General features: G+C 45.9%; 1 protein-coding gene and 1 pseudogene across 6 annotated transcripts; both read right to left on the reverse strand.

Annotated features, from left to right (window-relative positions):
• Nucleotides 1-13,419: 13,419 nt before the first annotated feature.
• LOC124003385 (ERC protein 2-like) lies at nt 13,420-87,797 on the reverse strand. 6 transcript variants are annotated; one of them, XM_046311586.1, is made up of 22 exons: nt 87,661-87,797; nt 77,452-78,291; nt 58,175-58,198; nt 55,910-56,074; nt 55,369-55,635; nt 53,426-53,500; nt 49,741-49,896; nt 47,843-48,010; nt 47,087-47,254; nt 44,893-45,030; nt 44,656-44,796; nt 44,296-44,436; nt 38,844-38,879; nt 30,834-31,075; nt 25,963-25,974; nt 25,190-25,322; nt 24,765-24,925; nt 24,306-24,453; nt 23,224-23,882; nt 18,807-18,871; nt 18,490-18,687; nt 13,420-18,258 (listed from the first exon to the last, which is right to left on the reverse strand). In XM_046311586.1, the coding sequence occupies exons 2-21, from the start codon at nt 78,130-78,132 to the stop codon at nt 18,632-18,634; spliced, it is 3,636 nt and encodes a 1,211-aa protein (XP_046167542.1). In that variant the 5' UTR covers nt 78,133-78,291; nt 87,661-87,797; the 3' UTR covers nt 13,420-18,258; nt 18,490-18,631. The 6 variants fall into 6 exon arrangements, with proteins under 6 accessions (XP_046167542.1, XP_046167541.1, XP_046167546.1 ...); XM_046311585.1 differs by having other exon boundaries at nt 53,426-53,512; XM_046311590.1 differs by lacking the exon at nt 58,175-58,198.
• An 8,246-nt stretch (nt 87,798-96,043) lies between these two features.
• Nucleotides 96,044-114,393, reverse strand: LOC124004123 (annotated as a pseudogene).
• Between the last annotated feature and the right edge of the window lie 29,786 nt (nt 114,394-144,179).

A 144,179-nucleotide genomic window follows, 5' to 3' on the forward strand; every position in this document is an offset into this window, starting at 1 on the left:
TAATTCTATCCTATCCTGGAACGTTTCTTGTCATGTGAAGTGTTTAATGTCTGCCATCCCTCCCGTTTCTTCTGTCCCTACTTCTCAGGAGGAACCTGGCGATTTGACAGGAGTGCCGGAGGAATATCATGATCTGCGCACGGTCTTCAGTCGGTCCCGAGCCAACTCCCTTCCTCCTCACCGGTCGTATGATTGTAGTATTGATCTCCTTCCGGGGACCACTCCTCCTCGAGGTAGACTATACTCTCTGTCGGCTCCCGAACGTAAGGCTCTCGAGGATTATTTGTCTGTGTCTCTTGACGCCGGTACCATAGTGCCTTCTTCTTCTCCGGCCGGGGCGGGGTTCTTTTTGTTAAGAAGAAGGACGGTACTCTGCGCCCCTGCGTGGATTATCGAGGGCTGAATGACATAACGGTTAAGAATCGTTATCCGCTTCCCCTTATGTCATCAGCCTTCGAGATTCTGCAGGGAGCCAGGTGCTTTACTAAGTTGGACCTTCGTAACGCTTACCATCTCGTGCGCATCAGAGAGGGGACGAGTGGAAAACGGCGTTTAACACTCCGTTAGGGCATTTTGAGTACCGGGTTCTGCCGTTCGGTCTCGCCAATGCGCCAGCTGTTTTTCAGGCATTAGTTAATGATGTTCTGAGAGACATGCTGAACATTTTTGTTTTTGTCTATCTTGACGATATCCTGATTTTTTCTCCGTCACTCGAGATTCATGTTCAGCACGTTCGACGTGTTCTACAGCGCCTTTTAGAGAATTGTCTCTACGTAAAGGCTGAGAAGTGCTCTTTTCATGTCTCCTCCGTTACTTTTCTCGGTTCCGTTATTTCCGCTGAAGGCATTCAGATGGATTCCGCTAAGGTCCAAGCTGTCAGTGATTGGCCCGTTCCAAGGTCACGTGTCGAGTTGCAGCGCTTTTTAGGTTTCGCTAATTTCTATCGGCGTTTCATTCGTAATTTCGGTCAAGTTGCTGCCCCTCTCACAGCTCTTACTTCTGTCAAGACGTGTTTTAAGTGGTCCGGTTCCGCCCAGGGAGCTTTTGATCTTCTAAAAGAACGTTTTACGTCCGCTCCTATCCTCGTTACTCCTGACGTCACTAGACAATTCATTGTCGAGGTTGACCTTCAGAGGTAGGCGTGGGAGCCATTCTATCCCAGCGCTTCCAGTCTGACGATAAGGTTCATCCTTGCGCTTATTTTTCTCATCGCCTGTCGCCATCTGAGCGCAACTATGATGTGGGTAACCGTGAACTGCTCGCCATCCGCTTAGCCCTAGGCGAATGGCGACAGTGGTTGGAGGGGGCGACCGTTCCTTTTGTCGTTTGGACAGACCATAAGAACCTTGAGTACATCCGTTATGCCAAACGACTTAATGCCCGTCAAGCTCGTTGGGCGTTGTTTTTCGCTCGTTTCGAGTTTGTGATTTCTTACCGTCCGGGTAGCAAGAACACCAAGCCTGATGCCTTATCCCGTCTGTTTAGTTCTTCTGTGGCTTCTACTGATCCCGAGGGGATTCTTCCTTATGGGCGTGTTGTCGGGTTAACAGTCTGGGGAATTGAAAGACAGGTTAAGCAAGCACTCACGCACACTGCGTCGCCGCGCGCTTGTCCTAGTAACCTCCTTTTCGTTCCTGTTTCCACTCGTCTGGCTGTTCTTCAGTGGGCTCACTCTGCCAAGTTAGCTGGTCATCCCGGTGTTCGAGGCACTCTTGCGTCTATTCGCCAGCGCTTTTGGTGGCCGACTCAGGAGCGTGACACGCGCCGTTTCGTGGCTGCTTGTTCGGACTGCGCGCAGACTAAGTCGGGTAACTCTCCTCCTGCCGGTCGTCTCAGACCGCTCCCCATTCCTTCTCGACCATGGTCTCACATTGCCTTAGACTTCATTACCGGTCTGCCTTTGTCTGCGGGGAAGACTGTGATTCTGACGGTTGTCGATAGGTTCTCTAAGGCGGCACATTTCATTCCCCTCGCTAAACTTCCTTCCGCTAAGGAGACGGCACAAATCATTATTGAGAATGTATTCAGAATTCATGGCCTCCGTTAGACGCCGTTTCAGACAGAGGCCCGCAATTCACGTCACAGTTTTGGAGGGAGTTCTGTCGTTTGATTGGTGCGTCCGTCAGTCTCTCTTCCGGGTTTCATCCCCAGTCTAACGGTCAAGCAGAGAGGGCCAATCAGACGATTGGTCGCATACTACGCAGCCTTTCTTTCAGAAACCCTGCGTCTTGGGCAGAACAGCTCCCCTGGGCAGAATACGCTCACAATTCGCTTCCTTCGTCTGCTACCGGGTTATCTCCGTTTCAGAGTAGTCTGGGTTACCAGCCTCCTCTGTTCTCATCCCAGCTTGCCGAGTCCAGCGTTCCCTCCGCTCAGCGTTTGTCCAACGTTGTGAGCGCACCTGGAGGAGGGTGAGGTCTGCACTTTGCCGTTACAGGGCACAGACGGTGAGAGCCGCCAATAAACGCAGGATTAAGAGTCCAAGGTATTGTTGCGGCCAGAGAGTGTGGCTTTCCACTCGCAACCTTCCTCTTACGACAGCTTCTCGTAAGTTGACTCCGCGGTTCATTGGTCCGTTCCGTGTCTCCCAGGTCGTCAATCCTGTCGCTGTGCGACTGCTTCTTCCGCGACATCTTCGTCGCGTCCATCCTGTCTTCCATGTCTCCTGTGTTAAGCCCTTTCTTCGCACCCCCGTTCGTCTTCCCTCCCCCCCTCCCGTCCTTGTCGAGAGCGCACCTATTTACAAGGTACATAAGATCATGGACATGCGTTCTCGGGGACGGGGTCACCAATACCTAGTGGATTGGGAGGGTTACGGTCCTGAGGAGAGGAGTTGGGTTCCGTCTCGGGACGTGCTGGACCGTTCACTCATCGATGATTTCCTCCGTTGCCGCCAGGATTCCTCCTCGAGTGCGCCAGGAGGCGCTCGGTGAGTGGGGGGGGTACTGTCATGTTTGTCATTTATTATCATGTCTTGTCCCTGTGCTCCCCATGCTATTCGTTTCCCTCTGCTGGTCTTATTTGGTTCTTTCCCTCCTTCTATCCCTCTCTCTCCCCCTCCCTCTCTCACTCTCTCGCTCTCTCTTCTCTCTATCGTTCCGTTCCTGCTCCCAGCTGTTCCTATTCCCCTAATCATCATTTAGTCTTCCCACACCTGTTCCCGATCCTTTCCCCTGATTAGAGTCCCTATTTATTCCTTTGTGTTCCGTTCCTGTCCGGTCGGTTCCTTGTTTAGTATTCACCATGCTGTGATTGCGTTTCGCCCTGTCCTGTCGTGTTTTTGCTGTGATTGTGTATCGCCCTGTCCTGTCGTGTTTTTTGCCTTCATCAGATGCTGCGTGTGAGCAGGTGTCTCTATCAACTACGGCCTGCGCCTACCCGAAGCGACCTGCAGTCTGTGGCCGCTTCTCCAGTTATTCCCCTCTACAGACTAGAGGATTTTTGTTATTCCCTGTTTGGATTTAAATAAACTCTGTTTCTGTTAAGTCGCTTTTGGGTCCTCTTTCACCTGCATGACACCCGCCATATTGGGTATTCAACATTACTCAGAAAAAGCATTTGAAATATTCACTTACCTTTGATGACCTTCATCAGAATGCACGACCAGGAAATCTAGTTCCACCATAAATGTTGGAATTCTTCGATAAAGTCAATCAGTTATGTCCAAATATCTTCTTTTGTTAGGGTGTTTGGTAAACGTCAGACGAAAAGTTCAAAAATGTCCTTTGCAGCCCGTAAAAACATACCAACCTAAGTATGGAATCAATCTTAAGGATGTTTTTAACATAAAACTTCATTAATAATGTTCCAACCGGACAATTCCTTTGTCTGTACAAATGAAGTGGAATGTAGCTACCTTCCATGTGAGCGCATCAGACTGAGGCTGTGGCACTCTGCCTGACCACTCACTCAAAGAGCCTTTTAGAGTAGAATCCTCAAAACAGGTTCTAAATACTGTTGACATCTAGTGGAAGCCTTGGGAAGTGAAACAACTAATATCACCCTGTATCTTCAATGGGGGCAGAGTTGAAAAACTACAAACATCAGATTTCCCACTCCCTGGTTGGATTTTTCTCAGGTTTTCGCCTGCCATATGAGTTCTGTGATACTCACAGACATCATTCAAACAGTTTTAGAAACTTCAGAGTGTTTTCTATCCAATACTAATAATAATACTAATAATATGCATATATTAACATCTGGGACAGAGTAGGAGGCAGTTCACTCTGGGCACGCTATTCATTAAAAAATGAAAATGCTGCCCCCTATCCCAAAAAGGTTATTAAAAACTTCTTCGGGATAGGGGGCATCATTTTCACTTTTGGTTAAATAGTGTGCCCAATTTCAACTTCCTTCTACTCATCTCCAGAATATAAGATATGCATATTATTAGTAGATTTGGATTGAAAACACTAAAACTGTTTGAATTATGTCTGTGAGTATAACATAACTTATGTAGCAGGCACAACCCTGAGGACAAATCATTCAAAAAATGTTTTGAGGTCACTGTCTATTCAATGTGTTTGCATTGGGAAACTAGATTTCTAAGGGCCTTGTTTGCTGTTCCTATCGCTTCCAGTGGATGTCACCAATAATTTTTATGGAACAAAAGGAACCTTTGTTGTGTATCTGGGAGTCTCGCGGGTGAAAACATCCGAAGATCATCAAAGGTAAACGATTAATTTGATCGGACTTCCGGGTTGGAGCGAGTGGTCGCATCGGCACTTCGCTCCCGCGGGTAGTATAACTTTTTCATTACATTTCATTACATTTCATTATATTTCATTATAGCACAACGGTTTGATTTGTCTAATCTTAGCAATTTCTTCTCAGCTAGCTACATAGCCGTCTTTGTATCAAAGATAATTGCGTAATTATCGTATTTCGCCGTCCTAACGTAGTCTTCACTAGCCAGCTAGCTAACGTCCACTGATTAGCTGCACTGGAGAAACTATTACACTCAACTGAACGACTTGATTAGTGTAGTGTTAGCTAGCTACATAGCTGTCTTTGCTGTCTTCGTATCTTCGTATCCAAGATAATCGTGTTGTTTAGGTTTAGAGTGTGTAGTCTTAGAGTGATTATCTTAATTTACCGAGGTTAGCTAGCCAGCTATTTGTCGTCCTTAACGTAGGAGACTCTGCTAGCTAGCCAACGCTAGCCAACGCTAGCCAACGTCTTCTGAATAGAACTCAACAATCCGGTCGCATTCACAGGTAGTATCACATTTTCACTTCATTTCATTACAGTACAACGGTTTGATTTGTTTGATCGTAGCTAGCTACATAGCTAGCTACATAGCCGTCTTTGTATCAAAGATAATTGTGTAGTCTAGAGCGATTTTCTAGGTTCGCTAGCCAGCTATTGTCGTTCTTTTAACGCAACGTAACGTAAACAACACTGCTAGCTAGCCAGCTAGCCCCCAAATAGCAACACTGCAGAAACTATTACACTCAACGGAACGACTTGATTAGTGTAGTGTCAACAACGCACCCACTGCCAGCTAGCCTACTTCAGCAGTACTGTATCATTTTAATCATTTTAGTCAATAAGATTCTTGCTACGTAGCTTAACTTTCTGAACATTCGAGACGTGTAGTCCACTTGTCATTCCAATCTCCTTTGCATTAGCGTAGCCTCTTCTGTAGCCTGTCAACTATGTGTCTGTTTATCCCTGTTCTCTCCTCTCTGCACAGACCATACAAACGCTCCACACCGCGTGGCCGCGGCCACCCTACTCTGGTGGTCCCAGTGCGCACGACCCACGTGGAGTTCCAGGTCTCCGGTAGCCTCTGGAACTGCCAATCTGCGGTCAACAAGGCAGAGTTCATCTCAGCCTATGCCTCCCTCCAGTCCCTCGACTTCTTGGCACTGACGGAAACATGGATCACCACAGACAACACTGCTACTCCTACTGCTCTCTCTTCGTCCGCCCACGTGTTCTCGCACACCCGAGAGCTTCTGGTCAGCGGGGTGGTGGCACCGGGATCCTCATCTCTCCCAAGTGGTCATTCTCTCTTTCTCCCCTTACCCATCTGTCTATCGCCTCCTTTGAATTCCATGCTGTCACAGTTACCAGCCCTTTCAAGCTTAACATCCTTATCATTTATCGCCCTCCAGGTTCCCTCGGAGAGTTCATCAATGAGCTTGATGCCTTGATAAGCTCCTTTCCTGAGGACGGCTCACCTCTCACAGTTCTGGGCGACTTTAACCTCCCCACGTCTACCTTTGACTCATTCCTCTCTGCCTCCTTCTTTCCACTCCTCTCTTCTTTTGACCTCACCCTCTCACCTTCCCCCCCTACTCACAAGGCAGGCAATACGCTCGACCTCATCTTTACTAGATGCTGTTCTTCCACTAACCTCATTGCAACTCTCCTCCAAGTCTCCGACCACTACCTTGTATCCTTTTCCCTCTCGCTCTCATCCAACACCTCCCACACTGCCCCTACTCGGATGGTATCGCGCCGTCCCAACCTTCGCTCTCTCTCCCCGCTACTCTCTCCTCTTCCATCCTATCATCTCTTCCCTCCGCTCAAACCTTCTCCAACCTATCTCCTGATTCTGCCTCCTCAACCCTCCTCTCCTCCCTCTCTGCATCCTTTGACTCTCTATGTCCCCTATCCTCCAGGCCGGCTCAGTCCTCCCCTCCCGCTCCGTGGCTCGATAACTCATTGCGAGCTCACAGAACAGGGCTCCGGGCAGCCGAGCGGAAATGGAGGAAAACTCGCCTCCCTGCGGACCTGGCATCCTTTCACTCCCTCCTTCCTAACCCTAGGAAGCTCTTTTCCACCTTCTCCTCCCTCCTGAATCTTCCTCCCCCTCCCCCTCCTCCCTCTCTGCAGATGACTTCGTCAACCATTTTGAAAAGAAGGTCGACAACATCCGATCCTCGTTTGCTAAGTCAAACGACACCGCTGGTTCTGCTCACACTGCCCTACCCTGTGCTCTGACCTCTTTCTCCCCTCTCTCTCCAGATGAAATCTCGCGTCTTGTGACGGCCGGCCGCCCAACAACCTGCCCGCTTGACCCTATCCCCTCCTCTCTTCTCCAGACCATTTCCGGAGACCTTCTCCCTTACCTCACCTCGCTCATCAACTCATCCCTGACCGCTGGCTACGTCCCTTCCGTCTTCAAGAGAGCGAGAGTTGCACCCCTTCTGAAAAAACCTACACTCGATCCCTCCGATGTCAACAATTACAGACCAGTATCCCTGGTCTGTATCCCTCTCCAAAACTCTTGAACGTGCCGTCCTTGGCCAGCTCTCCCGCTATCTCTCTCTGAATGACCTTCTTGATCCAAATCAGTCAGGTGTCAAGACTCGTCATTCAACTGATACTGCTCTCCTCTGTATCACGGAGGCGCTCCGCACTGCTAAAGCTAACTCTCTCTCCTCTGCTCTCATCCTTCTAGATCTATCGGCTGCCTTCGATACTGTGAACCATCAGATCCTCCTCTCCACCCTCTCCGAGTTGGGCATCTCCGGCGCGGCCCACGCTTGGATTGCGTCCTACTTGTCAGGTCGCTCCTACCAGGTGGCGTGGCGAGAATCTGTCTCCTCACCACGCGCTCTCACCACTGGTGTCCCCCAGGGCTCTGTTCTTGGCCCTCTCCTATTCTCGCTATACACCAAGTCACTTGGCTCTGTCATAACCTCACATGGTCTCTCCTATCATTGCTATGCAGACGACACACAATTAATCTTCTCCTTTCCCCCTTCTGATGACCAGGTGGCGAATCGCATCTCTGCATGTCTGGCAGACATATCAGTGTGGATGACGGATCACCACCTCAAGCTGAACCTCGGCAAGACGGAGCTGCTCTTCCTCCCGGGGAAGGACTGCCCGTTCCATGATCTCGCCATCACGGTTGACAACTCCATTGTGTCCTCCTCCCAGAGCGCCAAGAACCTTGGCGTGATCCTGGACAACACCCTGTCGTTCTCAACCAACATCAAGGCGGTGGCCCGTTCCTGTAGGTTCATGCTCTACAACATCCGCAGAGTACGACCCTGCCTCACACAGGAAGCGGAGCAGGTCCTAATCCAGGCACTTGTCATCTCCCGTCTGGATTACTGAAACTCGCTGTTGGCTGGGCTCCCTGCCTGTGCCATTAAACCCTTCAACTCATCCAGAACGCCGCAGCCCGTCTGGTGTTCAACCTTCCCAAGTTCTCTCACGTCACCCCGCTCCTCCGTTCTCTCCACTGGCTTCCAGTTGAAGCTCGCATCCGCTACAAGACCATGGTGCTTGCCTACGGAGCTGTGAGGGGAACGGCACCTCAGTACCTCCAGGCTCTGATCAGGCCCTACACCCAAACAAGGGCACTGCGTTCATCCACCTCTGGCCTGCTCGCCTCCCTACCACTGAGGAAGTACAGCTCCCGCTCAGCCCAGTCAAAACTGTTCGCTGCTCTGGCCCCCAATGGTGGAACAAACTCCCTCACGACGCCAGGACAGCGGAGTCAATCACCACCTTCCGGAGACACCTGAAACCCCACCTCTTTAAGGAATACCTAGGATAGGATAAGTAATCCCTCTCACCCCCCCCCCTTAAGATTTAGATGCACTATTGTAAAGTGACTGTTCCACTGGATGTCATAAGGTGAATGCACCAATTTGTAAGTCGCTCTGGATAAGAGCGTCTGCTAAATGACTTAAATGTAAATGTAAATGATGATCGCTTTTCTGATTTTCGTGACCAAGCTTCCTGATGCTAAGTGAACTTAATGTTTTATCGTGCGATCGATAAATTTACACAAACGCTTGGATTGCTTTTGCTGTAAAGCATAATTTCAAAATTATTGACACAACAGGTGGATTAACAAAAGGCTAAACTGTGTTTTCCTATATTGCACGTGATTTCATGAATATAAGTATTTGTAGTAATATTTATTGAATGTAGCGCTATGCTATTCAGCGGTTGTTGATGACACTTATCCCGATAGGGGGATAGTAGCCATAACAAGTTAAAGGAAAAAGCTTCTTCCAGTTCGAGGTGAGTAATCGGCATCTTAACCAATTGACGATAATATGATTTAAAATTGTCTGAAATCATCACTTTTGTCTCCAGTATGTTAAAAAAAATGTATCCAACCGTTACAGAAGGAGGTATCACAGATTACAGAATAGACATACATACAGTAGATTTAGCAATCACTAGGAGGATAAAATAAGACAAATAGTCATAGGTGAGTATGCTCCAAACCCCTGTAACGGCTGTTTGAAGAAGTGGACCAAAGCGCAGCGTGGTAAATTGTCACGAGTCCAACCGGTCATCATCACCGGCCTATTAGCTGCCACTGATTGTTTTTCCTCCCCCTCCTTGTATGTTTAGTGGTAGCACCTGTTCATGTTTAATTAGTTTGTCTTTATTAGACAGCCGGCCCGCCTGGTTGTTGTGCGGGATTATTTCATTGTAAACCTTCGGCTCTGTTGTAGAGGTACGTGCTTAGTGCCTAGTTGTGATTTTTTCTATTGTACTTTTCCCCTGTGTTTGGGAACGTTACTTTTGTGAGCACCCTGTGGTGCGTTGGTGCTAGTAAAGACGCACAGCATTGAACTCTGTCTCCTGCATTTGACTCCACACCCACGACACCCGGAGCATTACATAAGTGTTCATGATTTACTAATAGAAATGAACACTGAATAACAAAAAACAACAGAGAACAAACTAAATGTTTCTGTCTGGTGCAGACACAAAAACAACTACCCACAAAACACAGGTGAGAAAAGGCTACCTAAGTATGGTTCTCAATCAGAGACAACGATAGACAGCTGCCTCTGATTGAGAACCACACCTGGCCAAATAGACCCCCCCCCCCCAAAAGGTGCGGACTCCTGCCGCAAAACCTAAACCTATAGGGGAGGGTCTGGGTGGACATCTATTCATAGTGGCGGCTCTGGTGCGGGACCCCGCTCCACCTTAGGCTTGGCCTTAGGCTTGGCCCACTTAGGTGGCACCACTGGATTGGGGACCCTCGCCGCAGACCCCGGACTGGGGACCCTCGCTGCGGGCCCCGGACAGGAGGGCGACTATGGCGGCCCCGGACAGGAGGGCGACTCTGGCAGCTCCAGACAAGAGGGTGACTCTGGTAGCTCCGGACAGGAGGGCGACTCTGGCAGCTCCGGACAGGAGGGTGACTCTGGCAGCTCCGGACTGGCATAGGACTAACCAGGCTGGGGAGACCTACCGGAGGCCTGGTCCGTGGAGGAGGCACAGGATAGACCGGGCTGTGGGGGAGCACTGGAGATCTGGTGCGTAGCCTTGGCACCACTTTTCCAGGCTGAATGCCCAGTCTAGCCCGGCACGTGCAGGGAGCTGGAACAGGCTGCACTGGGTTCTCCTGGCGAACTGGGGAAACTGTGCTTCGAGCCGACGCAGGATATCCTGGCCCGAGGAGACATACACAAAACACAGGTGGGAAAAGGCTACCTAAGTATGGTTCTAAATCAGAGACAATGATAGACAGCTGCCTCTGTTTGAGAACCACACCAGGCCAAACACACAGAAATAGAAAACATAGAACACAAAACATAGAATGCCCACCCCAACTCACACCCTGACCAAACCAAAATAGAGACATTAAAAGGATTTCTAAGGTCAGGGCGTGACAACCCCTCCGAAACTCCAAAATTAAATACTAACACTGTAACAGATACCTTAGACAGGCATGTAACATAAGCCAGGTGTCCATATGTAAAATATATATTACCTGCTAAGAGACGTATTTACAGTAACTTGATGAGTGATAATAAAGGACATCATGTGAGAAAGAGGGTATTTCTGTGAGACATGTGAGACATACAGTGGGGCAAAAAAGCATTTAGTCAGCCACCAATTGTGCAAGTTCTCCCACTTAAAAAGATGAGAGAGGGGTGTAATTTTCATCATATGTACACCTCAACTATGACAGACACAATGAGAAAATAAAATCCAGAAAATCACATTGTAGGATTTTTAATGAATTTATTTGCAAATGACGGTGGAAAATAAGTATTTGGTCACCTACCAACAATTACTATTTTTGGCTCTCACAAACCTGTAACTTCTTCTTTAAGAGGCTCCTCTGTCCTCCACTCGTTACCTGTATTAATGACTAAATATGTTTTTGCCCCACTCTAAGTACGGCGTCTGTGACTGAGAGAATGGTTTAAATAGAGAGGAAGATGAGGAGACTGCTCACATTAAAACCACATAGAAAGTCCATCAACTGGTGTGATGGGTGGTTGGGGAGAGGTCAATGTCTCCTTCTCCTAACATAATCCAAATCCATTTGCTTATCTGTCAGAGGAAATTACTATATTTTATTCAGGCTTTATTTTTTAACCTTTTCATCTTTGACAACTACAATACACAATAAAAAGCAGGTTCCATGTACAACTGCAGTATATATTGGCAACATCCAAAAGTAAAAAAAATCAGAAACAACCTTGTTGTGGCTCCATATGACTCTCCACTGTGTGCATTAGAGGCAATATTTTTCCCATCTACTGTAGTTATTAGCTTAATAAGATAATACAGTAAACAAAAAATGGTCTTCTTACCCTGAATTGTGACTGTAGAAGGCTCACTGTATATGGATCTAAACTGCTAACCTTTAGCACTCTACTGCCATTGTAGTACAGCACTGTACTGACATTGTATTTTGACCTCAGCAGGTTAACTTTGACCTGTTCATCTGAGCAGCTGAGCTCCTGTGAGTGTATATCTACAGAGTGAAGCTAGTGTAAATTCACTCTTCCCACTTTGTAGAAGAAACACCCTCTCCGAGTTGGGCATCTCCGGCGCGGCCCACGCTTGGATTGCGTCCTACCTGACAGGTCGCTCCTACCAGGTGGCGTGGCGAGAATCTGTCTCTTCACCACGCGCTCTCACCACTGGTGTCCCCCAGGGCTCTGTTCTAGGCCCTCTCCTATTCTCGCTATACACCAAGTCACTTGACTCTGTCATAACCTCACATGGTCTCTCCTATCATTGCTATGCAGACGACACACAATTAATCTTCTCCTTTCCCCCTTCTGATGACCAGGTGGCGAATCGCATCTCTGCATGTCTGGCAGACATATCAGTGTGGATGACGGATCACCACCTCAAGCTGAACTTCGGCAAGACGGAGCTGCTCTTCCTCCCGGGTAAGGACTGCCCGTTCCATGATCTCGCCATCACGGTTGACAATTCCATTGTGTCCTCCTCCCAGAGCGCTAAGAACCTTGGCGTGATCCTGGACAACACCCTGTCGTTCTCAACTAACATCAAGGCGGTGGCCCGTTCCTGTAGGTTCATGCTCTACAACATCCGCAGAGTACGACCCTGCCTCACACAGGAAGCGGCGCAGGTCCTAATCCAGGCACTTGTCATCTCCCGTCTGGATTACTGCAACTCGCTGTTGGCTGGGCTCCCTGCCTGTGCCATTAAACCCCTACAACTCATCCAGAACGCCGCAGCCCGTCTAGTGTTCAACCTTCCCAAGTTCTCTCACGTCACCCCGCTCCTCCGCTCTCTCCACTGGCTTCCAGTTGAAGCTCGCATCCGCTACAAGACCATGGTGCTTGCTTACGGAGCTGTGAGGGGAACGGCCCCTCAGTACCTCCAGGCTCTGATCAGGCCCTACACCCAAATAAGGGCACTGCGTTCATCCACCTCTGGCCTGCTCGCCTCCCTACCACTGAGGAAGTACAGTTCCCGCTCAGCCCAGTCAAAACTGTTCGCTGCTCTGGCTCCCCAATGGTGGAACAAACTCCCTCACGACGCCAGGACAGCGGAGTCAATCACCACCTTCCGGAGACACCTGAAACCCCACCTCTTTAAGGAATACCTAGGATAGGATAAAGTAATCCTTCTCACCCCCCCTCCCCCTTAAAAGATTTAGATGCACTATTGTAAAGTGGCTGTTCCACTGGATGTCATAAGGTGAATGCACCAATTTGTAAGTCGCTCTGGATAAGAGCGTCTGCTAAATGACTTAAATGTAAATGTAAATGTAAACACTGAGCTACGGAGACAGATGAGGAGTCTGGCAGCTCAGCTGAACTGAGACTCTCTCTCTGATGACTGGAGGACACACTGTCAGACTAGGCTGAGGAAGGTCTGTGAGATTAGAGGAAAATAATATTTCGCACTACATCAATTTGTTAAATCTCCAATATTGTCTAAGACTTAGGTTCACTTCTTTAATAATGACTTACATTCCACAGGCTGATCATTTAATTGTTTTATATACAGTACCATGAATGCACATTTGGACAGCATGGTCAACCAACCAGCAGGTTAGTTTTCTGAGGTGACGAGAGGTGGCTATAATACTGTAGGAGAGGTATCATAGCTATGATACATAGTGAAAGTATGCATGTGTTCTCAGTTCTACATGTGTAGTTTATAACCGGACATACAGTACTATATACATAGAGACCAGACCGCATACAAGTCTGAAAGAAGTCACCTTTATTGAATGAATATAAACAAGCTGGCCAACACTCAATAGTAATATTCTGATACAGCACATACAATAGCAAACGTCTGGGGCAGTGGAGACAGGCTCCTACAGTAGGTTTTAAAACACAGTATCCATGCTGAACAGAACATTCTCTCTCTTTCTCTCAGGGGGTTTCCTGCAACCGAGTGTTTTGATTCTCTCTCACTATTTCTTTATCTCTTACACATGCGCTCACACACACCTACAGTACACACACACACACGTATGCATGCGCACACACACACACACACACACACACACACACACACACACACACACACACACACACACACACACACACACACACACACACACACACACACACACACACACACACACACACACACACACACACACACACACACACACACACACTTCTCACAGATTTACGCGCGTAACACCCCAAAATATGCCGCCTCTCTCATAACACTGCACAGGTTGTCTACTAGGGGGACACGGAAGGTGAGGAGACACACACCACTCTCAAACACAACATCACACTGTCACGATGCAGAGGCAATTCATGTATAAGAACTGGAGCATCATGGGAAATAAGCCCACGTTCACACAAGTAATCATTCAGCATGCTGGACACACATTTAACTTGTTCCTAAATCTTTACTGTACAGCAGAAAGCATTTACTATTACAAATAGTACAGTCCCAAACTGACATATTCAATAAGCCAAACTGATTAAAAAAAATTGTAATCAAGAAAAACTTAAATACAAAAAATTCACGCAATTGTTCAGTAAAAAAAGAAAAATCTGGCGTTGGTCACAGTGTTTTGTTTCATCCAAAGGTTTTCATTTTCAACATCATACAATAAATCAAATGCAACTTGTACACGACAAAGAAAGTGAATCTGTCTGCCTGGTTTAGGCTTCTCATACTCTGAATCAGGTCTTTTACTCCTTCGATTACTATTGGTGATGTCTGTTGGCATTCAACTCCTGGGTTGTGTTCATTAGGCACCAAACAGAAAAAAATACACTGATACAGGGAAGGATTACTTGGACTTGTCCAATGAGAAACACTCAGTCTCATTTTCCGTTGCTAAACATTTTAAAACATTGCGTGCCCTAATGAACACAACCCTGGTGTATGTTAACTGATCGGCCATTGATGAATCCTAAACAGTTTGATTGTACCTCAAGATATCACTCTGCATAGAGGATAGGAGATTCTCCCCAACCTTTCACACTCAGTTGGCACATTACGTACAAATCTGCATGCATCAGCACAATGAAGTGTTCCACATTTTCTACCATGTTCTATATACCAAGTGCTGGATATTCACTTTTCATAGTAGGAGAACCCCCTACTTCAAGTATTCAGTTGTAAATTACCTGAAAATTGAGGATTCTGAATCCGTTCCCCATGATGGTAAAGTGAGAGGTTATTCGCACCTCCATCCGTGTGCTCTTCTGGATTGCCTTTCCTTTTACAGATCAATAGTACCAATCTCTGACATTGAAAACACAAATACAACATCCACACAACGCCTTTATTTTTTTCTTCAATTTGATTTAATCCGAACTGGCGATTGTTAGTCAATCGGAGGAGGAGTTGTGAGGCAACTGTCCTGTCTGTATTCTGTGTTGAAGTTGACTCAGAGGTGACGATCGTATAGGGATCACTTCTGTTTGGATCCCAATGGAGGATGGGGCACTTTTCTACAACAGTCACGATATCAGCCACAAGGAGGGACACACACACACACACACACACACACACACACACACACACACACACACACACACACACACACACACACACACACACACACACACACACACACACACACACACACACACACACACACACACACACACACACACACACACACACACACACACACACACACACCATGGAGGACGGAGGGGGGCAGGTGGTAGTGGTGGTGGTGGTGGTGGGAGTGGGGGGATGTAACAGTCTTGGATGTTCTCTCACTAGAAGTGTGGTTTTCTAGACACTCAACTGTCACATATGTCACCACATCTGGGTACACCAGGACAACAGCATGAAGACAACAACAAACAAAACACAGAGACCGCTGGACAATGCATATGCAACGACGGAGTCACTCCAAACCTCCACTTTAGTGTAGTGATAGTCCTCACTCACAAGTGCAAGTTTCTATCTGCTGTGCTGCAGAAAATAGTCTCTTTGCTACTTTAGTGAGCTGCAAAAATAGAATGTCTTCCCCTCTGTGAGAAGACTAAGGTCTCACTGTGTGTGTGTGTGTGTGTGTGTGTGTGTGTGTGTGTGTGTGTGTGTGTGTGTGTGTGTGTGTGTGTGTGTGTGTGTGTGTGTGTGTGCGTGCGTGCGTGCGTGCGTGCGTGCGTGCGTGCGTGCGTGCGTGCGTGCGTGCGTGCGTGCGTGTGTGTGTGTGAGTGTGTGTGTGAGAGAGAGTCTCAAAATAGATTTCTCACACTGCAACAGGAATGTAACATTAGCTCTTCTAAATGAGAATGGAATCATTTTCTCACTCCTTTCCTTTGGCCTGTGTCTCAAGGTTTCTTAGGCCAGACTATCCTTCGTGAGAACCACAGACAGGGAATGTTGCTTGCTGCTAAGGAGTTTTTTCTTGTACAAAACAGAGGAAAGTCACATACGTCACTCCACACACTGAATAAGGGTTTTCTCTATCCTTTGGACAGTTAGAAAAATTAAATAAAACATGTATTTTTATCCTCAACATTTTTTGTTACTGACAATATTCTGACCACACATAGACACACTACATAGATCTTTCTGTCTCTCTCTCTCTATATATATATATAATATGTATACGATATGAACGAGGCACAGGCCACCTTGTTGAGAAGGACAAAACGAGTCACTAGGTTTGGATTTGGGTTAGCACAGACTGCTGAAAGAGAAGAAGAAATGGGAGATGAAGAAGATGAGGAGGAGGAAGGAGGGAGTCAATAAGTAGGAGAGACAGCTGTAAAGATATGGCAGGAGATCTCATGGGTGTCCATGGATGGCATCAAACATATAAAATCTATAGCCTCCTTGCACCATTTCCTCAGAGTCTCTCCAGCTGATTCTATGTACAACACAGTCTTCTACAGTTTATAAGCACACCAGGTTTTGGGATCAACTCCCTATTGTATGACATGGATGCACAATGTCCAATGGCCATGTCTCTCAGCTGTTTCTCTGGTTGGACACCATGTTGTGTGAGCACCAGTGATCTAAAAGCACCATTAGAAGTATCCCTGCAACAGGGGAGGAGGAGGTGCATAGGTGCATATCACGCTGAGAAACACATTATAACAACGGAATCTGATTGGTGTATGTTCTGAATAGACCATTCTGATTGGTACCCGTGCTGCTTTAATACATCTAAACACTTTTTGATTGGTGCCCTTGACTTATGACTGGATTCAAAGTGGCATTATTAGTTCTGACGTCTGCATAGATTGGAGTTCTGACTGCATCTGGTTCAACTGAGGTAACAGGAGAGATACACAGATGGCAGCCCTAAGCCCAAAGTCCCTGCGACACCCCCAGGACAGGGCCCTGCCCATAAGGCCATGCGAGACTGCACATTAACGGCACAAGGAAACCTTCAGTAGTCGAGGCAAGGACCGTGGCTGCCCATTGGTCAGATTAGAGCTCTAGTGGCTGTTTTGTTCAGATAAGAGCTCTTCCTTGTTCTGATTCACTTTGCACAGAGCACTCATAGCCATGGTCTAGCACTGCAAATGAAACACACTCAACAGATTTAAAAAAAACAATAATAAGTAGCACAACTTCACTTTTAGAGACACAGCAAAGGAACTTCCTCTGAAGTCGGTTAGCTGTTCACGCATATGTAAATGTGAACTAAAGCTGTAACTGTACGGCACTTCATTAAATATGTGGAAAGAGAGCAGGCTATCTCTGACAAAGAGAAAACAACAAAACACAATATAGTAAAAAAAGCACTGTGAAGCTGCTGTGGTAGACTGTCAGTAGGGTGGAGACTGGCAGGCAGGGGAGCCAATCATCGCCAGCCGGGGGTCAGCAGGGTGGGGCAAATCAGGTAAACAGGGTGGAGCCAGTCAGGTGAACCAATCAGAGAAACGACTGTTGATACAGAGGAACTAATCAGCTGAAAAGCTCAGGTAAGCAAAGCAGGCGGAGACAGGAGAGTGAACCAATAGGATGCAGGTTACTGAGAACGGGGGAGCAAGCCAGGACTGGGTTCAGTACATTTTTACGTTCTGGAACGTTCCATTGAACAGAAACAGTGCTGTAATGAATGACTGCTGTCAGCATGGCCACTGCTCTTTAAATACGTCACTCATTGCTTCAAGCCACACCCACCCAAACGGGAGGAAACGTACCTAGAAGTCTGTTCAAGAACGTACAATAATGTTTTGGGGAAACGTTTTGTTCAGTACAAACCGTTCCGCAACGTAGCAAATGTTCAATTGAACTGAACGCACCTCATGTAAACAGGGCAGAGCCAGTCGTTAGATCTTAGCCAGGTGGGTGAAGAGTGCAGCTAGTCTTATGAGAGTGGGTGGGGCTCTGTAGGGACATCAGGTGACAGACAGGTGAGCTGAGCATCTTGACAACTATACCAGAGTGGTTGTGTGAGTTTGGCTGTGTGAGCAGAACCACAGAGCTGAGACCAGACAGCTCAGATATCTGTCTGTCTGAGTGGGGCCCAGTCTGTCCAACCCAGTCTAACTTCACAACACCTATGTGTCTGCTGGAAGACTCCTCCTCCCCAGAGTCACTCTCAAAGAGCTGCAGCTGCCCCTCTTCACATGATGGCTCTTCAGTCACCTGTAAAAACACACACAATAGTACAATCAGCACTACGGTCGTTACTGTCCACTTACAGTGATCGTCGACTGAACACTAACCAGTAACTCACAGTGCTTTATTCTACATCTATAAATGTATCCTGATTGGAACATTCCTGGAATCACGAAATTTCTCAAAAACCTGGGAATTTTGCAACCCTAAAGAGGACTCTCCAAATTAAGTTGGTCTGAATCTAGAACTGGGTTGTACCTCAACTATCAGTCTCCTCATCTGGCCCTCCCACCTGCTTCATCCCTCCTCTTCCTCCTCCTCCGCATCCTCATCAAAAAATAAAAATAAAGGCCCCATTGAAGTGTGGATTGTATGGTGGTAACAAAAGGTTGGTAGGTAGTCAATGTATTTCAGGATCATGGAATGGCTGTGCTCCTCCAATAGCAACTGAATCATCTACAAACGAGAGGGGGGGAGGGAGGGAGGGAGAGTTACTTATCAGTCAGCGAAACATGTTTTTACCACAGCACACTGCTAACACAGAGAAGGCAGGAAGTTGTTTCAAAACATCTCACCCCTCCGAACGTCAGAGCTTTGGTTGTCATGGACACGATTACGCCCAAATGCCCTCCTCGTCATCCTATCGGTGACAGTGTTATATGGCCGGCAGAGAAGGTCAGCAGGAAGTGAAGAGAGTAGAAAGAAGTTAGTATAAGTCAAAGGTTATGTATTAGTCAACGAGGGCATATGCATTCTATGGAAAATAATGAATGACGTGGAATGTGTGTTCCTCGACGCACCGGCTATAGCTCCGTAGTGATCCCGTACAGAAAATGATTTCAGTTTAAAACTGCAGTAAAAGCGCAGTAACTGCAGTCGACTGGTATTTTGGACTGCAGAATAACTGCAGTTGAACAACAGTTTTACTGCGCTGTAAATGCTGTAAATGCAGTTAAACTGCAAAATTACTGCAGTAAATGTATTTTTATTTTGGACGGAGTATTTGCAGCATACTGCATTTATACAGCACACTAACTGCAGTCATACTGTAGTGTACTGCAGTTATACTGCTCTCTGACTGCAATATATTTTTCGTAAGGGTGAATTACCATGAATAAGAACTGTCTAAACAGCAAATTATTGCAGGATGTCCAAGGATATGCAGTAACACATTTGCCACTGGAAACATCCAATGAGGTAGTTAACAAGTTTACTAGATAGATACAGTAGTTGCCTTGATAACCAAACAAACATCCTTGCTAGTTTAGCTAACCAAACCATAAATCCATGCTTGGTATTATGAAAATCAAATTCCACAATGCCAATAATGTTTTCAAACGTATAACATTTAAGTGCTAACGCCCGAGAAGCCGGTGTTTGAAGGATATATTGGTACGGGTGGTGTTAAGCCCAAGACCAATGTTTCCAACATATTCAAATAATGATTGACATGTTTTAATAAAAAAATGAATTCTAATGAATTTATTCATACTATTTCATCCTTCCACAAGATATAGTCCCGAAACAAATCGAAGGTTGCTATCCCAGCCGGCTGGTCGTTCGTTCTATTGGTTTGGTTGCCGGAGACACGACCAAGTCATTCAGTCTTTTTGTTCTATATATATGGATGTGACCCAGTCTTTCATTCTAAATGTTCCATTGCCATACTGGCTGGTAAATGTTCTTGTCCCTTAATTGTTGGCTAGCCAACTACCGCTAACTTATAGTCAAAGCCAACAGTGCAGACAGAATAACAACAGTTGCTGCATTTGTTGAAGATGTTTTAAGGTGATATTTATTTGGATACATCCATAACAATGAGCTAATAAATCACAATTTTGCCTAGCATAGAAAATATGCTCTCTCGTTAGGACACTGTTATTCTGAAGAGTTAGCCAATAACACAGCTAACACAATAACTTCAAACTGAAGCTGGAAAGACTGCAAACTAGCTGTACTTCGTTTTACCTGTTTTCATTTCACATTTCTTTGTATATATTGGTCTGTAAAAAAGTGATCAGATGAAGCAGATGCTAAACTACAGGGCTGCTTTGCACAGACTGGAACATGTTCCGGGATTCTTCCGATGGCATTGAGGAATACACCACATCAGTCACTGGCTTTATCAATAAGTGCATTGAGGACGTCGTCCCCACAGTGACTGTACGTACATACCCCAACCAGAAGCCATGGATTACAGGCAACATTCGCGCTGAGCGAAAGGGTAGAGCTGCCGCTTTCAAGGTGCGGGACTCTAACCCAGAAGCTTACAAGAAATCCTGCTATGCCCTGCGACGAACCATCAAACAGGCAAAGCGTCAATACAGGGCTAAGATTGAATCATACTACACCGGCTCCTATGCTCATCTTATGTGGCAGGGCTTGCAAACTATTACAGACTACAAAGGGAAGCAGAGCCGCGAGCTGCCCAGTGACACAAGCCTAGCAGATGACCTAAATCACTTCTATGCTCACTTTGAGGCAAGCAACACTGAGGCATGCATGAGAGCATTAGCTGTTCTGGACGACTGTGTGATCACGCTCTCCGTAGCCGACGTGAGTAAGACCTTTAAACAGGTCAACATACACAAGGCTGCGGGGCCAGACGGATTAACAGGACGAGTGCTCCGGGTATGTGCTGACCAACTGGCAGGTGTCTTCACTGACATCTTCAACATGTCCCTGCTTAAGTCTGTAATACCAACATGTTTCAAGCAGACCACCATAGTCCCTGTGCCCAAGAACACAAAGGCAACCTGCCTAAATGACTATAGACCCGTAGCACTCACGTCCGTAGCCATGAAATGCTTTGAAAGGTTGTTAATGGCTCACAACACCATTATCCCAGAAACCCTAGACCCACTCCAATTTGCATATCGCCCAAACAGATCCAAAGATGATGCAATCTCTATTACACTCCACACTGCCCTTACCCACCTGGACAAAAGGAACACTTATGTGAGAATGCTATTCATTGACTACAGCTCAGCATTCAACACCATTGTACCCTCAAAGCTCATCACTAAGCTAAGGATCCTGGGACTAAACACCTCCCTCTGCAACTGGATCCTGGACTTGCTGACGGGCCGCCCCCAGGTGGTGAGGGTAGGTAGCAACACATCTGCCACGCTGATCCTCAACACTGGAGCTCCCCAGTGTTGCATGCTCTGTCCTATCCTGTATTCCCTGTTCACCCACGACTGCATTGCCAGGCATGACTCCAACACCATTATTAAGTTTGCAGGTAACAGTGGTAGGCCTGATCAACGACAGCAACGAGACAGCCTATAGGGAGGAAGTCAGAGACCTGGCCGGGTGGTGCCAGAATAACAACCTATCCCTCAAGATAACCAAGACTAAAGAGATTATTATGGACTACAGGAAAAGGAGGACCGAACACTCCCCCATTCTCATCAACAGGGCTGTAGTGGAGCAGGTTGAGAGCTTCAAGTTCCTTGGTGTCCACATCAACAACAAACTAGAATGGTCCAAACACAGCAAGACAGTCGTGAAGAGGGCACAAGAAAGCCTATTTCCACTCAGGAAACTAAAAAGATTTGGCATGGGTCCTGAGATCCTCAAAAGCTCCCACAGCTGCAACACCGAGAACTGGTTGCATCACTACCTGGTACGGCAATTGCTCGGCCTCTGACTGCAAGGCACTACAGAGGGTAGTACATCACTGGGGCTAAGTACCGCCCAGTACATCACTGGGGCTAAACTGCCTGCCATCCAGGACCTCTACACCAGGCGGTGTCAGAGAAAGGCCCTAAAAATTGTCAAAGACCCCAGCCACCCCAGTCATAGACTGTTCTCTCTACTACTGCATGTCAAGCGGTACCCGAGTGCCAAGTCTCGGATAAAAAGGCTTCTCAGCAGTTTTTACCCCCAAGCCATAAGGCTCCTGAACAGGTAATCAAATGGCTAACCGGACTATTTGCATTGTGTGCGTCCCCCAAACCCCGCTTTTTACGCTGCTGCTACTCTGATTATCATATATGCATAGTCACTTTAACTATACATTTATGTACATACTACCTCAATTGGGCCGACCAACCAGTGCTCCCGCACATCGGCTAACTGGGCTATCTGCATTGTGTCCCACCCACCACCCGCCAACCCCTCTTTTACGCTACTGCTACTCTCTGTTCATCATATATGCATAGTCACTTTAACCATATCTACATGTACATACTACCTCAATCAGCCCGACTAACCGGTGTCTGGATGTAGCCTCGCTACTTTTATAGCCTGTCTTTTTACTGTTGTTTTATTTCATTACCTACCTATTGTTCACCTAATACCCTTTTTGCACTTCACTGTAAAGTCTACACCTGTTGTATTCAGCGGAAGTGACAAATAAACTTTGATTTGATTTGATATATCCATAAAAATGATGCCAGCTGATTCATGATTTTGACTGGCTGAGAAACACTGCCTTCCTCTCTCTCTCGTCCCGACTCCCAACCCCTACACGTTCATTACTATGGAACAGTTGGAGATCTAATTTGAATATTGAAAGAGTAAGGTTTATACAAATCTCAGCCATTGAAAATTAAATTTTAGTTTAAAAAACGTGAGATAATGCTTTTTATAGTGGAGATAAAGTTTGTAATTTCAATTCCTGATGAAATATTGGATTGCGCAGTCAGAAGGAACAAAGTAAATACGCATTTTAACGTCCTAGATTTTGCCTGTGGTAAATTGTGCAATAGACACTGGCTGGAATGTGCTTTTAACCCATCAGCATTCAGGATTAGACCCACCTGTTGTATAAGTAAGAATGAACTATAACCATTGAACTCTACCGTGCTGATATATCATGTGGTGTAGGGAAATAATGCACAAAAGTACTTCACTACTGAATAGGGTGCCATTTTAGACACTGTGTAGATTTAGACCCACAATGCAACACTCTAGCTATTAGACCACCACACCACAGAGAGGATAGTTCCAGGCCCTGATTGTAAACACAACAGAGAGAGATCTGACCTGGTCGGGGGAGGGGCGATGGCCGGCATGGGGGGGTCCTCTGGCAGGCCCTGGTCCTCCTCGGTGGTGTGGGGGCGGGTGGCGGGTGTGCCCGCCGTGCTGTTGCGGAGCGTGTGGAGGGTGGTGGGGGTGCTGCTGGGGATGTGGGTGCTGGGGGTGGGGAGCTTGCAGAGGAGGGCCGTGGGGGTGCTGCTGTGGATGCTGTTGGGGGTGCTGTTGGGGGTGCTGTTGTAGGTGGGGGTGCTGCTGCTGTGGTGGAGGCCCATGGGGGTGCTGTCCTGGGTGGGCGTGTTGTTGTTGTGGGTGTGGGTGCTGCGCTTGCTGCGGGTGCTGGGGCCGTGGTTGGTGTTGTTGGTGCTGAGGCGGAGGCTGTTGGGGATGCCCCTGTGGATGCTGCTGTGGATGAGGGGGTACTGCTGTTGAGGCTGTTGGGGGTGCGGGTGTTGTTGGAGTGGGGGCTGGGGGTGCTGGGAGTGTGGGGCATGGGGGTATGGAGGCTGTTGCTGCTGCTGGGGGTTAGGAGGGTGCTGATACTGTGGCTGGGGGAGCTGAGCCTGGGGGCCCGGGTGGGGTTGCTGGGATTGGATGTGGTGAGGAGGATGGGGGTGGTAGTGGTCGTCTTCATAGTTGTCAGCAATCAGCTTCATCCTGCTCTGTGTCTGTGGAACAAAACACAGACATGTCAGTGCTACAATTTAACACGAGACCCAAACGCTGACTTAGTCATTATGAGAACCTAATGACAAGGAATCTATCTAGTTAGAAGAGAGAATAGCAACTAAGTAGTTGAAATAAAGTTTAAAACGGACCACTGCTGCTATCGTGAGCAAGTCCTTCCTGCAAGATATACATGTTGGATCTCCTGTATACATAAAGGCAGGGTTGGGGTCAATTCCATTTCAATTCAGTCAATTCAGGAAGATAACTGAAATTCTAATTCAAATGTAAAATACTATTTAATGAGAAAGAAATTTTAATTTTACTTTTACTTTACTGAGTTGACTTAATTGAAATGGAATTGACATCAACCCTGAATAATGGTTGAATACAAGGTCCACCTGTGTTGTGTTTTCAGTCCTGACCTGCTGTTTGAGTTGGTGCATCAGTCTGTCCTTCTCCCTCTTCAGAGCCAAAACCTCTTCCTGGGTCTTCTTCTTCCCAGAGGCAGAGAGCTCTAGCAGAGCGATGTTAGCGTCCTTCTCACTGATAGCTGCCAACAGGGCCTGTTGCCTGAGGAGAGAGAGGAAGAGTGAGAGAGTGAGAGAGAGTGAGAGAGAGAGAGAGAGGGAGAGCAAGAGATACAGAGAGAGAGAGGAAGGGAGAGAGAGGCAAGACATGCCTCTTCCCACATCCAAAGATTGATCATAAGATGGCGTTTAAGCATTCACAAGGCCAAGCAAGTTCTGCTTTATATTCTTGTACTACATTAATGATTTGCCGCAGCCCCTCCTGAAAACCCTAAATTAATATAACACGAATATCAAGAATATCAATAGTTTTCATTGCTCTGCTAATGTAGAGTATGATTTCCTGTGGCATACTTCATTTCCAGGATCTCCTCCAACTGTTTCCTGCGCTCCTGCCTCATGTTTGTCAGGTGACCGTCTCTCTCCTGCAGGGACTGCTGGGTAGACGAGAGGCGCTGCTTGGTGGCGTCCAGCTCCTGTCTGGTCCTCTCCAAGGTGTTCATCATCTCCTCCAGCTGATACACAAACAGAGGATGTGATTACTCTCTCTCTCTCTCTCTCTCTCTCTCTCTCTCTCTCTCTCTCTCTCTCTCTCTCTCTCTCTCTCTCTCTCTCTCTCTCTCTCTCTCTCTCTCTCTCTCTCTCTCTCTCTCTCTTTCTCCTCTCTCTATATCCCCTCACTTTCCTTCGCTCCTCTACATGCACTACCATGTTAAACTATGATGAGAAATCTTTCTCTTTCTGTCTCACACACACATACTATACATATATAAGCACACCTTTACATGCTGTCCTGAGTCCATGGTGTTGTCCTTTCGAGGATCCCCCACTATCTGACCAGGCTTCTTGTCCCCTTGGGGGCCTAGTTTGAGGTTGGGACCCCCCTTCTTAGTAACTTGCTCCTTGGCCTGCCTGGATGGAGTACCACAGAGGAGGTCAGAGTTCAACCCCCTACAGTCATAATAACCATCTTTATACTGCACCACTACCAGGACAACTGATACCAATCGTTCCTGATCATTTCCCTTTGTGTTGGGGAAACAACTTTTGAGGCATTACTAATACTTTGTCTACTGCACGTTGTCTGTAAATACAGTATAACACGTGAACAAGACACACAGAACTCCAACATCATAACACACATATAAATGTTAAATACAAGGTGACTGTGAGACTCATTAGAAACACGTAGAGACAAACACAACATACCACAGGAAACTCAGGTTAGACATACAGGTACTGCCAATTACACTGACATTTTGATATAAAATCAATGAAAAACATTCTGGAGACGTACAGGAAACATAATACAGGAGACATAAATGAGACACAGATGAGACATAGACAAGTCCATGTTAATATGTTCAGAAATGACTCACAGGTTTAGGCAGCAAGAGTTAGATTGGAGGGGGGTAGTTGCACCTGTCAGGCGGAGGAATGGAGGTGTAGGGTGTTGGTGGGGAGGGGAGGGGGGTAGTTGCACCTCTCAGGTGGAGGAATGGAGGTGTAGGGTGTTGGTGGGGGGGCATGCCAAAAGGGGTTCGCTACTTACCTGGGTGCTAGGCTGCAGGTGGAGGAAAGGAAGGAGAGGAGGAGGAAGAGGAGGAAGGAGGGATTGTACGACAAGAGGAAGCAGCAGCGCCCACAGGAGACAGGAGGAAAAGAGGAGGAGAAGAGTAAAAGAAACCATAGAAACGTTAGAATCATAACAGAAAAGAAGAATGACAACAGAGGACCCGACAACAGAGTCTATTCAGAGACAGACAGGGAGATCATCATCATCAGAAGCACCAATGAGAGTCAGTCACTGAAGGACACAGCAGGACACAAAGCTAATGCAGGATGCAGAGGATACATCTTCTCCTCTGACAGCCAGGTTAGAACCCTGCCTGTGTATTAGCTGCTGGCTGCACAGCCTGTGAGTGCGGGCCGGGCATGCAGTCAGGACACCATCCGGGCTAGAGAGAGGGGGAGCGAGCGGGGGTAGGCTAGGAGGAGGGAGGGGGACAAGAGAGCTGGTATAGCTAGACAGCAAGGCGGAGAGGAGCCCAAGTGGGCAAGGCAGCAAGGTAACCAGTCAAGGGAGCCATGGCAGCCAGACAGACAGAGGGGTCCAAACAACTGACTGATACCCCTCTGGACCAAAACAAACTAGGCTCTGTGTGGGTTCAATAGAGGACATACAGACCCTACCTACTAAAGCAGCTCACTCATTGAGCAGGGCACAGTTGACCTGGAGCACTGCAGCTCTAGTCATGCAGGCCAGGCTACTAGGCTGAGAGCTAGCCTTTACATCTGGCACAGCAAGCTGGGCAGGGGAGTGGGCAGGGCAGGGCAGGGCAGGGCAGGGCAGGGCAGGGCAGGGCAGGGCAGGGCAGGGCAGGGCAGGGCAGGGCAGGGCAGAAGTCAGTTTAGAGAGGATGGGTTTCACTGTGAGTAGTAGGGTGGAGGTATTGAAGTATAAATTGTGAGGCTGGTTGTGGGGGAGGATGAGGGGGCAGGCGGGCAGATGGGGAGCTGGAATGAGCAGGGGAAGCAGCGTGCTCATGGCAGGAGAAGGACACAACTCTAAAGACCTTCCTGCTGTACACAAGCTACACCAAACAGCCAACACACAAAATAACACATACAATGGTGTGTGTGTGTGTGTGTGTGTGTGTGTGTGTGTGTGTGTGTGTGTGTGTGTGTGTGTGTGTGTGTGTGTGTGTGTGTGTGTGTGTGTGTGTGTGTGTGTGTGTGTGTGTGTGTGTGTGTGTGTGTGTGTGTGTGTGTGTGTGTGTGTGTGTGTGGTTATGGTATGTGTGTAAGGTACATGTACAATATGTGCATTTTCTACAGTACAGATCCTATAATGGTATTCTGTTGTAATGAGAGAACTCCTGTTAAAGGATGGGAACAGGGCATGTATAATTGAAGAGGAATACATGTGTTGTATATGCCAAAACTGACACATATGAGACATATACAGTATATGATATCATTATGGCTTGTATATGTACAATTGTATTTGTTAAATGTGTTTTTGAACATATGGACAAGTTCATTATTAGTACAATATACTGTATGTTTCTGTTCATTCATACAGTACTACTACAGATGATTGATTAGTTTGTGATATAGTTAGTTTGGTCATACACAGTGCCGTCCGAAAGTATTCACACCCCTTTACTTTTTCAAATTGTGTTGTGTTACAGCCTGAATTTAAAATGGATTAAATGGTGTTTTGTTTTCATTGGCCTCAACACAACATCATGTCAAAGTGGAATTATGCTTTTCAACATTTTCACGAATTAATTAACCCCGTTGTTTTTTTTTTTTTTTTTTTTTTTTTTTAACCTTTATTTAACCAGGCAAGTCAGTTAAGAACAAATTCTTATTTTCAATGACGGCCTGTTATGGCAAGCCTAAATAAGTTCAGGAGTACAAATGTGCTCAATAAGTCACAATGAGTTGCATGGACTCACTTTGTGTGCAATAATAGTGTTGAACATGATTTTTGAATGACAACCTCATCTGTGGACCCCTTGCATACAATTATCTGTAAGGTCCCTCAGTCGACCATTTAATTTCAAACACAAAGTCAACCACAAAGACCAGGGAGGTTTTCCCAATGTCTTGAAGAAGGCACAGTGATGCCGAAACGTTGGTGATTTACTCAATAAATTACTGGGAGTTTATATATAGAGTGTGCGGCTCTCTTTATTTTTCATAGCTTATAGTTTATTCGCCGTTAGTCAGCACCTCTACGTAAAATCATTTTCTCTGGGTGTGCGCCAGCTCATTTTTATATATTTGAGCATTCAATATACAAAAAAAAGTCAACATTGAATTTCCCTTTGAGCATGGTGAAGATATTAACTACACTTTTGATGGTGTATCAATACACCCAGTCACTACAAAGATACAGGCGTCCTTCCTGACTCAGTTTCCTTCCTGACTCAGTTTCCTTCCTAACTCAGTTTCCTTCCTGACTCAGTTTCCTTCCTGACTCAGTTTCCTTCCTAACTCAGTTTCCTTCCTGACTCAGTTTCCTTCCTGACTCAGTTTCCTTCCTGACTCAGTTTCCTTCCTGACTCAGTTTCCTTCCTGACTCAGTTTCCTTCCTGACTCAGTTTCCTTCCTGACTCAGTTTCCTTCCTGACTCAGTTTCCTTCCTGACTCAGTTTCCTTCCTGACTCAGGAGAGGAATGGGGACGGCAAGAAAGAATCCTGTACAAAATACAAAGATTCCCAAACATCCTATTTGCAATCAATGCTCTAAAGTAATGATGCAAAACAATACACTTTTTGTCCTGGGTATTATGTTTGGGGGAAATTCAATACATTACATAGTACCACTCTCCATATTTCCAAGCCTAGTGGTGGCTTCATCATGTTATGGGTATGCTTGTAAGTGTTAAGGACTGGGTAGTGTTTCAGGATTAAAAAAAGAAACGGAATGGAGCTAAGCACAGGCAAAATCCTAGAGGACAACCTGGTTCAGTCTGCTTTCCACCAGATACTGGGAGAGGAATTCACCTTTCAGCAGGACAATAACTAAAACACAAGGCCTCATCTACACTGGAGTTGCTTACCAAGATGTTGTTGAATGTTCCTGAGTGACCGAGTTACATTTTGACTTAAATCTGCTAAAAAATCTATGACCTAAAAATGGCTGTCCAGCAGTGATCAACAACTAATTCGACAGAGCTTGAAGAATTTTGAAAAGAATAATGGGCAAATGTTGCACAACCCAGCTGTAACCCAACACAATTTGGAATAAGTCAAGGGGTATGAATAATTTATTGGAGGCACTGTATAACATTTCTTTTTTTCAATTTCCCATTCTCACCTTAGTTACTGAATCATAAAGGGTGAGCAGACAGACACGGGTGGAGAAACAGGTTGAAGACACGCACACAATGATACAAACGCATGCACATGCAACAGAACACACTCTCACACACAAAGCACGCACACACACACAGACACATACACACACACACACACACACACACACACACACACACACACACACACACACACACACACACACACACACACACACACACACACACACACACACACACACACACACACACACACACACACACACACACAGACACAGACACAGACACACGCACACACACACACACAGACAGACAGACAGAGAGATGCAGAATTTTGCAAAACATCTGCCATGAAAGTTGCAAAACAGATCCAGTGATCTTTACATAACATGGACGAGCTGATGGGCTTCCAAATCAAACCAAAGAAATGAACAGATGAGAGCAGCAGAGAGCCCATAGCGTTGGTATAAAGATCTGTGGATCTCTCAGTCGTACAGACTGACAGCAGGCAGACCCGGACAGACAGACATACGGACAGGTGAGACCAGATGCAGGTGCAGTCGCAGTCGCAGACGTAAACCACGAGGGCAGCCGAGCTGAAGTGCCAGGGGCAGAGCACTCACTTTCCCAGGAAATCCCACACCATTCCCCCTATCTGCTGGGGGCAGCGGGGGCAGCGGAGGACACAGGGGGAGTGGGTCAGGGGGGGCTCTGCCACCGGGACCGTGGCGAGGGACAGGGCCGAGGCCGGGCGAGGAACAGGGGCAGAGTGAGGGGGCTGGGCCAGGGGTAGAAGGAGGAGGATGAGAAGGGTAAAGTGTTGGGTAGATACAGAGAGAGAGAAAAGAGGGAGAGATAGTTGTAAGAAGAGAAAGAAAGAAAGAAAGAAAGAAAGAAAGAAAGAAAGAAAGAAAAAGAAAGAAAGAAAGAAAGAAAGAAAGAAAGAAAGGTGGAGAAAATGTTTAAGGGAGAGGAGGTGGATTGCCAGGAGTGAAGGGCAGCAGGAAAGAAGACATGGAGACACGGAGAGAGGAAAAAGGAAAGGTTGGAGTGAACAAGGAACAATTAAAAGAGGAAGATTTGGGAAAAGACGGTAAAGAAGAACAAAAACACTGTTAATTAATCCAACAGTCACATCATGAGTTTGGCACACGGAATATAATGGCCCCGTATCACCGCCAGGGGGTGCTCACGAGACAATCATTTACAGTTTGACCCACCTTGAGTGTCAGAACAGACCCTTTTCTGCAGTATTTTACATGGCCACTTGGGTTCTTACTAAAATGGCCGATCCAAAGTCTAAAGATGAAACGTTTGGTTCATTAATGCTCTATGAACTATAAGTAGGACGCAGGTTGCCGCCATTCGCCAGTACAGAACCCAGGCAGGGCAAAAACATAGGAGGGCATGGATGGACGCCGGAGCAGCACAGTACAGTCACAGACTCACAGGATGATGTAACACCCAATAAACCATCAACACCAACAATAACAACAGCAGGATGAGCGACTACGTCAACGGCACAAGACCACGTGCACCTAGAAAGTCTCACTTCCACAGAGGAACAGAAACAAAAACGCAGCAACGGTGTTACCTCTCCAGCTCGGCGATCTTCTTGTCCTTGTCGTTCTTCTCGCTCTCTACCTCTCGGAGGATGGTTAGTAGCCGCTCCACCTCCGCCTGGGCCTTGCCAGACTCCTCCTTGTAGTAGGACACTTCCTTCTCCAGGAGCTTTACCCGCTGTTCCCGCTCCCGCTCCATGTAGTCTGGGTTCCCCCTGGAACCCAGCCCCGCCATCTGCTGCTGCTGTTGGACCTCGTGGACCTCGTGGGCCTTCTGCGTGGTCATAGCCGTGGGGAGACAGACACACACACACACGCACGCACACACATGGATGCAAGTATGAACTCTCACACACACACACACACACACAGAAAAGGGAGAGAACACAGAACAGGCAAACTCCACAGTCAGTCAGTTTCTTATATGAACTACTCGTCTCCTCTCCTCTCCCTCTCCTCACTTCTCTTCTTTCTCTCTCTCTCTCTCTCTCTCTCTCTCTCTCTCTCTCTCTCTGTACTATTTGAATAGAGCATAGCGAACAGGTGGCATCAGAACCACTACTGGCTCATCAGCTCTGACTGACTGTCATTTGTTCCATTAAACAGTCCCGTGATCACAACTGAAGGCTGCTTATGCCTGTTACTATATGCTAATGCTAACAGGAAATACAAGCAATATGGAAAAGGTGAGATTCGCAATTCTGTCATTAGTGTCATTAGTTTGCCTCCTAACAGACTCGCTGACCTCATGACAATCATTTTTTAGTAGCCAAAGCAGACTGTTTCCCATACACAGATTAATAAGCCTAGTCCTGGACAAAAGAGCACTTTCAAATGGAGATTCAACATTTAGCGTGAACTACTTTTAGTCCAGGAGTCAGCTTAATCTGGGTTGGGGGAAACTGGCCCTGCGTGTACAGGACGGACTAGGGCCTGTATACACAAAGCATCTCAGAGTAGGAGTGCTGATCTAGGCTCCTCACCTGTCTATACGATCTTATTCCTTATGATCTCAAAGGTTAAACTGATCACAGATATCCTACTCTGGGACGCTTTGGGAATTTAGGCCCTGGTTATAATCACTAGGTATAATCACTGTCATCTCTCCTCTCTTATCCCTCCGGATAATCACACGGTATCACCTGTGGTGTGTCCAAGTCACTGAACTAGGATAGGGTTTTGACCATCATACAGTACAAGTTGAACAGCTCGAGTCCTCTTCTAAACACACAAAACAGATCAGAAGTAGACCTCTGAGACATCATATGGCCACGCTGACAGTCACAGACCCAACACAAGAGCTAATGCAACGAGAGAGCATACTGTATCCAGACAAACATACGCCACCACAGTAAGCCACTTCAACCACTGCCAACGTTAAAAGGGCAACATTACGCCTCTATTGAATTGACCACTTATCAACGTGTAGACAGTGAAGCGAGCCAAACAGTGACGATAAAACAAAGCATGCGATACTCAGGAGGACCAATCACAGCATGCAAAAGCAAGTCCAACGCGGCAGGGAAGACAGTCTTTGCAATGCTTTCCCCATGAAGAGAGTCGGGTCAATCCAGCAGTGACAGCAAGTGACATATTTCAAGCATGAGGAGTAAGGTCAGAACTAATCGTTTGGGGGAATCTAATGCTCTTAGCTGCGGGTGAGGTTTTGGTGCGTACCTCTAACTGACATGAGAATTGAGAGTGAATCCCGAATGGCACCCTATTTACCCTACCCTATAGGCCCTGGTCAACGGTAGTGCCGTATAGGGAAAGGGTGCTGTTTGGAACACACAGTATGCACGGCCTATTGCTACGCTAACATTGGTTAGTTATTAAATTGAAGTTTGTTTAAACAGAGTTGTACAGAGCTGATGGATATCTTGGTATCTTACTATTAATCATAAGTCAAGATGACAGATTGTCACGCCTTGGTCATTGTATCTTGTGTTTTTGTTTATTGTTTGGGTAGGCCAGGGTGTGACATGGGTTTATATGTTGTATTTCGTATTGGGGTTTGTATTAATTGGGAGTGTGTATTATTAGGGGTGTGTCTAGTTAGGCTTGGCTGCCTGAGGCGATTCCTAATTGGAGTCAGCTGATTCTCGTTGTCTCGGATTGGGAACCGTATTTAGGCAGCCTGAGTGCGCGTTGTATTTCGTGGGTGATTGTACCTGTCTCTGTGTTAGTCACCAGATAGGCTGTAATTAGTTTCACTCGTTTGTTGTTTTTGTATTTTCAGTTATTTCATGTACAGCATTTTCTTCATTAAAAGTCATGAGTAACCTACACGCTGCATTTCGGTCTGACTCTCTACAAACAACAGACGAACAACATTACAGAATCACCCACCACCATTCACAGACCGAGCAGCGTGTGAACTGGCAGGATCTGAAGGAGGAGGTTATGGACAACAGAAGCAAGGAGTATACTACGTGGGAGGAAATCGACAGGTGGGCGGCCGACCCAGAGCGAGTGCAGGAGCCCGCCTGGGATTCCCTACAGCAATGCGAAGAGGGCTATACACGGATGGAATCGAAAAGGAAAGCATGGCTATACAGAGCGAAAACCGTAGGTAACGGGGGAAAGCGCAGAGAGAGAGTGGCAGAGTCAGGAGTCAGACCTGAGCCTACTCTCCCTGTTAATTGTGAGGAGCAGCAATATGAGGACTTCTGGTCTTGGGAGATGATATTAGACGGAAAAGGACCCTGGGCGCAGCCGGGAGAATATCGCCGTCCCAAGGAGGAAATAGAAGTAGCTAAAGCGGAGAGGCGCGAGTATGAGGAGGCAGCACTGCGACGCGGTTGGAAACCGGAAAGTCACCCCAAAAAATGTATTGGGAGGAGCTAAAAGGGAGAATAGTTATGCCAGGTAGGAAACCTGCGCATACTCCCTGTGCTCACCGTTGGGCTAGAGAGACCGGGCAGGCACCGTGTTATGCTATGGAGCGCACGGTGTTTCCAGTGCGGGTGCAGAGCCAGCTGCGACTCATACCAGCCCTTCCTATTGGCCGGGCTAGAGTGGGCATCGAGCCAGGTAAGCTTGGGCAGGCTCGGTGCTCAAGAGCTCCAGTGCGCCTGCTCGGTCCGGTCTATCCAGAGCCACCTCTACACACCAGTCCTCCGGTAGCAGCTCCCCGCACCAGGCTTCCTGTGCGTGTCCTCGCGCCAGTACCACCAGTTCCAGCACCACGCACCAGGCCTCCAGTGCGCCTCGCCTGTTCAGCACAGCCAGTGCTTTTCTCCCCTCCTGTGCTATCGGAGTCTCCAGCCTGTTTAGCGCAGCCAAAGCCTTTCTCCTCTCCTGTGCTGCCGGAGTCTCCTGTCTGTCAGCGCCACCAGTGCTACCAGTCGGCCCAGCGCGTCCAGTGCGCCTCGCCTGTTCAGCGCAGCCAGAGCCTTTCTCCTCTCCTGCGCTGTTGGAGTCTCCCGCCTGTTTAGCGCAGCCAGAGCCTTTCTCCTCTCCTGCGCTGCCGGAGTCTCCTGTCTGCCCAGCGCCGCCAGTCGGCCCAGCGTCACCAGTCTGCCAGGATCCACCAGAAGTGCCAGTCTGCCAGGATCCGCCAGAAGTGCCAGTCTGCCAAGATCTTCTAGATCGGCCAGACAACCTGAATCATCCAGGTCCACCAGCCAGCCAGGATTTACCGGAGCCTACTACCTGCCTGAGCTTCCTCTCAGTACTGAGCTTCCTTTCAGTACTAGGCTTCCTCTCTGTACTGGGCTCCCTCTCAGTACCGGGCTTCCCCTCAGTACTGGGCTGCTTCGGTCCCGGGCTGCCCCTATGTCCCGGGCTGCCCCTCTGTCCCGAGATGCCCCTCTGTCCTGAGATGCCCCTCTGTCCTGAGCTGCCCCTCTGTCCCGAGCTGCCCCTCTGTCCCGAACTGCCCCTCTGTCCCGAGCTGCCCCTCTGTCCCGAGCTGCCCCTCTCTCCCGAGCTGCCCCTCTGTCCCGAGCTGCCCCTCTGTCCCGAGCTGCCCCTCAGTTATGTGGGGATCAGGGTGAGGACTATTAGGCCATGGTCGGCGGAGAAGGTGGATTATCCTAGGATGCGAAGGGGAGGAACTAGGACATTTATGGAGTGGGGTCCACGTCCCGAGCCAGAACCGCCACCATGGACAGACGCCCACCCGGACCCTCCCTATGCTCTTGAGGTGCGTCCCGGAGTCCGCACCTTAGGGGGGGGTTCTGTCACGCCTTGGTCATTGTATCTTGTGTTTTTGTTTATTGTTTGGGTAGGCCAGGGTGTGACATGGGTTTATATGTTGTATTTCGTATTGGGGTTTGTATTAATTGGGAGTGTGTATTATTAGGGGTGTGTCTAGTTAGGCTTGGCTGCCTGAGGCGATTCCTAATTGGAGTCAGCTGATTCTCGTTGTCTCGGATTGGGAACTGTATTTAGGCAGCCTGAGTGCGCGTTGTATTTCGTGGGTGATTGTACCTGTCTCTGTGTTAGTCACCAGATAGGCTGTAATTAGTTTCACTCGTTTGTTGTTTTTGTATTTTCAGTTATTTCATGTACAGCATTTTCTTCATTAAAAGTCATGAGTAACCTACACGCTGCATTTCGGTCTGACTCTCTACAAACAACAGACGAACAACATTACACAGATGTGAGAACACGATAGAAGAAGAAGAAACTGTCCATAACTTTCAGCTAATTCTCTATTTATTTTTTTTGTCGCTAGGACTATTTGTAAGAAAATCACATTATACCACCATTGCACTGGTCTTAAACAATTACTTCTTACAGAGACCAAGGGTCGAGCATGGCGAGCATTAGTTGTTGATCTTGTTGTTGTTGATGTGCCTAACTGATGGACAGAGAGACTACCTTTTAATGGTTGTGAGAGCTTCAAGTTCCTTGGTGTCCACATCACCAACAAACTAACATGGTCCAAGCACAGTCCCCTCCGGAGACTATTTATATATTTGACATGGGTCCTCAGATCCTCAAAAGGTTCTACAGCTGGTAGAATGGCAACTGCCTGGTAATGGCAACTGCTCGGCCTCCGACCGCAAAGCACTACCGAGGGTAATGTGAACCGCCCAGTACATCACTGGGGCCAAGCTTCCTGCCATCCGGGACCGCTACGCCGGGAGGTGTCAGAGGAAGGCCCTGAAAATTGTCAAAGACTCCAGCTACCCCTAGTCATAGACTGTTCTCTCTGCTACTGCACGGCAAGCGGTGCCGGCATGCCTAGTCTAAGTCTAAGAGGCTTCTAAACAGCTTCTACTTCCAAGCCATAAGACTCCTGAACATCTAGTCAAATGGCCACCCAAACTATTTGCATTGTCCCCCTCCCCCCTCCACACCACTGCCACTCTCTGTTGTCATCTATGCATAGTCACTTTAATAACTTTAATAACTCTACCTACATGTACATACTACCTCGACTAACCAGTGCCCCGCACATTGACTCTGTACCGGCACCCCCTGTATATATTGTTACTTATCACTGCTGCTCTTTAATCACTTGTTACTTTTATCTCCTATTCTTTTCCGTCTTTTTTGAAACTGCACTGTTGGTTAGGGGCTCGTAAGGAAGCATTTCACTGTAAGGTCTACTACACCTGTTGTATTCGGTGCATGTGATGAATACAATTGAATTATTTGATTTGATTTGCTTGACTCCCGTGGTATTGACGCATTTACAGAAATCCAGTCAGGTGTATTTTGTGTCTTTTGGCGAATGCGTTTTAATGATCTAAAGTTGCACTGTTGCAACTGCATGTAAACACACAGTCCAGATCAAAGTGAATGATGGTAGGCCTGTTTGCACAAAGGCCTACTGTAGCTCTGATCTGCGTAGAATCCGGTCCTGGACGAGACAGATGTTTTTATTCGGTTTTATTTACTGCTGTCTCTGTTAATTGTCCAAATGCACGGCCGCTTTCCCCACTCTATGTTACTATAGAGTTTTCACAAACGCCTTAGTATACAGTTGAAGTCGGAAGTTTACATATACTTAGGTTTGAGTCATTATTCAAATTCATTTTTCAACCACTCCTCAAATTTCTTGTTAACAAACTATAGTTTTGGCAAGTCGGTTAGGACATCTACTTCGTGCATGACACAAGTAATTTTTCCAACAATTGTTTACAGACACATTATTTCACTTATAATTCACAGTATCACAATTCCAGTGGGTCAGAAGTTTACATACACTAAGTTGACTGTGCCTTTAAACAGCTTGGAAAATTCCAGAAAATTATGTCATGGCTTTAGAAGCTTCTGAAAGGCTAATTTACATAATTTGAGTCAATTGGAGGTGTATCTGTGGATGTATTTCAAGGCCGACCTTCAACCTCAGCTATTTTTTGCTTGACATCATGGGAAAATCAAAAGAAATCAGCCAAAACTTCAGAACAAAAAAATTGTAGACCTCCACAAGTCTGGTTCATCCTTAGGAGCAAATTCCAAACGCCCGAAGGTACCATGTTCATCTGTACAAACAATAGTACGCAAGAAAAAATACCATGGGACCATGCAGCCGTCATACCGCTCAGGAAGGAGACGCGTTCTGTCTCCAAGAGATGAATGTACATTGGTGCAAAAAGTGCAAATCAATCCCAGAACAACAGCAAAGGACTTTGTGAAGATGCTGGAGGAAACAGGTACAACAATATTTTTATCCACAGTAAAACGAGTGCTATATCGACATAACCTGAAAGGTCGCTCAGTAAGGAAGAAGCAACTGCTCCAAAACCACCATAAAAAAGCCAGACTATGGCTTGCAACTGCATATGGGGACAAAGATTGTACTTTTTGGAGAAATGTCCTCTGGTCTGATGAAACAAAAATAGAACTGTTTGGGCATAATGACCATCGTTATGTTTGGAGGAAAAAGGGGGAGGCTTGCAAGCCAAAAAACACCATCCGAACCGTGAAGCACGGGGGTGGCAGCATCATGTTGTGGGGGTGCTTTGCTGCAGGAGGGACTGGTGCACTTCACAAAATAGATGGCATCATGAGGCAGGACAATTATGTGGATATATTGAAGCAACATCTCAAGACATCAGTCGGGAAGTTAAAGCTTGGTTACAAATGAGTCTTCCAAATGGACAATGACCCCAAGCATACTTCCAAAGTTGTGGCAAAATGGCTTAAGGACAACAAAGTCAAGGTATTGGAGTGGCCATCACAAAGCGCTGACCTCAATCCCATAGAAAATGTGTGGGCGGAACTGAAAAAGCGTGTGCAAGCAAGGAGGCCTGACCTGACTCAGTTACACCAGCTCTGTCAGGAGGAATGGGCCAAATTTCACTCAACTTATTGTGGGGAAGCTTGTGGAAGACTACCCGAAACATTTGACCCAAGATAAACAATTTAAAGGTATTGCTACCAAATACTAATTGAGTGTATGTAAACTTCTGACCCACTGGGAATGTGATGAAAGAAATAAAAGCTGAAAGAAATCATTCTCTCTATTATTATTCTGACATTTCACATTCTTAAAATAAAGTGGTGATCCTAACTGACAGTCAGGAATTGTGAAAAATTGAGTTTAAATGTATTTGGCTAAGGTGTATGTAAACTTCCAACTTTAACTGTATGTAATTCCCAAACATTCAAAGATTTCATGAACATTTGAAAATGACCATATCTAAGTGCTCGCTTGTCAGAAAATGTTTTTAAACGTGTCATATTCTTCCTGGGGGTGTATTTGAACTGATTTGAATACGATTTCATGTTGCTAAAATGCTGTCAGTTTTACTTTAATGTCAAGCTCACCAAGAAGAGCGGCGAATATCCAACTCCAAAAAAAACATATATTTTTTTACATGAATATTAAATGCCTAACTCATAATATGAGTGTAGTTGGAAAGCTAAATCATACTCATTAAGTGCAAAGGTCAACATGCATACTACATGATGTGAAAGATACACCAGTGACAGTGTAACTGGGTCCATGTGACCATGACATGATCCCCCACAAGTTAGATAGCACGTTCCAGGATATTGAGGTGGATTTTGGTGGGCGGAAGGTGTCCTCATGCTTTCAATATGTGCCACCACAGAGAGCTCCGGGGCGGAGAAGGACTTACAGGGTTGTTCATCTGACTGAACAGCTGCTCTGCTTGCTACATTGCAAAGGAAAGTGGTGAAGGGGGGGGCGGGGGAAACGAGGTGGGGGGGGAGACCCGGGGAAGATAGCATTAGCATGTAGCTCCATTAGCCAGAGGAGAGTGGAAACAGCAGGATCAGGGTAGAACAGACTAGCCTGGTGCCAGATCTGTTTGTGCTCTCTCGTAAACTCCTATATGGTCAATGTCATTCCAAACAGAAAATGACCAAGGGAGTTGGCGAGACAGCACAAACTGTTCCTGGACCAGGCTAAGAACAGACATGTTACATGTTAAATGTTACATGTTAAAGCAGTATCAATACAGAGAACACCTTTACTGTATATGTTGAACAGTATGTTGAGACCATAGAAACAGAATTACACACAATATGGCCGCCGGTCCAACCATCGTGGAACATTGACTTGAAAGGGGATTCCCGTTCTAGTAATTCTATTTCTATGGTTGAGACAGCCAGGACCACTGGAGAGGAACAGAGGGAGGAGGAGGACACAGTATGGGTGGTTATGGGACAGAGAGACACATGGGGGAGATCTGATGGACATCTTTGCTCCCCATCTCGGTGGTTCTACGGTGTTGTAGGATCCTTATCTGAACGTTATTAACTCTGATCCAGTTTCCGCATTCTATCACTATAGGAATTTATATGAACAGGTGTTTGTTGTCACTGATGAGAGGGTTTAAACAAGCAGCATATTCAAATGAGGGATTGGACATTTTCACAATGTTGCTGGAGCGTTGTGTATGTGTGTGCTAATAGTAGCAGCAGCAGCATTGTGAAAAGGGTGTGTGTTGGCAGGGACTGGGGTATATATCAGACATGCTTATTAGTAGAGAATGCTTCAAAGTTATCCTCCATGACAGATAAAACATGGCAGGTTTTACCACACTCAAGTCCAGTAAACCAGCAGGGATAGCACATATAACCAGATGTAAACCAGCAGGGATAGCACATATAACCAGATGTAAACCAGCAGGGATAGCACATATAACCAGATGTAAACCAGCAGGGGTAGCACATATAACCAGATGTAAACCAGCAGGGATAGCACATATAACCAGATGTAAACCAGCAGGGATAGCACATATAACCAGATGTAAACCAGCAGGGATAGCACATATAACCAGATGTAAACCAGCAGGGATAGCACATATAACCAGATGTAAACCAGCAGGGATAGCACATATAACCAGATGTAAACCAGCAGTGATAGCACATATAACCAGATGTAAACCAGCAGGGATAGCACATATAACCAGATGTAAACCAGCAGGGATAGCACATATAACCAGATGTAAACCAGCAGTGATAGCACATATAACCAGATGTAAACCAGCAGGGATAGCACATATAACCATATGTGAACCAGCAGGGATAGCACATATAACCAGATGTAAACCAGCAGGGATAGCATATATAACCAGATGTAAACCAGCAGGGATAGCACATATAACCAGATGTGAACTAGCAGGGATAGCACATATAACCAGATGTAAACCAGCAGGGATAGCACATATAACCATATGTGAACCAGCAGGGATAGCACATATAACCAGATGTGAACTAGCAGGGATAGTACATATAACCAGATGTAAACCAGCAGGGATAGCACATATAACCAGATGTAAACCAGCAGGGATAGCACATATAACCAGATGTGAACTAGCAGGGATAGCACATATAACCAGATGTAAACCAGCAGGGATAGCACATATAACCAGATGTGAACTAGCAGGGATAGCACATATAACCAGATGTAAACCAGCAGGGATAGCACATATAACCAGATGTGAACTAGCAGGGATAGCACATATAACCAGATGTAAACCAGCAGGGATAGCACATATAACCAGATGTAAACCAGCAGGGATAGCACATATAACCATATGTGAACCAGCAGGGATAGCACATATAACCAGATGTAAACCAGCAGGGATAGCATATATAACCAGATGTAACCAGCAGGGATAGCACATATAACCAGATGTGAACTAGCAGGGATAGCACATATAACCAGATGTAAACCAGCAGGGATAGCACATATAACCAGATGTGAACTAGCAGGGATAGCACATATAACCAGATGTAAACCAGCAGGGATAGCACATATAACCAGATGTGAACCAGCAGGGATAGCACATATAACCAGATGTAAACCAGCAGGGATAGCACATATAACCAGATGTGAACCAGCAGGGATAGCACATATAACCAGATGTAAACCAGCAGGGATAGCACATATAACCAGATGTAAACCAGCAGGGATAGCACATATAACCAGATGTAAACCAAAATGGTCTTGATTGAGGATGATGTTGTTGTGTTATACAGTAGCAATTAAGATTAGTGAAGCACTTTTTCCATAATTGGATATGCTTGAATAATAAGTGATTTAAAGGGGAAATTGAGTATTTTCCAACTTAATGTTAGATGGTTCCTAATAGTGAATGTCGTCTATGGGCCAGGGGAATCTGTAATCCATGGTTCGGTTTTCTTTAAAAAGCCACTACAAACGTACACTGACTGGGCCACAGCTAGCGAAATCAAATAGAATGGATGTGATAGGGGCAACTGTGCAATACTGAACATCACCTTTAGTGTGACTATCCCTACCAGCTGGACTTGATGCATGGTCAATTAAAAGTCTTCATCAGATGTACAGGCATAACACTGTCTACATACTGCAGGTTTAGATTGAATTGTAAGAATGCAACCGAAGAGAAGAGGAGATTATGATGGTATAAAAGGGATCTCTTCCACTTGGTTCACTGAACCATTTAACCATTTACTGGCAGAACTGTGCACAATGGACTTTAGTTTCGCTCAAATATCAAACACAAGTCAGCTTTTGTGCCTAACAATGTTCATTTAACTCCTTGTCATCGCTTTAACAGGGATTCTAACAGTGATTTTAACTGTGACGGACTTCAACATTGAGGCCGTCCCAAATGAGTTGTTCAGGTTGTCATCGCTAGTTTATATAATAAACATCAATGTACACCAGCGGAGGATGCTGAGGAGAGAACAGCTCATAATAATGGCTGGAATGGAGCGAATGGAATGTTATCAAACACATGGAAACCAGGTGTTTGGCGTATTTGATACCATTCCACTAATTCCGCCCCAGCCATTACTATGAGCTCGAACTCCCAAGATAAGTTGCCGCCAACCTCCTGTGCTGCACACTGTAAAAAGTGGGACGGCACTGCTGTTCATCTGAAGTGCTTTTTCTGATTGGTGTGGTCCAAAATGTCACTTTGGGTCGTTATTTTTGTACTTTTTACCCCCTTTCTCTCCCCAATTGGTAGTTACAGTCTTGTCCCATCGCTGCAACTCTCGTACGGACTCGGGAGAGGCGAAGGTCGAGTGCCGTGCGTCCTCCGAAACATAACCCTGCTAAGCCGCACTGCTTCTTGACACGCTGATCGCTTAACCCAGAAGCCTAGCGCACCGATGTGTCATAGGAAACACCATACAATTGGCGGCCCGAAGTCAGCGCGCACGCGCCCGGACCGCCAAGCTCATGGGTCCCCACGATCGCGACACACCCGGTCTGTAGTGACACCACCTCAAGCACTGCGGTGCGGTGCCGTAGACCACGGCGCCACTCGGGAGGCCCACCGCTCAACCTATTCTGTTCAATTTGTCCGAAATCAAATAACAATTTTGACAGATCACTGGGATTTATTTAATTGAATGAAAGCTTCTAAATTGCTTTCAACACCTCATGCCCAATCGCACTACATTATCGGTGGGTGCAATATAGAGGCAGCAATCTGTCAGAAGAGTTGTGGGCGTGGCCTATTGTGGGCGTGACTTTACGTTTGTTATTTTTGCCCACCCGTGAAAGTGAATATCATTACATGAATGTTCACTGCCGGCACTGAATCTTAAACGATATCTGCATAAGTACTGTGATACTAAAGAACCTGGAAAGGTTTCTATTGGTGAGTTGGTCACTATTTGGTTGTAATGTGAAAATCTTATGAAAATAAAGTGTTTGGGGTCATTGTTTCATGTTATGGAACCAAGATAATACCTTGATGAACAGGAAATTGATTTAATTGCTTGTAACACAATTTCAGATATTTGGATAGGGAATTCCAATGTGACAAATCTACTCGGTACAACATATTAAAATGGGTTGTATATACATTGCATTCGGAAAGTATTCAGACCGCTTGACTTTTTCCACATTTTGTTACGTTACAGCCTTATTCAAAAACCTTTTTTTAAAGGCTCAACATTCTACACACAATACCCCATAATGACAAAGCAAAAACAGGTTTTTAGATATTTTTGCAAAAATATATAAATATATATAAATGTTTTTAAATACTTTATTTACATAAGTATTCAGACCATTTGCTATGAGACAAAATTGAGCTCAGGTGCACCCTGTTTCTATTGATCATCCTTGAGATGTTTTTAGAACTTGATTGGAGTCCACCTGTGCTAAACTCAATTGATTGGACATGATTTGGAAAGACACAAACCTTTCTATATAAGGTCCCACAGTTGACAGTGCATGTCAGTACAAAAACCAAGCTATGAGGTTGAAGGATTATGTCGAGGCACAGATCTGGGGAAGGGTACTAAAACAGAGGAAACCTGGCATCATTCCTACGGTGACACATGGTGGTGGCAGCATCAGGCTGTGGGGATGTTTTTCAGCGGCACCTACTGGGAGACTAGTCAGGATCGAGGGAAAGATGAACGGAGCAAAGTACAGAGAGATCCTTTTTTTGAAAACCTGGATCTCAGACTGGGGCAAAGGTTCACCTTCCAACAGGACATCGACCCTAAGCACACAGCCAAGAATGGGAGAAACTCCCCAATTACAGGTGTGCCAAGCTTGTAGCGTCATACCCAAGAAGACTCAAGGCTGTAATCACTGCCAAAGGTTCTTCAACAAAGTACCGAGTATATGGTCTGAATACTTAAGTAAATGTGATATTTCTGTTTTTATTTGTAATAAATTTGCAAAGATTTCGAAAAACCTGTTTTTGTATTATCATTATGGGGTATTGTGTGTAGATTGATGAGTGGAAAAAACAATTTAATCTATTTTAGAAAAAGGCCGTAACATAACAAAATGTGGAAAAGGTCAAGGGGCCTAAATACTTTCTGCAAGCAATGTATATTAATTTACATTTATGTTATTTATTAAGTTTAATCAAAGGGGGGAAAGTAATTTGAGTGTTGCAAGAAATAGGTTTCAACTTGAAATCTAGCTTTGTTAACGATCCAATCTAACAATTGGTATTGAATCATCCATTTGGTTTCAACAAATGTCATCTAGTTGTAATCAGTTTAAGAAGAGTCATTCATTTAGAGTGCATCTTTGAATCCCAGCCATGGAAACCCAAATTCCATGAACACTTTTAAATGATGAAGTGTTAGGAGACCTACCTTCTGTAACTGTGTCTCCAACTTACTACACTCCTCTTTCTTCTGCTCGATGGCCATCTCCAGAGACTTGAGCTTGGACTCCTTCTTCAGGCTGGAGGAGGCCAGGGATGTGGCGTGCTCCTTTAAGTCAATGAGACTGGACTACATGGGGACAAACAGGAACAGCGAGGACAGTCAGTACCAGACCAGGAGGCACAGCACAGTAGAAAAATAAAGAACAGGCCAAATTGGGTCATACTTCCAGAGAGAACAGCATCCCATGTATTTGAAATGCCTTTGTGTTTTTATGCATGCCCAGAGCCGCAACAAAAAATGTACCCCATGGGGATAATACAATCAATTATCTTATTTTACACTGACCTCCTTCTCTGTTAATTCCAGCTGCAGGGTGTTGACCTTCTCCTTGAGGTCCTTGTTCTCCTTCTTATAAGACTCCACTTCATCCATCCTCTCGTTGTCCTCCCTCGCTCTCTGCTCCTTCAGTCTCTCTATAATACGCTCCTTAAGAGACACACACACATGGACATTAGTTCAAAGTTCATTGTTTGGGTTCTGGTTTTAAGTCCTCCGGGTGTAAAGCTCTGGGTCTTTCTGTACCTTTTCAGAGAGTGCCTCCTCCAGGGTGGCCAGGGCCGTGTCAGTGTTACTGGAGTCAGTCTGTAGGGACTTCACCCTGTCCTTCAGGTTCCCCAACTGCTTGTCCTTATCACGCAGCTGCTCCTGCAGATTCTCAATCTGGGCGAGAGGAGGACGGAGGGTGGGAATTAGCATGAGGTCAAAAGAACTGTAGATAGAGAAACTGCATTAAAAGCTAGGAGTGTGAGTTAGGTGTTAGTGTGTGTGATGTTTGCAGGGTAATTGTGTCTCCTTAAAGGGACGTCTGGAAGAGGAAACTTTATTATTTTAGCAAAATACATCAAATACAGTCTGATCTCATCTAGTAGAAGCTTTTTAAGATTGGCTGGTATTTGGGAGAGAGAGAGAGAGAGAGAGAGAGAGAGAGAGAGAGAGAGAGAGAGAGAGAGAGAGAGAGAGAAAGAGAGAGGTCAGAGAGAGAGAGAAAGTGAGGAGGTCAGGGTGAGAGAGTAACACACTATATTTATAGCACACACTAGAGAAAGTGTGTGTGTGTGTGTGTGCGTGCGTGCGTGCGTGCCTGTGCATGGAGAGGGTAAGAGCGAGAGAAGCAAGGTAAGGGGAGGAGAGAAGACAGAGTAGTGTGCTTCGACGGCTACGTGTAGTGTCTGTTTTCACATGGGACTATAAAGGTTACAGAGAAACATATGGTAGAAGGTTATGAGCTCGTTGTTGTTGAGCAAGACAAGCAGAGAGATAGTTAGATGTCTCTCAAAGATAGTAAGAAATAAAACAAGATAGTCTAGCCAGAGAGAAAGAAAGAGAAAGAGGGATATCTGAGAAAGAAAGATCAAAAATATAAAGAGACGGTGAGAGACACAGTGCACTGACAGAGTAGAGAAACATCAGAAGAAGAGAAGAGGAGAGACACAGTGCACTGACAGAGTAGAGATCAGAAGAAGAGAAGAGGAGAGACACAGTGCACTGACAGAGTAGAGAAACATCAGAAGAAGAGAAGAGGAGAGACACAGTGCACTGACAGAGTAGAGAAACATCAGAAGAAGAGAAGAGGAGAGACACAGTGCACTGACAGAGTAGAGAAACATCAGAAGAAGAGAAGAGGAGAGACACAGTGCACTGACAGAGTAGAGAAACATCAGAAGAAGAGAAGAGGAGAGACACAGTGCACTGACAGAGTACAGATCAGAAGAAGAGAAGAGGAGAGACACAGTGCACTGACAGAGTAGAGAAACATCAGAAGAAGAAATATAAGCAATATATAAACATATAATAAATATATAATATATAATATAAATATATATATAAAGTGAAGAGAGAGAGATGGAGAGAGAAAGAGAGAGAGAGAGAGAGAGAGAGAGAGAGAGAGAGAGAGAGAGAGAGAGAGAGAGAGAGAGAGACAGAGAGAATGAGGAGGTCAGGGTGAGAGTAACACACTATATTTATAGCACACACTAGAGTGTGTGTGTGTGTGTGTGTGTGTGTGTGTGTGTGTGTGTGTGTGTGTGTGTGTGCGTGCGTGCGTGCGTGCGTGCGTGCGTGCGTGCGTGCGTGCGTGCGTGCGTGCGTGCGTGTGTGTGTGTGTGTGTGTGTTTGTGCTCGCTTCGTATCCTCAGAGACCAACCAGCTCAGGGATGCATCCCAAAGGGCTCTGGTCAAAAGTAGTGCAATGTATTGTGAATATGATGTCATTAGGGAAGCAGCCCGGGTCTCAGGAATAAGACAGGGAACCAAACGTTCATACAACCTAACCTAACCTAACCTATAACCACACACAGCAAGCTCTCATTTAGGTTCTACATTATGTAACAATTCTGATCAATTCTTCTCAATCCAGAGGTGAGTTTTCTTGTAAACCTAAGTCTACAAGTGTATCCCTTTATCCAGTGTTTCCCTCATATTTGCTCTTAGGCGAGTCGCTGAGGCCCCCGAGTCAGCATCCGTTACCAGTATTTCTACTACCAAACATGTTATGCCTAAAAGCTTTTAGCGTGGAACAGCAGAGCTAGGCGGTCCCATCTATAGTTCGGTAAGCAATGGTAGGAGAACACAGTGTTGGTCAGAGATGTGTTTTTTTTTACCCATTTATTAAACAAACTTGTGAGCATGCCTAGGCTACCCTTAACTACTTTCCATCTAAATACACCCTTGACACTTAAACCCATTATCCCCTGACCCTTAACCCTTGACCCCTAACCTTCTTCTGCAGGACGTTGATCTTCCTCTCCTTGACCTCCAGCATGTCCTTCATGTCACGGATCTCTCCGGCCAGCGTGCCCTTCTCCTCCGTCAGGTCCTGCAGCTGCTTGGTCTTCTTGTTCAGGAAGGACTCCTTCTCCTCCAGACGCAGGCGCAGGGCGTCCACCTGGGAGGGGGAACGGTCATAGGTCAAATGTCACAGTTCGGAGGTCAAATTCCATCAAATGTGTTTTATAAAGCCCTTTTTACGTCAGCAGTTGACACAAAGTGCTTTTCCAGTGACCTGGCATAAACCCTGAATTGCACAGTTCAACTTATTATTATTGTCAAATTGAAGAACTAGAATTCTCTCCGAGATGCTTGGCATTTGCAATACAAGCTTCATGCTCCACTAAAGGGTAGAAAGCAAGAGGGGAGGGGGTATGTAAGTGTATGCAGCAGAATACAGGGAGACGGTGATACAGTGTTTCCTTAAATGTGTAAAAAAAACAGTGTACAAGGGACCAACATACATCTGGTGTATCAATGAATACAAGGAGATTCTGTGCACATCCGGGAGTGTATCTTACTGTAAGCATGTAGGCGTCTTCGTTAGGCATACTGTATGTGTGTGTGGGGGCATGTGTGTGTGTGTGTTTTGTATGCATGCACGTGCGTGTGTTCATATGCGTGTGTGCAGGAATGTGTGTGTGGGCTTATGTGTGCACACGGGTGTGTTCATATATGCATGCGTGTGTGTGTGTGCTGTAGCCACCTCTGTCTGCAGAATGGCGGCGCGCTGCTCCTTGGCAGTGAGGGACTCTTTGAGCACTTCTATGTGCTGTTTGCAGTCCGAGTTCTGGTTGTTCAGGGTCTCCAGCTTGGTCTGCAGGGCCAGCAGCTCAGACTCCTTCTTAGACAGCTCCTGCTTCAGCTGGTCAATCTGTCGGGGGGGGGGGGGGCAGGCAGGCACGCACGCACGCACGCACGCACGCACACACACACACACACACACACACACACACACACACGAAGGCAGGCAGGCACGCAGGCAGGCACACACACACACACACGCAGGCAGGCACGCACGCACGCACGCACACACACACACACACACACACACACACACACACACACGAAAGCAGGCAGGCACGCAGGCAGGCACGCACACACACACACAACAGGATTTGTCACAACTAACTCTCGTGTGAAGTTGGCAGCTAAAAAGTAGGATCGTGAGTGCATGGAACTCCCTTCCAGCTCATATAGCGCAAGTGAACAGCAAACCTGATTTAAAAAACACCTCACGGCACAACGCCTCTCCAACCCATGTGACCTGCTTGTTGTGTGTACATTCTGACATGTATGTGTAACTGATAGACGCACACAGACACACACACACACACACACACACACACACACACACACACACACACACACACACACACACACACACACACACACACACACACACACACACACACACACACATTACATGTTGATGTTTTTTTTGTCTGCAATGTCTTTTTCGTTACGCGTCGGACCCCAGTAGGACTAGCTGTCGCCATCGGCGTCGGCTAACGGGCATCCTGGCAGGAGTGTCTGTGCCTTCGTACCTGCGTGTTGGTATGAGGTGTCTGTGCACGGGTGAACTTAGTGCGGTGGACACTTGGTAGAAACGACCTCTCACCATAATAGAGGGACAGTGGGTAAAGTGAACCTTCATCCACTGTGTTCATTGTAGCCAGGCTCTCCTCTCATTAAAGATGCATCTGGCTCCCTGCACTATTCATGTATTATACATCAGACCCTATCTATGATTGATGAATCATTTTCTAAAAATAAAACAACAAAACTCCCGCTGGTTTTATCCTCACATGGATGTAAACACACAGACACAATGCTCCAGAGAGGCATGGGAGGCTGGGAGGGAGGCTGGGAACCTGACCGTAAGACGACTGATGACGGACTGTGTAATATGACTGAGCAAGTCGAAGCTGGACTGACTGGATAAGATGTGCAACGGTTGATGAGGAAATGAAATGTAACCAGAGTTTCTGACAGTGGGATCCAATGGTAATACAATCAATCACGCTAGATGGATACGAACATATTGACGAGGCTACGGAGGACAATAAAAGATCCATTTTAACAACACAGGAATGGTTTTCTTTATGGTCATCCTCTGCTCTCTCTCTGCTAAGTGTACAGTAACAAAACAGCGCGTAAGCATCTCCCAGTCAGGTATAGCTGCCAGCGAAGCACTTCCCTGATGAAAACGGTTAATGTAATGCTAAAGCTAGCTCATTTACTGTCAGCCAGACAGACAGCTCTAATCTGTTCTGTTCACTTTGAACGTGCACAGCAAACCCTAGATTGTGTGAGTGACTGTGTTTGCCACATTATAGACTACTACAGTACTGTACGCACGTGTGTGTGTGTGTGTGTGTGTGTGTGTGTGTGTGTGTGTGTGTGTGTGTGTGTGTGTGTGTGTGTGTGTGTGTGTGTGTGTGTGTGTGTGTGTGTGTGTGTGTGTGTGTGTGTGTGTGTGTGTGTGTGTGTGTGTGTGTGTGTGTGTGTGTGTGTGTGTGTGTGTGTGTGTGTGTGTGTGTGTGTGTGTGCATGTTTTCCTGTGCATATAGTGTGTCTGTGTTTTCCTGTATGTGTGTGTACCTTGGTCTTCATGAACTTGGAGTGGTTCTTGTAGACCTCCATCTGTTTGATCTCCTCCTCTCTGTCCTCGGTGTTCAGCAAGCCGTTAGCCTTCAGTATCTGGATCTCATCCTCCAGGTCCCTGATGTTGCGCTCCAGAGATGCTATCTTGGTGTCCTGCACAACAAACACACACACCAACTGTAAGATGATATCTTGGTGTCCTGCACAACACACACACACCAACTGTAAGATGATATCTTGGTGTCCTGCACAACACACACACACCAGCTGTAAGATGCTATCTTGGTGTCCTGCACAACACACACACACCAGCTGTAAGATGCTATCTTGGTGTCCTGCACAACACACACACACCAGCACAACAAACACACACACCAGCTGTAAGATGCTATCTTGGTGTCCTGCACAACACACACACACCAGCTGTAAGATGCTATCTTGGTGTCCTGCACAACAAACACACACACCAGCTGTAAGATGCTACACACACACACACCAGCTGTAAGATGCTATCTTGGTGTCCTGCACAACACACACACACCAGCTGTAAGATGCTATCTTGGTGTCCTGCACAACACACACACACCAGCTGTAAGATGCTATCTTGGTGTCCTGCACAACACACACACACCAGCTGTAAGATGCTATCTTGGTGTCCTGCACAACACACACACACACCAGTCCTGCACAACACACACACACCAGCTGTAAGATGCTATCTTGGTGTCCTGCACAACACACACACACCAGCTGTAAGATGCTATCTTGGTGTCCTGCACAACACACACACACCAGCTGTAAGATGCTATCTTGGTGTCCTGCACAACACACACACACCAGCTGTAAGATGCTATCTTGGTGTCCTGCACAACACACACACACCAGCTGTAAGATGCTATCTTGGTGTCCTGCACAACACACACACACCAGCTGTAAGATGCTATCTTGGTGTCCTGCACAACACACACACACACCAGCTGTAAGATGCTATCTTGGTGTCCTGCACAACACACACACCAGCTGTAAGATGCTATCTTGGTGTCCTGCACAACACACACACCAGCTGTAAGATGCTATCTTGGTGTCCTGCACAACACACACACCAGCTGTAAGATGCTATCTTGGTGTCCTGCACAACACACACACACCAGCTGTAAGATGCTATCTTGGTGTCCTGCACAACACACACACACACCAGCTGTAAGATGCTATCTTGGTGTCCTGCACAACACACACACCAGCTGTAAGATGCTATCTTGGTGTCCTAAACAACAAACACACACACCAGCTGTAAGATGCTATCTTGGTGTCCTAAACAACAAACACACACACCAGCTGTAAGATGCTATCTTGGTGTCCTAAACAACAAACACACACACCAGCTGTAAGATGCTATCTTGTTGTCCTAAACAACAAACACACACACCTGCTGTAAGATGCTATCTTGGTGTCCTGCACAACACACACGTACCAGCTGTAAGATGCTATCTTGGTGTCCTGCACAACACACACGCACCAGCTGTAAGATGCTATCTTGGTGTCCTGCACAACACACACACACCAGCTGTGCTGTACTGTTGCTGAGCCACACTTATAATTCAGCATTAGAACATCACCAAAGCTTGACCAGTGAACAAAACACAAAACACCTGAAAAAGAGGGAGAGAGAGAAGAGAGAGCGAAAGACAGTGAAATATAGAGTGAAGGAGAGAAGATGGGTAGAGAGAGAGAGATGGAAGACGAAGAAAGAGAGTAAGTGTCAGAGTAAGGAAGAGCTCTTTGAGGTAGTACGGAGGAGAGCCTCTGCAGTATCTTGGGGTAAAATCAAAAGCCTCCTCCTTCTCCGGCTGCAGCAGCTCCCTCACAGCCAGCCTCTCAGTGGATTAATCACCATTTGGAAATACTGAGCGGCACACATCACAGCCAGCCTCTCAGTGGATTAATCACCATTTGGAAATACTGAGCGGCACACATCACAGCCAGCCTTTTGAGAGGGACCAGCCCAGAGAGAAACGCCTGGAGAAGAAGCAGAAGCAGGAAGAGGAAGAGGAGCCGTGCTGCTCTGTAGTCGCTCGCACATCAATGCAGGAGCCAGTCCATGGACTGCGACTGCACCTCCGAGTGGAGCTTTGGCTTTGCAGAGTTTTTAAATAAATAATACAACGCCTTTAAGATTAGCCATGGTCCATCTCACATGCACTTCACCTGCAGAGCAACGAGCAAGAACCTGGTTTCACTCCCTCTCTCTCCTTTCTGTCTCTCCTCCTTCTTTCCCTCTATCTATACCTTTGACTGGTTCTGAACTTGTGAACTTGTGGTTCTGTGGCTAGAGCTTCAGCAGGGTCATCCAGCAGGCAGTGGAAAACTAGGAAATCCAGCTCTGTATGCGAGGCTGTCCCTATAGGTCGACTGAGAGTTAGCAACAGATGGTCCTGGATCTAAGGGGTTAACGTGAGCGTGTGAATGCTGTTATCATGGCCATGTGCTTCGTCAATGCATCGCTATCCTATGACTTGTAGCAAGCCGCTAACTAACCACCGGAGAGAACATAGCATAGTATACAGTGGAGACGACAAACATACCGTAGCTCAATGGGTCAGAGAGATGCTATGCCATCCAAATGATTTCACTGCTACGGCAGATCAAGCTGATCAAGCAGAGGATGTGACGCTCTCATGAACACTCTCTCTCTCTCTCTCTCTCTCTCTCTCTCTCTCTCTCTCTCTCTCTCTCTCTCTCTCTCTCTCTCTCTCTCTCTCTCTCTCTTTCTATCTGAATCCCTTTCTCTCTCTCTCTCTCTCTCTCTCTCTCTCTCTCTCTCTCTCTCTCTCTCTCTCTCTCTCTCTCTCTCTCTCTCTCTCTCTCTCTCCCTGTGCCACTGGCCTCTCTGTCGTAAACAACCACACCTGTTTCCATGGTAGCAGCAGGCAGAATGTGCTCTCCCTCGTGGGTGAGGGAGGGAGGGAGAGAGAGAGATTGAAAGACAGAGTGAGATAAGGAGAGAAAGAAATGTAGAGAGAGAGAGAAAGAGATCCCAGAGACAGCGAGAGTAGAGAGAGGGGGGTTAGCATTACTCATGCTAACATCAGCACCAACACGTCTGTTGGAGAGAGCAGAGAGAAGCGGGGAGGTCCTCCACCGAGGACGGAAGGGAGAGGGGCTCTGCTCTGTATGAAAATCCAGAGCCTCCAGGAGCCAGCGTGTCATGTGACCACGCTAGAGGAGAGTCGCGTGACCGTGCTAGGGGATGCTGGGGTTTGCTCAGCACCAATCCAGCTCCGTCTGATGATGTGGTGTGTGAGCGAGAGGCATGCTGTCGGGCTGTGAGCGCATGCTTTATATTTAGAAGTGATATCACAGCTCTGCAGTTACAGTGGGCCGATGGGCTCTGCAGTGGCTCAATTAGTGCTTTGAATACATTTTTCATAGCTTTTGCATTGTGATGTAACATTACAACCATCATCCACCGACTCGTCTCACGAGGTCATCCTTCCAAATCTTGTGTCGTTGAATGAGCCTGGGCGTCCGAAGCTATCGACAGACTCAAAGTTAATTCAATACAAGGAAAATCTGGCTTTTTCCGAACTCTAAGGTTTTCGTATTTCATCTGATTACATGGTTGGTCTCAGCAATGGTGCCAGCCAGGTGTACTACACTACCCATAGTTCCCCATGGTTCTTACCTTCATCTCTATGATGGTCTGGAGGGCTTTGGTTTTGCCAGGGTCCTGGTGCATCTGGTTTCTCCTGTGCAGTTCCTGGGAGAACACCAGTTGATATGAAATGGACAAGACAAGCATCAAATGTCGCCTCTTTTAGGACCTAGTGCAAATGGGCCTGTATTTATTAACCATCTCAGAATAGGAGTGCTGATCTAGGTCCGGTTCTGCCTTTTAGATCACAATGAATAAGATCACCGTGGACGGAAGGAACCTGATCCTAGATCTGCACACCTACTCTGAGATGCTTCCTGAATATGAGCCCTGAATCTCTCCAAATGCATCCTAGCTCAATACTAGAGCGACAGCATTGAAATGAGTTACATTTACTTGCACTACCATTACATCAGTCATATACTTCTCCCCTGGCAATAACACTGTACACAGATTGAACATTGCTCCTTTCACCGCAGTCAGAGCACAGTAGGTACACAAAGAGAAGGCCAGTACTGCCCTCTAGTGTTGATGGGCATACACTGTAGGTGAGAAGAAAAAAGTGGAAATTGCCCGGAAGTCCCAAAAGCTGTATGCTTTAAAAGCAGTACCGAACAATCAACATGACTCTGCGCTTTCAGTAACACCTCAAACACAGGTGAGACCAGGTCTACTGTGGCCATATAGTAACTACATAGTTTTGGCTATTCACAGTTTTTTGTTTTATCACTTTGGTAGTATTTCCTGATTTTCTCAACTCTTAGAGCAAAACTCCAAACTGGTAACACTTGTAACACAGCCAGTGTTACATTCAAAACGTTTCATTTTGTTTGTAGACGTCTTTTAACACACAGCCATTGGTCCGACATTTGACTGTGAAATGTCACGAGTGCATTGGTTTAATCACCAAAACACAGCATGATGATATATATGTTCTCAATGTCGTTGTTTTAACAATCAGTTAATCCAATAGCAAAATATTTAAGATACATATTTTAAAATTGCCCTTTGAATGTAGTCTGCTGCAGTACATGACACTGTTTTCACATGAGGCGATCAATTCGAATCAAATCAAATGTATTTATAAAGCCCTTTTCGCATCAGCCGATGTCACAAAATGCTAAACAGAAAACCAACCTAAAACCCCAAACAGCAAGCAACACACGTGCACTGCCCATTCAAATTGAATGAGCACAAAATATCCATCATTTCTATCCCATGTGTGATCAAAGGTGTGATCCTTGAAGACGACTTTCACAGTGCAATCAAGTGAAAGAAAGGAAAGAAACAGTGTGTTTAGCTGGCATTAGTTTGCATCAAACCTGTTTTGAGCACTTGGCCAAAGGTCCTCATTGTTCATGCACCTGGGGAAAGCCTTTTTGGCATGGCGAATCCAAGCCTGACATAGGTCTGGATTGAAATCATTGCATGCCTCATCCACGGCCTGAAGGAGGGTGGCACGCTCGTGGGGATGGCAATCCTACATCTTCCACCTGTATTGTAATTGTGCATTGTATTTTGCAGTATTAAATTGTACTTAGGTATTGTAGTCGTCCTGTACGTGGCTCAGTTCATATGAGTACAGTACTAGCAACCGCAGAGTTGTGGGTTCAATTCCCGCTGGGGTCACATACCAACATGTGTAGACTCTTGTCACTTTGGATGAAAGTGTCTGCTCTGGGAAATGGCATGTATTACAGTACTGTATTGGCCAATGCAATTTTAGTAAAGCAGTGTGGGATTTCTGAGACTAGACACTTAGTAGCCGTTTAAACAGCACTACATATACTCTGAGTCTGCTGTGGCCATACAGTAGTATAAGGGCATATACTAACTGTAAGCACTACATAACATGCATCCCAAACAGCACCAGAAACCCTACATAGTGCACTACTTTTGACCAGAGCCCTGTTCAAAAGTAAGGCACTATACAGGAATATGGTGCCATTTTGGACAGACATGTACTCTTGTACCTCTCGGAGGTGGATGTTCTCCTTCTCCTTCTGGTCCAAGATGACCTCCAGGTGTCCAAGTTGAGCCTCGGCCTCAGCAATGCGCCTGGCTCTCTCCTGCTCCTCCTCCTCGTTGACCCTGCCTGGCCCTCCAGGCAGACCCTTACTCTGGAGCATTTCCAGCAGCTTCTTGATGGACTCGTCCCTGGCCCCCAGTGTCTGCTTCTGGGTCTCGATCCGCAGCTCCATCTCCTCCAAGGTCTTCCTCAGGAGGAACAGCTCCTTGGCCTGCCGGAACGCAAGGAATTGTAAGGAATTTTAAAGGAAGGAAGTGTCAATTGGGTCATTATTAAGGTAGCTAAAATTCAGGAACTTTCCAAAATGTCCAGAACGGAAGAAGATACAGAAATCCCAGTGGGAAGATTCTCTAAATTCCCAGAGGGAAGTATCAGGGAATTCAAAATCCTACAACCAAGACCCTGGTCATAAGAACCTGGAACTAACGGCAAACTCATTTATTGAATCACTCATTTATTATGAGTAATTTATGAAGATTCCTTGCCTGGCGGTCATGCTCGGCTTGTAGCCGTCTGAAGTTCTCCTCGGTCAGCTCGATGTTGGTGTAGTGGTCCCCAGAGCGGCCGCCGCTCTCCTGCTGCAGTAGGTGGTTCAGGTCCCTTTGGGTCCGCAGCTCGTCCTGTAGGGCCTGGATGGTCAGCTGCAGGTGCTGTGGGGGTCACACACACACACACACACACACACACACACACACACACACACACACACACACACACACACACACACACACACACACACACACACACACACACACACACACACACACACACACACACGCACACGCACACACACACACACACACACATGAAAGCACATGCACATGCAAGCGCACACACATACACACACACACACACACACACACACACACACGTCAAGGAGTCTCAGGGGTCGCAGCACGTAGTCTAGGGTGGATTCAATTAAATGACAGATCAGACTAGGATGGGTCACTGAATATGTACATATGGAGGGACATTTTCAGACACACACACAAACTCACGGACACCAATACATCTTATAGAGAGGGGGGGGGTTTGAAGGTGGCCCTGCGGAAAGGAGATGTGTATTACGAAGAGCCCACACAAACTCAGAAACACACACCGTAATCTATTCAACCTCTGGGGAAATACAGTTCCTGCCAAACACACTTGGAGAGGAATTTGAGGACTTACCTCACTATGGCAACGAAAGACAAAAAGAAAAAATACAAAATGACACAAAGTATGGCAGTAATGAGACGACGTTAAATAAAAGGCAAGTGGTTTTTACATGCTATTCGTGATCGACTTGCTTTCCACCTTCTGCGACTATTTTCAGGGTGAGTAAGGTGTACTGTAAACGGTTATCTATGTGCAGTACCGTGCGTCAGCGATCTAATCTGTAGGAATCTCTCTTGATGCTTTGACGGTAGGAATACGACGAGAGCCACATTTAAACAAAGCCATCCAGTGCATGACTGAATCGTTGCGTTGCTGGGAGAAACCGATTGTGCAACTGAGAGTGCACAATCCTTCCCTGTATCGTGGGGAACGTGAAGAACTTGTAGAACCGTGAACCTTCGATAACAGTTTTGACCGATCCCCTGTCGAGTGTTCAGAGTTGGACGGCTCGCGTTCGACAGCTTGCACTTTCAACAGAATGCTTGATTGTTGCAGCATTAGTGATCATTATCTATCATTACTGTAGGGGGTGTGTATGTGCTGTCCGTGCTGCCGAGTGGTCGAGCAGCAGAGAACCGTGCACAGCGCGGTAAACAGTGTTCCCACTGAGAGCTGGTAGCCAACCACCAGCAGTAGACTCAGTGGACCTCTGGGTCCATGCCCATCCATTATGCTGCGTGTTAGGGAGGCGGGTGCGCGTGTGTACGTGTGCCACTGGTGGCTGCTGAGAGGAGGACAGCTCATAGTAATGGCTGGAAGGAAGTCAATGGAACGGTGTCAAACATGGAGTTCCATACCATTCCATTATGTCCCTTCCATCCATTACTATGAGCCCGTCCTCCCCAATTAAGGTGCCACCAACCTCCTGTGGCGTATGCATGTGTGTGCGCATACAAAGAGACAAAGACATTACTTGTACATTACTTGAGAAGAAAAAGAAAAGATATCAATTTTTAGGAAGAAATAAGAAGGAGACAAGTGGCTCTGTTCCAATATCCACCCTAGCATGCCACTATACACAGATTGGGCCATGCATTCTTAGTGCTTCACTAGTATGGATATTGGAACGTAGCCTGGGTGTTGAGGTTTAGGGGGCGGGGAAATTGAACAAAACACAGCCTATTTTAGAGTCTACTATAGGGTCACAAGGGTCACACAGCAGCCACACCCCTATAGTAGAGCCACACCCAGTAAAGGGAGAACACAGAAGAATTCTACTCGGCAGTGTGTAAGAGCAGGGAGAGGGTCTGACGAACGCGGGTAGGGCTTAGGGAACGGTGCAGGCTAAACCAATCACACTCCTTGCTGGTGTGTGTATGGGGGTCCAATTCGGAGCGTGTCCAAAATGGCAACCCTACTCCCAACATAGGCCTAGTGTACTACTTTTAGCCAGAGCACACATGTTCTGGTCAAATGTAGTGCACTACATTGGGAATAGGGTGCATTTCCGACACAGCCCAGAGGGGGGGCAGAGGAACAGGACTGCCAGGTCTCTGGGGGCACCGAAGACACACAACGACATCACTCTGGTGGTGACTCTATGTTGTGCAGACACGGCAGCCAGGGCAGTGGTTGCAAACATAGGGACAAACCTTGGTTCTCCTGGCGTCCAGCAGCTGGAGTAGCAGGGGCGGAGCCAACAGAAGAGAAACATAGCGCAACGGAGAACACAGCGTCAGAACAGCACAAGACACGAAGCGCACGTGGAGACCGTGAGCTACAGTGAGAGCTCCCGTGAAGGACACGAGGAAAATGTGTGAGGAACATGTGAGGATGTGTCTGGTTATCCCAACCCTCAAATCATTTATCTCTATCCGTTCTGATGGAATTGGTACACTAAGGAACCTCATGGTACAGTAGAGAACCTCATGGTACAGTATAGAACCTCATGGTACAGTATAGAACCTCATGGTACAGTATAGAACCTCATGGTACAGTATAGAACCTTGTGGTGTGGTGAGGAACGTCACAAACTCACACAAAGACATATCAGTCTAAAACATAATGGAAACCTTTGTGGAAAAAGAAGGTGAGGTTATTTAGTGGTGAACACTTTCGGCATTAAGTCTCACCAAATCCAATCTAAATCAAATCAAATGTGTATTTGTCCCATGCTTCGTAAACAACAGGTTTACATTTCACTAACAGTGAAATGCTTGCTTACTTCCCAACAATGCAAAGGTAATTCAAACAAATATACATAATAGAAACATGAAGAAAAACCAATGACAGAGGGAATAAATGCACAATGAGTAACAATAACTTGGCTGTATACATGGAGTATCAGTACCGAGTCGATGTGCAGTGGTACGAAGTAAACCATGTTGATATGTATGGGATACAGTGTTTCGGCAGGATAGATAATAAACAGTAGCTGCAGCATACATGATGAGTCAAAAGAGTTAAGTGCAGAAATGGTCAATGTAGATAGGGAGGTGTTTAATCCCGGGGTCCTGAGCCTAGTGATGAGCTTGGAGGGTACTATGGTGTTGAACGCTGAGCTGTAGTCAATGAACAGCATTCTCACCAGTGGAAGCTCCTCAAAGGAGGAAGGGGAGGACCATCCTCCTCAGTGAATTTCAGAAAAATGTAAATAATGAAACATTAAAAAAGTTATAATTTTTAGATAAAAATGTACTAAATATATTAATGTCACCAAATAATTGATTAAATCACACTGTTTTGAAATGAAGGTCCACAGTAGCCTGAAAAGCACTCTGTAGGGTAACACCATGGTGTAGCCGGAGGACAGCTATTTTCCATCCTCCTCTAGGTACAGAAGCAAGAGAGAGTGAGAGAGAACACTCTGAGTACACGTCTTCGTAATCTGTCTGGCCCTGCGGCCTTGTGAATGCTAACCTGTTTAAAGGTCTTACTCACATCGGCTACGGAGAGCGTGAGCACAAAGTCGTCCGGAACAGCTGGTGCTCTCATGCAAGATTCAGTGTTTCTAGCATACAAGGTATTTAGCTTGTCTAATACTCTCCCTTCACTGGACAGCTTGCGGCTGGGTTTCCCTTTGTAATCCATTATAGTTTGCAAGCCCTGCCACATCCGACGAGTGTCAGAGCAGGTGTTGTAGGATTCGATCTTGGTACTGCATTGATGCTTTGCCTGTTTGATCAGCAGAGGGCATAGCAGAATTTCTTATAAGCATCCGGATTAGTGTCCCACTCCTTGAAAGCGGCAGCTTTATAAAAAATAAATAAAACAGAGTACAGCAGACAGAAAGTACAGTAGTAGTGACATCAAGGACATCAGCTCTAGCCTTTAGATCAGTGCGGATGTTGTCTGTAATCCATGGCTTCTGGTTGGGATATGTATGTACGGTCACTGTGGGGACGAAGTCGTCAATGCACTTATTAATGAAGCCGGTGACTGATGTGATAAACTCCTCAATGCCATTGGATGAATCCCAGAACATATTCCAGTCTGGAATACATACAAGGCATTGCAAATTGACACTAGTAACCACACACCAGGTGAATCATTACACAGTACTGTGATTTATAAGGAATAGGTGTGGTACAATGGGGCACGGTTTCCGGGTAAAAGATTTAGCCTAGCCCTGTATTAAAAGAAAGCTCAATGAAAGTACTTTTAAATCCAGGGCTAGGCTTAATCTGTGCCTGGGCCACAGCCCCTATATCCTGTGCTGTGGTAGTGTGTTATTCCACCCAGCAGAGGGCAGTGATCACTCTAGCAGGGTGCTGTCTCTTAGTCTGTCTCTACTGGACTGTGCCAGTGCCTTTCACTTCCACTGCATTGGGCAACACTCACTTATGTAAGCATCGCAGTCTTTTTGGGCCAGTACGCTCAAACCACTTAAAGCCTCTCAAATCTTTACTCGTGCTCACAAAACTACATTCACACACGCTCACCCTGCCATCCTCTCTTACTCACACTCTTTATCTCCCTCAATCTCTCTCGCCCTCTTTTCCTCCCTCTCTTTCTCCCTATGTTATTTTTTCTCTCTTTCGAACACTGATACACAAACACACAAGGCAGCAGACACCATAATAGACGTAATATGGATTCCATATTGTTGATAAAACGCCAATTAAAGGGGACAATTAAAGTAAATATGTAGAGAGAGTGCTAAATGTTTAAACAGAAGTCATGTGCTGAATAATCATCCATTGAATATTCAACATGTCAAAATGATGCATGTTTTTAACTGCAGTGCCATCGGAAGGTAATCTGACCCCTTGACTTTTTCCACATTTTGTAAGACTACAGCCTTATTTTAAAATAGATTAAATTATATATTTTCCTCATCAATTTACACACAGTACTCTATAATGACACAGCAAAAATTGTTTCAGAAATATTTGCAAATTTATACAAAATTAAAAAACAGAAATACATTACATTTACATAAGTATTCAGACCTTTTGATATGAGACTCAAAATGATGCTCAAGTGCTTCCGGTTTCCATTGATCATCCTTGAGATTTCTACAGTTCGATTGGAGTCCAACTGTGGTAAATTCAATAAATTGGACATGATTTGGAAAGGCACACACCTGTCTATATAAGGTCCCACAGTTGGCAGTGCATGTCAGAGCAAAAACCAAGCCATGAAGTAGAAGGAATTGTCCATAGAGCTCCGAGGCAGGATTGTGTTGAGGCACAGATCTGGGGAAGGGTACCAAAACATTTTTGCTGCATTGAAGGTCCCCAAGAACACAGTGGCCTCCATCATTCTTCAATGGAAGAAGTTTGTAACCACAAAGACTCTTCCTAGAGCTGGCCTCCCGGCCAAACTGAGCAATCAGGGGAAGAAGGGCCTTGGACATGGAGGTGATCAAGAACCCAATGGTCACTCTGACAGAGCTCCAGAGTTCCTCTGTGGAGATGGGAGAACCTTCCAGAAGGACAACCATCTTTGCAGCACTCCACCAATCAGGCCTTTATGGTAGAGTGGCCAGACGGAAGCCACTCCTCAGTAAAAGGCACTTGATAGCCCACTTGGCGTTTGCCAAAATGCACCTAAACGACTCCAAGATTGAACTCACTGGCCTGAATGCAAAGCGTCACGTCTGGAGAAAACCTGGCACCATCCCTACAGTGAAGCATGTTGGTGGCAGCATCATGCTGTGGGGATGTTTTTCAGCCGCAGGTATGGGAGACTAGTCAGGATCGAGCGACAGATGAACGGAGTAAAGTACAGAGAGATCCTTGATGAAAACCTGCTCCAGAGTGCTCAGGACCTCAGACTGGGGTGAAGATTCACCTTCCAACAAGACAAAGACCCTAAGCACACAGCCAAGACAACGCAGGAGTGGCTCCGGGACAAGTCTCTGAATGTTCGAGTGGCCCAGCCAGAGCCCGGACATGAACCTGATCAAACATCTCTGGAGAGACCTGAAAATAGCTGTGCAGCGACACTCCCCATTCAACCTGACAGATCTTGAGAGGATCTGCAGAGAAGAATGGAAGAAATTCCCCAAATACAGGTGTGCCGAGCTTGTAGCGTCATACACAAGAAGACTTGGGGCTGTAATCGCTTCCTAAGGTGCTTCAACAAAGTACTGAGTAAAGGGTCTGAATACTTATGTAAATGTGATATTTCAGTTTTTTATTTTTAATACATTTTCTAAATTTCTAAAAACCTGTTTTTGCTTTGTCATTATGGGGTATTGTGTGTAGATTGTAAATGTTTATACATTTTAGAAAAAGGCTGTAGCGCAAAATGTGAAAAAAGTGAATGGGTCTGAATGCTTTCCGAATGCACGGTAAGTAACATTCACTCGCTGAGACGAAATTAATTTCTCCTGATTTCTGACGTTTTTTTTAATTCATATTCATATTCCCAGCTAGTCAGTAACATGATGTATTAGCCGGGGAAAGAGGTTGATGAAGTCGTGGCCTTGCAGTGAAGCAACAATGCCTGGAGTCGCTGCAGCAGCTATGTGAATCATAATCTATGACACGCACACACACACACAAACACACACACACACATTATGTGCAATCACTTAGGACTGTACAGTATGACTGTCTGTGACCATTTGCTTTCTCTGACTATGCATTATACCACATGGTGTTACGAAAGCTAGCTGAACAATGGACTACACATTCACATACTATACTGGATGAACAGCACTCCCATGCAAATCAATCATCCACCTCAACACTCAAAGACTCGGACCTCCTCTGTACACACAGTCATGATTCTCCTAGCATACAAGTACAGACTCACACACAGCAATTCTCAAATAAACACACACAACTACACAGAAACACAGAAAGCCAGAAGAGATTATATTTCTCTCTGTCAGGGGGTTCAGCAGGGACATTGCACATTTATCTTTCTCTCTCTCTATCCCTCCACTTTGTCATTTCTTATTTCATTCTATATCATTCTCTCTTGCTCTTTATCTCTCTAGCTCTCTAGCTCTCTTTACTTATCTCTCTCCCTCATGATCAATATTCTGACCTGTAGGAAAAGAATTGGAGGATGCGGTCAAATAAAACTCCAGTCCCCATCCTCCTCTACTCTCCCCATCCTCCTTTCCTGTCCCCATCCTCCTCTCCTGTCCCCATCCTCCTCTCCTGTCCCCATCCTCCTCTTCTATCCACATCCTCCTCTCCTCTCCCCATCCTCCTCTCCTATCCCCATCCTCCTCTCCTGTACCCATCCTCCTCTCCTGTCCCCATCCTCCTCTCCTGTACCCATCCTCCTCTCCTGTCCCCATCCTCCTCTCCTGTACCCATCCTCCTCTCCTGTCCCCATCCTCCTCTCCTGTACCCATCCTCCTCTCCTGTCCCCATCCTCCTCTACTCTCCCCATCCTCCTTTCCTGTCCCCATCCTCCTCTCCTGTCCCCATCCTCCTCTTCTATCCACATCCTCCTCTCCTATCCCCATCCTCCTCTCCTCTCCCCATCCTCCTCTCCTCTCCCCATCCTCCTCTCCTATCCCCATCCTCCTCTCCCTGTACCCATCCTCCTCTCCTGTCCCCATCCTCCTCTCCTGTACCCATCCTCCTCTCCTGTCCCCATCCTCCTCTCCTGTCCCAATCCTCCTCTCCTGTCCATATCCTCCTCTCCTGCCCCATCCTCCTCTCCTGTCCCCATCCTCCTCTCCTGTCCCAATCCTCCTCTCCTGTCCCAATCCTCCTCTCCTGTCCCCATCCTCCTCTCCTGCCCCATCCTCCTGTCCTGCCCCCATTCTCCTCTCCTGTCCCCATCCTCCTCTCCTGCCCCCATCCTCCTCTCAGATTGGCAGATGAGTGGCAGACCTGATTAGAGGCACGTGCTGCTCATCGGTTGCTCATCTGTGTTCCCTACATATGCTGTTTTGACTGAAAATGTGTACCTACACGCTGAAGCAGGATGCAAAGCCGAGATGTCTGTGTACGCTATCCCTGATGCGGGGAAAATCACACAAAAAAATACATTGAATGAAGTAAGCACTATGCAACATACTTTTGAGTGCAGACCCATTACACCTGTTATTTGTCTGAATTTGCAGGTTTTACGAACCAGCCAAGCTTCTGGGAGGGCGCTATTGGTCCTCTTTTGATTACCCACAGGGGCCCTGGCCTTTCAGTCGTGACTCAGCAGATATTGGAGGAGAGAGAAGGCTGGTGGGGGGGGTCTGATGAACACAACACACTCCATCTCCTGGGGTCAGGGAGTACTATTGGCTGTCCATACCCCTCATACATACCCCAATGAGCAAGGGACAGGGAGTACTATTGGCTGTCCATACCCCTCATTACATACCCCAATGAGCAAGGGACAGGGAGTACTATTGGCTGTCCATACCCCTCATACATACCCCAATGAGCAAGGGACAGGGAGTATTATTGGCTGTCCATACCCCTCATACATACCCCAATGAGCAAGGGACAGGGAGTATTATTGGCTGTCCATACCCCTCATACATACCCCAATGAGCAAGGGACAGGGAGGAGGCGTGTCAACATAAACCTTCCTACGGCTCAGTTGGTGGAGCATGGTGCTTGCAACAGCAGAATTGTGGGTTCGATTCCTACTGGGGCCGCCCATAAAATATTTTATTTTGCTTTGGATTAAAGAACCTGCTAAATGGCACATACTGTTATTATTATTACTACTACTTTACTAGGTCTGGGTGCTTTTCTATAGCACCTTTTTTGAGCCAATGTGATCACCAACAACAGAGATAGAACATTTCTACTTAAAAACGGCTCATAATTGGCAACGGAGTGTACATGATTGGTTAGCGTTTGGACATGGGCTAAGGGGGCAGACACACGTAAACACACTGACATGGTTGTGCCAGGCAGCAGAGACGGTAGCAGCTGCGTCCCCTGAGAGTGTGTGTGTGTGGGGGGGGGTAGTGTGTGTGTGTGTGCATGTGTGTTCTCCCTCTGTTCATATCTGACACATGGACTGGAGCTAAAGCGCTGAGTCAGAGAGAAACACAAATAAACCGCTCACAGCAGTGTGGGTGTGTGGGTGTGTGCGTGTTTCGAACCCACTATCAACCCTGCCATGTAAGCATTGCATGAATAATCATTCAGCCTGCGTTGGCCAACAGGGAATGGCAGTGGAATGGGGAAGAGGAGATAGTGAAGTGAGGGAGAGCCGAGGAGAGAATGACATAAAGGGTACTGAGATAGTGGAGGCACAGAAGAGAGCAGGCAAGGGAAGTAGGAAAGATACAGTTGAAGTCGGAAGTTTACCTACACCCTGGCCAAATACATTTAAACTCAGTTTTTCACAACTGCTGATATTTAATCCTAGTAAAGCTTCCCTGCCTTAGGTCAGTTAGGATCACCACATTATTTTCAGAATGTGAAATGTCAGAATAATAGTAGAGAGAATAATTTATTTCAGCTTGTATTTCTTTCATCACATTCCCAGTGGGTTAGAAGTTTACATACACACAATTAGTATTTGGTAGCATTGACTTTAAATTGTTTAACTTGGGTCAAACGTTTCGGGTAGCCTTCCACATGTTTCCCACAATAAGTTGGGGGAATTTTGGCCCATTCCTCCTGACAGAGCTGGTGTAACGGAGTCAGGTTTGTAGGCCTCCTTGCTCGCACACGCTTATTCAGTTTTGCCCACAAATTTACTGAGGGATTGAGGTCAGGACTTTGTGATGGTCACTCCAATACCTTGACTTTGTTGTCCTTAAGCCATAACTTTGGAAGTATGCTTGGGGTCATTGTCCATTTGGAAGACCCATTTGTAACCAACCTTTAACTTTCTGACTGATGACTTGAGATGTTGCTTCAATATAGCCACATAATTGTCCTGCCTGTAGCAAAGCACCCCAACAACATGATGCTGCCACCCCCATGCTTGATGGTTGGGATGGTGTTCTTCGGCTTGCAAGCCTCCTCCTTTTTCCTCCAAACATAACAATGGTCATTATGGCCAAACAGTTCTATTTTTGCGACATGTTGAATTTTTTTTAAAGTAGCTCTCGTGCTAGAAAAGGTTGAAGACTCCTGTCCTAGATATACTGTATCAGAAAAATGGCGCTACATGACAAGGCCATCATCTATACTGGGTTAACCGGTTGTCATACTACACAAACGCACATACACACTGTCATACTACACGAATGCACACACAAACACTAATATCTCTCCCTCCCACTAAGTGTAAAATCATCATCTCACTCACACATCCCTCGACACGTATAGCGGCTCCCACCTCATTTACGTCATTGATGTGAGGACGGTGTGTGTGTGTGTGTGTGTGTGTGTGTGTGTGTGTGTGTGTGTGTGTGTGTGTGTGTGTGTGTGTGTGTGTGTGTGTGTGTGTGTGTGTGTGTGTGTGTGTGTGTGTGTGTGTGTGTGTGTGTGTGTGTGTGTGTGTGTGTGTGTGTGTGTGTGTGTGTGTGTGTGTGTGTGTGTGTGTGTGTGTGTGTGTGTGTGTGTGTGCTTCCACATAGCTATTCATGCTTACCACTTGACTTCTACTCAGCAGTATAATCCTCACCAGCGGAAGGAATCAAAAATACAAGTAATTTCCCTGCCTTGGCTCAGCTCAAAGAAACGGACTAAAACTTATATCTGTAATCAGTGAGATGACAAATCTTATATACACACAAATGGCTGAATTGGTCATGACACGCATTGTGACTCTGTTGCTGTGGCGACGGCTGGCTGATCATTCGCTAGGAGCCGACTGGAACGTCGGACCGGACACAGGGGAACGTCACCATCCGGAACACACTGACAGCTCCACTCCACCTCGTTAAGGCAGGGAGCTCTGGGAACGCTGAGCGCCGCTCCAGGATTGATAATCCCAGACTGGGATTACTGGCTCTAGGAATGTACTGTTCAGTCCAATTGTCACATGTCTCAGCTATATTGACTGGATAGATGGACAAGGAGATGCTGTACACCTAACACAAGCTGATCTGGCCTGCTTGGACTAATCTGCTCTTATATCCAGTCTATATATCTAGCCGATTTATCTCGTACATCTCTCATTCCTCTCTCTCTCTCCCTCTCTCCCCCTCTCTCTCTCCCTCTCGTTCTCTCTACCCCCTCTCTCTCTCCCTCCCCCTCTCTCTCTCTCTCTCTCTCTCCCTCTCACTCCCTCTCCCTCCCCCTCTCTCCCCCTCTCTCTCTCTCTCTTCCTATTTACACTCTTCTCATATATCATCCTTAGTGAACTGTCAACTTTCCCCCTCCTCTCCACTCATCCTCTCCACTCATCCTCTCCCCTCCTCTCCACTCATTCCCTCCTCTCCACTCATCCCCTCCCCTCCCCTCCTCCATCCATCTTCCACTCCTCTATCCATCTTCCACTCCTCTGAGCCAAACTAAAACCCTGTCTGTGATATGGGGCCAATATGTTACTCAAATAAGGCCTCTCCTCTAAAGCTCAGAGAGAAATTGGCCACATAATATTTCCCAAGCAAGCAGTGGGCACAGCAACACATTTGTCACCAACCTGCTTCCACATACACACAAATGCACACGCACACAGACACACACACAGACACACACACAAACACCAAACCCACAAATACACACTCCAAACACACACGCACACACACTCTCTCTCACACACACACACACACACACACACACACACACACACACACACACACACACACACACACACACACACACACACACACACACACACACACACACACACACACACACACACACACACACACACATTCTCACAGCCTGGGAGGAGGATACAGGCTGTTTGGATCTAAGGAGCTCTGAGGCTGAGCTAAGGGGCTGTCTGGTCATTAGAATGCAGAACTCCCAACAGGAGTGAGAGAATCAACAAGCTCTCACAGTCTCACTGCAGAATTAAACGTTCATCCATGTTCCCCAAACATAACATTTTAAAGTTGCCCCAAATTTGTAAGTGTTTTTGTTGCTCCTGCTGCTATATCATTCCATTTCTCCAAACATCACATTTCTAAGTTAGGGGTGAAGTTTAGGCACTCATTAAATAATGTACACGACTGTGATAGAACACACAACCTTTTGATCCAGAGTCATGGGATTACGACCATCCACCACCCCCAAAACCTAAGCCTACTTGATGGTAATAGCACTCACTGTTGCCCCTAGTGGACAGTTTTGAAAGCATTTCCCGACCTCCTCAGGACATGGATAGACGTCCAATTTCAACATCAATATTGAATGACCTGGCTGGAGAAAACAGCTCCAACTGCTGTAAGACTCACACTGAGTGTGTGTGTGTGTGTGTGTGTGTGTGTGTGTGTGTGTGTGTGTGTGTGTGTGTGTGTGTGTGTGTGTGTGTGTGTGTGTGTGTGTGTGTGTGTGTGTGTGTGTGTGTGTGTGTGTGTGTGTGTGTGTGTGTGTGTGTGCACGTGCGTGCATGTCTGTGCATGTCTGTGCATGTGTGTGTGTTTGCGGGTGTCTTCACCAGAAGAGATGAGACGACTAACAGAAGATCAGAGATCAGAAAAATGGCTGTTTAACAGGAACCAACAATCTCACATCTGTGGAAACTGCGTCTCTGTGGCATGTCTGAGCATAAACACAGCAGTGATATGGGGATGTGAGTCTATGCCTCCATTTCCGGGGATTGTGGTGATGATTGTTGACTGCGCTTGACTCAGTCGGATATCACACGCTAAGGCCGAGAGCAGCCTCCAGCCCAGCTATCACACGCTAAGGCCGAGAGCAGCCTCCAGCCCAGCTATCACACGCTAAGGCCGAGAGCAGCCTCCAGCCCAGCTATCACACGCTAAGGCCGAGAGCAGCCTCCAGCCCAGATATCACACGCTAAGGCCGAGAGCAGCCTCCAGCCCAGCTATCACACGCTAAGGCCGAGAGCAGCCTCCAGCCCAGCTATCACACGCTAAGGCCGAGAGCAGCCTCCAGCCCAGCTATCACACGCTAAGGCCGAGAGCAGCCTCCAGCCCAGCTATCACATCGCATACACACACATACACGCACAAAAACACACACCGTTATGAGTTGGAATGGCAGTGTTTGACAGCGTGCTCAACTCAACTGAATGACAGTCAACCAAGCCGATGCTAAACAACGATCACACTGGTCAGTGTTCAAAATGCCGTCTCCAAAGCAGCTACAGTAGCAGTGCCTTCAGGTCAGCTAAGACCATCAGCCAACTGCATGTTTTAATGACAAGATACCGTTAGTAGAAAACTAGCAGTTCAAATAAACAGATATAAGCTAATTGTGAGTCGTTGGAGTGGGTTTGAACCTTGCGTCGGGTCGTTTAAGTGGGTTTGAACCTTGCGTCGGGTCATTTAAGTGGGTTTGAACCTTGCGTCGGGGTCGTTTAAGTGGGTTTGAATCTTGCGTCGGGTCGTTTAAGTGGGTTTGAATCTTGCGTCGGGGTCGTTTAAGTGGGTTTGAATCTTGCGTCAGGTCGTTTAAGTGGGTTTGAATCTTGCGTCGGGTCGTTTAAGTGGGTTTGAATCTTGCGTCGGGGTCGTTGGAGTAGGTTTGAACCTTGCAATTAAGTCATTTGAGTGGCCTTTCTCCCCTAAAACTGTCACGCAAGAAAGAACACGGCTTTTGCTATATTTTCAGTATATAAATAATGTCGGATATTTGCTTCGGCTAATAGTAGATGTAGGCACCTGGGGCGATTGCAGTGGGCTGCTGCCAGAGTAGACAGACTGAGCTAAACGCAGACGGGTCAGAAATGAATACTTCATAATTAATAAGGTAATTTTCTCTTCAGTCAGAGGCTCAACAAGCCTATCATTATTTGGGGTGAGGAAACCTTCCCCTCTCCAGAACCGTCAGATTGGTGCGCGTGTGAGCGCAGTTACATGCACACTATAACACAACTATTGTGGACAGTCAGATTCATATAATAGTTTGATGAAAAACATGCACATGATTTGCAAGAACAATCTCCCTACGAATCCTGTTTACATGGACACACCTGAAGTCCGGCTACCCCGATGGCAGAAGAACTGCGTCGAAAATAAACGTTCTACCACAGCGAACGTATTGTTTCGGGGGTCAGGACATACAAAGTTAGTCTGTGAAAACGACTTCTAAGACGCTTACATTCAGTTGTTCCTAACACACTTCACGCGCGCTGAAGAGGCTCTACATCACCGGAACGCCGACGAGGGCGTGTACATGTCCTAATGATTCAAAAGATTGCTCCGAATGCTGGGTTTTCAAATCCACGCAATTATGACCTCACACTGATTACTATAAGCAGAGTATGGTGCTTACACGTCTATTACATAATCTGCCTACTGCCATAATCTAATTCTAATATCCAATTATTAGTGTGCACGTAAACGTACTACTGTGTGTGTGGGCATGTTCCTGTGCATGTGCGTCTGGGTGGGTGTTTGCCTCACAACGCCCTAGCTACTCACAACGCCCTAGCTACGCCCAAAAGACAACCCTGTGAATCGAGATACATTTACATTTAAGTCATTTAGCACAAAGTGAGCAATTACAGTAAGAGCTAGAGTGGCAAGACACAGCTGCTTTGTGTTAGCCAAACGCACATTTATTCATGTAGGCTTATTCTGCCTCTAGGGAGGGAGATATCATTCACAGCAATCAGAGCAAGACCGAACTGTCATGAGGGCAAGGCAGAGAATCAAAATGGACTCCTGTCCACCCACACTGTATTTCTTCTCACACGTTACTCAGTCACACAGACCAAACCTGATGTTACCACACGTGCTCCATTCTCTTCACATTCTCTACGGAAGGTACAGTGGGACTTTCCCCTCTCACCATAGGGCCCTAGGGTAAAAAGTAGTGCACCAGATAGGGAATGGTGTGCCATTTGGGACGCAGCCTTGGTCCTCTTATACTTGGGCGGTTCAAATGAAAAGACCTTCAACTTGTGCAACGTATAACCTAGGGTACTACCCCCCTACCCCCTTTCCTCTCCAGTTCCCTTCTAGTGATCCCAGACTGAGGATGGAGGGTGGTGATACCATCAGGTCAGGATGTTGGTCTCTCACCCAGGCAGCGTGGCAGCGTGGCACAGCTCCAGAGAACCGTGGAGCCACTGAGCCAGGGCACTGCAGACTCTCCTGGCTCCACTGAACAGCACAAAGAGACTTCCTTCGGTTTCAATCTCAACCTCAATGGGATACTATAGCGCACACACACACACGCACGCACACAAACACACACGCACACGCACGCACACAAACACACACGCACACACACGCACGCGCGCATACACAAACACACACACACACACACACACACACACACACACACACACACACACACACACACACACACACACACACACACACACACACAAGCCAATCACACAACTCTAGAGGTTAAACTAAATGGGTACAGAAACACAATCTAATTTGGGCACAAGGCACACACAGAAACGCACAAGCACGTTCACGCTCACACACACACAAACACACAGGTTGGAGCCCCAGCCAGTGGGAGACAGGCAGACAGCGTCCTGCTGTAACCTTGAGACTGTGTGGCTGTATCCTGTCTGTGAGTAATGATTAGGGAGGGACCTGTTGGCCGCTAGGAGAGAGCATCAGAGGAGCTCACTATGACACACACACTGCGTCTAGGGTCCCGAAACCAAACATTCATGTCCCGCATTTTATCAACAAATTCAAACACCATTCATTTTTTTTTTAAATGTCCTGTATTTCAGTTAGACATTCCAGCCTGTCTGTTATTTAGTCATCTTGCACTTTTGACAAGATATATATCATAAGAATGTGGTACTGGTGAAGTTAAGCACTTCTCCAATCACTGTTGAGATCTGATATTCTGTGCAGGGCAAGACGTGACATAGGCCAATGTCGTATCGCAACCAATCACATTTGTAAAATCCTTTCGGGCTAAATTTCAGCTAGACTTGGAGAGGACAGTTAACTACTCACAAATGTGTGCTTCTGGCGAAGAGATCTACAAAAGTAAGTAAATAGCCGTATTAGACTGAAAGATATAAGGTGATTCCGTCCAACTTGTGAGGCTGTCCATGCTCATTGCTCATTCGACATATTTGCTGCTACTTCATTCAATCCAGTTTTCAAAGTCTCCCTTCCTAACTGTTCTACCTTCCCCGAGACCAACCAGAAATGTTTCCTTGGCCAAATATTCCCAGATTTTCAGAAAACACATTGGTCTCCCATTTCTGCATCACAAATTTGTCGTAAGGCAAAAGAATAGCCTGTCTGAGAGCTTCAATTAGCCTGTCCGGTGCAGAAGGAAGGATATTTTTGTGTGGTGGAGGTGGTGCTGCCCAAAACATGTATGTAAGCTGTCCCACATAATCAGCCATTTTCCCCGCATTTGGGTATTTTAAATGTCGTCAGCCAGGGTCTACGTCCCAAATGGCCTATTCCCTACATAGTGCACTACTTTTGACCAGAAGCCTATGGGCCATTTTTTTAAGTACTGCACTTCATAGGGAGTACGGTGCCTTTTAACTGACTGACTGCCACAGACAAGACCAGGTGGGCCTCAATGATAATGGAGTATGTGATAATGGGTGTTTGGGGGATATATTGGCATGAGTGTTGTTCTGGTATGACAAATATACCCTCCACATACAACGGGTTACCAACATATTCAAATAATGACTGACATATTTTCATTAAACATGTTATTTTGATGAATTTATATATATACTATTTCATCCTTCCATAAGACATAGTCCCGACAGAAATCTAGGGTTGCTACCCAAGCCGGCTGGTTGATCGTTCTATTGGTTCAGTTGCCAGGGCCGTGACCCAGTCGTTAAGTCTTCTTGTTATAAATCGATGGACGTGACACATTTGTTCGTTCTAAATGTTTCCGTTACCATGATGACTGGCAACGTTCTTATCCCTTGCTTGCTAGCTAGCCAACTTCGGCTAACAGGGTCACATCAAACAGTGCAGCCAGAATAACAGAAAAGTTGCTGCCTTAGTGTTTGTTTCATCTGTTTTCAAGTGATTTTTTTGTATACATCCACAAACAATGAGCTAATGATTCGCGATTTCGACTGGCCTAGAACATTTGCTCTCTCGCCAGGACCCTGTTCAGAGGAGCTAGCCAACTACACAGCTAACACAATCAATCAATTGATTGATCAATCGAATTGGAGCTGGAATGACAGCAAACTAGCTGCATTTCAGTTTTTTTAATTGACATTTCTTTGTATATATCCAATAAAATGATGCTGATTCATGCTGCCTGCCTGTCTCGTCCCAACTCCTGACACGTTCATTACTATGGGACAGCTGGAAATCGAATTTCAGTATAGAAACAATGTTACAAATGTCGGAGTGACAAACAATCAAGGTTAATACAAATCTCTGATGTTGAAAACCAAACGCCAGTATAAAAGAAATGGGAGATAATGTCTAGATGCTTTTGAAAGTGGAGATCAAGTTTATAAATTGCCTGGCTGGGCTAATGGAACAGTGGATCGCGCAGTCAGATGAAATAGTGAATAGGCATTTCAACATCATAACTTGTGGATTAGACACCGGCTGGAACAAGGTTTTAACCAATCAGCATCCAGGATTAGACCCACCCATTGTATAAAACAGAAATACATTGACTGGTTAAGTTAAGAGCTAAGGTTTGGATAAATAAATTATAATAACGAGGGGCCTAGCAATGTATGCTCGCGGCTTGCTAGAATGTTATGAACGGGGATGGCGGATTGGTCTAAGCCCGACCTCTGGCTGCCAGGCACTAGTTTTGAGTCTGTTTTGCTCCTAGTGGCCATTATTCACGTCATCTCCCGACGTTCTGGAAACCTGGATGAACGTCAATTTCTGAGAACAGACTCATAGTAATGGCTGAAGCGGAATGAGTGGAATGGAATCCAAGTGTTTGATGCCATTCTATTTGCTCCATTCCGGACATTATTATGTGCCGTTCTCCCTTCAGCAGCCTCCTTTGATCTGGGGTGACTTCACTGGGGTCCTATACATCACTGTACTGTATGTCAGATACTATCCTATACATCACTGTACTGTATGTCAGATACTATAGGTGGGCCTCATGTTCAACTATACATCACACACACACACACACACACAAACACACAGACACACACACACTATAAATCACACACACACACACACTATACATCACACACACACACTATACAGCACACACGCACACACACACACACACACACACACACACACACACACACACACACACACACACACACACACACACACGCACACGCACACGCACACGCACACACACACACACACACACACACACACACACACACACACACACACACACACACACACACACAGAAACACTATATATCACACACACACACACACACTATACATCAAACACACACACTATGCATCACACACACACACAATACATCACACACACACACGCTATACATCACACACACAATCACACACACTACACATCACACACACACGCACACACTACATGTCACACATTGTGGATGTTACTAATGTTTAACTATACAGCACACAATGTATGTAAGCCTAACTTCTACCATAATGGACCCTATTCATCTTATACTGTGCCTTCTGTATAAGTTAAATCTATACAACATACAAGTGTGCCTCCCTTGTCCACTTTCATGTCAATGCCCTACTGACAAGGTCACCACGTCCATCCTCAAAGCACTGTATCAAGACAAGACATCCTATCCGGTATGGTAGATATGATGTAATTACCATCTAGCTTTGCCTGCCTAATTAGGTATACAGATCTATCTATTTCCATCTAATCAACCTTCATTTGATAATGTATGTCAGAGAAATCCCATATGGTGCCCTGCAGGACACAGAGAAAAGAAAGAGGGAAGGGGCAATATAGAGTGGTAGAGAGAGAGAGAGAGAGAGAGAGAGAGAGAGAGAGAGAGAGAGAGAGAGAGAGAGAGAGAGAGAGAGAGAGAGAGAGAGAGAGAGAGAGAGAGAGAGAGAGAGAGAGAGAGAGAGAGAGAGACAGAGAGAGGAGAAAGAGAGGGAGACAGAGGGGGCAAGAGAGCGAGAGAGGGGGTGGAGCGACGGACACGGAGACAGAAGAGAATGGGAGGGAGATAGATAGGGGTAGACAGGGAGAGAAAATGAAAGACAGAGCGAGTGAGAGTAAGTTAAATAGATCGAGAGGGAGAAGGGCAAACGGGGGGAGACAGAGATAGCGAGAGACTCTCAGACAGTGCTTTGTCCTTGACATTCCTCTCCAGGCCCTGAACCTCCTGCAGACTGCAGACTGGAGACGTGTGAGTGATTTAACTAGGTTGCTCACTCCACCCCCTTTACAACTAACAAACAGAGACTCAGGGGAAAGGCACAGAAACCAAATCAAATTGCGTGTGACTGTGGACAAAGCCCGAACAGGATCGACCTGAGGCCCAGTGACGGCTTGTGGGCAAAGATACAAGGGGACAGGCTCATTGTAATGGCTGGAATGGAATGTATTGAAAAGAAACCATGTGTTTGATACTGTTCCATTCATTCCATTACAATCAGCATGTCTTCCTATATCTTCGCCCACCAGCCACCACTGAGGTGGCCATAGCCCTGAAATCACCTCTGGCCTTTCTGTAGCCACTTGTTGTCTTATCACTTGTTGTAATACTGTTGATGTAATATTCACATATCACTTGTGGACGCAACCTAAATAAGCCACCTAAATGATAAACCAGGGTAAGCATTACGCTTTTACAAAGGGCGGAATTTGATGTGTTAATACACTGTGCGGTGTGATGCGCTAAGACGGGAGCGTTGTACTGAATGATGATTTTTACCACAGTAAGACACAGTAGAATCTAGATCATTTGAAAAATCACATGAATATTTCATGTATGCTTCTTACAGTATTCGTTTCAACCTCCCTCTCTTCCTCCATCCCTCATTCCCTCCCCCTCTCTTATTCATTCTGGGGACTATTAGAAATGAGGTATAGTACGAGTGGATGATGAAACATTTATGACCACCAACACCTCTTTCCAAAAAGGTTTCCAGATGTATTAAATAAACATGACAGTGGGATAATTCTTCGACATCAGGGAGTGGAGACAGTACCTTGGGAGGAAAATAGAATAGTTAGAGTGACGAGACAGGAGGGAGAACAGTGAGAGACTGTGACAGGAAGGGAGAGAGATAGAGACATATGTCTGTGTGAGTTGTAAAAGGGAGATTGACTAGTGGCGGACATTAAAGGAAAACTCCACCCAAAAACGATTTGTTGGTATTTGTTTCAATAGGCCATTGTTGATATTGTCCCAAAATGTATTGCGTGTCAATAATCAAGTTTGCAAGATACACTACATATACAAAAGTATGTGGACACGGCTTCAAATTAGTGGATTTGGCTATTTCAACCACACCCATTGCTGACAGGTGTATGAAATCGAGCACACAGCCATGCAATCTCCATAGACAAACATTAGCAGTAGAATGGCCTTACAGAAGAGCTCAGTGACTTTCCATTATAGGATGCCACCGTTCCAACAAGTTAGTTTGTCAAATTTCTGCCCTGCTAGAGCTGTCCCGGTCAACTGTAAGCGCTGTTATTGTGGAAACATCTTGGAGCAACAACGGCTCAGCCGCTAAGTGGTAGGCCACATAAGCTCACAGAACGGCACCAAATGGTGAAGCGCGTAAAAATCGTCTGCCTTTGGAACGTCAGCACAAGAACTGTTCGTCGGGAGCTCCTTGAAATGGGTTTCCATGGCCGAGTAGCCGTACACAAGCCTAAAATCATTATACGGAATCAAGGGTCGCCTGGAGTGGTGTAAAGATCGCCGCCATTGGACTCTGGAGCAGTGGAAATTCGTTTTCTGAAGTGATGAATCCCGCTTCACCATCTGGCAGTCCGACAGATGAATCTGGGATTGGCGAATGCCAGGAGAACACTACCTGCCCCAATGCATAGTGACAACTGTAAAGTTTGGTGGAGGGGGAATAATGGTCTGGGGCTGTTTTCATGGTTCGGGCTAGGCCCCTTAGTTCCAGTAAATGTAAATTGTAATGCTACAGCATACAATGACATTCTAGACGATCCTGTGCTTCCAACTTTGTGGCAACAGTTTGAGGAAGACCCTTTCCTGTTTCCAACTCCATATTAAAGCCCATGATTGTGGAATGAGATGTTCGAAGAGCAGGTGTCCACATACTTTTGGTCATGTAGTGTATATAACTTTCAAAATACAGAAATACAGCCGGTATGATGCTGCGTTTTGTATCATATGGTGCAAAAGCATCATATCCGCTGTATTTCTGTATTTTGAAAGCTATATATCTTCAAAACTTGATTGCTGACAACAATGGACAATCAACAATGGACTACTGAAACAAATACCAAAAGATTTTCCTTTAATCCAAGTACACACTATTCAGTGTGCACTACGAAGTGTACACTATCAAGTAGCAGCATAGGGCGAGACGAGGGGAGAAAACATGTTGTGTTCTAACCTGGTTCTCCTCGTGAGTCACCCTCATCTGCTCCTTGAGGACGGAGGTGCGTGCCGCCTCCTCCTTGCGTATCATCCTCTCCTTCTTCAGCTCGGGGCTCCAGAAGCTCTTGATGCTGTTGGTGGACGAGCCCAGCTTGCTGTCCTTCAGGTCCAGCTCTCTCCTCAGCAGGTCGTTCTCCCGCTGCATGTCCCGGAGTGTGGCCTGCATCTCCAGGAGTTCCCCCCCACTGCCTCGCACAGCCTGCCGCAACAGGGCCGACGGCACCCCCTGAGGGTGGTGGTGGTGGTGCTGCAGCATGGACAGGGAGCCCAGGTCGCTGTAGGACAGCAGGTCAGCGTGGTGGCCCAGCCCCACCGAGGCGATGTTGGGGCTGCTGCCCATGGCCGTGACGCGGCCCCCGTACATGGCCCGGTTGGAGGCTCGCCCCAGCGTCATGGTGCCCTTAGGGTAGGTGGCGGTTGAGCCCACTCCCTCGTGGTCGCTTAGGTACATGGGCCCGGACGTGGCGTAGGCAGCGTTCAGTGACTGGATGTTCTCCATGGAGAGCGTCTTACCCCCTCCACCGCCCCCGCCCCCACTGTTGGCCCTCCGGTGGCCCAGCCTGGGGGACCTAGGCAGGCGCGGGGACCGTGCAGGGCTGCTCTCGATGTGGCCGACCGCTCTGGCGCTGCCGTACATGTCCTGGGTGTGGGAGGTGTGGCCTGGGCCGGCCGGACGCTTGCCACGGGGTCCTTACCAGGGGCACGCTGCGATGATCACAGTGCACCCTCACTCTGTAACACACATGGGCGGCTCACTGCATGCCTGTGTGGATGAAGGACCTCGACATCGACAGATCTGGGGAAAGAGCAATTTGTCATAATAATGACAAGAAATATGCTGCATATTTTATCTGTCAAGAACACACAGCATACTCTCTCTCTCTTGCTTTCTCTCTCTCTTTCTTTTTCTCTCTCTCTCTCTCTCTCTCTCTCTCTCTCTCTCTCTCTCTCTCTCTCTCTCTCTCTCTCTCTCTCTCTCTCACATGCACACACACACTCCACCCACACACACACATCCCACACTCATTCTACAGCGTTTGGTAGGTGTAGTGTCATAAGAAGCAGCTCCTCTCCTCCTGTTCACATTGAGAGCTGGGTGAGTGAGTCACACCAGCCTGTGGCTCTGTGGGCTTCTTTTGCAGGGAGGGATTCCAATTCTAAGTGAACCCACTGGGAATCGCAGCATCACCCTGGCTTCCCCCGGCCCAGGCACTCATCCCAGTCCTATTAGTGCTGACCCCATCAGGAAGCAGAGAACACCTACCTCACTGTGCATAGTATTTAGTACATCTAGTATAGCAACCACAATATCACATATACTCTATGCATAGAACCAAGTATCATGCCCATCTGGCATGCCAAGGCAAATGCTCAAATTATTTGAAGAGATTTCAAATGCAGTACTATTAAATCCCAGGATTGCTCTATATCAATACACTAATGCAAACACTATATTCATATATAATACATGTCAATAAGCAGTAACCTCAAGAATACATCCTCCAGAGTTCAGCTGTGCATGCTTCCATTTCCTCTTCTGGAGCACTCAGCCACATGTAATCACTCCTATCATTCCACACACCAGGGTCATATTCACTAGACCCCAATAGGAAGCAAATGGACTGAAACAGGGAGGGACTACCTTGATCTTGTCCAATAAGAAACACTCATTTTCATTTTCCGTTTTCAAAACGCTTTGCTACATTTTGCACTAATGAATATGACCCAGGGGGAGGCAGAAAGTATACTGTACATACAAATGGAACTTATGCTGTTGTATTGACTCCTTATCATCAAAGAGCAGAACAACTGTATTTTCATTGTTCATCTATAGACCTACATCATACAGGTGTGCCTTATATAGCATCCACCTCTTATGTTACAGCTAATATAACTACATTTATGTGTATTGCAAATCATTCCCATCCATGAAACAGTACAGAGCAGTGTGTGTATAATACTTATTGTGTAGGCTACTGCTAAAGTTGGCCAGATTGTGTTGCCCAGTAGGAGTCAACTCCCTGTGGAGTCACTAAACACCAGAGAATTTAAAATGGCAATCACGTTTCTGGCCATCACATACATGTACATTGCCTTCAGGAAAGTATTCGGACCCCTTGACTTTTTCAAAAATGTTGTTACATTACAGCCTTACTCTAAAATGTATTAAATAAAAGACAATCCCCAACAATCTACACCCAATACTCCATAATGACAAAGTGAAAACAGTTTTTTTAGAAATTTTGCAAATGTATAAAAAATACAAACAGAAATACCTAATTTACGTAAGTATTTAGACCCTTTGCTATGAGACTCAATAATTGAGCTCAGGTGCGTCCTGTCCATTGATCATCCTTGAGATGTTTCTACAACTTCATTGGAGTCCACCTGTGGTAAACTCAATTTATTGGACATGATTTGGAAAGGCACTGTCTATATAAGGTCCCACAGTTGACAGTGCATGTCAGAGCAAAAACCAAGCCATGAGGTCGAAGGAATCGTCCATAGAGCTCCGAGACAGGATTGTGTCGAGGCACAGACCTGGGGAAGGGTACCATAAAATGTCTGCAGCATTGAATGTCCCCAAGAACATAGTAGCCTCCATCATTCTTAAATGGAAGAAGTTAGGAACCACCAAGACTCTTCCTATAACTGGCCGCCCAGCCTAATTGAGCAATCAGGGGAGAAGGGCCTTGGGCCAAGAACCCAATGGTCACTCTGACATAGCTCTAGAGTTCCTCTGTGGAGATGCGAGAAACTTTCAGAAGGATAACCATTTCTGCAGCACTCCACCAATCATGCCGTTATGGTAGATTGGCCACTCGGAAGCCACTCCTCAGTAAAAGGCACATGACAGCCCACTTGGAGTTTGCAAAAAGGCACCTAAAGACTCTCAGACCATGAGAAACAAGATGTTCTGGTCAGATGAAACCAAGATTGAACTCTCTGGCCTGAATGTCAAGCATCTGGAGGAAACCTGGCACCATCCCTACGATGAAGCATGGTGATGGCAGCATCATGCTGTGGGGATGTTTTTCAGCGGCAGGGACTGGGAGACTAGTCAGGATCGAGGCAAAGATGAACGGAGCAAAGTACAGAGAGATCCTTGATAAATACCTGCTCCAGAGCAGTCAAAACCTCAGACTGGGACAAAGGTTTACCTTTTAACAGTACAACGACCCTAAGCACACAGCCAAGACAACACAGGAGTGGCTTCAGGACAAGTCTATGAATGTCATTGAGTGGCCCAGCAAGAGCCTGGACTTCAACCCGATTGAACATCTCTGGAGATACCTGAAAATAGCTGTGCAGCAACGCTCCCCATCCAAACAAACAGAGCTTTAGAGGATCTGCAGAAAAGAATGGGAGAAACTCCCCAAGTACAGGTCTGCCAAGCATGTAGCTTTATACCCAAGAAGACTTGATGCTGTAATTGTTGCCAAAGGTGCTTCAAAGTACTCAATTAAAAGGTCTGAATACTTATGGGAATGTGATATTTCCATTTTTTTATTTGTAAGAGACAAAAATGTATAAAAACCGTCTTTTGCTTTGTCATTATGGGGTATTGTGTGTAGATTCATGAGGAAAAAAACGATTTAATCCATTTTAGAATGAGGCTGTAACGTAACAAAATGTGGAAAAGGTCAAGGGGTCTGAATACTTTATATTTTATTTTCATTTTTACCAGGGCATATATGGCCCCATAGGGAAAAGCTGCCCTTTGGGATAAAACCCCAGTGTTATCAGAGGAGGACTCAAGAGGGTACAGGAGGATACAGGATGGTACTGGATGGTACAGGATAGTACGGGAGGGTTCTTTTGAAAAAAAAAAAACTAAAGATGAACGGCTGTTTTTAAACGGATGGTGGTGGTGCAGCGTGTCTTTGGGGATAGCTGGGCTGCATTCATCCTTCCTTCCGGGCCACCCTTGCATCGTCTTCTCAGAAGACACGGTTTCCATAGAGACTGCAGGGTCTGGGCTCACCGAGATAAAGCACCTGGTTTTGGCAGTCCTCTTACATCACTGTAACTTAAGTTTCAAAAGGGGAGAGAGAAAAAAATGTATTCCTATGAATTCCGGTGCGGGTGGAGAGAGGAAGTTAAAAGGAAAAGTGATGAGTGACTGACAACAGACGGTCTGCTCATCAGTGCCACACACTCTTGTCTCCATGCCAGGGGGAGGGTGAGGGTGGGGACAAGATGGTCACTAGCTTTTTGGAGCCATTATCCGCATGCCCTACAGCCAGACCTGACTTTGCCTATAGCACTGTGCCACCTCTCCCTTTCAGAATCAACGATGTGACATGGCTGAATGGCTGTCTTATGAACTCACACAATACCTGACTTTGCCAATATCTTTACAGGAACACTCTGCCACCATTCAGAGTTGGATAGCTTTGTGATATGACAACACACCAGTCTATAAAGGGTATTTGAGGTAAGGAAAGCATTTTGTAGCCAATTATAGTGACCATGGGAGTTGGCAAGATGGCATAAGCAGATCCGGGACCAGGCTAAGCATTTTTGGGACAAGAAAGAAATGCTGAAGAAATACCTACGAGAAAACACTTCAACAGAAGCAATTACAATGATACAATGACAGGCGAGAGCAGACAGGGAGTTCAGTAATAACTATAATTTCAGTTTGTTGCAACAAAAAACTTTAAAATGGGACAGGAGTGTTACAAATACAGAATGGCAGAAGTGAATGAAAAATAAATCCACTGGAAGGGATGTAATATGTCAGCCTACATTAGCTGAAAGAAGTGGAGCGGGTGTAGACATTAGCCAAACAAGTTGCTTTTTCAGTAGCCAGTCCCTCTGAGAGACTGTAGCTCATTAAACTCAAACGAATTATACAACACACATACTGTATCAGGAAGTTCTGCAATTATTATCTTCAATTGGTTGGCAATGGCTGCAGTGTTTGTGAAGTCTGGAGTGAAAATGTTGGGAAAAGCGGCAAGGACTGCATGTGGCCGGCTGTGTTTAGGCCCCGGGTCTCCTGGGCCCGACAAGACTTTTCAATCCCGCTGAGCTAAAGCCAACACTCTTTGAAGTGAAGGAGCCTGGAAGAACCTTTTGCGAATCGGTAAATTGTCACTCAGGGGGGAACCTATTCTGGTCACAAAGGTTCCTCGGGGAACCCCTGTGCCATGATGCATATATTTTCGCAAAAATGTCACAGATTGACGTTCATATGCTGATACTGGGCTGCCTATGTAAATGTTCAAACAGGAACCTTTTTGTGATGGGAAAAGTTCAATGTTTACCTTTTTAATAAAATATTGCAGCAGCAGCAGCCTATCAGATGATTAGAGGCACGGCTTTCAGATAGTTATTTTTGGCTACTGGTAAGAATAAATGTCATTTCTGTTTATCATATAAAGTTGAAAGTTTGTACAATACAAATGTCTATTTTCCTTGAATGTTTATGCATTTTTCATCATCTAATATTAACATTGCTGACTACATATAGAGCATTGACAGTCATCCAAATGCAATAACTTCTTTATATAGTAATAAAGTGGTAACAAATCCAACATTGGGATTTGCATAGACTCTTGAGGAACTCATACATGTCTGTAAGCCTCATTGATGCTACAAAAATATTAGTGTTCAACCTTAACATGAGATGACAATACAACAGAAAAGATTAACAGGAAGGAATTAACTCTCACGGGTGGCCAAACATAATTATGTGAATGCCACGCCCTTACTAAGCAACGCCCCCATTCTTCTCATCTGACCCACTGAGTCATATCTTATGCTGTGTTTACAACCAAGTGGGAAGTAGTAAATACAATTTGGAGGCATCCACGTGCTTTGAACTTGATGACGTACAACGATCGGCTAATGGAAAACAAGCTGTGTCAACCATAAACGAAAAGTACAGCTATCATGCTTGCAAACAAATTCTAATGTTAAAAAAACTGTATAATAGATTGCTTGCCGAAAATTCTGTTTTCGAGGTCATTTCCTTCTTTAGGTGATGTCAAAGGTTTCCCACTACTGATCACCAGTTGGAGGGGCGTTCAAGTGGATGTTTCCCAGTTGTTTGTGGTAAACACCACATTCCCACTTGGTTATGAATGCAGGGTTAATAATCCAGCATCAGTAACCTAGCATCAACCACCCAACCTGGCTCTTTTTAAAGAAAACAACCCAACTAAGTGAAACAATGCCTGCAACCCAGATAGGTCATCCAAACAACCAATCCAAACGACCAAGAGTGTAGGCTAGGATGAAAATACTGTCGCTAACTGGTGACCTAAGACAACTCCCAATAATAATCATCATAAACAAACATCATTACCATCACAACAAACTTTTCGGAAGTAAAACAGGAGGCTACAGTCATATGATACAATTGGCATGACAGACAATGTTGTATTATTCAACATTGCTATTAAAATAGTATTCAAATAGGAATGGGTTATTGTTTACAAGTTGCTAGCTATCGCATAAAGGCATCACCAAAAGACACATTTTTCCATTTTCTTCTGAGTCTGGCAGCACAACAAATCCGATTATTAAATAATATTATATATGGTTTATTTACAGTGCTTTGCATGTGCCAGCAAAAAGGTTCCTCCAGGAAACATTGAAAACATGAAAGGTTCTTCCAAGAACCCCTCAACTAACCAATGGTGCACAAATTAACCCATTGACTGCAATGGTTCCTTGAGAATCTCCAGGGTTCCTCGAGTCACCCCAAATTCTAAGAGTCTAGGCTTTCTGTCTGTGAAGCCCCACCAACACAGTGATGGACTGGGACCATAAATTGGCTCTGGCATTTCTAACACACTGGCCCATTTTTTCCCTTGAGGCCCCCATTATTAGCAAGATAATTATCATTTTGCGAAACAACAAAAACGTTAGACACGCCCACCTGGCAAAAAAACAAATGGACCAGCCCATCTGTCTTTTTCAAGAAATGCTGGATGGCCGGTCTGCCCCTTGGTGCAAACATCCTCTCTCATGTATTGCTGTCCAGGGCTGTGGTGCTGAATCGCCCAAACATAGCGCTGAATCCACCAATCGCCGTGCTGTCCATGGTGCTGAACTAAGACTCAATCAACACATTGCATAGTAGCCTACCGTAGTAACTGCCGTCCCCCCGCGCTTATATACATTGTGTGGATGAAGGGGCAGGTCGGTTGAATAAAGACATAACACCCTGGGTTTATAACCGCGGATATCGACGCTGCCGCACGAGCATGTTTTTGCGGCACAGTCAATAGCGCGCTGGACTTCGGGATAGTAGGTCGAAGGTTCGAGACCCGCTCCCTGCCTGTTTCATTGCAATACCTTAAAAGATCCAGAAATGTATCATTCATGTGTAATTTATATCTATAGGCTGCATTGAGGTTTTTATTTTAGGCTATCTGGCATTAGTGCACGAGCCTAAACTTCAGGGTCTAACGGTACTCTGCCAAACAACCTACAGGTCAATCGTCACATCATTTTTGGAATGAGCAGAAAAAGTTAACGTTGATCCATGGAGGCAAAAAGGACAATGTTGGAGTTAAATTCAATAAGAGAAAAGCTGCGAAATTGAGAGTTGAAAATAAAAGAGACGGGAGGGCCAGAAAGGTAACGTTTGGGAAAGAGTCGGTTGTGGTTAAAGAGGATTATATGTTATGTGTGATGATTGTGAAGTGCTAAACAAATTCGACAGTGACATGATGGGGTCTCAAATAGGCCTATGGCACGTTAAGAGAACTGTAGCCTACTGTTCAGATGGGTTAAATGGAAACTCAAATCTGGACACTGACTCTAGGTCTATACCCTCTCACATAGCCTTAACATTAACTCTTGCAAAAATAAGCATTTCTTGCAGTAAAATGATACTCGGGAATAAGAGTGGAGAAATATGATATATTTATTTCAGCATCTTGAGAGAATGCGACTGCGCAGTTCAATACCGGCTGATAGTATGTCAACCACATAAAATATGAATAATCGCGGGAATTATGGGTGCTGCACCACCCACTGAAAATTCAAAATACAGAATACTTTTTTATTCTTTAATTTTTTTTTTTTTTTCACAAAACTAGTGCACTGGGCCTTTAATATTGCTCTATTTGCGGACCGATATAGATGTCTTCAGCGGGGACAATAACTTTTTCCCACCACCCCACAAAATACATACTTCAATTGTCTCGAGGCTTAAAAATCCTTCTTTAACTTGTCTCCTCCCCTTCATCTACTCTGATTGAAGGTAATTTAACAAGTGACATTAATAAAGGATCCTAGCATTCCCCTGCACTCTCCTGGTCAGTTTATGTCATGGAAAGAGCAGGTGTTCCTAATGTTTTGTAGGCCTATATGATCAGTGTGTAGTCGCGCGGTGCGGATGGGTTATTTGCAATTGCGGGCGGGTGTTGGTGAAAAGAACTGCTGATCCGCGCACCACTAGCCTACTGGTATTTGTACATTTACAATTTTGGGGGGTTCAATCAACCTGCCCAACGATGATAATATTGTTGGACTAGTAAATGCACGTGGGAGAAATAAATATGGGGTAGATAAGCGCAACCTGCTGTGATTGCGAGGGGCAACATAACTATTAGATAGGCCTAGTGGCATGGACATTTTCGCGCAGATAGGCCTTACAGATGCTCTGAAAGCATGACTTTCACCCTTTCTGTGCCAATTAATAGCGCTTTAGGTTCTGGTGCTGGCTGCATTTCTATAAGGCCACGTCATTTCCCTTTAATCGACCAAATGCAACCTTTAAGTCCATCCCTTAGAAACCCTTTATTAGGCCTAATAGTGTCCTTTATCTTTGCCATCTTGTTGGAATCGAAATCCACAAAATATCTTAGCAGTGTTCTCTCTAAATGCCATTATAAATCAATAATTATACACACCAATTATACACATCAATGTGGCATCATCGTTGCAGTCACAAATGGTCCATCTTTCACACATCAATACAGTGTCGTGGGCTAGAGTGCGAAAACAAACTTGTGCACGCACACCTGAACATAATTTCAAATTCACTCCACATCCGCACAACTCTTGCGGCAAAGGGTCAGCTGCATAGGCTAGTGTGCAGAATGGTCATGAAGGAAATCATATCTGAACGGAGGCAGGGACATGTTTGGAGATCAATCATTCCAATGAGACAGTGCAGCAGGTTGTCACTTGACCATAATAACACGGGGGAAATGATGCATATGGTCTACTTAGGTAGAAAATACTGAATGACCATCAACAAGCCCTGCTGCTGACAAGACACCCCACAATTAAAATCCCTCCCCTTGCCTTTCATGATTGGTTGAGCGGATCAGATAGTACAAACACGCTTTTCCGAGTGGCTGTCGCCTCTGTCAGTTAGCCAAAATGAAACGTCAATTTCCGAAGGGGGTTTCGTTCGTTTGAAGGGGACACATGTAGCTGAGGGTTCTTCGTGTTCTTCTCAATCGATTATTGAAATTATTGGAACATAACACGCTAATGTTTAGTAGCCGAATAGCCTCAATTATTTATAAATATGATCCCGGTGTCGATATTGCATAATATTTCTTATTCATAATGACAGCATCTCCAAAAATGTTCCTCTTGAATTCCCCTAATAAGGAAATATATTACATAATGTACGCCTGAGGCATTACAGACGTTTCTTATGTCGAATTGTTACTGCCCTTGATGTCTTGTGTTTCGTGGGAATACATCATTCTTCTCCAATGCAATGTGAGAATCTATGACAGCTGGCCACTATAGATAACGTCACATACATTCCATAGGATTAGGCGCTTTTAGGATGAAATACGACTCTAAAGCCCTAGAAATCTTTTATATTGAAAATTAAATAGAGATGTGTAATTCGTTTCACCTTTCCTTGATACCAATTATACTTGAAATTAACTCACAAAGCAATTCGATTTTCAACCGAATCGAATGACTGAAATATACAAGATAAAATATTAGCTTACAGTATGTTTTTCCCATGCATTCATCTACTATGCAATCCAACGAATGAATTGGGAGTGATATTTTACGCACAGATGCATTCCCTCAATCCGTCTAGTCGAAAGAGAACCGTCACCCCCATAATATCGAAAGCACTTCACTATTTCGGGCATGTGGTGATTCGGTGCCGTTCTTTATCATACGTATTTGCGTTGATCTTGAATGAATCGAAATAGAAATGTACCTTTTTCTACCATTAGTTCCTCTCCATCACCATCCAGAGACATTGGCGTCTTCCAGCCTCCATTCACACCGGTCTCAGCATCCTGCACTGTCATTGGGTAGCGGACACGCGATTTCTCCCCCTACCCGCTAGGGAGCTGCACAGTCGGATTGTTAAAGGGACAGCCAAGAGAGTCTCGAGCAGAATGGATGGACTCAATCATAGAAACGTGACTTTAAGAGTGGAATCACAACATCGAAATCTCACAATTCAACTCACAAACTCAGACTTCCATCCTTATCCTCCTAGCTCTTTGTGGTCACAGTCCTCACGTTTGTATGGATGGTGAAGGTTTCAGGAGTTTCAGCATTGAAAATCCAGTCTAATTTCAGGTTTAATTGGTTGAAGTATTAGGTATCTGAGAGGTGGAAAATGTGACAAAATCTGCCCCCACTCCGAACCAACACCCCTCATGATTACATTTACATTTCATTTTAGTCATTTAGCAGAAGCTCTTATTTATAGCGACTTACAGTTAGTGCATAAAGGTAGCTGTAGTGAAGACAACCACATTTCACAGTCTTAGTAAGTCATCCTCTAGTCTAATTTCACAGCCGCTGTGCCATCATCTACCATTAAGCACCATCATTAACTGTGTTCAACCAGAGATTGCAATTCATCAAGGCATGCCATCCCCTATAACTCTTGTCATTTGTGTGCTTAATTATATGACCTTTTCTAAATGTCACAGATGCAGAATAGTCTGTGGTGATTGGCTGAAGGATCTCAGGCCCATTTTATTCTAAGCTCTTGCATTGTGAGTGCTCTGATTGGCTTGGCTGCCTTTTGCATTCTAAATGAAACCCTATTCCCAATACATATACATATATACACTTAGTTTGGAGTCACTAAAACTCGTTTTTCAACCACTCCACAAATGTATTGTTAACAAACTATAGTTTTGGCAAGTCGGTTAAGACATCTACTTTGTGCATGACACAAGTCATTTTTCCAACAATTGTTTGCAGACAGGTTATTTCACTTATAATGCACTGTATCACAATTCCAGTGGGTCAGAAGTTTACATACACGAAGCTGACTGTGCCTTTAAACAGCTTGTACAATTCCAGATAATGATGTCATGGCTTTAGAAGCTTCTGATAGGCTAATTGTCACGCCCTGACCTCAGTTATCTTTGTTTTCTTTATTATTTTGGTTAGGTCAGGGTGTGACAAGGGTGGTTGGTTTAGTTTTTGTATTGTCTAGGTGTTTTTGTCCTGTCTAGGGTTTTTGTATATCTATGGGGTTTTAGTATGTCTAGGTATATGTAGGTCTATGGTGGCCTGAATTGGTTTCCAATCAGAGGCAGCTGTTTATCATTGTCTCTGATTGGGGATCCTATTTAGGTTGCCATTTACCATTTTGGTTTTGTGGGTTATTATTCTATGTATAGTTGGCTGTTTGCACTAGTCATATTGCTTGTTTGTTTTGTTATTTTGTATAGTTTTGTTCAGTGTTGCATTCGTTTTAAAAAATAGAATGTACGCTTATCACACTGCGCCTTGGTCTCGTCGTTATGACGAACGTGACAGAATAACCCACCAAACCAGGACCAAGCAGCGTGAAAAAAGGAACAGCGCTTAATGGAGAAATGGACCCGGGAGGAGATATTAGATGGAGCAGGACCCTGGACACAGCCGGGGGAGTATCCCTGTCCTAAGGAGCAGTCCTAAGGAGCAGCGAAAGCGGAACGGCGATACTACGATAACTACCGGAGAATAGAGGAAAAGCGACGATATGAAGGTACACTGCTAGCACGGAAGCCCGAGAGGCAGCCCCAATAAAAAAAAATTGGGGGACACACAAGGAGATTGCATGAGTCAGGTAGCCAACTCCTCGTGCTTACTGTGGGGAGCGTGTAACTGGTACTGTGTTATGCAGAGATGCGCACGGTGTCAGGACATATTGAGCCAGCTCTATGTTCTGGATCTCCAATGCATCTCCACGGTCCAGTGTATCCTGTGCCTCCTCCCCTGAGGTACGTGTCACCAGCCCGGTACCATCAGTGCCAACACCACGCACCAGGCTTCCTGTGCGCCTCCAGAGCCCTGTACACTCTGTTCTTCCTCCCCGCACTCGCCCTGAGGTGCGTGTCACCTGCCCGGTACCACCAGTGCCGGCACCACGCATCAGGCCTACAGTTCATTATGACATAATTGACATAATTTGAGTCAATTGGAGGTGTACCTGTGGATGTATTTCAAGGCCTACCTTCAAACACAGTGCCTCTTTGCTTGACATCATGGGAAAATCAAAAGAAATCAGTCAAGACTTCAGAAATAAAATTGTAGACTTCCACAAATCTGGTTCATCCTTGGGAGCAAATTCCAAACCCCTGAAGGTACCACGTTGGTCTGTACAAACAATAGTATGCAAATATAAACACCATGGAACCACGCAGCCGTCATACTTCTTAGGAAGGAGACGTGTTCTGTTTCCTAGAGATGAACGTACTTTGGTGCGAAAGTGCAAATCAATCCCAGAACAACAGGAAAGGACATTGTGATGATGCTGGAGGAAACAGGTACAAAAGCATCTATTTCAACAGCAAAACAAGTCCTATATTGACATAACCTGAAAGGCTGCTCAGCAAGGAAGAAGCCACTGCTCCAGAACCTCCATTAAAAAAGCCAGACTGTGGTTTGCAACTGCATATGGGGAAAAATATCTTACTTTTGGAGAAATGTCCTCTGGTCTGATGAAACAAAAATAGGACTATTTGGCCATAATGACCATCCTTATGCTTGGAGGGAAAAGGGGGAAGCTTGCAAGCCGAAGAACACCATCGTAGCCATGAAGCACGGGGGTGGCAGCATCATGTTGTGGAGGTGCTTTGCTGCAGGAGGGACTGGTGCACTTTACAAAATAGATGGCATCAGGAGGCAGGACAATTATGTGGATATATTGAAGCAACATCTCAAGACATCAGTGAAGAAGTTAAAGCTTGGTCGCAAATGGGTCTTCCAAATGGACAATGACCCCTAGCATACTTCCAAAGTTGTAGCAAAATGGCTTAAGGACAACAAAGTCAAGGTATTGGAGAGGTCATCACAAAGCCCTGACCTCAATCCCATAGAAAATTTGTGGGCAAAACTGAAGAAGCGTGTGCGAGCAAGGCCTACAAACCTGACTCAGTTACTCCAGCTCTGTCAGGAGGAATGGGCCAAAATAATAATATAATAATAATAATAATAATAATAATTCCCCCAACTTATTGTGGGAAGCTAGTGGAAGGCTACCGGAAACGTTTAACCCAAGTTAAACCATTTAAAGGCAATGCTACTGAATACTAATTGAGTGTATATAAACTTCTGACCCATTGGGAATGTGATGAAAGAAATTAAACCTGAAATAAATCATTCTCTCTACTATTATTGTGATGTTTCACATTCTTAAAATAATGTGGTGATCCTAATCGACCGAAGACAGGGAATTTTTACTACTAAATGTCAAAAACTGAGTTTAAATGTATTTGGCTAAGGTGTATGTAAACTGCCGACTTCAACTGTATACAGTTCACTACTATTGACCAGGGCCCTTAGGGTCCAACCCCACATGCTCCAATTGGGCTCTGTGTGGAGGTGTGGGGAGAATCCTCACTGTGGGAAAATGCCTCTGGAAATATGAGTCTTTAACTCAGTGAATGGAAAAAGCAATGTCCCTTTGGGAAACTGTTCAGTTGTACTGGGAATGGATGGAGGTGGGGCAAATACAGATGTTTTGCCACCAACTTTAGCAGGGAGAGCAGAGAGAGAGAAAACGGAACAGGAGAAGAGAGAGATGCAGTGAAGGACAGGAATGTTCTCAAAGCAACCCCTGCAAGGAGGAGATGAAACATATTGTTGGGATAGGAGGATTATCTTTTTACAACACCAAGGAATCACAATCAACACACAATACAATCTGGTTGTTTGTTTATGAGGCATGGGTGGTCGTTAACGTGCGTGCAAGGTGTAATAGGATGATGAAATACATTCTTTCTCATGGGTTGGGTTGGAGGTGGTTCCTGGCTGTGGTTGTCATTGTCCTTTAAGCCAGTGAATCAGCCTGCGCCTCTCTCTCCCAGCCATGCCTTGGCATCGTTAATCACATGATGGCTTCTGCCATCGTCATGGTGATGTCAGCCCAGGTTCCTTCCTTCCTGTGTACATCCAGGACTGACTGAGAAACGAAGCTGCCTTTGCCACGGCAACCCAGCACACGTTAAATCAATCTGAGTGCATTACTCTTACATCACACATAATGACATCACTATAACTGAACCTTCCTGGCTCTCCTGAGGATGTGAGATATATTGATGTTGAAAACAAAATACAGCCTAAAATACAACCACCTTCACCCCTCCTATACAGCCACACACACACACACACACACACACACACACACACACACACACACACACACACACACACACACACACACACACACACACACACACACACACACACACACACACACACACACACACACACACACACACACACACACACACACACACACACACACACACACACACACACACACACACAGAGAGAGAGACACAGACACAGACACACTCACAGACACACACACTCTCTCCGTCTCTCTCTCTCTTTATGAGCTGTCCCGATATGCTAGGGCCTGGAAGGCCCGAGGGCTATAACTGTGATGCAAACATTGACGATGAATGGCGGTGACAGGGACAGGCCCAGGAGAGAGGAGCATCAGCAGCATCAGTTTAACACACACACACACACACAAGCACGTACACACACACACATGTGAGCATGCAAACACACGCACACACACACACACACACACACACACACACACACACACACACACACACACACACACACACACACACACACACACACACACACACACACACACACACACACACACACACACACACACACACACACACACACCACAGAAGTGGAGAGGGACCTGTTCATTAATCACACATTCATTAATCTATTAGAACCAATTAATCAAAACAGAGCTGACAGCTCACAGGCTGACAGTAAAAGGCGCGCTGGTCACAATCTATAATGAAATCTCAATCAGGAAACACAGTGTAATAACATTGTACTGTTTGTATATAGTCAGGTCAGAACTTTCTTTAGTTCCCATCTATTACAGGCCCTATGGAGTTATTCAGTGTGTGCATCCCAAATGGCACCTTATTTCCTATATAGTGCACAACTTTTTACCAGGGCCCTTAGGGCCATTTGGGATGTAGAGAGTGAGATTTTGCAATGTATCCCCGTCCACATTCTGTCACCGGCCCCGTTAATCCAGTTATTTTTCCCTTCCTAGAGATGACGATCAATACATTGCAGAGGGCCATTAAACCCCCCTGCAGTCCAGACAGCAATGATTCCCATTTCCGGGGTAAAACAAGCCTCTTAAGAAAGCGTAGAAAAACGGGGAGAACGGGGGTAAAGGATTGTTTAATTATCATAGCGATAGGCATTGATTATCAAATCAAATCAAATGTATTTATATAGCCCTTCTTACATCAGCTTGTCACACCCTGGCCATAGAGAGGCTTTTATTCTCTATTTTGGTTAGGCCAGGGTGTGACTAGGATGGGCATTCTATGTTCATTTTCTATGTTTTGTATTTCTTTGTTGTTTGGCCGGGTGTGGTTCTCAATCAGAGGTAGCTGTCTATCGTTGTCTCTGATTGAGAACCATACTTAGGTAGCTTTTTCCCACATGAGTTTTGTGGGTAGTTTTTTTCTGTTTTGTGTCTTTCTGCACCAGACAGAACTGTTTCGGTTTCGTTCATTCTCTTTGTTGTTTTGTTATTTCAGTGTTCAGTTCTAAATAAAAGCATGAACACATACCATGATGCACCTTGGTCCTCCACTCCTTCCAACAGCCGTTAAAGAACTACCCACCAACAATGGACCAAGCAGCGTGGTGAAAAGGAGGAATGGACATCTTGAACGACAAGGGATCCTACACATGGGAGGAGATCCTGGCTGGAAGTGATCGCCTCCCATGGGAACAGGTGGAGGCAGCCACGAGAGCGGAGGCAGCAGGAAAAGGGAACCAGCGATGCGAGGGAACACGGCTGGCAAGGAAGCCCGAGAGGCAGCCCCCAAAAATATTTTGGCGGGGGCACAGAATGAGTGTGGCAGAGTCAGGAGTCAGACCTGAGCCAACTCCCTGTGCTTACCGTAAGGAGCCAAGGATGGAACCAGAGCCAGTCAGGGCGAAATTGGAGGTGAACGATGGAAGCAAGGCAGAGACAGTGAAGGAGTTGATGGGGAGATTGAAGGAGAGAGGAATGAGGGAGTTGCTGTGTTGGTGCATGAGGCACGACATCCACCCGACGGAGCATGTCCTGGATTTGATGTCACCTGAGTCAGTTCTCGATACCCGTCCTGAGGTGAGTGCTAGCCATCTGGTTAAGACTGTGCCATCCTCAAGCACCAGGCCTCCTGTGCGCCTCCCCAGCACTGCACGTCTTGTGCCAGCTTGGCGCTACAGATCTCCAGTACGCGTTCTGAGCCCAGTGCACTACATCCCAGCTCTATGTATCTGCCGGGCTAGGGTGAGGATCCAGCCAGGATGGATGGTGCCAGCCCTGCTCTCCAGACCTCCAGTGCGTCTCCAGGATATCCTGCGCCGGCTCGAAGCACGGTTTCCCCAGTTTTCCAGGAGAATCCAGTGCGGCCTGTTCAAGCTACCTGCACGTGCCAGACTAGACTGGGCATTCAGCCTGGAAGAGTGGTGCCAAGGCTACGCACCAGATCTCCAGTGCTCCCCCACAGCCCGGTCTATCCTGTGCCTCCTCCACGGACCAGGCCTCCAGTAGGTCTCTCCAGCCTGGTGAGTCCTGTGCCTATTCCCAGAACCAGGTCTCCTGTGTGTCTCCCCAGCCTGGTGAATGCTGTGCCTGTGTCCTGTCCGGAGCTGCCAGAGTCGCCCTCCTGTCCGGAGCTGCCAGAGTCGCCCTCCTGTCCGGAGCTGCCAGAGTCGCCCTCCAGTCCGGGACCCGTTGCGAGGGTCCACGTCCCGCACCAGAGCCGCCGCCGTAAAGAAGGCCCACCCGGACCCTCCCCTTTAGAGTCAGGTTTTGCGGCCGGAGTCCGCACCTTTGGGGGGGGGGGTATTTATTTGGCCAGGTGTGGTTCTCAATCAGAGGCAGCTGTCTATCGTTGTCTCTGATTGAGAAGCATATTTAGGTAGCTTTTTCCCACATGAGTTTTGTGGGTAGTTTTCTGGTTTGTGTATTTATGCACCAGACAGAACTGTTTCAGTTTCCTTCATTTCCTTTGTTGTTTTGTGGTTCAGTTCTAAATAAAAGCATGAACACGTACCATGCTGCACCTTGGTCCTCCACTCCTTCCAACAGCCGTTACACAGATGATATATCAAAGTGTTGTACAGAACCCCAGCCTAAAACCCCAAACAGCAAGCAATGCAAGTGTAGAAGCACGGTGGCTAGGAAAAACTCCCTAGACAGGCTAAAACCTAGGAAGAAACCTAGAGAGGAACCAGGCTATGAGGGGTGGCCAGTCCTCTTCTGGCTGTGCCTGTTGGAGATTATAACAGAACATGGACAAGATGTTCAAATGTTCATAAATGACCAGCATGTTCAAACAATAGTAATCACAGTGAACAGGTCAGGGTTCCATAGCCGCAGGCAGAACAGTTGCAACTGGAGCAACAGCACGGCCAGGTGGACTGGAGACAACAAAGAGTCACCATGCCAGGTAGTCCTGAGGCATGGTCCTAGGGCTCAGGTCCCCCGAGAAAGAAGGAAAGAAAGAAAGCGAATTAGAGAGAGCACACTTAAATTCACACAGGACACCGGATAAGACAATAAATACTCCAGATATAACAGACTGACACTAGCCCCCCGACACATTAACTACTGCAGCATAAATAATTGAGGCTGAGACTGGAGGGGTCAGGAGACACTGTGGCCCCATCCGATGATACCCCCGGACAGGGCCAAACAGGCAGGATATAACTCCACCCACTTTTCCAAAGCACAGCCCTCACACCACTAGAGGGATATCCTCAACCACCAACTTACCATCCTGAGACAAGGCCGAGTATAGCCCACAAATATCTCTGCCATGGCACAACCCAAGGGGGGGCCCCAACACAGACAGGAAGACCACGTCAGTGACTCCACCCACTCAAGTGACGCACCCCTCCTAGGGACGGCATGGAAGAGCACCAGTAAGCCAGTGACTCAGCCCCTGTAATAGGGTTAGAGGCAGAGAATCCCGGTGGAGAGAGGGGAACCGGCCAGGCAGAGACAGCAAGGGCGGTTCGTTGCTCCAATGCCTTTCCGTTCACCTTCACACTCCTGGGACAGACTACACTCAATCATAGGACCTAATGAAGAGATGAGTCTTCAATAAAGACTTAAAGGTTGAGACCAAGTCTGTGTCTCTCTTATGGGTAAGCAGACCATTCCTGCCTCCAGCTGTTTGCTTAGAAATTCTAGGGACAATTAGGAGGCCTGCATCTTGTGACGGTAGCGTACGTGTAGGAATCTACGGCAGGACCAGATCGGAAAGATAGGTAGGAGCAAGTCCATGTAATGCTTTGTAGGTTAGCAGTAAAACCTTGAAATCAGCCTTTGCCTTAACAGGAAGCCTGTGTAGGGAGGCTAGCACTGGAGTAATATGATTTAAAGAAATATGGTTCTAGTCAGGATTCTAGCAGTCATATTTAGCACTAACTGAAGTTTATTTAGTGCTTTATCAAGGTAGCCGGAAAGTAGAGCATTGCAGTATTCTAACTAGAAGTGACAAAAGCATGAATACATTTTTCTGCATCAATTGTGGACAGAAAATGTCAGATTTTTGCAATGTTAAGTAAATGTAAAAACCTGTCCATGAAACAGTCTTGATATGCTCGTCAAAAGAGAGATCAGAATCCAGAGTCACGCCGAGGTCCTTCACAGTTTTATTTGAGATGACTGCACAACCATCAAAATGAATTGTCATATTCAACAAAAGATCTCTTTGTTTATTGGGACCTAGAACAAGCATCTCTGTTTTGTCCGAGTTTAAAAGTAGAAAGTTTGCAGCCATCCACTTCCTTATGTCTGAAACACAGGCTTCCAGCGAGGGCAGTTTTGGGGCTTTACCATGTTTCATTGAAATGTACAGCTGTGTGTCATCCGCATAGCAGTGAAAGTTAACATTATGTTTTCGAATGACATCCCCAAGAGGTAAAAATATATAGTGAAAACAATAGTGGTCCTAAAACGGAACCTTGAGGAACACCGAAATGTATAGTTGATTTGTCAGAGGACAAACCATTCACAGAGACAAACTGATATATTTCCAACAGATAAGATCTAAACCAGGCCAGAACTTGTTCGTGTAGACCAATTTGGGTTTCCAATCTCTCCAAAAGAATGTGGTGATCGATAGTATCAAAATCAGCATTAAGGTCTAGGAGCACGAGGACAGATGCAGAGCCTTGGTCTGACGCCATCAAAACGTCATTTACAAATGCAGTCTCGGTGCTATGATGGGGTCTAAAACGAGACTGAAACATTTCATATACATTGTTTGTCTTCAGGGAGGCAGTGAGTTGCTGCGCAGCAGCTTTTTCTAAAAAAAATTGAGAGAAATGGGAGATTCAATATAGGCCGATAGTTTTTTAAATATTTTCCGGGTCAAGGTTTGGCTTTTTCAAGAGAGGCTTTATTACTGCAACTTTTAGTGAGTTTGGTACACATCCGGTGGATAGAGAGACGTTTATTATGTTCAACATAGGAGGGCCAAGCACAGGAAGCAGCTCTTTCAGTAGTTTAGTTGGAATAGGGTCCAGTATGCAGCTTGAAGGTTTAGAGGCCATGATTATTTTCATCATTGTGTCAAGAGATATTGTTATGCAGGTGAATGAGGACCCAAAAGCGACTTGGCGAAAACAGAGTCTTTAATCCAGAAAAGGAAATATGCAATACTCATAGACAAATCGGAGCGGTAAATAAAGCATAAAAAACAATTCCACTCGTAATGACGAGAACAGACTGGAGACTCGATCATAAACTGTAGGTTGCCTCGGGAAGGCACTTGACCGTAGCAGACTCAGACACCTGCTCACCACGCAGCATCTGAGGGAAACACGACACGACAGGGCGATACAAAGACACAGCACGGTGAACAATATACAAGGATCCGACAGGACAGAAACGGAAGACAAGGGGAGAAATAGGGACTCTAATCAGGGGAAAAGATAGGGAACAGGTGTGGGAAGACTAAATGATTGATTAGGGGAATAGGAACAGCTGGGAGCAGGAACGGAACGATAGAGAGAAGAGAGAGAGGGAGGGAGAGAGAAAAAAGGGAACGAACCTAAAAAGACCAGCAGGGGGAAAACGAACAGAAGGAAAAGCAAAATGACAAGACAATATAAGACAAAACATGACAGTACCCCCCCACTCACCGAGCGCCTCCTGGCGCACTCGAGGAGGAATCCTGGCGGCAACGGAGGAAATCATCAATCAGTGAACGGTCCAGCACGTCCCGAGACGGAACCCAACTCCTCTCCTCAGGACCGTAACCCTCCCAATCCACTAAGTATTGGTGACCCCGTCCCCGAGAACGCATGTCCATGATCCTACGTACCTTGTAAATAGGTGCGCTCTCGACAAGGACGGGAGGGGGAGGGAAGACGAACGGGGTGCGAAGAAAGGGCTTGACACAGGAGACATGGAAGACAGGATGGACGCGACGAAGATGTCGCGGAAGAAGCAGTCGCACAGCGACAGGATTGACGACCTGGGAGACACGGAACGGACCAATGAACCGCGGAGTCAACTTACGAGAAGCTGTCGTAAGAGGAAGGTTGCGAGTGGAAAGCCACACTCTCTGGCCGCAACAATACCTTGGACTCTTAATCCTACGTTTATTGGCGGCTCTCACAGTCTGTGCCCTGTAACGGCAAAGTGCAGACCTCACCCTCCTCCAGGTGCGCTCACAACGTTGGACAAACGCTTGAGCGGAGGGAACACTGGACTCGGCAAGCTGGGATGAGAACAGAGGAGGCTGGTAACCCAGACTACTCTGAAACGGAGATAACCCGGTAGCAGACGAAGGAAGCGAGTTGTGAGCGTATTCTGCCCAGGGGAGCTGTTCTGCCCAAGACGCAGGGTTTCTGAAAGAAAGGCTGCGTAGTATGCGACCAATCGTCTGATTGGCCCTCTCTGCTTGACCGTTAGACTGGGGATGAAACCCGGAAGAGAGACTGACGGACGCACCAATCAAACGACAGAACTCCCTCCAAAACTGTGACGTGAATTGCGGGCCTCTGTCTGAAACGGCGTCTAACGGGAGGCCATGAATTCTGAACACATTCTCGATGATGATTTGTGCCGTCTCCTTAGCGGAAGGAAGTTTAGCGAGGGGAATGAAATGTGCCGCCTTAGAGAACCTATCGACAACCGTAAGAATCACAGTCTTCCCCGCAGACAAAGGCAGACCGGTAATGAAGTCTAGGGCGATGTGAGACCATGGTCGAGAAGGAATGGGAAGCGGTCTGAGACGACCGGCAGGAGGAGAGTTACCTGACTTAGTCTGCGCGCAGTCCGAACAAGCAGCCACGAAACGGCTCGTGTCACGCTCCTGGGTCGGCCACCAAAAGCGCTGGCGAATAGAAGCAAGAGTGCCTCGAATGCCGGGATGACCAGCTAACTTGGCAGAGTGAGCCCACTGAAGAACAGCCAGACGAGTAGAAACAGGAACGAAAAGAAGGTTACTAGGACAAGCGCGCGGCGACGCAGTGTGCGTGAGTGCTTGCTTAACCTGTCTTTCAATTCCCCAGACTGTCAACCCGACAACACGCCCATAAGGAAGAATCCCCTCGGGATCAGTAGAAGCCACAGAAGAACTAAAAAGACGGGATAAGGCATCAGGCTTGGTGTTCTTGCTACCCGGACGGTAAGAAATCACAAACTCGAAACGAGCGAAAAACAACGCCCAACGAGCTTGACGAGCATTAAGTCGTTTGGCAGAACGGATGTACTCAAGGTTCTTATGGTCTGTCCAAACGACAAAGGAACGGTCGCCCCCTCCAACCACTGTCGCCATTCGCCTAGGGCTAAGCGGATGGCGAGCAGTTCGCGGTTACCCACATCATAGTTGCGTTCAGATGGCGACAGGCGATGAGAAAAATAAGCGCAAGGATGAACCTTATCGTCAGACTGGAAGCGCTGGGATAGAATGGCTCCCACGCCTACCTCTGACGCGTCAACCTCGACAATGAATTGTCTAGTGACGTCAGGAGTAACGAGGATAGGAGCGGACGTAAAACGTTCTTTTAGAAGATCAAAAGCTCCCTGAGCGGAACCGGACCACTTAAAACACGTCTTGACAGAAGTAAGAGCTGTGAGAGGGGCAGCAACTTGACCGAAATTACGAATGAAACGCCGATAGAAATTAGCGAAACCTAGAAAGCGCTGCAACTCGACACGTGACCTTGGAACGGGCCACTCACTGACAGCTTGGACCTTAGCGGAATCCATCTGAATGCCTTCAGCGGAAATAACGGAACCGAGAAAAGTAACGGAGGAGACATGAAAAGAGCACTTCTCAGCCTTCACGTAGAGACAATTCTCTAAAAGGCGCTGGAGAACACGTCGAACGTGCTGAACATGAATCTCGAGTGACGGTGAAAAAATCAGGATATCGTCAAGGTAGACAAAAACAAAGATGTTCAGCATGTCTCTCAGAACATCATTAACTAATGCCTGAAAAACAGCTGGTGCATTGGCGAGACCAAACGGCAGAACCCGGTACTCAAAATGCCCTAACGGAGTGTTAAACACCGTTTTCCACTCGTCCCCCTCTCTGATGCGCACGAGATGGTAAGCGTTACGAAGGTCCAACTTAGTAAAGCACCTGGCTCCCTGCAGAATCTCGAAGGCTGATGACATAAGGGGAAGCGGATAACGATTCTTAACCGTTATGTCATTCAGCCCTCGATAATCCACGCAGGGGCGCAGAGTACCGTCCTTTTTCTTAACAAAAAAAAACCCCGCCCCGGCCGGAGAGGAAGAAGGCACTATGGTACCGGCGTCAAGAGACACAGACAAATAATCCTCGAGAGCCTTACGTTCGGGAGCCGACAGAGAGTATAGTCTACCCCGAGGAGGAGTGGTCCCCGGAAGGAGATCAATACTACAATCATACGACCGGTGAGGAGGAAGGGAGTTGGCTCGGGACCGACTGAAGACCGTGCGCAGATCATGATATTCCTCCGGCACTCCTGTCAAATCGCCAGGTTCCTCCTGAGAAGTGGGGACAGAAGAAATGGGAGGGATGGCAGACATTAAACACTTCACATGACAAGAAACGTTCCAGGATAGGATAGAATTACTAGACCAATTAATAGAAGGATTATGACATACTAGCCAGGGATGACCCAAAACAACAGGTGTAAAAGGTGAACGAAAAATCAAAAAAGAAATAGTCTCACTGTGGTTACCAGATACTGTGAGGGTTAAAGGTAGTGTCTCAAATCTGATACTGGGAAGATGACTACCATCTAAGGCGAACATGGGCGTAGGCTTGTCTAACTGTCTGAAAGGAATGTCATGTTTCCGAGCCCATGCTTCGTCCATGAAACAACCCTCAGCCCCAGTGTCTATCAAGGCACTGCATGTAGCACCCGAACCGGTCCAGCGTAGATGGACCGACATAGTAGTACAGGATCTAGATGGAGAGACCTGAGTAGTAGCGCTCACCAGTAGCCCTCCGCTTACTGATGAGCTCTGGCTTTTACTGGACATGAATTGACAAAATGTCCAGCAAGTCCGCAATAGAGGCACAGGCGGTTGGTGATCCTCCGTTCCCTCTCCTTAGTCGAGATGCGAATACCTCCCAGCTGCATGGGCTCAGTCTCTGAGCCAGAGGAGGGAGATGGTTGCGATGCGGAGCAGGAAAACACCGTTGACGCGAGCTCTCTTCCACGAGCTTGGTGACGAAGATCTACCCGTCGTTCTATGCGGATGGCGAAAGCAATCAAAGAGTCCACACTGGAAGGAACCTCCCGGGAGAGAATCTCATCTTTAACCACTGCGTGGAGTCCCTCCAGAAAACGAGCGAGCAGCGCCGGCTCGTTCCAGTCACTAGAGGCAGCAAGAGTGCGAAACTCTATAGAGTAATCCGTTATGGATCGATCACCTTGGCATAGGGAAGCCAGGGCCCTAGAAGCCTCCCTACCAAAAACTGAACGGTCAAAAACCCGAATCATCTCCTCTTTAAAGTTCTGGTAATTGTTAGAACAATCAGCCCTTGCCTCCCAGATAGCTGTGCCCCACTCTCGAGCCCGGCCAGTAAGGAGTGATATGACGTAAGCAACCCGAGCTCTCTCTCTAGAGTATGTGTTGGGTTGGAGAGATAACACAATATCACACTGGGTGAGAAAGGAGCGGCACTCCGTGGGCTGCCCGGAGTAACAAGGTGGGTTATTAACCCTAGGTTCCGGAGGCTCGGCAGACCAGGAAGTAACAGGTGGCACGAGACGAAGACTCTGGAACTGTCCAAAGAGGTCGGAAACCTGAGCGGCCAGGTTCTCCACGGCATGACGAGCAGCAGACAATTCCTGCTCGTGTCTGCCGAGCATGGCTCCTTGGATCTCGACGGCAGTGTTACGAGCGTCTGTAGTCGCTGGGTCCATTCTTTGGTCGGATCCTTCTGTTATGCAGGTGAATGAGGACCCAAAAGCGACTTGGCGAAAACAGAGTCTTTAATCCAGAAAAGGAAATATGCAATACTCCTAGACAAATCGGAGCGGTAAATAAAGCATAAAAAACAATTCCACTCGTAATGACGAGAACAGACTGGAGACTCGATCATAAACTGTAGGTTGCCTCGGGAAGGCACTTGACCGTAGCAGACTCAGACACCTGCTCACCACGCAGCATCTGAGGGAAACACGACACGACAGGGCGATAGAAAGACACAGCACGGTGAACAATATACAAGGATCCGACAGGACAGAAACGGAAGAGAAGGGGAGAAATAGGGACTCTAATCAGGGGAAAAGATAGGGAACAGGTGTGGGAAGACTAAATGATTGATTAGGGGAATAGGAACAGCTGGGAGCAGGAACGGAACGATAGAGAGAAGAGAGAGAGGGAGGGAGAGAGAAAAAAGGGAACGAACCTAAAAAGACCAGCAGGGGGAAAACGAACAGAAGGAAAAGCAAAATGACAAGACAATATAAGACAAAACATGACAGATATAGTACTAAACACTTGTGTCTCCCTTGATCCTAGGTCCTGGCAGAGTTGTGCAGACTCAGGACAACTGAGCATTGGAGGAATATGCAGATTTAAAGAGGAGTCTGTAATTTGTTTTCTAATGATCATGATCTTTTCCTCAAAGAAGTTCATGAATTTATTACTGCTGAAGTGAAAGCCATCCTCTCTTGGGGAATGCTACTTTTTAGTTAGCTTTGTGACACTATCAAAAATACATTTCGGATTGTTCTTATTTTCAAAGAAATTAAGTTGGAAAAATTGGATGATCGAGCAGCAGTGAGGGCTCTTTGATACTGCACAGTACTGTCTTTCCAAGATAGTCAGAAGACTTCCAGTTTGGTGTGGCGCCATTTCCGTACCAATGTTCTGGAAAGTTGCTTCAGAGCTTGGGTATTTTCTGTATACCAGGGAGCTCGTTTCTTATGACAAATGTTTTTAGTTTTTAGGGGTGCAACTACATCAAGGGTATTGCGCAAGGTTAAATTGAGTTCCTCAGTTAGGTGGTTAACTGAGTTTTGTCCTCTGATGTCCTTGAGTAGGCAGAGGGAGTCCGGAAGGGCATCAAGGAATCTTTGGGTTGTCTGAGAATTTATAGCACGACTTTTGATGCTTCTTGGTTGGGGTTTGAGAAGATTATTTATTGCGATTGCAAACGTAATAAAATGGTGGTCCGATAGTCCAGGATTATGAGGAAAAACATTAAGATCCACAACATGTATTCCATTGGACAAAACTAGGTCCAGAGTATGACTGTGGCAGTGAGAAGGTCCCGGAGACATGTTGGACAAAACCCACTGAGTCGATGATGGCTCCTAAAGCATTTTGGAGTGGGTCTGTGGACTTTTCCATGTGAATATTAAAGTCACCAAAAATGTGAATATTATTTGGTATGACTACAAGGTCCGATGGGAATTCAGGGAACTCAGTGAGGAACGCTGTATATGGCCCAGGAGGCCTGTAAACAGTAGCTATAAAAAGTGATTGAGTAGGCTGCATAGATTTCATGACTAGAAACTCAAAAGACGAAAACGTTTTTTTTGTAAATTGAAATCTGCTATTGTAAATGTTAGCAACACCTCCGCCTTTGCGGGATGCGTGGGGGATATGGTCACTAGTGTAAACAGGAGGTGAGGGCTCATTTAACACAGTAAATTCATCAGGCTCAAGCCATGTTTCAGTCAGGCCAATCACATCAAGATTATGATCAGTGATTAGTTCATTGACTATAACTGCCTTTGAAGTGAGGGATCTAACATTAAGTAGCCCTATTTTGAGATGTGAGGTATCACGATCTCTTTCAATAATGGCAGGAATGGAGGAGGTCTTTATTCTAGTGATATTGCTAAGGCGAACACCTCCATGTTTAGTTTTGCCCAACCTAGGTCGAGGCACAGACATTATGCAGTCTACTGGAATCTCACGCAAGGCAAGCACATCGGACGAGCCGGGGTCTGTGATTGACAGGCGGGAGAGGCAAACCTTTGTTTCTCTCTTCCACTTTTTCATTGTTCATCCCCTCCCTTTTGCTTACTAAAGTTAATGTAATTCATGTGGACATATTTAGGGCTGCTGGCTGATTCAATGCCTGTGACTGTTTCAATTAGCTCTCTGCTGGCCTCTGGTGGTTGACGATGAGCTCCCCTGAATACTGTGTTCTTCACTGAACATTCTCAGCAGGTTCTCTTGGGTAGTAATTATCTTCAGTAATCAGTGATAATGATAGGATACACACACAAACAATCACACATCGTCCTGGTTTCTGTTAATGCATCTCTCCATCGTCTCGTTGTTTTTTACATTTTTTATTCAACCTTTATTTAACTCTACAAGTCAGTTAAGAACAGATTCTTATTTACAATGACTGCATACCAAAAGGCAAAAGGCCTCCTGTGGGGACGGGGGCTGGGATTAAAAATTTTAAATATAGGACACACATCACGACAAGAGAGACACCACAACACTACATAAAGAGAGACGTTAAGCCAACATTGCATGGCAGCAATACATGAAAACACACCATGGTAGCAACACAATATGACAAAAACACGGTAGCAACACAAAACATGGTACAAACATTATTGGGCACAGACAACAGCACAAAGGGCAAGAAGGTAGAGACAATAATACATCATGCGAAGCAGCCACAACTGTCAGTAAGTGTCCATGATTGAGTCTTTGAACGAAGAGATTGAGATAAAGAGGTCTGCTCTCCCAGTGTCTGAGCAAATAACAAGCAAACAGACGGGAAAGAAAGACACTGTTAGAGATGGTACCTCAGGGACATAAAGAGAAAGGGTGTAGGTATTAGCCTCGTCCCAGATCTTTTTATGCTGTCACACGACAATGAAATTGGGAGTTGGCATGACAGCACAAACAGATCTGGGACCAGGCTAACGGAATCTAAAGACAAATCATCACCTGGATCGTGAGCCCTGCTGTTGAACTGCCGAGCGTGAATGACAAAAATAATTGTCTTCGTCATTCAGTCATAACCCGTAAATCCATAGACTTAAAATGAATTATCTTTCCATTTCTATGAGTAAATCAGTCAGTAAATCAATAAAGTGACATCATTACTGCCAGGCAGTGAGATGCTTGGAACCGTGGCCTCGCATTTACAATCAATCAAACGTCCGATGGTGTGTGCTATGACACATTCTTATTTCGTGTCAGAAGACCTCTTTCCCGATGGTCAGTCCTGCAAAAGTATTTTTTCATTGTTGATGAAGTGTTATCACTGACAGGTAGACAATTAGACGTTGTCAGACTAAACGTGGTAAAGGGGTTCTCCTCTAGAGCTTCCTCCTCCTCTGGGTCCTTCACTGGGGGTATGTTGGGCTTCTCCTCTGCCTCCTCTGCTTGTCATAGACAGACAGGGCGAGTCAGAACACAACACATCATCAACATCATCCCCCCATTGGGGTTGTCAGCACAGAGCATGGGGGGAGTGGGGCTGATGGGTAACAAACATGAGCCTGATTGTGTCCCTTGGGTTTCAGGAACTGGCTATGATGACTTAAAACGCCATGTTAAGGCATTTCAGAAACACTTACTGTATGCCCATAACCTGGGTCATACCTGGGTCAAACCTCTGGGCCAGAAGGCTTAACTCTGATAGAGCAATTTGTACAATATATTATTATTCTACTACAGAGTTTAGAAAGCCTTTTCCAAGCCAGAATGGTCCATAGACCAAACAAAATGCCTTTGCTCACATGTTTAGCAAGAGAGTTGGGGTCATGTTTAAAAGGAGCATGTGTGTAGAAGCCTGACAAAAATAGAAAGAGAGACAAACTATGGAGAGAGACAGAATTGTAACTGACAAGTAACCTGTAAATCTATGTAGTTTTTTGTTTGAATTGTTTACGTGTTCGCTATGCGGGGGAAATGATAAAACAGTATTGTAGCAACACACTTTTGGAGGGAAGGCAATCCCACGCTGTGTTCGCTAAATTGTCATGTCATCGGGTGTAGTTCATAAAGGTTGAAGCGTGTATGTTAGGATGGTAACGTTATAATAATTAAGGATGAAGTGTGAATTCATGCCAGGAATAATAAGTGTGAAGTTTGATTTCTTCCCTTCTGTAATAAGCAGCAAATTAGGTATTTTTCCTTTATTCATGTGTTTAATCTGATACTGTTATAGCGCCGGCTAAACCATTTATGTATGTAAGCACTTCAGAGTTATACCAAGCTAAGAAATCACTCGTAAGATAAGGAGGTTGTAAGAGTGTCCTGAACTGTATTTTTCATTTACTTTATAGTTCTCACGGAAGGTGATAATTCTGACTAAATTTGCAGAATAAAGCCGCCAGTTAAAAGCAAGGAACGAGAATATAATCTGTAATAGGTAGTTAGGTGTCTATCTGTCTGGACATACGTACAGTACCAGTCAAACGTTTGGACACAACTACTCATTCAACGGTTTTTCTTTATTTTGACTGTTTTCTACATTGTAGAATAATAATAATGAAGAATCAAAACTTTGAAATAACACATATGGAATCATGTAGTAACCAAACAAGTGTTAATAGCGTCGAGCAATCCCATATCCGGGAGCGTAATCATAGCCTCAAGCTCATTACCATAGCGCAACGTTAACTATTCATGAAAATCGCAAATGAAATTAAAGAAATATATTCACTCACAAGCTTAGCCTTTTGTTAACAACACTGTCATCTCAGATTTTCAAAATATGCTTTTCAACCATAGCTACACAAGCATTTGTGTAAGAGTATTGATAGCCTAGCATAGCATTAAGCCTAGCATTCAGCAGACAACATTTTCACAAAAACAAGAAAAGTATTCAAATAAAATCATTTACCTTTGAAGAACTTTGGATGTTTTCAATGAGGAGACTCTCAGTTAGATAGCAAATGTTCATTTTTTTCCAAAAAGATTATTTGTGTAGGAGAAATCGCTCCGTTTTGTTCATCACGTTTGGCTAAGAAAAAAAAAGAAAAATTCAGTCACTACAACGCCAAACTTTTTTCCAAATGAACTCCATAATATCGACAGAAACATGGCAAACGTTGTTTAGAATCAATCCTCAAGGTGTTTTTCACATATCTTTTCACATATCTTCCGGCGCCGACAGAGATGGCCGCCTCGCTTCGCGTTCCTAGGAAACTATGCAGTTTTTTGTTTTTTTTTACGTGTTATTTCTTACATTAGTACCCCAGGTCATCTTAGGTTTCATTACATACAGTCGAGAAAAACTACTGAATATAAGATCAGCGTCAACTCACCATCAGTACGACCAAGAATATGTTTTCCGCGACGCGGATCCTGTGTTCTGCCTTACAAACAGGACAACGGAATGGATCGCATGCAGCAACCCAAGAAAACGACTCCGAAAAAGAGGGAAACGAGGCGGTCTTCTGGTCAGACTCCGAACAAGGGCACATCGCGCACCACTCCCCAGCATTCTTCTTGCCAATGTCCAGTCTCTTGACAACAAGGTTGACGAAATCCGAGCAAGGGTGGCATTCCAGAGGGACATCAGAGACTGCAACGTTCTCTGCTTCACGGAAACATGGCTCACTGGGAAGACGCTATCCGATGCGGTGCAGCCAACGGGTTTCTCCACGCATCGCGCTGACAGAAACAAACATCTTTCTGGTAAGAAGAGTGGCGGGGGCGTGCCTCATGACTAACGAGACATGGTGTGATGAAGGAAACATACAGGAACTCAAATCCTTCTGTTCACCTGATTTAGAATTCCTCACAATCAAATGTAGACCGCATTATCTTCCAAGAGAATTCTCTTCGATTATAATCACAGCCGTATATACCCCCCCCAAGCAGACACATCGATGGCTCTGAACGAACTTTATTTAACTCTATGCAAACTGGAAACCATTTATCCGGAGGCTGCATTCATTGTAGCTGGGGATTTTAACAAAGCTAATCTGAAAACAAGACTCCCTAAATTTTATCAGCATATCGATTGCGCAACCAGGGGTGGTAAAACCTTGGATCATTGTTACTCTAACTTCCACGCTGAGGTCTGTCCAACGCTGGTCAGACCAAGCTGACTCCACACTCCAAGACTGCTTCCATCACGTGGACTGGGACATGTTTCGTATTGCGTCAGATAAAAATATTGACGAATACGCTGATTCGGTGTGCGAGTTCATTAGAACGTGCGTCGAAGATGTCGTTCCCATAGCAACGATAAAAACATTCCCTAACCAGAAACCGTGGATTGATGGCAGCATTCGCGTGAAACTGAAAGCGCGAACCACTGCTTTTAATCAGGGCAAGGTGTCTGGCAACATGACGAATACAAACAGTGCAGCTATTCCCTCCGCAAGGCTATTAAACAAGCAAAGCGTCAGTACAGAGACAAAGTGGAATCTCAATTCAATGGCTCAGACACAAGAGGCATGTGGCAGGGTCTACAGTCAATCACGGACTACAAGAAGAAACCCAGCCCAGTCACGGACCAGGATGTCTTGCTCCCAGGCAGACTAAATAACTTTTTTGCCCGCTTTGAGGACAATACAGTGCCACTGACATGGCCTGCAATGAAAACATGCGGTCTCTCCTTCACTGCAGCCGAGGTGAGTAAGAAATTTAAACGTGTTAACCCTCGCAAGGCTACAGGCGCCCTCAGAGCATGCGCAGACCAGCTGGCCGGTGTGTTTACGGACATTTTCAATCAATCCCTATACCAGTCTGCTGTTCCCACATGCTTCAAGAGGGCCACCATTGTTCCTGTTCCCAAGAAAGCTAAGGTAACTGAGCTAAACGACTACCGCCCCGTAGCACTCACTTCCGTCATCATGAGGTGCTTTGAGAGACTAGTCAAGGACCATATCACCTCCACCCTACCTGACATCCTAGACCCACTCCAATTTGCTTACCGCCCAAATAGGTCCACAGACGATGCAATCTCAACCACACTGCACACTGCCCTAACCCACCTGGACAAGAGGAATACCTATGTGAGAATGCTGTTCATCGACTACAGCTCGGCATTCAACACCATAGTACCCTCCAAGCTCGTCATCAAGCTCGAGACCCTGGGTCTCGACCCCGCCCTGTGCAACTGGGTACTGGACTTCCTGACGGGCCGCCCCCAGGTGGTGAGGGTAGGCAACAACATCTCCTCCCCACTGATCCGCAACACGGGGGCCCCACAAGGTTGCGTTCTGAGCCCTCTCCTGTACTCCCTGTTCACCCACGACTGCGTGGCCACACACGCCTCCAACTCAATCATCAAGTTTGCGGACGACACAACAGTGGTAGGCTTGATTACCAACAACGTCGAGACGGCCTACAGGGAGGTGGTGAGGGCCCTCGGAGTGTGGTGTCAGGAAATTAACCTCACACTCAACGTCAACAAAACTAAGGAGATGATTGTGGACTTCAGGAAACAGCAGAGGGAACACCCCCCTATCCACATCGATGGAACAGTAGTGGAGAGGGTAGCAAGTTTTAAGTTCCTCGGCATACACATCACAGACAAACTGAATTGGTCCACTCACACTGACAGCGTCGTGAAGAAGGCGCAGCAGCGCCTCTTCAACCTCAGGAGGCTGAAGAAATTTGGCTTGTCACCAGGAGCACTCGCAAACTTCTACAGATGCACAATCGAGAGCATCCTGGCGGGCTGTATCACCGCCTGGTACGGCAACTGCTCCGCCCTCAACCGTAAGGCTCTCCAGAGGGTAGTGAGGTCTGCACAACGCATCACCGGGGGCAAACTACCTGCCCTCCAGGACACCTACACCACCCGATGTTACAGGAAGGCCATAAAGATCATCAAGGACATCAACCACCCGAACCACTGCCTGTTCACCCCGCTATCATCCAGAAGGCGAGGTCAGTACAGGTGCATCAAAGCTGGGACCGAGAGACTGAAAAACAGCTTCTATCTCAAGGCCATCAGACTGTTAAACAGCCACCACTAACATTGAGTGGCTGCTGCCAACACACTGTCATTGACACTGCCCCAACTCCAGCCACTTTAATAATGGGAATTGATGGGAAATGATGTAAATATATCACTAGCCACTTTAAACAATGCTACATTATATAATGTTACTTACCCTACATTATTCATCTCATATGCATACGTATATACTGTACTCTACATCATCGACTGCATCCTTATGTAATACATGTATAACTAGCCACTTTAACTATGCCACTTTGTTTACTTTGTCTACATACTCCTCTCATATGTATATACTGTACTCAATACCATCTACTGTATGCTGCTCTGTACCATCACTCATTCATATATCATTATGTACATATTCTTTATCCCCTTACACTGTGTATAAAACAGTAGTTTTGGAATTGTTAGTTAGATTACTTGTTGGTTATCACTGCATTGTCGGAACTAGAAGCACAAGCATTTCACTACACTCGCATTAACATCTGCTAACCATGTGTATGTGACAAATACAATTTGATTTGATTTGATTTGATTTGATAAATCATTCGTGGCAGTTGGGTTTCTCCTCAGTAGCAAACGGAAAAGTACTGCAGCTGGAGATTACGCAATAATTGCGACGGAGGACACCAAGCGACCACCTGGTAAATGTAGTGTCTTATGGTAAATCTTCCAATGATATGCCTACAAATACGTCACAATGCTGCAGACACCTTGGGGAAAAGACTGAAAGTGTAAGCTCATTCGTGGCCCATTCACAGCCATATAAGGAGTCATTGGAACACAGCGCCTTCAAAATTTGGGGCACTTCCTGTTTGAAATTTCATCTTGGTTTCGCCTGTAGCATCAGTTCTGTGGAACTCACAGACAATATCTTTGCAGTTTTGGAAACGTCAGAGTGTTTTCTTTCCAAAGCAGTCAATTATATGCATAGTCGAGCATCTTTTCGTGACAAAATATCTTGTTTAAAACGGGAACGTTTTTCATCCAAAAATTAAAATAGTGCCCCCTATATCCAAGAAGCCAACTCAAAATGTATTTTATATTTGACAATCTTCAAAATCCCCACCATTTGCCTTGATGACAGCTTTGCACACTCTTGGCATTCTCTCAACCAGCTTCATGAGGTAGTCACCTGGAATGAATTTCAATTAACAGGTATGCTGTGTTAAAAGTTACTTTGTGGAATTTCTTTCCTTCTTAATGAGTTTGAGCCAATCAGTTATATTGTAATAAGGTAGGGATGGTATACAGAAGATAGCTGTCACGCCCTGGTCGAAGTATATTGTGTTTGTCTTTATGTATTTGGTCAGGCCGGGGTGTGACATGGGTTTATTGTGGTGTGTTTTGTCTTGGGGTTTTGTTAGGTATTGGGTGTGTGGCTTAGTGGGGGTATCTAGCAAAGTCTATGGCTGTCTGGAGTGGTTCTCAATCAGAGGCAGGTGTTTATCGTTGTCTCTGATTGGGAACCATATTTAGGCAGCCATATTCTTTGAGTGTTTTGTGGGTGATTGTTCCTGTCTTTGTGTTTGCACCAGATAGGGCTGTTTCGGTTTTCACATTTCATTATTTTGTAGTTTCTTCATGTATAGTTTTTTCCTTCATTAAAATATCATGAATCATCATCACGCTGCATTTTGGTCCGATCCTTGTTCCACCTCTTTGTCAGAGGAGGAGAGGAGGAGATAGAAGAGAACTGTTACAATAGCCCTATTTGGTAAAAGACCAAGTCCATATGGCAAGAACAGCTCAAAAAAGCAAAAAGAAACGACAGTATCATTACTTTTAGACATCCGAAACAGTCAATCCGGAACATTTCAAGAACTTTGAAAGTTTCTTCAAGTGCAGTCGCAGAAAACATCTAGCGCTATGATGAAACTGGCTCTCATGAGAACCTCCACAGGAAAGGAAGACCCAGAGTTATCTCTTCTGCAGAGAATAAGTTAGAGCCTGCAGCCCAAATAAATGCTTCACAGAGTTCAAGTAAACATCAACTGTTCAGAGGACACTGCGGGAATCATTCCTTCATGGTTGAATTGCTGCAAAGAAACCACTATTAAAGGACACCAATAATAAGAAGAGACTTGTTTGGGCCAAGAAAAATGAGCAATGGAGATTAGACCGGTGGAAATATGTCCTTTGGTCTGATGAGTCAATATTTGAGATTTTTGGTTCCAACGCTGTGTTTTGTGAGATGCTGTGTAGGTGAACGGATTACCTCCGCATTTGTGGTTCCCACCATGAAGCATGGAGGAGGAGGTGTGGGGGTGCTTTGCTGATGACACAGTCTGTGATTTATTTAGAATTCAAGGTACACTTAACAAGCATGACTAACACAGCATTATGCAGTGATACACTATTCCATCTGGTTTGGGCTTAGTGGGACTATCATTTTCAACAGGACAATGACCCAACCCACCTCCATGCTTTGTAAGGGCTATTTGACCAAGAAGGAAAGTGATGGATTGCTGCATCAGATGACCTGCCCTCCACAATCACCCGGCCTCAAACCAATTGAGATGGTTTGGGGTGAGTTGGACCGCAGAGTGAAGGATAAGCAGCCAACAAGTGCTCAGCATATGTGGGAACTCCTTCAAGACTGTTGGAAAGGCATTCCAGGTGAAGCTGTTTGAGAGAATGCCAAGAGTGTTCAAAGCTGTCATCAAGGCAAAGAGGGGCTACTCTGAAGAACACTTTTTTGGTATGTTATTTCATTGTTTTGATGTCTTCGCTAGTATTCTATAATGAAGAAAATAGAAAAAATAAAGAAAAACCCTTGAATGAGTAGGTGTGTCCAAACATTTGACTGGTACTATATGTACAGGTTCCAGAGCAGCAGTCTCAGGCTGCCCATCAGCAGAGCTCCGGTGAAGGCAAGGAGAGCTATGAACAAGGACTGAGGCCTCCACTTTAGCACCCCGCGAGTCAAAACCTCAGCCTGAGCATCAACTGTTCCAAGCGACTGTGTGATCATGCTCTCCGTAGCCGACGTGAGTAAGACCTTTAAACAGGTCAACATACACAAGTCTGCGGGGCCAGACGGATTACCAGGACGTGTGCTCCGGGCATGTGCTGACCAACTGGCAGGTGTCTTCACTGACATTTTCAACATGTCCCTGATTAATATAATGACTAAGTTGGATGACAAATCAGCAGAACTCATTGAAGTCACTGACCTAATGAATGGTGAGAGAACTCAGGTGATGGAGATGGAAATATTGATTTCTAAGCAAGCGGCGGAAATCTCATCACTGAATCTCTCGCTCCCTACTCAAGACCTCTATCTGCAAACCATGACAGATAAGTATGAGACCCAACAGAGCAAGTTTAACACTCACATGTCTAAAATCTGTACTCTAAGCGCTCAAGTGGACTCTGCTATGCATCAGTATACCACCCTTAGGTACCATCTGGTGGAATTCCAGAACGGTCACGCGCTACAGCGTGACTACCCAACCGAAGCCCGGTACTCAAAGGAGTGAAGATGATAGAAGGTTTCAGACATTTCAGACATTGCCTCCCTCATGTGTCCTTCAGTCTTCTCATCTTTGCCATTCGGCACTGAATAATATGGCGCCTCTTCGCCAACAAAGCCAAAGCTTGGCTTCTCCTCTTGGCCTTTCGGCTACAATTTCCACACAGGATGAAGCAAACCCTCTCCACCCGCTTGGCAGGGAACGCCTTGACAAACTCGTAAAAAATTTCCCAACCTTTGAACACATTCTAAGTCAGCCAAACGATACTGAGACGTTCCTAGCTGATATAGAGGATGCATTGGATGGCTTTTGAAGTATGACCAGGAGCACTCACTCCAATTAGAGGTTGCATTATCAGGTGTTGGAGCGTTGAGATACGGCACACAACAACTGTTTCTACCACGAAACCACAACTCTAATCACCACCACAGTTGAAATAACTGTAAAGTACGTCGCCATCGAAACGACTACAGCTACAATTGACCTGTTCGCTACCTTCAGTGGAGGATCGGCCGTCAGGAGCACCGGGACACTCCGAGGGGTCACTCCGACTACCTCGCCTCTCACATTCAGACTCATGCTGAAACTACACTTCCAGGACGTATTGCTTGTTCATCGTGTGTCTGTCAACAGCCTCAAATCTGAACCCCTGCTACTCGGAGCAGACTTGTTACTCCCACTGATGGATTGGAAAACCAACCATGTATGGTCACAGGTCACAATGCCTTCTCCACTGACCACACTGTCTTCCCCCAATGCTAGCTGCAACACAGTCATCCATTTATTTGTATTTATTACACCTGTATTTAACCAGGTAAGCCTATTAAGAACAAGTTCTCATTTACAACTGCGACCTGGCCAAGATAAAGCAAAGCAGTGCGACACAAACAACAAAGAGTTACACATGGAATAAACAAACATACAGTCAATAACACAATAGAAAAGTCTATATACTGTGGCAGACCAGGGGGTTTGGTCAAGACGTTTACACAGATCAGACACTGACAGAGTAGGATAAACTCAGTTTCGGGGGTATTTATTTGAATAATAAATCAAAACAACAAGAACAGGATAGGTCTCCCTTTTGAGACCCTCTCTGGGATACCGTCTTCTGGGCTCCGGGTCTTGCTGTATCCTGTCGGGATCACAACTGCACTCACTCCTGTTACCTCTGTAACCATCCCCAACTATACTAGTACTTTCTTCCCTCACTCTCCTTGTGTGTTGCCCTTCTGGCAGCTTTAGGGGCCTTGCACAGCTGGTGAGCAATCAGCCCTTGATTACTCACCAACTCCCAATTAGTCCTGGCCGGAGAACCAGTCGAGACCTGGCACATCCAGCAGATGGAGCCATCGCCTCGTGACGTATACACCGTCTGTCACCAGGCCTCGACGAGTCTACCCCTGGTGGTTGACCTGCTATATGCCACAATACAGTGTGTGCAAATTATGTAAGATTAGGGAGGTAAGGCAATAAATAGGGCCATAGTGGTGAAGTAATTACAATTTAACAACCCTCACACTAGAGTGATAGATGTGCAGAAGATGAACGTGCAAAGTAGAGATACTGGTGTAGAAGAAAATAAAGAACAATATGGGGATGAGATAGTTGGATGGGCTATTTACAGATGGGCTATGTACAGGTGCAATGATCTGTGAGCTGCTCTGACAGCTGGTGCTTAAAGTTAGTGAGGGAGATATGAGTCTCCAGCTTCAGTGATTTGTACAATTCATTCCAGTCATTGGCAGCAGAGAACTGGAAGGAAAGGTGGCCAAAGGAGGAATTGGCTTGGGAGTGACCAGTGAAATATATAGTGGGGAGAACAAGTATTTGATACACTGCCGATTTTGCAGGTTTTCCTACTTACAAAGCATGTAGAGATCTGTAATTTTTTATTATAGGTACACTTCAACTGTGAGAGTCGGAATCTAAAACAAAAATACAGAAAATCACATTGTATGATTTTTAAGTAATTAATTTGTATTTTATTGCATGACACCAACCAGTAAGAATTCCGGCTCTCACAGACCTTTTAGTTTTTCTTTAAGAAGCCCTCCTGTTCTCCACTCATTACCTGTATTAACTGCACCTGTTTTAACTCGCTACCTGTATAAAAGACACCTGTCCACACACTCAATCAAACAGACTCCAACCTTTCCACAATGGCCAAGACCAGATAGCTGTGTAAGGACATCAGGGATAAAATTGTAGACCTGCACAAGGCTGGGGGGGATGGGATACAGGACAATAGGCAAGCAGCTTGGTGAGAAGGCAACAACTGTTGGCGCAATTATTAGAAAATGGAAGAAGTTCAAGATGGTGGTCAATCCCCCACGGTCTGGGGCTCCATGCAAGATCTCATCTCGTGGGGCATCAATGATCATGAGGAAGGTGAGGGATCAGCCCAGAACTACATGGCAGGATCTGGTCAATGACCCGAAGAGAGCTGGGACCACAGTCCCAAAGAAAACCATTAGTAACACACTACGCCGTCATGGATTAAAATCCTGCAGCGCACGCAAGGTCCCCCTGCTCAAGCCAGCGCATGTCCAGGCCCGTCTGAAGTTTGCCAATGACCATCTGGATGATCCAGAGGAGGAATGGGAGAAGGTCATGTGATCTGATGAGACAAAAATAGAGATTTTTGGTCTAAACTCCACTCGCCGTGTTTGGAGGAAGAAGAAGGATGAATACAACCTCAAGAACACCATCCCAACTGTGAAGCATGGAGGTGGAAACATCATTCTTTGGGGATGCTTTTCTGCAAACGGGACCGGACGACTGCACCGTATTGAGGAGAGGATGGATGGGGCCATGTATCACGAGATCTTGGCCAACAACCTCCTTCCCTCAGTAAGAGCATTGAATATGGGTTGTGGCTGGGTCTTCCACTATGACAACGACCCGAAACACACAGCCAGGGCAACTAAGGAATGGCTCCATAAGAAGCATCTCAAGGTACTGGAGTGGCCTAGCCAGTCTCCAGACCTGAGCCCAATAGAAGATCTTTGGAGGGAGCTGAAAGTCCGTATTGCCCAGGGACAGTCCCGAAACCTGAAGGATCTGGAGTGGTCTGTATGGAGGAGTGGGCCAAAATCTCTGCTGCAGTGTGTGCAAACCTGGTCAAGAACTACAGGAAACATATGATCTCTGTAATTGCAAACAAATGTTTCTGTACCAAATATTAAGTTCTGCTTTCCTGCTGTATCAAATAAATCTAATTGTTTTAGATTTCGTTTCTCACAGTTGAAGTGTACCTATGATAAAAAATGACAGACCTCTACATGCTTTGGAAGTAGGAAAACCTGCAAAATCGGCAGTGTATCAAATACTTGTTCTCCCCACTGTACCTGCTGGAGAGGGTGGGTGCTGCTATGGTGACCAGTAAGCTGAGATAAGGTGGGGTTTTACCTAGCAAAGACTTATAGATGACCTGGAGCCAGTGGGCTTGGCGACGAATGTGAAGTGAGGGCCAGCCAACGAGAGCATACAGGTCTCAGTGGTGGGTAGTATATGGGGTTTTGGTTACAAAACGGACGGCAATTTGCTGAGTAGAGTGTTGGAGGCTATTTTGTAAATAACATCGACAAAGTCAAGGATCGGTAGGATTGTCAGTTTTACAAGGATATGTTTGGCAGCATGAGTGAAGGATGCTTTGTTGCAAAATAGGAAGCTGTTCTAGATTTAATTTTGGATTGGAGATGTTTAATGTTAGTCTGGAAGGAGAGTTTACAGTCTAACCAGATACCTAGGTATTTGTAGTTGTCCACATATTCTAAATCAGAACCGTCCGGAGTAGTAATGCTGGACGGGCGGGCAGGTGGGGGCAGTGATCGGTTGAAGAGCATGCATTTAGTTTTACTTGCATTTAAGAGCAGTTGGAGGCCTCGGAAGGAGAGTTGTAATGGCATTGAAGCTTGTCTGGAGGTTAGTCCATAGAGACTGCCAGAGGTCTGGACAGCAGACCTTCCGATTTGACATACTGAACTCTATCTGAGAAGTAGTTGGTGAACCAGGCGAGGCAGTCATTTGAGAAACCAAGGCTGTTCAGTCTGCCGATAAGAATGTGGTGATTGACAGAGTCGAAAGCCTTGGCCAGGTCAATGAATACGACTTCACAGTATTGTCTTTTATCAATGGCGGTTATGATATAGTGTAGGACCTTGAGCGTGGCTAAGGTGCACCCATGACCAGCTCGGAAACCAGATTGCATAGCGGAGAAGGTACGATGGGATTCGAAATGGTCGGTGATCTGTTTGTTAACTTGGCTTTCGAAGACCTTAGAAAGGCAGGGTAGGGTAGATATAGGTCTATAACAGTTTGGGTCTAGAGTGTCTCCCGCTTTGAAGAGGGGGATGACCGTGGCAGCTTTCCAATATTTGGGGATCTCAGACGATACGAAAGAGAGGTTGAACAGGCTAGTAATATGGGTTGCAACAATTGTGGTGGATAATTTTAGAGAGGGTTGTCTAGCCCAGCTGATTTGTAGGGGTCCAGATTTTGCAGTTCTTTCAGAACATCAGCTATCTGAATTTGGGTGAACGAGAAATGGGGAGGCTTGGGCAAGTTGCTGTGGGGGTGCAGGGCTGTTGACCGGGGTAGGGGTAGCCAGGTGGAAAGCATGGCCAGCCGTAGAAAAATGCTTCTTGAAATTCTCAATTATTGTGGATTTATCGGTGGTCGCAGTGTTTCCTAGCCTCAGTACAGTGGGCAGCTGTGAGGAAGTGCTCTTATTCTCTATGGACTTTGCAGTGTCCCAAAACTTTTTTGAGTTTGTACTTCAGGATGCCAATTTCTGTTTGAAAAAGCTAGCCTTTGCTTTCCTTAATGCCTGTGTATATCGGTTCCTAACCTCCGTGAAAAGTTACATATCGCGGGGGATATTCGATTCTAATGCAGTGTGCAGTGTTTTTGTGCTGGTCAAGGGCAGTCAGGTCTGGAGTGAAGCAAGGGCTATATCTATTCCTGGGTCTACATTTTTTGAATGGGACATGCTTATTTAAGATGGTGAGGAAAGCACTTTTAAAGAATAACCAGGCATCCTCTACTGACGGAATGAGGTCAATATCCTTCCAGGATAACCTGGCCAGGTTGAATAGAAAGGCCTGCTCGCTGAAGAGTTTTAGGGAGTGTTTGACGGTGATGGTCATTTCACCGCAGACCCACTACGGACGCCTGCAATGAGACAGTGATCGCTGAGTTCCTGGTTGAAGACAGCAGAGGTGTATTTGGAGGGCAGGTTGGTCAGGATGATATCTATGAGGGTGCCCGTGTTTACGGATTTGGTGTTGTACCTGGTAGGTTCATTGATCATTTTGTGTGAGATTGAGGGCATCTATCTTAGATTGTCGGATGGCCGGGGTGTTAAGCATGTCCCAGTTTAGGTCACCTACCTGCACGAGCTATGAAGATAGATGGGAGGCAATCAATTCACAAATAGTGTCCAGGGCACAGCTGGGGGCAAAAGGTGGTCTATAGTAATGTCACACCCTGGCCATAGAGAGGCTTTTTATTCTCTATTTTGGTTAGGACAGGGTGTGACTAGGGTGGGCGTTCTATGTTATTTTTTCTATGTTTTTGTATTTCCTTGTTTTTGGCCGGGTATGGTTCTCAATCAGGGACAGCTGTCTGTCATTGTCTCTGATTGAGAACCATACTTAGGCAGCCTGTTTTTCCACTATAGGTTGCGGGTAGTTGTTTTCTGTGTTTCACCATACAGAACTGTTTTGGATTTAATTTATTCTCTTGTTCTTTTGTATTTAGTGTTCAGTTTATTAAAGGTAAAATGAACACGTACCATGCTGCGCTTTGGTCTACTCCTTCTCCCGACAACAGCCGTTACAAGTAAGCTGCAACTGTGAAAGACTTGTTTCTGGAAAGGTGGATTTTTAAAAGTAGAGATTCAAATTGTTTGGGCACAGACCTGGATAGCATGACAGAACTCTGAAGGCTATCTCTGCAGTAGATTGCAACTCCGCCCCCTTTGGCAGGTGTTATAGTTAGGGATGGAAATTTCAGGATTTTGATGGCCTTCCTAAGTCAGGATTCAGACACGGCTAGGACATCCGGGTTGGCAGAGTGTGCTAAAGCAGTGAATAAAGCAAACTTAGGGAGGAGGCTTCTAATGTTAACATGCATGAAACCAAGGCTTTTACGGTTACAGAAGTCAACAAATGAGAGCACATGGGGAATGGGAGTGGAGCTAGGCGCTGCAGAGCCTGGATTAACCTTTACATGACCAGAGGAACATAGGTGTGGAATAAGGGTATGGCTAAAGGCTATAAGAACTCATCGTCTATTGCGTTCAGAACAGAGAGTCAAAGGAGCAGGTTTCTGGGTGCAGAACAATAGATTGTGAATACCATGGAGGTAAACCTAGGCATTGAGTGACAATGAGAGAGGTTTTGTCTCTGGAAACAATGAGGGGTATCTGTCGAAAGCACCCCTTTGGAAATAGACGTTTCTAAACTTCTTGGTGCAGAATCCGATCCAAGCAGATATCAGCAAGAAAAACATTGATGTACAGAGTGTACTCTGCTTCCAATGATACATCTTCCGCTTTGTGGGGGACTGTCACCCCTTACAATGACACTAATGGCATCAGTCCCTCAACTGACCCGATGACTCCCACTGGTGAAACACTTGCGATATCACAGACAGATATCCTCGTCTCAGTTCGCAGGTACTGAAGATGTTGCAACACGCGGATGCCGTGGTGGCTGACAGGCCTCGACAGCCACTGAGCGGTTTGAAGCACAAACACCAGGAGATTTTGTTGAAAGGTTACAGTCATTCTCATAACAACATGGCCATTGACAACTTGTACATAAGGGTCTGACCTTTTAGTTTGTGCCTTGGATACCAACACCAACCACTGGTGCGGGGTCCATGATGAGCCTTATCGAGGCCGGTGGGGCGGTGCGAGACTTACTGCAACACTGTATGAGGCCGCCAGAGCAGAAAACAAATCTAGTTGTAAACTCCCCTATAAGAACAGTGGGATAACTGGGATAACTTTAGAACACAGGGATAACCTTATAACACATCTAAAATAATTACTGAGGTGTACCACACTGGTCATCCAGTGGATGCTCCACCTCCAAAACAAATGGCAAAAATAATAATTCCTTGCCATGTGTGGTTTCCACTACAATGCAACTAGAAACATGCTCTAATCATGTGTTGTGGTTGGCATTTCAGAATAAATCGATAGGATAACTGGTCCCCTTGAGTACCAGTACCAATGCCAGCACAGTCAGTCCAACCACAATCAGTAAGAAGGTTAGAGACCTCAAGGTGCATCTAAATTGCCGCGTGCCGAGTAGGCCACCCATTGTGACTCGTTTGTGGGCGTGCTAGCAGCATAAGGCAGCATAGAGCAGCTTTTCGGTTGTGTGTCAAGGATTCATCATAGCAAGTTTGTATGAAGGTCTGGTTATTAAATGGGTACATAGTTTAATAGTAATAACCTGTAAAACGCTCTGGTGACAAACAAACTTTGCTGCCCTGTTTCCAATTGTCCACATGGCTGGGAGAACCTATTCAAGTAAAAAAATATATTTCGAAAATGTAAAAACCAATGTATTGTTAGCTAACTAGCTAAGGCGCAGGCTAACTCAAATGAGCTGCTAAATGAGCTAGCTAGAGAGCTATCTAGCCAACTTCACATACTGTATAGATAGCTAGCAAAGTTAATTAAATATCACCAGCTACCTAACTTAATTTTAGCTAGCTATCTTGATGTATTTATCACTGTAAAATAACTAACTACAAATGCATTTGTAGGTAGCTAGCTAACAGCCATGGAGGAGGATGAAAGGATAGCAGCCCCAACTGTCAAAGTGAGAGAGTAGGCTATTCTGGATAGGGCGGGTACTTTTGTTCTTGTCCCTAGAAGTGAGGATGGAGATAATAGTAATATAATATTCAGTGCAATATAATTTGACTATAATGAAGTCCGTTTCTTGTGAGGTTTTCTGTCCTCAGATAAAGAGAGCTATGAAAGCCTGTCTACATATGAAGAAGTGCCAATGAAGTGGTTCTCAGTCCTGGTTCTGGGGACTCAAAGAGGTGCACATTTTTGTTTTTGCTTTAGCACTGCACAGCTGATTCAAATGATCAACTCATCATCAAGTTTCAAGTGGTATTTATATATTCATTTGTGGTGCTATCCTTGATATCATCCTGTTATTGTCACATGCACATATGTGTGCCCATGCATCTATCAATCCAATGTTATCATGATTTGTTATCAGGGATATCATACTTTAGTAATCCACAATGACCTGGTGATGTAAAAGTCTAATAATCACATTTTCTCCCATATCCCTACAGATACCTTGTAATTGGAGATTCCTTCAAAACGATTGCCTACAGTTAATGTGTAGGGCACTGCAAGGTTGGGTGACCCGGGCCACCTGGGACTGCCTCCTGGAGGAATTCAGGTGTGTGAAGGTTACCTGTGTCCTGCATAACTTCATGAGGATGGACACGAGGACCAGGAGGGGATCTGCAGCTCGCCGCCGTGTCCCAGAGGAGAAGTCTGCTGCTCTGCAGGATGTTTGAAGGATGGGGTCCAACAATGCAACAAGAGAGGCCATCTGTGTGCGGGAGATGTTCACCTCCTACTTCTTCGAAGAGGGCGCTGTTCCCTGGCAACGCCATAGACTACACTATGTACAACCAAAGGCTCTTTTAAGAGCCATTCACAATGCAATAAGAGTATTATTCCATTTACTTAGCTATGTCAACTGCAGTTATTCAACTCCCAGTTTCTCTCCCTTTGATCAGGTGAGGGTGCTGTTTAGGTAAGGGTGTGATGTCTGTAAAACAACAAAACAGGCTATTTTAAATCACCCATATTGAAAAAATGTAGGACAATCAGACACCCTTTAACCCACACCTACACAGTCATGTATCTGATTGATTGATGGATTGTTGTGCAGTAAGCAGGCTCAGGTGTGGCTTCTTCCACCTTCAAAGAATAGGCAAGATGGCCAACCGTGGAGAATAGTAAGACACTTCATTATTTCCATAACTACGCAATATTGTTTGTCCTTGTGTGTCCGTTCATGTTTTTCAGCATAAAGTGCTCTGCTGCCACTTAGTGTGGTGTGGATACCAGGTGAGGCCACACACACAGATTCCTGTTGAACACGGTCTCTTTAACTATCTTATTTTCTCAATAAGTCTCTCTCCACTTCATCCCTCTCTCCTCTTCTCCCTAAATCCTCTAGGTTATATCAGCTATGTTGGTGAACCACTCCCGCATCTGAACTGGCAACATAGAGGGTACAGCATGTTCAGAGGTGAGAGGTCACTTGGTCAGTTCAACAGGAAGTATTATTGTCATGCAGGTGAAAGAGGACCCAAAAGCGACTTAACAGAAACAGAGTTTATTCAAGTCCAAACAGAAAACGACAAATCCAGAATCCTTAACAGGAAATGTCCAAACAGGGAATAACAGAAATCCTCTAGTCTGTAGAGGGGAATAACAGGAGAAGCGGCCACAGACTGCAGGTCGCTTCGGGTAGGCGCAGGCCGTAGCTGACAGAGACACCTGCTCACACGCAGCATCTGATGAAGGCAAAAACACGACAGGACAGGGCGATACACAATCACAGCACGGTGAATTCTAAACAAGGAACCGACAGGACAGGAACGGAACACAAAGGAAGAAATAGGGACTCTAATCAGGGGAAAGGATCGGGAACAGGTGTGGGAAGACTAAATGATGATTAGGGGAATAGGAACAGCTGGGAGCAGGAAGGGAACGATAGAGAGAAGAGAGAGCGAGAGAGTGAGAGAGGGAGGGGGAGAGAGAGGGATAGAAAGAGGGAAAGAACCTAATAAGACCAGCAGAGGGAAACGAATAGAATGGGGAGCACAGGGACAAGACATGATAATAAATGACAAACATGACAATTATTAAAGACATGCTTTACATTGAAATACAGATAGATGCAGTAGTCCCCGAGTTAATGATCCAAGGTCAGTTTTGCATTTAACCTGATTAGTATGATGACTAACAATTGAATAGAATAAAAAATAAAAACCCAAGGTAACCCAACCCATGATATCTCTCTCTCCATCTGTCTCTCATCTGCAGATATGTTTTGATGTGGGAGAGGATGCCAACCCCCAGACCCATCATCGCCACCTCACCCGCTTTTAAGATAACCTTCGGGTCGACTAGAGACACTTAGGTAATTGTGATGAACTGAGAGAATATATGGGTAGCACTGTGATTCATTAATCATATTGTCACGCCCGTGAGTTGGGGTGGGCATTCTGTGTTTTGTGTTCTATGTTTTCTATTTCTTTGTGTTTGGCCGGGTAGGGTTCTCAATCAGGGACAGCTGTCTATCGTTGTCTCTGATTGGGAACCATACTTAGGTATCCTTTTCCCCACCTGTGGGTTTGGGAAGTTGTCTTTGTTTGTAGCATCATAGCCCTTAGGCTTCACGGTCGTTTTTGTATAGTTATTGTTTTTGTCCGCGTCATCCGAAAATAAAGGAATATGTACGCTCCCCACGCTGAGCTTTGGTCCTCCTCATTCAACGATCGTGACACATATGCTACTTTCTCTGCTCCTATGTTCTTAGCTCTTTCCCTTCCTGTCTTTTACACCGCTCGCCACCTCCTCTTTCTTCCTCTGTTTTTATAATGCACAACAGATGTGCATCGAAGTACCGATTGAACTTGTATTTATAATACTACAAATATAATATTTATAATGCATGTATTTATGACACTTGGATAATAAACTTCTTTCAATAAAGCTTTTCATATTCTCTCGTGGTTGAAATTAAGTCTCATTTACACCTTTCCTGTGTTTATCAGATCAATGCAGATAAAGAGCATTAGATATTGAGATGAACCAGTTTTACATGATGCATAGGAAGTGTACATTTACATTTACATTTAAGTCATTTAGCAGACGCTCTTATCCAGAGCGACTTACAAATTGGTGCATTCACCTTATGACATCCAGTGGGACAGTCACTTAACAATAGTGCATCTAAAACTTAGGGGGGGGTGGGGTGAGAGGGATTACTTAACCTATCCTAGGTATTCCTTAAAGAGGTGGGGTTTCAGGTGTCTCCGGAAGGTGGTGATTGACTCCGCTGTCCTGGCGTCGTGAGGGAGTTTGTTCCACCATTGGGGGGCCAGGGCAGCGAACAGTTTTGACTGGGCTGAGCGGGAGCTGTACTTCCTCAGTGGTAGGGAGGCGAGCAGGCCAGAGGTGGATGAACGCAGTGCCCTTGTTTGGGTGTAGGGCCTGATCAGAGCCTGGAGGTACTGAGGTGCCGTTCCCCTCACAGCTCCGTAGGCAAGCACCATGGTCTTGTAGCGGATGCGAGCTTCAACTGGAAGCCAGTGGAGAGAACGGAGGAGCGGGGTGACGTGAGAGAACTTGGGAAGGTTGAACACCAGACGGGCTGCGGCGTTCTGGATGAGTTGAAGGGGTTTAATGGCACAGGCAGGGAGCCCAGCCAACAGCGAGTTGCAGTAATCCAGACGGGAGATGACAAGTGCCTGGATTAGGACCTGCGCCGCTTCCTGTGTGAGGCAGGGTCGTACTCTGCGGATGTTGTAGAGCATGAACCTACAGGAACGGGCCACCGCCTTGATGTTAGTTGAGAACGACAGGGTGTTGTCCAGGATCACGCCAAGGTTCTTGGCGCTCTGGGAGGAGGACACAATGGAGTTGTCAACCGTGATGGCGAGATCATGGAACGGGCAGTCCTTCCCCGGGAGGAAGAGCAGCTCCGTCTTGCCGAGGTTCAGCTTGAGGTGGTGATCCGTCATCCACACTGATATGTCTGCCAGACATGCAGAGATGCGATTCGCCACCTGGTCATCAGAAGGGGGAAAGGAGAAGATTAATTGTGTGTCGTCTGCATAGCAATGATAAGAGAGACCATGTGAGGTTATGACAGAGCCAAGTGACTTGGTGTATAGCGAGAATAGGAGAGGGCCAAGAACAGAGCCCTGGGGGACACCAGTGGTGAGAGCGCGTGGTGAGGAGACAGATTCTCGCCACGCCACCTGGTAGGAGCGACCTGTCAGGTAGGACGCAATCCAAGCGTGGGCCGCGCCGGAGATGCCCAACTCGGAGAGGGTGGAGAGGAGGATCTGATGGTTCACAGTATCGAAGGCAGCCGATAGATCTAGAAGGATATTTCTGTATATATGTATATATGAATTACAAATCAGCCTTTAACTAGTTAAATCCTGTTTCTAGTCTATTGGTTACAATTTGTAACCATGGATGTCCCAGGACCAAGATTGGTTAACACTGAAGTGTATAATTGTAATACATACTTCTAGACACAGCATCATTCAAAGACTGAAATTTTATACTCCTGGTATTGCATATGACTGAAAAATAATCTCGAAGAGATTCATACCTGAACTGCACCTTTATTTGCCAAGATGGAGTACATGATCAGGGAATACATTACATTTGCAGGCTACAATGTGGGGATCTCATGCATGGTAATAACTACATGCATATTCAACTTGCATCCTTGGCACAAAGTTATATTATATTCTACTCAATCCATAAGCTTCATTAATGTCATTCAGACTGTTTTGAAGTTGATACAACTGGATACTGTCATGTTTTGTCTTATATTGTCTTGTCATTATGCTTTCCCTTCTGTTCGTTTCCCCCTGCAGGTCTTATTAGGTTCGTTCCCTTTTTCTATCCCTCTCTCTCCCCCTCCCTCTCTCTCCTCTCTCTATCGTTCCGTTCCTGCTCCCAGCTGTTCCTATTCTCCTACTCACTCATTTAGTCTTTCCACACCTGTTCCCTATCTTGTCCTCTGATTAGAGTCCCTATTTCTCCCCTTGTCTTCCGTTTCTGTCCTGTCGGATCCTTGTATATTGTTCGCCGTGCTGTGTCTTGTTTCCCTCAGATGCTGCGTGTGAGCAGGTGTCTGAGTCTGCTACGGTCGGTGCCTTCCCGAGGCAACCTACAGTTTATGGTCGAGTCTCCAGTCTGTCCTCGTCACTACGAGTGGAATTAGTTTTTTATGTTTTGTTTTCTGCTCTGATTTGTCTAGGAGTATTGCCTATTTCCTTTACTGGAATAAAGACTCTGTTTTCGCCAAGTCGCTTTTGGGTCCTCATTCACCTGCATAACAGAAGGATCCGACCAAGAATGGACCCAGCGACTATGGATTCTCTCTACTCTACTCTCGAGTTCCAGGGAGCGATGCTCGGCAGACACGAGCAGGAATTGTCTGCTGCTCGGCATGCCGTTGAGACCCTGGCCGCTTAGGTCTCCGACCTCTCAGGACAGTATCAGAGTCTTCGTCTCGTGCCACCAGCTACTTCCGGGTCTTCCGAGCCTCCGGAACCTAGGGTTAATAACCCACCATGTTATTCTGGGCAGCCCACTGAGTGCCGCTCCTTTCTCACCCAGTGTGATATAGTGTTCTCTCTCCAACCCAACACATACTCAAGAGAGAGAGCTCGGATTGCCTACGTCATATCACTCCTTACTGGTCGGGCTCGGCAGTGGGGCACAGCTATCTGGGAGGCAAGCGCTGAGTGTACTAACAATTATCTGAACTTTAAAGAGGAGATGATAAGGGTTTTTGATCGTTCAGTTTTTGGGAAAGAAGCTTCCTGGTCCCTGTCTTCCCTATGTCAAGGTAATCGATCCATAACGGATTACTCTATAGAGTTTCGCACTCTTGCTGCCTCCAGTAACTGGAACGAGCAGGCGTTGCTCGCTCGTTTTCTGGAGGGACTCCACGCTAAGGTTAAGGATGAGATTCTCTCTCGGGAGGTTCCATCCAGCGTGGATTCTTTGATTGAACTCGCTATTCGCATTGAACGACGGGTAGATCTTCGTCACCGAGCTCATAGAAGAGAGCTCGCGTTAACTGTGTCTCCCCTCTCTCCGACACTACCATCTTTCCCCACTGACTCAGGTGTTGAGCCCATGCAGCTGGGGGTATTCGCATTTCGACTAAGGAGAGGGAACGGAGAATCACCAACCGCCTCTGTCTCTATTGCGGTTCCGCTGGTCATTTTGTCATTTCATGTCCAGTTAAAGGCCAGAGCTCATCAGTAAGCGGAGGGCGACTGATAAGCGCTACTAGACGGTCCTCTCCGTCAAGTACCTGTACTACCTTACCGGTCCATCTACGCTGGACCGGATCGGCAGCTTCCTGCAGTGCATTAATAGACTCTGGGGCGGAGGGCTGTTTTATGGACGAAGCCTGGGCTCGGGAACATGACATTCCTCTCAGACAGTTAGGGAGCCCACGGTCATGTTTGCCTTGGATGGTAGTCCTCTCCCCAGTATATTATGTGAAACACTACCTTTAACCCTCACTGTATCTGGTAACCATAGTGAGACCATTTCTTTTTTGATTTTTTGTTCACCTTTTACACCTGTTGTTTTGGGTCATCCCTGGCTTGTGTGTCATAATCCTTCTTTTGATTGGTCTAGTAATTCTATCCTTTCCTGGAACGTTTCTTGTCATGTGAAGTGTTTAATGTCTGCAATTTCTCCTGTTTGTTCTGCTCCCTCTTCACAGGAGGAACCTGGTGATTTGACAGGAGTGCCGGAGGAATATCATGGTCTGCGCACGGTCTTCAGTCGGTCCAGAACCAACTCCCTTCCTCCTCACCGGTCGTATGATTGTTGTTCTGATCTCCTCAAGAAGCGCTTTGCATCCGCTCCTATCCTTGTTGCACCTGACGTCACTAAACAGTTTATTGTCGAGGTTGACGCGTCGGGGGTGGGCGTGGGAGCCATTCTGTCCCAGCGCTCCGATACTGACGATGGGGTCCACCCTTGCGCGTATTTTTCTCATCGCCTGTCACCGTCGGAACGTAACTATGATGTGGCTAACCGTGAACTGCTCGCCATCCGTGTAGCCCTAGGCAAATGGCGACAGTGGTTGGAGGGGGGCGACCGTTCCTTTTGTCGTTTGGACTGACCAAAGGAACCTTGAGTACATCCGTTCTGCCAAACGACTGAATGCGCGTCATGCTCGTTGGGCGTTGTTTTTCACTCGTTTCGAGTTCGTTATTTCTTATTGCCCGGGTACTAAGAACACCAAGCCTCATGCTTTATCCCGTCTCTTTAGTTCTTCTGTGGCTTCTACTGTTCCCGAGGGGATCCTTCCTGTTGGGCGTGTTGTCGGGTTGACTGTCTGGGGAATTGAGAGACAGGTTAAGCAAGCACTCACGCACACTGCGTCTCCGCGCGCTTGTCCTAGTAACCTTCTTTTCGTTCCTGTTTCTACTCGTCTGGCTGTTCTTCAGTGGGCTCACTCTGCCAAGTTAGCTGGCCATCCCGGCGTTCGAGGTACTCTTGCTTCTATTCGCCAGCGCTTTTGGTGGCCTACTCAGGAGCGTGACACGCGCCGTTTCGTGGCTGCGTGTTCGGACTGCGTGCAGAATAAGTCTGGTAATTTTTTTTCTGCTTCTGCTCCTGGTCTTGCTGGGTCTCAGTCTGTTCCCTGCCACCGCATCTCTCCTGTTCTTGTTCCTGCCCTTGCTGTGTCTCAGTCTGTCCCTAGTTGTTACTCTCCTGGCCTGTTTGGTCCTGTTTGCTCTATAGCTTTCAGTTCTCTACCCGTGTCTCATTTTTTTTTTTAGAGTAGTACCCTAGTTTCCCTTTTTATCGTTTTTCGTTACGGTCCTGAGGAGAGGAGTTGGGTTCTTTCTCGGGACGTGCTGGACCGTTTGTGATCTATGATTTCCTCCGTTGCCGCCAGTGTTCCTCCTCGAGAGCGCCAGGAGGCGCTCGGTGAGTGGGGGGTACTGTCATGTTTTGTCTTATATTGTCTTGTCATTATGCTTTCCCTTCTGTTCGTTTCCCCCTGCTGGTCTTATTAGGTTCGTTCCCTTTTTCTATCCCCTCTCTCCCCCTCCCTCTCTCTCCTCTCTCTATCGTTCCGTTCCTGCTCCCAGCTGTTCCTATTCTCCTACTCACTCATTTAGTCTTTCCACACCTGTTCCCTATCTTGTCCTCTGATTAGAGTCCCTATTTCTCCCCTTGTCTTCCGTTTCTGTCCTGTCGGATCCTTGTATATTGTTCGCCGTGCTGTGTCTTGTTTCCCTCAGATGCTGCGTGTGAGCAGGTGTCTGAGTCTGCTACGGTCGGTGCCTTCCCGAGGCAACCTACAGTTTATGGTCGAGTCTCCAGTCTGTCCTCGTCACTACGAGTGGAATTAGTTTTTTATGTTTTGTTTTCTGCTCTGATTTGTCTAGGAGTATTGCCTATTTCCTTTACTGGAATAAAGACTCTGTTTTCGCCAAGTCGCTTTTGGGTCCTCATTCACCTGCATAACAGATACGATAGCTGAGGTTCATAGCTAGGTTCTGAACTAATGTGTATACCAAATGTTTTTGGTCCATACACAGATCGGCTAGATAGCTAGCTACAAATCTACATATTTTTATCCTCCACTGCACAATAAGTAAGAACATAGTTATTTTATATTTAATAGTTATTTAATATATCTGCATTGCATAGCAAATATCAGCAAGACAAGCTTACACAATTGTGCATTCAATTTGTAGTAAATGCTTTAGCTAGCTATATTCTTTACATCCACTGTTTCACAAGACGACAGCCTGGTTGGTCAGCGGTCTCCACTGGTGATTTGCATAAAGTTGGGAAAAGTTCATCTTTTTCACAGCCTCACACACCTCCTTCACACCGCCCAAAGGTCCCCCGCCCTATCCGCTTCCCGCCGCTTTCCTTCCATTGAAATGAATTGGAAGCGGTGTTTCACTGTGCGGCATCATGTGCTGGTGTATCATGAAGGTCACAAGTCAAATTGCTATTGAGAACAGCAATAGAGGAGTTAGTAATGACTCAGATTGCAACAAGTGGAAGGGAATCTCCAGAACACTCTTCTGACGGTTAACACACATGCCACTAATAAATAGAACCCTCCATTCAGGAGGAAAGTTAATAGAAGTCATTAACCATGATCACACCGTGTATGACTGGTTCACTGAGTACTTCCGTCGTGAGGTTAGCTCCTCCGTGGATAACTTAGCTATGAAATAGATTCCGTCATACCTATTGCCACTACAATGGTGTAAGACACATTGACGTGTAATAAAACTACTACAGGTCCCCTTAACGTAGGTCGTGAGGTTGGCATCAATTGTTACTAAACCTCCAGGCATTGACCCGGAAATGATCTGATGATGTCAGACTCAATCGGAACAGGTTGCAGCCTACCCGGATACGTGGCTTATTTCCCTTGGTATGTGCGCCTGTGTAAGCACAAACGCACACGTACAACGGAAGATTTCATGAGGATTTATGCTCGGATCACTTTAGGGTCAGAACAAAACACCAGCCTTAGTAAAGTTGAAAATGTACTCTGAGGCATTTGACTCTACAGCTACAGTACTCACCAGTTTCTCCACAGAGGTCCATAGGTCATCCCCGTAGACTGCCCCAAACTGGTGCCTTACAGATGTAGACGTATCATGCAGTTATCAACTTAGGATGGTGCCCTAGCAACACACTGCGAATTAGGAACGCCCTAGATATGACATTAGATAATGCCATGATAGGGTCATTTTGCCAAAACGTTGGGATGTATATAGAATACAGTCCAATTAGATGATTATGGTGTGAAAACTATATTTTGTATATCTTTGTTTATGCTTTCATTCCTCCTTTTCATTTAATTTCCTTTGACACTTAGGAATTGATAGAGCCATAAACAAGTTCCCCATACAACCATCCCTTAGTGCCACAACACCACTGATTTGGGAATAAATGTAATTATGTAGTTTGTGAGTGTGTGTGCGTTGTTAACCTCTGCCTAAATTACTGCCTAGATCCACCAGATTGGCGATCCCAATCCGGACATCCGCTGCCCATCCTTGTGGCGGCCTGCTCCATTTGCAGAAATCCTACCCGGGTCAACCACCAGAGGGGGACTGCTACGCTGATCCCCAACCAGGATATCCGAGATTCATTCTTATGGTGGGTTGCAACTTGCAGGATCCTTTCAACTTGACCCCACCAGAGGGGGACTGTCATTTACTTTCCTGTAAAGATCTGAAGGATCAGGCTACAGTGGGTCCACTCTACAGCGACTCTCTCTCCCACAGAGGGGGAAAGGGGGAGAAGGTCGCTTTATGGAGGTTGTAAATACTCGGCCGCTGGGCTCTGGACACAGAGAGAGACTTGCCAAAACTCCTACATCCCCAAAATTGTAGAACTAAACAATATTTATATTTTTTGAGAATGTGGAATCGGTCGGGGGGAAATCAAGGAAGAGTCATGTTGAGTTTGTTTCATTTGATGACCTCATGAAGGACAGGATGTCACACCCTGACCATAGTTTGCTTTGTATGTTTCTATGTTTTGGTTGGTCAGAGTGTGAGCTGGGTGGGCATTCTATGTTACATGTCTAGTTTGTCTAGTTCTATGTTTGGCCTGATATGGTTCTCAATCAGAGGCAGGTGTTCGTCATTGTCTCTGATTGGGAACCATATTTAGGTAGCCTGTTTGGTGTTGGGTTTTGTGGGTGATTTTCCTTGTTACTGTCTCTGTGTTACTTTGCACCAGTATTAGGCTGTTTCGGTTTCCGTGGTACGTTTATTGTTTTTGTATTTGATTCGTGTTTACTTTGTTTCATTAAACATGGATTGCAATAGCCACGCCGCATTTTGGTCTGACTCTACTTCACCGAAGGAAAACCCTTACACAGGAGACACATATTACTGTATATTTGTTTGTATACACTTCTCAGTTATGGGGTTTGCATCTGATTGTTGTATAAAATAAATGATTAAGCATAAGAGTACTTTTGCAAAGATAACAATGTGATCTTAGTATTCTAATGAGAATAGTTTTTCCTAGTAATGTCCATATTTACGATGAACCTATTCAACTGTATGTAAGCAGTGGGTCCATTCTGTTCTCCGGCTCTTTATTACCTGTCCTCACCCCTTTCCTTTGCCTACCAAGCCGTCATATCGGATATCAGATATCCAAGGGTTTGCGACGTTCAGGAATGAGACTGATGAGGTAATAAGACATTAATAAGTGACTGTAATGGATAAGATTCGGGAAATAGAGACTCTTTAAAAAAAATTCCTGTGATGCCCCAACTTCCTAGTTAATTGAAGTTGACATGATTAGTTTAGTCACGTAAGGAATAATTACACACAGAGAATTGATTTGATAATATAACCGTCTTCATTTAATGACGGTCACGTTACGACACACATATAACACACAACATGCAGAGGCACTCACACTATGTTTGTTTATACCTACTAGCTGCAGGTGAGATAGAAAGTGTAAAAGTGGTGAGATACCTTGATCGTGGTGATGGTTGTTGGTCGAGTTGTGGTCCAGGGAACCACATTGGCAATGACCGTAACAGTAGTGGAGCATACAGGCATGCCATGGTCCTGAGCCCTGACCAGCAGCTCATAAACCATGGGGTGTGATAGGAGAACTGGGCACTGGACACCAGCTGTGCTCCATCCGTGGTAAATCGGTTGTTAGTGCTCCCTGGGAGAACAGGAATGCGGTAGTTTGTATCTAATCAAATTTTCCCGCAATTCAAGCAGATGGTGAATTACATTCCCTCTGATTCATTCTGTCTTGGCTTGGAGGTCTTTGTTCCATCTGGGCGGAATGCTCTGTTTTCTCTCTGGGCTGCATTTTCCATCATTTGTATGATTTCTCTCTGGGCTGAATGTTCTGTGTTCCGTCTGTACATGGGGTTCTATTGTGGTATGCCAGCAGCATACCACCCTCCATACCACTGCTGGCTTGCTTCTGAAGCTAAGCAGGGCTGGCTCTGGTCAGTCCCTGGATTGGAGACCAGATGCTGCTGGAAGTGGTGTTGGAGGGCCAGTAGGAGGCACTCTTTCCTCTGGTCTAAAAATATCCCAATGCCCCAGGGCAGTGATTGGGGACACTGCCCTGTGTAGGATGCCGTCTTTCGGAAGGGACGTTAAACGGGTGCCCTGACTCTCTGAGGTCATTAAAGATCCCATGGCACTTATCGTAAGAGTAGGGGTGTTAACCCTGGTGTCCTGTCTAAATTCCCAATCTGGCCCCGAGGTCGTTGCTGCAAATGAGAATGTGTTCTCAGTCAACTTACCTGGTAAAACAACAGATAAATAAAAAATTGTGTATGTCCTTTTTAGACAATGTGTTCTGTCTGGGCTGAATGTTCTGTGTTCCATCTGTACCTGGGGTTATATCTTGTGTGTTCTGTCTAAACAATGTGTTCTGTCTGCTTAGAAAAAAATGGTTCCATGGCTGTCCCCATAGGAGCAACATTTTGGTTCCGGGTAGGACCCTTTTTGGTTCCAGGAACCCAAAAAGGTTCTACCTGAAACCAAAAGGAGTTCTTCAAACCTAAATTCTAGATAGCAGCCAAGCCGTTGATCACTGATCACTAGTAATAGAGCACATTATGTGATATGGGATGTGTCCCAAATGGCACCCCATTCCCTATATAGTGCACTACCTTTGACTGAAACTTTATGGGCCTTGGTCAAAAATAGTGCACTACATGTGAAATGGGATATTTTCTCACCTCCCATAATGCTGTAGGTGAGGCTCTGTCTGGGTGTGTCCACATCCTCACAGCTAACAGTCAGTATCCCCACTCCCTCAGCGTAGAATATAAACCGGCACTAGTATGGAGGGCTACACTGAGGCGAGTCATCATTAGAATTCTACAAAAACAAGACTTTCTATTACTTTACTATAAGATATGGTGTACATATAAGGTTAGTATTTCATTTTAAGGATATATATTGTCTTCTGACAGATAGTGTCATTCTAACATGACTGCGTTGCCATGAACTCAGTAGAGACCGAGTCGTCAAGCTAGCTTAAGTAAGACAATGATAGATACAAGGTTAGTATTTAGTATTTAGTTACAGGGTTAGTATTTTGTTACAGGGTTAGTATTTAGTATAAGGTTGTATTTACACTGAACAAAAAATAAAATGCAACATGTAAAGTGTTGGTCCCATATTTCATGAGCTGGAAGAAAAGATCCCACAAATGTCTCTCAAATGTTGTGAACAAATTTGTTAACATCCCTGTTAGTGAGAATTTCTCCTTTGCCAAGATAATCCATCCACCTGATAGGTGTGGCATATCAGAAATCTGATTAAACAGCAGGATCATTACACAGGTGCACCTGATGCTGGGGACAATAAAAGGCCACTCTAAAATGTGCAATTTTGTCACACAACACAATGCCACAGATGTCTCACGTTTTGAGGGAGCGTGCAATTGGCATGCTGACTGCAGGAAATGTCCACCAGAGCTGTTGCAAGAGAATGTAATATTAATGTCTCTACCATTTCTCCTCCAACGTCGTTTTACAGAATTTGGCAGTACGTCCAACCAGCCTCACAACCACAGACCATCCGTATGGCGTTGTGTGGGCGAGTGGTTTGCTGACGTCAACGTTGTGAATAGAGTGCCCCATGGTGGCGGTGGGGTTATGGTATGGGCAGGCATAAGCTACGGACATTTTATCAATGGCAATTTGAATGCACAGAGATACTGTGACGAAGTCCTGAGGCCCGTTATCATGCCATTCATCCGCCGCCATCACCTCATGTTTCAGCATGATAATGCATGGCCCCATGTCACAAGGATCTGTGCACAATTTCTGGAAGCTGAAAATGTCACAGTTCTTCCATGGCCTGCATATTCACCAGACATGTCCCCCATTGAGCATGTTTGGGATCCTCTGGATTGATGTGTACGACAGCTTGTTCCAGTTCCCGCCAATATCCAGCAACTTCACACAGCCATTGAAGAGGAGTGGGACAACATCCCACAATCAACAGCCTGATCAACTCTATGCGAAGGAGATGTGTCGCTTTGCATGAGGCAAATTGTTGTCACACCAGATACTGACAGATTTTCCGATCCAGCCTCCTACCTCTTCTTATGGTATCTGTTACCAGCAGATACATATATGTATTCCCAGTCATGTGAAATCCATAGATTAGTGCCTAATTTATATTTAAATTGACTGATTTCCTTATATGGACTGTAACTCAGTAAAACATTTGAAATTGTTGCATGTTGCCTTTCTATTTTTCTTCAGTATAGTATAAAACCTTAATGGAGGCCTCACTGTTTGTACAGAATATCTAAAGGGTCATGTTACTTCCTCTTTCATTTGAATAAGGGCTGCATGAATATTCATTTTACTGACCCCATGAACCTCAACCCCGACAGATGTTGAGTCTATTTAAACCAGGACGTTGACAAACAGGAGTCACCTGTTTGTCACCTTAGGCTGTCCTCAGTAGGCTGTCCTCTGGTTCAGTGGGTTATGGTCTTGGTTGAGATCCACAACTTCAACCGTAAGCAGAAAAGGGGAAGTAATCAAGGTAATGAGGAAGACCACGTGTGCATGACGATGAGGAGCAGGTGTGTGTAATGATGGTTGCCATTGTGAAAATGAATATTTGTGTCATTCTCAAAACTTTTGACCACGACTGTACATAGGTGTACAGAGGCCCATTATCAGCAACCATCACTCCTGTGTTCCAATGGCACGTTGTGTTAGCTAATCCACGTTTATCATTTTAAAAGGCCAATTGATCATTTGAAAACACTTGCAATTATGTTAGCACAGCTGAAAACTTTGTCTGATTAAAGAAGCAATAAAACTGGCCTTCTATAGACTATTTGAGCATCTAGAGCATCAGCATTTGTGCGTTCGATTACAGGCTCAAAATGGCCAGAAACAAAGAACTTCTAATCAATTTGATGTTATTTTAATGAACAAAAAAATGTGCGTTTCTTTCAAAAACAAGGACATTTCTAAGTGACCCCAAACTTTTAATCGGTAGTGTATATTCTTAAATGATTTGCCATACTGCACTAGACCTGAATCAGGGACAATATAGAACTTGTGGTCCTTCTGTAGCTCAGTTGGTAGAGCATGGCGCTTGTAACCCGAGCTGTATTTGATGAGTGCCTTGATATATCTGTGCCGATGTCAACCCTAGCATGCTACTAGCATTCTAAATAGCTAGCACGGATGTTGAGAGTCTGTGGTTGGACATACAGTATTAGTAATATAATCAACAAAGGGGCCTGTCGGGATACTACTGTAGAGGAGTACTAATATCATAGAGAGAACAATACGGAAATCAGGTAGATAAGAGGGACATGACATGGAGGGACATAGGGACATGGACTGGAGCATGACACACACCTCCATCCCTCTCCATCCACCACTGCGTGCGTGTGTGATGCTACAGTCCAGAAGCCAGTGTTGATAATATTGTCAACACTGATATTTCCACTGGCTGGCTGGACTGGCCTGCCCATGCGGTGATAATTCAACACAGCTTCCCTAATATTGTCATATTGTCTTTCTTTGCACCAATATTGAATTTCAAGTTTCACCATCATGTTTAGCCGAAATCCGCATGGCAGTTGTTGAGGGGGTGTCGGAGGTGGAATTGCGTTAGAGCTGTCAAAATCACAAGTGGCTCCTGGCATTATACCTAAACCGGGCATTGCCATTGGCTGCACAGAGTTGCATTAGAAGAAATCCCATGCAGCCTTGTTTACACGTTCAAATGTGAGACGTAATCTACACCTCAATTAGGCTGATAGAAATCCTAATTATTTAGTTTGAGCGTAACTATTTCTTATAGCTTACACTATCTCATTCTAAACTTGAAACGCAAATGGGATGGGTGTGGCTTCATGACAATGATAGAGAGCAGCTGCTCACCGATTTGACAGCTCATGGATTTGACAGCTCCAACACAGTTAAACTTACGACACCACCAAAATGCGGGTGTCGGCTATCGCCGGTTAATAATTGATCGGAGGCCTAGTTATTTTGTTGCATTGACAAAGTCATTTCTGAATATTATTATTTATTTAATGTGATTAGAGGAGAAAAAAAAACCTGTCCCTCATTTTAAGGTCTACCCCAGTATGTGAACTGAACTATCATCTAATTGTCAAAACATATTGGAAAAGCAGGTGAGCTGGTTCTAGTCTCTGTGGACATTTTCTGCAGTTTTGTGATGTCAAAGTGGTTTAAGCATAACACATCAACCCTGTTCCCCATAGATAGACAGGCTAGACAATTATCAATAAGAAACAGTGTCCCTCCCTGTTGCACATAAAACGTTTCCTGTCATAAGGGGATTTATGGCTGATTTAAGATGAAATCGTCAACCTTGTTACTTTATTTGGCACTTAATAGGCATTTCTCTTGTAATTGTTTGATTTATCCTCCTGAGGTGGGATTTTTTAAATTTAAATTAAAGACCCAATACAGCCATGTTTTATTCAATATCAAATCAATTATAGGTAACAATTAAGTACCTTTCTGGGATGGATTTCAATGAAAATGGTTTAAAAAAATGTTTCTTAACAAGAGCAGTTTCTCCAGCAAGATTTTTTTCACTTTCAGTTTCACATGCTTAGCTAGCAAATGCAGCTAGCTAGTTTAGCCTACTGAAACACCCTGCTCAAACACAGGGATGGTATGTTAGCTAGCTGGCTATGACTATCCAACACAACACTGGAACACTTCCAAGGTAAGCTTTTGGTTTTACTAATGTATTGCCAGCGGGGCTCGCCAGTGTGTAACTGCTTGCTGACTGTACACTGTAATGTTAAAATCAAATCCAATTTTATTTGTCACATACACATGGTTAGCAGATGTTTACATTTACATTTACATTTAAGTCATTTAGCAGACGCTCTTATCCAGAGCGACTTACAAATTGGTGCATTCACCTTATGACATCCAGTGGAACAGCCACTTTACAATAGTGCATCTACATATTTTAAGGGGGGTGAGAAGGATTACTTTATCCTATCCTAGGTATTCCTTAAAGAGGTGGGGTTTCAGGTGTCTCCGGAAGGTGGTGATTGACTCCGCTGTCCTGGCGTCGTGAGGGAGTTTGTTCCACCATTGGGGAGCCAGAGCAGCGAACAGTTTTGACTGGGCTGAGCGGGAACTGTACTTCCTCAGTGGTAGGGAGGCGAGCAGGCCAGAGGTGGATGAACGCAGTGCCCTTATTTGGGTGTAGGGCCTGATCAGAGCCTGGAGGTACTGAGGTGCCGTTCCCCTCACAGCTCCGTAGGCAAGCACCATGGTCTTGTAGCGGATGCGAGCTTCAACTGGAAGCCAGTGGAGAGAGCGGAGGAGCGGGGTGACGTGAGAGAACTTGGGAAGGTTGAACACCAGACGGGCTGCGGCGTTCTGGATGAGTTGTAGGGGTTTAATGGCACAGGCAGGGAGCCCAGCCAACAGCGAGTTGCAGTAATCCAGACGGGAGATGACAAGTGCCTGGATTAGGACCTGTGCCGCTTCCTGTGTGAGGCAGGGTCGTACTCTGCGGATGTTGTAGAGCATGAACCTACAGGAACGGGCCACCGCCTTGATGTTAGTTGAGAACGACAGGGTGTTGTCCAGGATCACGCCAAGGTTCTTAGCGCTCTGGGAGGAGGACACAATGGAGTTGTCAACCGTGATGGCGAGATCATGGAACGGGCAGTCCTTCCCCGGGAGGAAGAGCAGCTCCGTCTTGCCGAAGTTCAGCTTGAGGTGGTGATCCGTCATCCACACTGATATGCCTGCCAGACATGCAGAGATGCGATTCGCCACCTGGTCATCAGAAGGGGGAAAGGAGAAGATTAATTGTGTGTCGTCTGCATAGCAATGATAGGAGAGACCATGTGAGGTTATGACAGAGCCAAGTGACTTGGTGTATAGCGAGAATAGGAGAGGGCCTAGAACAGAGCCCTGGGGGACACCAGTGGTGAGAGCGCATGGTGAGGAGACAGATTCGCGCCACGCCACCTGGTAGGAGCGACCTGTCAGGTAGGACGCAATCCAAGCGTGGGCCACGCCGGAGATGCCCAACTCGGAGAGGGTGGAGAGGAGTATCTGATGGTTCACAGTATCGAAGGCATAGGTCTAGAAGGATGAGAGCAGAGGAGAGAGAGTTAGCTTTAGCGGTGCGGAGCGCCTCCGTGATACAGAGAAGAGCAGTCTCAGTTGAATGACTAGTCTTGAAACCTGACTGATTTGGATCAAGAAGGTCATTCTGAGAGAGATAGCGGGAGAGCTGACCAAGGACGGCACGTTCAAGAGTTTTGGAGAGAAAAGAAAGAAGGGATACTGGTCTGTAGTTGTTGACATCGGAGGGATCGAGTGTAGGTTTTTTCAGAAGGGGTGCAACTCTCGCTCTCTTGAAGACGGAAGGGACGTAGCCAGCGGTCAGGGATAAGTTGATGAGCGAGGTGAGGTAAGGGAGAAGGTCTCCGGAAATGGTCTGGAGAAGAGAGGAGGGGATAGGGTCAAGCGGGCAGGTTGTTGGGCGGCCGGCCGTCACAAGACGCGAGATTTCATCTGGAGAGAGAGGGGAGAAAGAGGTCAGAGCACAGGGTAGGGCACTGTGAGCAGAACCAGCGGTGTCGTTTGACTTAGCAAACGAGGATCGGATGTCGTCGACCTTCTTTTCAAAATGGTTGACGAAGTCATCTGCAGAGAGGGAGGAGGGGGGAGGGGGAGGAGGATTCAGGAGGGAGGAGAAGGTGGCAAAGAGCTTCCTAGGGTTAGAGGCAGATGCTTGGAATTTAGAGTGGTAGAAAGTGGCTTTAGCAGCAGAGACAGAGGAGGAAAATGTAGAGAGGAGGGAGTGAAAGGATGCCAGGTCCGCAAGGAGGCGAGTTTTCCTCCATTTCCGCTCGGCTGCCCGGAGCCCTGTTCTGTGAGCTCGCAATGAGTCGTCAAGCCACGGAGCGGGAGGGGAGGACCGAGCCGGCCTGGAAGATAGGGGACATAGAGAGTCAAAGGATGCAGAAAGGGAAGAGAGGAGGGTTGAGGAGGCAGAATCAGGAGATAGGTTGGAGAAGGTTTGAGCAGAGGGAAGAGATGATAGGATGGAAGAGGAGAGAGTAGCGGGGGAGAGAGAGCGAAGGTTGGGACGGCGCGATACCATCCGAGTAGGGGCAGTGTGGGAAGTGTTGGATGAGAGCGAGAGGGAAAAGGATACAAGGTAGTGGTCGGAGACTTGGAGGGGAGTTGCAATGAGGTTAGTGGAAAAACAGCATCTAGTAAAGATGAGGTCGAGCGTATTGCCTGCCTTGTGAGTAGGGGGGAAGGTGAGAGGGTGAGGTCAAAAGAGGAGAGGAGTGGAAAGAAGGAGGCAGAGAGGAATGAGTCAAAGGTAGACGTGGGGAGGTTAAAGTCGCCCAGAACTGTGAGAGGTGAGCCATCCTCAGGAAAGGAGCTTATCAAGGCATCAAGCTCATTGATGAACTCTCCGAGGGGACCTGGAGGGCGATAAATGATAAGGATGTTAAGCTTGAAAGGGCTGGTAACTGTGACAGCATGAAATTCAAAGGAGGCGATAGACAGATGGGTAAGGGAGAAAGAGAGAATGACCACTTGGGAGAGATAAGGATCCCGATGCCACCACCCCGCTGACCAGAAGCTCTCGGGGTGTGCGAGAACACGTGGGCGGACGAAGAGAGAGCAGTAGGAGTAGCAGTGTTATCTGTGGTGATCCATGTTTCTGTCAGTGCCAAGAAGTCGAGGGACTGGAGGGAGGCATAGGCTGAGATGAACTCTGCTTTGTTGGCTGCAGATCGGCAGTTCCAGAGGCTACCGGAGACCTGGAACTCCACGTGGGTCGTGCGCGCTGGGATCACCAGATTAGGGTGGCAGCGGCCACGCGGTGTGGAGCGTTTGTATGGTCTGTGCAGAGAGGAGAGAACAGGGATAGACAGACACATAGTTGACAGGCTACAGAAGAGGCTACGCTAATGCAAGGAGATTGAATGACAAGTGGACTACACGTCTCAAATGTTCAGAAAGTTAAGCTTACGTAGCAAGAATCTTATTGACTAAAATGATTAAAATGATACAGTACTGCTGAAGTAGGCTAGCTGGCAGTGGCTGCGTTGTTGACTTTGTAGGCTAGCTGGCAGTGGCTGCGTTGTTGACACTACACTAATCAAGTTGTTCCGTTGAGTGTAATAGTTTCTACAGTGCTGCTATTCGGGGGCTAGCTGGCTAGCTAGCAGTGTTGATTACGTTACGTTGCGTTAAAAGAACGACAACAATTATCTTTGATACACAGACGGCTATGTAGCTAGCTATGTAGCTAGCTACGATCAAACAAATCAAACCGTTGTGCTGTAATGAAATGAAATGAAAAATGTGATACTACCTGTGGAGCGAAGCGGAATGCGACCGGGTTGTTGAGTGCGGAAGTTCTATTCAGTAGACGTTGGCTAGCTGTTGGCTAGCTAGCAGTGTCTCCTACGTTAAGGACGGCAAATAGCTGGCTAGCTAACCTCAGTAAATTAAGATAATCACTCTAAGACTACACGCTCTAAACTACACAATTATCTTGGATACGAAGACAGCAAAGACAACTATGTAGCTAGCTAACACTACACTAATCAAGTCGTTCAGTTGAGTGTAATAGTTTTTACAGTGCTGCTATTCGGTAGACGGTGGACGTATGCTAGCTGGCTAGCTGCTGGGCAGATAGCAGTGTAGACTACGTTAGGACGACGAAATACAAGTTGCAATAGAAGTGCTGCTGACTGTTTCACTATATATATATATATATATATATGCCATTTAGCAGACGCTTTTATCCAAAGCGACTTACAGTCATGTGTGCATACATTCTACGTATGGGTGGTATGTTGTCCTCTTTCTTTTCCTTTTTCTTCTGTCCTTCTTTTGTCCTTATTTTGTCTTCCTTTCTTCTGTTAACTAGATATTTTTTGTTGTTATTCTTTGTAAGCTAGCTAGCTTCTTCCAGGAGAGTCCCTAGCAACTGCTTAGCAACAAGTAAACAATTCTGCTAGCAATTCAGCTAGCTAAGATAACTGTACAATTTTATGAAAAATAGTTAATTTTTCAAAAGCCTGTCTTTTTTGGTTTGTTCCTTGTTTTGTCTTCTATTGAGTCTTGCAGTTTTCTCTTGATTTTTTTGATGTACTTCACTCTAAAAAACCATTTAAATCTCAATATATACAGGAGCTCATTATTCAGCAGCTGCTCAATTTAGAACTCCGGAACATTGTTAATGTTAACAATGTTAATGCGAGTGTAGCAAAATGCTTGTGCTTCTAGTTCCGACAATGCAGTAATAACCAACGAGTAATCTAGCTAACAATTCCACAACTACTACCTTATACACACAAGTGTAAAGGGATAAAAAAATATGTACATATAGATATATGAATGAGTGATGGTACAGAACGGAATAGGCAAGATGCAGTAGATGGTATCGAGTACAGTATATACATATACATATGAGATGAGTAATGTAGGGTATGTAAACATAAAGTGGCATAGTTTAAAGTGGATAGTGATACATGTATTACATAAAGATGGCAAGATGCAGTAGATGATATAGAGTACAGTATATACATATACATATGAGATGAGTGATGTAGGGTATGTAAACATTATATTAAGTGGCATTGTTAAGTGGCTAGTGATAATTTTTTTAACATAAATTTCCATTATTAAAGTGAGCTGGAGTTGAATCAGTATGTTGGCAGCACCCACTCAGTGTTAGTGGTGGCTGTTTAACAGCCTGATGGCCTTGAGATAGAAGCTGTTTTTCAGTCTCTCGGTCCCTGCTTTGATGCACCTGTACTGACCTCACAATCTGGATGATAGCGGGGTGAACAGCCAGTGGCTCGGGTGGTTGTTGTCCTTGATGATCTTTATGGCCTTCCTGTGACATCGGGTGGTGTAGGTGTCCTGGAGGGCAGGTAGTTTGCCCCACGGTGATGCGTTGTGCAGACCTCACTACCCTCTGGAGAGCCTTACGGTTGTGGGTGGAGCATTTGCCTTACCAGGCGGTGATACAGCCCGACAGGATGCTCTCGATTGTGCATCTGTAGAAGTTTGTGAGTGCTTTTGGTGACAAGCCGAATTAGATCCTGTGACGAACCATCAAACAGGCAAAGCATCAATACAGGGCTAAGATTGAATCATACTACACCGGCTCCGACGCTCGTCGGATGTGGCAGGGCTTGCAAACTATTACAGACTACAAAGGGAAGCACAGCCGCGAGCTGCCCAGTGACAAAAACCTACCAGACGAGCTAAATCACTTCTATACTCGCTTCGAGGCAAGCAACACTGAGGCATGCATGAGAGCATCAGCTGTTCTGGACGACTGTGTGAAAACGCTCTCCGTAGCCGACGTGAGTAAGACCTTTAAACAGGTCAACATACACAAGGCTGCGGGGCCAGATGGATTACCAGGACATGTGCTCCCGGCATGTGCTGACCAACTGGCAGGTGTCTTTACTGACATTTTCAACATGTCCCTGATTG

The sequence above is a fragment of the Oncorhynchus gorbuscha genome, linkage group LG18 (genome assembly GCF_021184085.1).
Source record: "Oncorhynchus gorbuscha isolate QuinsamMale2020 ecotype Even-year linkage group LG18, OgorEven_v1.0, whole genome shotgun sequence".
Taxonomy (NCBI): Eukaryota; Metazoa; Chordata; class Actinopteri; order Salmoniformes; family Salmonidae; genus Oncorhynchus; species Oncorhynchus gorbuscha.

Excerpts from the sequence above, each read along its gene's own strand:
- LOC124003385 (XM_046311585.1), bottom strand. The coding sequence starts at position 78,132 with ATGTACGGCAGCGCCAGAGCGGTCGGCCACATCGAGAGCAGCCCTGCA. Across the intron at positions 55,636-55,909 it reads AAGCCGAGCATGACCGCCAG|GCCAAGGAGCTGTTCCTCCT; the intron begins GCAAGGAATCTT and ends GCGTTCCGGCAG. Across the intron at positions 48,011-49,740 it reads CCAAGTTCATGAAGACCAAG|ATTGACCAGCTGAAGCAGGA; the intron begins GTACACACACAT and ends CCCCCCCGACAG.